Genomic DNA, 143,877 nt, shown 5'->3' on the forward strand with positions numbered 1-143,877 from the left:
TTCTCCTTTTCTTTCGATTGTCTTTTCTTACCTTTTTTTTTCTTTTTTCTTTTTTTTTAATTTCACTGGTAGAGTTAGACAGTGAGAGATAGAAAGGTCTTCCTTCCCGTTGGTTCACCCCCCAAATGACTGCCATGGCTGGTGTTTCGCTGATCTGAAGCCAGGAGCTAGGGACTTCCTTCTGGTCTCCCATGTGGGTGCAGGGGCCAAGCACTTGGGCCATCCTCCACTGCCTTTCCGGGCCTCAGCAGAGAGCTGGAGTGGAAGAGGAACAACTGGGACTAGAACCTGGTGAGCATATGGGATGCTGGTGCTGCAGGTGGAGGATTAACCAAGTGAGGCACGTGGTGGCCCCCTTACCTTTTTTTGACTTGGTTCTTGACTCTTATGTTATTTAGAATTGTGGTTTTAAATTTCTCAACATTTTGAAATTTTCCAGTTATCTTTGTTACTGATTTTTATTTTCCTTCTATTGTTATAAAGAACCTATGCATGATATTAGATAATTCATATGATATTGATAAAATTGTTGAGTTATGCTCTGGAACCTGGAACATAGTCATTATGGGAAGAGATTTATGTGTATTTGAAATTATGTATCTTGAGTTTTCTTTTTCTTTTTAATTATTTGAAAGACAGAGTTATAGAGAGAGGTAAAAACAGAGAGAGAGGTCTTCCATCTGCTGGTTCACTCCCCAGGTGGCTGCAATGGCTGGAGCTGTGCTCAGTCTGATGCCAGGAGCCAGGAGCTTCTTCTGAGTCTCCAACGTGGATGCTGGGGCCCAAAGCCTTGGGCCATCTTCTACTGCTTTCCCAGGCCATAGCAGAGAGCTGGATCAGAAGGGGAGCAGCCGGGACTAGAACTGGCACCCATATGGGATACCGGCATTTCAGGCCAGGGCTTTTAACCCACTGCGCCACAGCCCCGACCCCGAAAGTGCTTTCTGAATGGTAGTGGAGTCCAATCAATTGCTGATGATTTTGGATTTCGTTACAGACTCTATGTGGTCAGTTATTGAGATTTCAACGTCTTCCATTACAATTGTGTATTTCCTTATCTCTTTAGCCATGTTGCATTGGATTTTGCTGCCTTTATTTTGAGGGCATGGCAGTGGTCTGTTCTAGCTCGACCACCTCACCTGCTGTCACATTGTGTACCTCGGGCCACCATTTACCTAACCCCTGGCCTGGACCAGCTGCGGCCGGCACCCTCTGTGGGGCTGTAGTTTCATCTCCTGCATTGGGAGCGAGACTTTCCCTCCATTAGTTCTTCCCTGAGTCTCGACTGGCCCTCTGGGTCAATTGAGGGTAACCATAAACACTCTTGGTCAGGTGTTTTGGGTGTGTGTATGTATTTCTGTGTGTCTGTATGTGTGTGGTTATGTGATTTTTACTCATTAATTAGTAGGCAGAACAGGGAGTGCGAGCTGGAGATCCGCCATCCAGTGACTCTTTCCTCAAATGGCTGCCGTTGGCAGCGCTGGCCCAGACAGAAGCCAGGAGCCAGGGACTCCATCCAGGTCTCCCATGAGGGTGGCTGTGGTCCAAGTACTTGGGCCATCACATGCTTCCTGCGTGGTTCACCAGTGTGGAGCAGTGGGACCGGAAGTGTCGCTGGTATGTTGGACACATTATCTTTGTGAGAGTCTCCATTCTTTCAGGTCTTTGTTGAGGACTCATTCCCAGTGCACGGTAGTCTCTGGCTGCATTCTTGATGCATTGGAGTAGCTGTGCCGTGTGCATTGAAGTCCAGATACTCTGTGACTGACTGTGCACTGGAATGCTGACCGCAGCACCTGACCCCCCCATTCTTCTCTTGGAGGTGCACCTGGAGCTGCAGGGGCTGTGGCATCGGCTGCACGTGTTCCTCTCTGGTGCTGCTTTCTCAGGCATGGGTGCTGCTGTGTTTCCCCATCAGTACTGTGTGCGTCCTGATACTTCCTGTCCACAAGAGCTGGCCCTGGCTGCCCATGGCCTTTCCGCCCTTCCAGTGAGTTGTCATGGAAGCCACTGGTAGTTGTCACACAGCCACTGTGTGAGTGCATGCTTATTTAGTTCACTTAGTTACACAGATAGAAAAAGGGGGGGGGAGAGAGGTTTTCCATCAGTTGGTTCACTCCTCAGTTGGGCGCAAGGGCCCGAGCTGTGCTGATGGAAGCCAGGAGCCTCTCTGGGACTCCCATGAGGGTGCAGGTTTCCAAGGACTTGAGCCATCTTCTACTGCTTTCCCAGGCCACTGCATTAAGCTGAATCAGAAGTGAAACAGTTGGTCCTTGAACTGGCATCCATATGGGATGCTGGCACTGCAGGTGGTGGCTTTACCTGTTAGCCATTTCGCCATAACCAGGTGTAATTTGGATGCAGTGATGTGCACAGATCTGAAGTATGGTTTGATGAGTTGATAAATGTGTGCAGCCATGGAACCCACTCTTGCTCGGATCCCAGCTATGCCCAGGGCCTCTAAAGTGGCAGCTCCTTTATCGTGCTGTTCTAGAATTGGGCCTGTGTGTGACCAGGGACCTCCCTTATTTGGGTCACCCTCCTATTCTCTTCATCATTGGGAGCGTCCTGGGGGTCATAATGTTTCCTTGCTGCTTGGAATCCTAGTTTTTCCTGGCAATGGAGGGTGCTAAGTTGCACCATTAAACACAATGTTTCTCTTAAGTTTCAGAATTTTGATGGCCCCAGAACATCTCCTCTGTCCATTTCCATTCCATTGAGTTGCTTCAGAAAGTCCTGGAAGCATTCGCTATTGAAATATAGCTTTATTTTGGTGCAATACAACTTTGTAATCTCTGTATAGATTTTTTTCCCATTGTGCCCGTCTTGAACATTTTGAAGTGTGTTTAGCAGACTCAGGTTTGTAGGTGATCCTGTGCCTGGACTGGACACTGCCTGCCTAGCCCATGCAAGAGGTTAACCTGACTGCTGGCAGGTGGCAGGAGCCCCAGGCACATTTCCGTCAGCCCCCCCCCCCTTCTGTTGAAGAGCCTTGTGATTGCCAATCACTGAGCACTCCCCTTTATAGCCGAACACCCACAGGGCGTGAGTAGAACCATGTTGGCCCATCTGGAAGGCTACCTAGGCTAAGTGACCTTCAGGCTAAATGGAGGAGCGCAATGTGCCAATATCAGCTTTATCATATAGAATTAGTGTTGCCCTGAGTTAGCTACGCCCCCTCTGCCTGCCCTTTAAAAGCTTATGCTTGGTCGTTTACATGGACATGTTCACCAAACTTGTCTCTGGTGATCCTTGTCGAGGAACGCAGTCGTCCCTCCATCCCGCAGTGCAGGCCTCACAGGATGAGTCCACACAGATTGAATTCCCAGTTTCTGGGTTCCCCCTGTCCTACCTCCTCGGTTTGGAGCCTCTGGGTGGTGAAGCAGCAGTGTGGAGGCCTTTCTGTCTCTGATTTCTGCCTTTGAAATAAATAAGTACAAATGAACAGCAGTAGTAAGTGTTGCACTTGGAATTTCACTTGGAATGTGTGGGTCTTTTAGTTGCTTTATTCTCCCCAGGATTTTGGTATCATTTTCCTTCTTGTCAGTATTAACCATTGTAATGGGTTGTTGTATCTCACTGTTACGGGAATTCAGGTTTCCCTACTGAGGAATACCGTGGAGCATCTCTTCAGGTTTTTATTTGCTGTTTGATGTCTGTGTTTGTGTATTGTCTGTTTAATATTTCTTCCCTTTTATTTTGCTGTTTGGTTTGTTAGTGTTGCATCCTGAGTGTCTTTATGTTTCTGGATTCAGTTCCTTTATCTAAAGTATCTGATGTGCAAATATTTTCTCCCAGTCTGTAGTTGTCCTGTTTCGTCAGTCAGTGGAATTGTTTTTCAGCACTGTTTCCGGTTGCAGAGAACAGAGTAGACAGCACAGAGAGTCCTCTTGTATCATCCCCAAGTTTCAGTGTGTCCCCCATCGAATTAACATCTTGCTTGAGTGTGACATATTGGTTCAGTTGTTGATCCACTGTGGAGATACAGCAGTATTATTAGGTACTGTCTATAGGTTACATTAGTGTTCACTCTGTGTTGTACATTCTGTGGGTTCTGACAAATCCATGCCATTCTGGGTCCATGATTACAGTGACACACAGAGTATTTCAGTGTCCTGTAAATCCACTTTGCTCCACCCATTCACCCTTCTCCCTACCCCTGTCAACTTCTGGTCTATGAACCGTGTCTGTATTCTCTGATTTTTCCAGAAGGCAATGTACTTGACAACATGCAATATAGAACTGTTTTTTTAATTATTGGCAGAATGAGACAAAGAATTAGATGTGGAAATAGAGATCAGTATATAGATAGTGTTCTCATCATCTGGTTCTCTCCCTGCAGCCCCACCACAGCTGGAGCAGGCTGAAGCCAATAGTGGGAGCCAGAAGTAGAATCCAGGTGTCCTCCAAAGTAGCAGGAACTCAGTCATTTGAGCCATCACCAGTGCCCCCCAGGGCCTGCATGAACAGGAACCGGAAGTCAGGAGCCTGAGTCGGTGTCAGACCCTGTGCTGCAGTCTGGGATGCAGGCATCCAAACTGGTGAGTCCCCTGCCAGGCTGACCACCTGCCCCTTGTGTTCTATCTACACACTGAGAGAGATCAAGTTCATTCCTTCCCTGGGTCATTCTTCCATTGCCTGGAGTGTCTGGAATTTGGGTCAAAGCTGGGAAGTAGGAGCTCACTCCAGCTCTCCCATTGGGTGGCAGAAATGCATTCACTTGAGCAATCACTGCTGCCTCCCAGGATCTGTACTGTCAGGAATTAGGAGTCAAGGGTGGAGCCAGGTTTGCAAGCCAGGCACTTCCCTATGGGGCCGGCTGTCTTATCCAGCCTGTTAACCAAATGCCAGGTGAGATACCCACCCTCGACAGTAGGTTGTGGAGCTGTAGTGTCAGTTCTTATTCTTGGTTTGCCTGCAGTGTGATACAGGTTTCTGCATCCTTTGCCCTTCTGTTTGACATTCATTCACTTTGTTGACATCCACAGAAGAACATGCTGACACTGGTTAGGATTAGAGTGAACCCGTAGGTCAGTGTTGAAGAAATGAGAACTTCACAGAGTGATTTCACATTTTCATGGCTCATTGTTTCTGTTGTTCTGTCGATTTTAAGGATTTTCTTGTTTATTTGCAAGGCAGAGTTATAGAGAGAGGTCGATCGTCCATCTGTTGGTTCACGTCCCAAATGGTCACAATAGTCAGGACTGGTCCAGGCCAAATCTATGAGGCCAAACTCCATCCTGGTCTCCCTCATGAATGGCAGGGGCCCAAGAGCTTGAGCCAACTTTTGCTGCTTTCCAAGGCACATTTGAAGGGAGGTGAATCAAAAGTGGAACAGCTGGGATTGAATCCAGTACTCATAGGGAGGTGCCGGCATCACGGGTGCTGACTTAAGCCACTTAACCCAGAGTACCAGATCCTGACATCATTCATTGTTGTTAATATGGAAAATTGACTTTATATTTTATGATTTTTGAAAGATTGATTTGTTTATTTGAAAGGCAGATTTACAGAGAGGGAAGGAGGGAGAGAGGGAGAGAGAGAGGTGTCTTCCATCTTTTGGGTCACTCCCCAAATGTTGGCAATGGTAGGATCTGGGCAGGTTTGAAGTCAGGAGCCAAGAGCTTGTTCCGGGTCTCCCACATGGGTGCAGGGGCCCAAGGACTGGGGCCATCTTCTATGGCTTCCCAGACCATAGCAGAGAGCTTGATTAGAAGTGAAGCAGCTGGGACTCAAACCAGTTCTTTTATGGGAAGCCGGCACTGCAGGCACGACTTTACCTGGTACGCCACAGAGCTGGCCCTACAATTGACTTTTTCATCCTAGCCTGGTGTCCCGCCACCTTCTTAGAATAGTATATGAATTCCAAGAGTTTCTTGCCTTTCCCCTTCCTTCCTATTCTGATTCTTACAGATTTATAGTGCATGATACCATTTCACCAGTGAACGAAGATCATTCTGTTTCTCCTCCCCAGTTCATACAGCTTTCATTTTCTGTTCTTCTCAGATTGCATGAGGTAGAGTGTCCAGCAGGTGGTGCTGAATCAGTGGTGAGAGATGACATTCGTGCCTTGTTCTGATTTTAGAAATATAATGTAAAATTTTCATTTTGTAGACATTCCCTATCAGATTGAGAAAGTTCCACGCTGTTCCTAGTTAGCTCAGGGTTGTGTCATGAGAGAATGTGGGATGTTGTCTGATGTTGTCTCAGCCCACCACGTGATGATGGTGTTCTTTAGCTTGTTGATGTGATGTACTTCACTGGCTGGTACTTGACATGTCGATGTAGCCTTGCAGACCTGGAATAAGCTCTGCTGGTTGTGCTGTAGGATTCTTTTCAAAGGGTATTGGCCTCCACTTGTAAATATTTTAGTGAGGACAATTCCATGCATGTTTATGAGAGATACTGGTCTGGAGGTTTTGTGTGTGTGTGTTTTTACCTTGTTTTGACATTAGGGTATTTCTTGCATCATAGAATGAGTATTCCTTTGCTACTTCCTGAACACTTCATGGAACATTAGCCTTTTTAAAAAATGATTGATGGAGAGGAAGTATGTTGGTGTAGTGTTAACAGCACTCTGATGTCTGCATCCCATGTCTGAACGCCTTGGTTTGATTTCGGATCTGCTCCCAATCCAGCTTCCTGGTACTGTGCACCCTGGGAGGCATGAGTGATGGCTCTCGTAGTTGGATCCCTGCCCTCTACATGGGAGACCTGGATTGGGTTCTTGGTTCCTAGCTTCAGCCTGGCCCAGCCCTGGCTGTTGTGGCTGTCTGGGGAGGGAACACATGACAGCTTCATTCTCTCTCCGTCTCTTTTGGCTTTTAGATAAATAATGTATCAAAGTAAACACTTAAAAATTTGGTATATAGTTCACTACAAAACCATTTAGGCTTGGCTTCTTCACTGCTAACCTTTGATAAAATGTATTTAATAGTTATGGAACATGCAAATTTTCTAGTTCTTCTTGTGTGAATTTTGTTTGGTACATTGTATGTTGTTTCTTTTCATTTATTTTGTGAAAATTTTGTTCACATTATTGTTCTGTTGTGTTTTTTTTTTTTTTTGTCCATTGGGTCAGTAATGATGTCACCTCTTTCGTTTATAGGATTGATAATTTATACTTGTTTTTTCCTTTTTCCTTGGTTAGACCTGACAAGAAGTTCATGACTTTTGTTGATGTTTCCAAGGATTCAGAGTTTAGGGATAGTAGTTTTCTCTACAATTGTACTTCTTTTCACTTCCATTGATTTCTACATCTAACTTACTTTACTTATTTTAAATTCATTTTCTTCCTCTGATTTTCTTTTTTTTTAACTGCTTTTAAAACTTTATTGAGACCCCTCCCATCTGCTGGCCCCACCCACAAAGGCCCAAATGGGCAGGCAGGGCCGAAGCAAGGGGGAGGGAGGGAAATGTTTGATCCCAGGTGGGTGGCATGGGGAGTGGGAGGGGTGGGTGAGCTGAGTCAGCAGGAGGTGGAAGGGAGAAGTAGCCAGGAACCTATACAAGCCACTCTCTGCTTCCATCCTCAGCTGGTAGCTCTGTGCATTGAGGAAGCTCCACCTGCATGGAGGTGCTGGGTTCCATTCCCACCGCCTGGCCCATGCCTTCGGATTCTAAATGGAAGCACCTGTGTGGGGCTTGGGGCTGGGATTGCTGATCCACCCACCCCAGGACACGGGAAAACACCTTCCGGACTGCTATGCCCCCCACAGCGCGACAGACCCCTGCCCAATTCTTCCTCTGATTTTCTAAGATGAAAGCCAAGCTTATTGATCTTGATTGTTTTCTAAAAGATGTATTCAATAGTATAATTTGGCAAAATATAATTTCACCATCATTTAATTTGAAATATTTTTCTTTTTCTCTTGAGACTTACTCATTAGACATGCATTATGTAGAGGTTTCTGCTTAATCTCCAAGTATTTGGGATTTTCCAGTTGTTTGTCACGGACTTCTCACTTGGATCCCATTATGACTGAGAGCTTATTTCCTGTGACTCCTGTTCTTCCTTAGGTGTTGATGTGTGCTTCACAGGCACGGAGGTGGTCAGCATGAACGTCTGTGTGGGCCTGAGAGAGTGTAGAGCCTGCTGCTGTGGGATGGAGCATCCTCTCCGTGCCCAGTAGATGCACAGGTGATTGATGGTGCGTTTTTATTCAACTGTATCCATACTGCTCTTGTGACTGCTGATCTGTTCATTTCATCATGTGTTTCATGCTTTGCTTCTTTTTAGCTTTATTTTATTTATTTGAAAGAGTTACAGAGAGAGAGGTCTTCCATCTGCTGGTTCACTCCCCAGATGGTCGCCACAGCCGGAGCTGCTCCAATCTGAAGCCAGGCACCAGGAGCTTATTCTGGGTCTCCCATGCTGGTGGCAGGGGCCCAAGGACTTGGGCCATCTTCTCCTCCTTTCCCAGGCCATAGCAGAGAGCTGGATGGGAAGAGGAACAGCTGGGACTAGAATGGGCACCCATATGGGATGCCAGCACTTCAGGCCAGGGCATTAACCCGCTGTGCCACAGCACCAGCCCCTCAAACTTAATTTCACTTCCTTTTTTATTTTGAAACTTAAATAACTTTAAAGACGCACCCAAGAATGATACATCTTTTGGAAGCACTTAGAAATAACTGGAGCTTATGTGATGTCAGAGTATCCTCCTACATATAGGGGATCCAGAACTCCAATCAGAGACTTGGAAGTCATAGAAGAGTTTGGTAAAGTGGCAGAATATAAAATCAACACACAAAAATCAATAGCCTTTGTATATACAAGCAATGCCACGGGTGAGAAAGAACTTCTAAGATAGGGGCCTGTGCCGTGGCTCACTTGGTTAATCCTCCACCTGCGGTGCTGGCATCTCATGTAGGTGCAGGGTTGTAGTCCCGGTTGCTCCTCTTCCAGTCCAGCTCTCTGCTGTGGCCCACAAGGGCAGTGGAGGATGGCCCAAGTGCTTGGGCCCCTGCACCTGCATGGTAGACCAGGAAGAGGCACCTGGCTCCTGGCTTCAGATCAGCACAGCGCCGGCCGTAGTGGCCATTTGGGGAGTGAACCAATGGAAGGAAGACCTTTCTCTCTGTCTCTCTCTCACTGTCTATAACTCTAATTGTCAAATGAAAAAAAAAAGAACTTCTAAGATTGATCCCATCCATAACTTCAAAAGTCTTGGAATAGATCTAACCAAGGATGACAAGGATCTCCATGATGAGAATGTCTGTGCTTGTTTTTTTTTTTTTTTAAGATTTATTTTATTTATTTGAAAGAGTTACAGAGAGAGGTAGAGATAGTGAGAGAGATCTTCCATCTACTGGTTCACTCCCCAAATGGCAACAATGGCCAGAGCTGAGCCTATCCAAATCCAGGTACCAGAAGCTACTTCCAGGTCTCCCACATGGGTGCAGGTGCCCAAGGACTTGCGCCAACTTTGCTGCTTTCCCAGGTGCGTTAACAGGGAGCAGGATTGAGAGTGGAGTAGTTGGGAGACCCGTATGGGATGCACTGTAGGCCTGGACTTGAACCCGCCGAGGCACTGTGCAGGCCCCGAGTCTTTCTGTTTTAATTGGCGTGCTCAGGCTATTGACATGCAGTGTAGTTATCGATGTATTTCCGTTTAACGTGTTATTACCTGGTTTTCAGTAGAAGCCCATGATGTGAGTCTGCTCCCCCAACACACAGCAGGCCAGTCGTTGGCACTGGGGTGCTGGTGGGTGTGTGTTTGTAGTGCACAGAGTAAAAAGGCAGCTGTTGCCTGGTTATCAGACTCCCGTAGAGATTAAGGGTGGTGAGTCTTGTAGATGAAAGTTGAACAGTAAAGGACCAGCTCATGCAGGCCTCTCTGGCTTGTCTGCAGTGCTCGTGGCTTTTTGTCTGGGCAGCAATGAGATAGCCAGTGTGTTCTGAGGAGGCTGGGATGGCAAAGTGGGCTTCTGAGTGTCTGGGTCTGTGAGGGGGTGGCTGTTGCAAAGCTCACTCAGGACCTGGGCTTCCTGAGAAGCATCTCAGTGGGAGCCAGCAGGAAGATGTTAACCTAGAGAGTCTGGTTGAATTGGGGATTTTGTGATGTGGGCTCGTTGGGGCCAGTCTGGCCTGTGCTGCTCCCGGAATTTAATGAGGTCATGTTCACTAAGGAGTTGACTTCTGCATCAAGGTGAAGACAGAGAGTGCAAGCTAAGGGGAGAGACTGGGGCCTGCGTGAGTCTCTATCAGAGGCATTAGGACCAGGACTCAGATTCAGTGATCGTTGTTCTAGTTTTGTTCCCACATTCCTGCTGTCTGCGTTGTTTTGTGTCACTTGGGCATTTTTTAGTACCCCATTTTACATATCCCTGCTGAGTGTACCTTCTTCTTTCAAAAAGTTTTTTTGTTTCTTTTTTGCAAAAATTTCTTAGCTGTGTCACTGTCTAATTAGAATCATTGTTTCCATCCATTTCACATGAACTATGGAACTCTTAGCACCATGTAAATCCCTTTGCTCTGCTCCTTGATGCTGTCATTGTCCTACTTTTCTGTGTTAGGCACGGGAACCCCAGAAGACAGTGTCATCTCTGCACTTCATCTTTCTGGAGACGTGGCTGTCAGGGACTTCTGTGACCTCCGTGTTCCAGGTCAGTGTCAATGTGGATGCCTAGAGGAAAACCGCATTGAGGACCAGAAGCCGATTCCCTGAGGGACCGGGTGGTCACCTGCCTGCCCCTCCTCCATTGGGCACCTCTGACAGCTTGGCTGCCAGAAGTGGTCGTGTGTGAGCTTCCGAGTCCTGCTTCCAGGGCGTGTCCCTCATGGGGTGGATTCCTCCCCAGGGAATGTGTGTGCAGCCTCTGTGTTTGAGGTGGATTTCACCAAGGCCTTTGCACCTAGCACCACGTGTGGTGGTTCTTCCAGCAGCCGGCTGCTTCCCATTGGTGCTCCATGGAAGCCACCGGGCCCAGCTGCTCTCAGGTCCATGGTCGGCTGCTACCTCTGCCTGAGCCTCGGGCTCTGGGCTGAAGCAGCGTGCGAAGTGGAAAATCGTGGACTTGTTTCTCTGATCCAGCATAGAGACCTTTTAAGGTGAGTGAGGAAGACTTCTAGTTTCCGTTTGTGATTCCTCCCTGTCAGCCTGTGCCATGCCATTCTTCTTTGCATATTGCTCTTTGATTCTGCTGCTGTGCTGGGCATGCTGGGAGTTCTACCACTGCTGTGGATTGCTTAGCACTTTTCTGAATGTGAGCTCACGCTAGGGGAGAACAGGGGTGATTCTGCCTCTCCCAGGATGGTTGCTTTTCACTTCCTTTTTTGCCTGCAGTGGCACTGCTGAAGACCATTTTTTTGTTTCTAATGTTTTTTAAAGATTGATTTATTTGTGTGGGGAGCAACCCGGACTAGACTAAGTTACTGGAATTAAGACTTATTCTATGCATCTGCTCTCCCACAATATGGCGCTGAGAAGGGAGAAACAGCTTCTACACAGCTGCCTCCAGTTCAACCAAAATACTGTAGGAACTGCTCCTGATTGGAGGAGAGCAGCGTACTCGGTGTGTGGGCAGCAGAGTTGGGATTGGTGGAAGAGGACTATAAAGGAGGAGAGAGACAACATGCACCAGGAACATCTATCTGAAGGAACACCTGTGCAGCCCCCGAGAGAGCCGGCCGGCGGTGTGCTGCTCCCCCGTGGAAGTGGGGAATGTGGCAGGGGGAACTGCCCTTCCACGGAGGTGGAAGGGACGGCAGCCAACCCGGGAAGAACCAGCAGCAAACCCGGGAAGGGCCGAGCAGAGAAAAGAACAACGCAGGGTCCTGTGTCATTCCTCCAGGAAGAGGGGGAGCGACAATTTGAAAGGCAGAGTTAAGACAGACAGAGTTCTTCTATCCACTGGTTCATTCCAAATGGCCACAGTGGCTACTGGGACGGTCAAAGCCAGGAGCTTCATGGAGGTCTCACACATAGGGCAGGGCCCTAAATACTTGGGCCATCCTCTGCTGTTTCCCAGGCACAGTAGCCGGGAGCCGCATCAGAAGTGGAGCACTTGGACTCAAACCCTTGCCCGCCTGGTATGCAGCCGCCGCAAGCAGCGGCTTTACCTCCTATGCCACACGCACAGGCCCTGGGACTAAGTTTTAATATTGGGAAATGTGATCTTCTAACAGTATCTTTTATTTTCAAAGCTGCTTTGCTCCTACTGGGTTCCTTACCTCTCTGTATGAATTTTGGCATCCGTACATCAAGTTTGAAGAAAGGGCACTAGAGCTTGGAAGGAATTGTGTGATTTGTGTAGGGAATTCGGGGAGTATTGTTATATTAACAGCACTACAGCATGTTGATCAGAAGTAACAAGAGCAAAACCGTTAGTCTTCTTCCTGATCTAGGAAGAGCGATTCCTGTTTTCTTTTTTAAATTTCTGCACCCCAGAGTCTTTTAGATTTTCATAGAAAATGTACTGAATATTTTGAATTCTTTGAATATCATTCACCTAGTAATGTTATTATCAATTTGCTTTTTTAAAATAGGTATTTATTTGAAAGAGAGAGGGAGTGAGGGAGGGAGAGAGACAGAGAGAGAGAGAGAGGGAGAGGTCCTCCATCTGCTGGTCCACTCCATAAGTAGCTGCAACAGTCAAAGCCAGACCAATCCGAAGTCAGGAGCCAGGAGCCTCCCCAGGTCCCCCACAGGAATACAAGGACCCAAGCACCCGAGACATCCTCCACTGCTCTCCAGGGCAAGGAGGGAGCTGGATTGGAAGCAGAATAGCCAAGACTGGAACCGGTGCCCACATGGGATGCTGGCACCACAGGCGGCAGCTTTACCCATCATGCCAGAATGCTGGCCCCTATTTGATTTTATGTTTTTAAGGTTATTTGTGTATTTGAATTCAGAGCTACAGATTGGATTGTGTGTGTGTGTGTGTTCGTGTGTGTGTGCGTGTGCGTGTGTGTGAGAGAGAGAGAAACTGTCTTCCTACATCCACTGGTATACTGGTTTCCTCCCCAAATAGTCACATGGCCAGGCCTGGGCCAAGCTGAAACCTGAGGTCTGGAACTCCATCTGGGCCCAGAGTCTTGGGCCATTTTCTCCTGCTTTTCAGACAGATTCCCAAGGAGCTGAATCAGAAGTTGAGCAGCCAAGTCTCATACCAGTGTCCGTAAGGGATGCCAGCATGGCAGACAGTGGCTTCACCTGCTGTGCCATGATCCCAGCCCCGAGACCAATGAATTTAAAAGAGAAGTTTAGGATGGGCCCTGGCACAGCAGTTACATCTTGGGAAGCCTGCATCCATGTCAGAGTGCCCAGGGTCAATTCCCAGTTCTCCTCCTCTTCCACCTCCTTGGGAGTTTATACCCTGGGGGGCAGCAGATGGCTGGCTCTAGTACTGGAGTCACTGCCACCAATCTGAGAGATCTAGATGGAGTTCCAGGTCCTGGCTTCGGCCTGACACAGCCCTGGTTATTGCAGACACTGGAGAGTGAAGTGGATGCAAGTCTGTGTGTGTGTGTGTGTGTGTGTGTGGTGAGCCTTTCAGATGAAAAGCAGTAATGAAATAGAGAGATAAGTTTATTTGGTATGAAAAATTTTGAATTCCATGCACAGGTGTTCATTTCTTTATTTTTTTTTAAGTTTCACTTAGTTATTTGGAAGGCAGAGTCTTTATCTGCTGGATCCCTCTCAAATGGCCGCACAAGTCTTCCAGGTCCCATGTGGGTGCAGGGGCCCAAGCCCTTGGGCCATCTCTCACTGCTTTCCCAGGCCATTAGCAGGGAGCTGGATCAGAAGTGGAGCCCTGGGACTCAAACTGGTGCCCATAGGGGATGTAGGCGCCCCAGGTGGAGCCTGAACCTACTACCCCCACGCCAGCCCCTGCAGTGCCACTGCCTCCTCCTCCCTCGTGGGCCCCACTGGCTTCCGGGAAGTGGCCCTGGGAACTTCCGGTTTCTCCCCTTTCAGGACAGGCTGCCCGGGTGGGTGGAGGCAGCCATTGTGTGTGCTGGGTCTCAGCGCAGGCCACAGCGCCCTCACCACACCGAGGCCACTGGCTTCCTGGGTGCTCCATGGGAACTGCAGGGGGCATCGTGGGTGGAGCAGGGCGCTGGGCGGCGGCTCCCACGGGTGAGCCTAGTGCTCTAGGCCCGAGGCGGCGTTGAAGCAAAGGCCTTCGCGGGCCTCTGTCCAGCAAGCACAACGGGGCTCCCTGTGGTGAGTGAGGGGGGCATCCCGGGTTCCTGCTGGGGGCTTCCCTGCTGGCTTGGGCCAGGCCTCTGCACCTTGCCTGTTGCTCTGGGGTCCTGCAGGGAGCAGGGCATGGGTGGAGTCGCGGTGGTGCTGTGCGGACCCTTGTACTTTGCCCAGTGTGCGAGCAGCTGTGGAGAGCAGAGGTGGCTCTGCCTGCTCCCAGAACGGCCCGTGTTCCCCTTTGTGTCCTTGTTGATGGCCCAGCCACCCTGCTCTAGACCTCTGAGCCCCCTGACCCAGGAGTAGGAGCGAACATGCTTGTCTGTTTCCTGGGCTCCGAGGACGGTTTCTGGTTACTGCATTCGGTGTGATGCTGTGCTGTGTGCGTTTTTCATGACAGACCATTGTCCGGCCAAGGTTGGCCTTCGTTCCTAATTAGATGATTTCTTTACTATCTCAAGGTAACTAAGTTTTGTGAAATAGGTTTTCTCTGTCTATAGGGGTGCTTTGTGGGCTTTTCCCATGTTGATTCTGTTCTATGATACATTGATTTTCATATGGAAGCCATCCTTGCATTCCTGGAGTAACTCCCAGTTGCACAGAGTATGCAAACCTTTTTTGTACTCCTGGATAGGGTTTGGTAATCTTTTGTTGAGGAATGGGATATATTCATAATGGATATTTGTGTGCCATTTTCTTTATGATCTGTTTGTGTTGGATTTTGGGCTAATGGTGGTCTGTTGGAATAAAATGGAATGTTTTTCCTCTTCATCTCTTTTTGGAAGGGTTTGCGAATCAAGGACTTTAATTATCCTTTAAATGGGAGTTTTCTCCTGTGGAACCATCTGGACCTGGACTTTTCTTCATGTTTTTTTTTTTAAATTTTTTTCCTGCTACAGCAATCTCTTTCCAAATTATAAGTATATTCAGACAAGCGAATGGAAGACCTCTCTCTGTCCCTACCTCTCTCTGTAACTCTGTTTTTAAAATAAATGAAAAAAAGAAAGAGTAAGTATATTCAGAGTTTCTAGTTTTACTGGAGTTTTTTAGCGGTTTGTTTCTTTCTGAGAATCAATCCATTGTATCTACGTTGAACCAATTTTTTTTGAAGATTTATTTGAAAGAGTTACAGAGAGAGGTCGAGACAGAGGTCTTCCAACCACTGGTTCTCTCTCCAGATGGCCCTAATGGCCGGAGCTGTTCCAGTCAAGATCCAGGAGTTTCTTCCGGGTCTCCCACATGGGTGCAGGGGCCCAAGGACCTGGGCCATCTTCTACTGATATCCCAGGCTATAGCGGAGAGCTGTAATGGAAGAGGAGCAGCTGGGACTAGCACCAGCACCCTCTAATTTTTTATTTCACCTTCATTCATGAATTAGAGCTTTGCAAGGTTTAGTATTCTGGGTTGACAACTTTTCTCTTATGGCTTGGAATAGATCTCACCACTTTCTCCTAGCCCATACTGGGTTTCTGATGAGAATTCAGATGTGATTATAATTGGAGATCCTCTTAATATAGTCTGATGTTTCTCTTGTGTACACTTTAGAATCTTTGCTTTATGTTTGACTGTGAAGAATTTGACTGAAGTGTTTCATGGTGAAGATCTTTTCTGGTCATGTTTATTAGGAGTTCTATGTGCTTGTGTTTGAGGGGAGAGACATATTCAGTTTTCTCAGATGCATTTGCTATGTCTCTAAAGGCTTATGTGTGTGTCCTTATTCTGTTTATTACATTGATTGCCCTGTCGTGTTTACCATCCTTGCATTCCTGGAATTATGCTCAGTTAATCAGAGTGTGTAAACCTTTTATTACGCTGGATTCCGTTTGCTGATAATTTTTGTATATTTGCAGGTGATGCTTGTTTGTAGTTTTCTGTATGATGTAGTCTTATTTTCACATCAGGCTCGTACTGGTGCCCTGACATCAGATGGCAGGTGCTTCTTCTTATCTACTTTTGGAAGGGTTTCTGAATTCTGGTTTTAATCATCCTTTACATCTGTTGGTGGGTGCTCACGGCTGCTGCTCTCCCAGCCCTGACTCAGCCCCCTGGAGGGCACAGGTGAATCTCAGGCATTAGCTTCAGGGTGCTGTGCAGATCTCTGCCTGGGGTGGGGGCTGTGGAGCCTCCAAAGCTCGTCAGAAACACAGAGAAGCCCTGCTGAAGCTGGGCTCTGGGGGTCACAAAACTGGAGCAGACATGTTCCAATCTAACACTTTAATACATAGGAACAATTGAATACACGTCAGCATCAAGAATAAAGGCCTAAAGGTTCTCCTTGAGGGTGGGGGTGGGAACAGTCCAGTAGCTATAGGCACTATGCTATCACCTTCCAGCGATGGAGGTGCCCACAGCAGTCCTGACACCCCTCTGTCCTGGCCCCAGGAAGAGGCGGGGGAGGGCCACTGGGTGGGTGGGGGCTCAATCCAGCGTAGAGGACTCTGTGTAAAGAACGGCAGGCTGCTGTCCAGCCTGGGCAGGACACATGGTGGGCATGGCCTCTCTTCCAGGAGGCACCCATCATCCAGGTGCCCCATGGAGTAGGAGGTAAGGAGGCCTCGGGCCAGGGAGGGCACCAGGCCTGGTCTCGCAGCACAGGGCTGGCTCTGGCCGGCTCCAGCCCGTGACTGTCCCCAGAGTGCGAGGGGCTGCCATGCAGGTAGGGAGTCTTCAGCTGTGGCCCCCAGGCTGGGACGGCCTGCATGGGCCCTGGTTCTGGGGGCTCCGAAGCCTGTGGAGGAGCCCACATCCACAGGCCCTCCCGGCTGCCAGCATCAGAAGAGTCGTCTTCCCTCTGTCCTGCCAGCTCAGGTTAGGGAAACTGGCACACTGGCACAGCCCTCCCCTCCCCCACAAGCTCTCTGGAGTCTCGGAAGGGTGGTAACACGTGGAGACTCTGCGCCCTCACAGCAGAACCTAAGGCCGAGGGGCTCTGGGCTGCCTTCTTCACAGTTCTCCTCCTCCTCCATGTCTTTCCTCAGAGCCATGTGGAGGCCAAACCTTGGTAGAGCCTGCTTCATCTCTGGGTAGGATACGAGACCCCTGGTCTGCTCCCAGTGCCTGCATGTCCTCAGTGCTGATCTTGGCCTTTGGAGCTGTGGGGGCAGGGATGTGCTACTGGGAGACGCTTTGCAGGATACGTCCTGCTTGGACCTGTCCCCTCGTTGCCTGCTTGGACCAGGCTCCTCAGAGCAGGGCCTGTCTTGTCTGCACAGCAGGGTCCCTCCTTTGTCTGCTGGGGCTGGGGGAGCTCAGCTCTGCTCAGGGCCACATGAAACTAGGACAGGATAGCCAGACACTGGGACAGGAGCTTCTGTGGGCAGAGATCCCCAGGGGCTCTTACCCCTTCCAGAAAGCACTGAGTAAACCAGTGGGCCGTGAAGTCCCCGAGACACACATCCTCCTCCTAAGAAGAGGCAGGGGGAGGTCAGGGCCCACGGAGCAGGCCTGACTCCCTCTAGTCTGAGCCCCCGGGTGCAGAAGCCCAGCACCAGGTTCACCCCCTCCCCCACAGACATGCAGGTTCCTGAAGGGACACAGTTCCTATCTCCCACTCTTCCCTGGGGACAGCATCTCCCTTCAATCTACGCAAACTCTGGAAGACCAAGTGCTAGAAAACAAACCAACACCCAAACTGATGCAGACCCCAGTAACCAAGGAAGCCTTGGTGAGGACATGGCCTCCCCTGGCCCAGGAAGGAGACAGGACCCCTTTCTGTCCTCCCCTCCATGAGCACAGAGCCCCCGGGAGGAGACAAGATGTTTTACTTACCAGGTGTTTCTGCAGGGAGGGGAGTGGGCGATGCATGATATGTTCAAGATGTTGCTGCAGTCTTTCCAGTTTTGGGGAGTGCGGTTTGTAGAAACCTGAGGAGTATCAGCCATGCACCCCACACACAAACACACACACATAGGAAGCTGGAGAACCAAAGACTGGGGTGGGGTGTTTCTGAGCACTGAGGGTCAGGGGCTGCACTAACAGAAGCAGGTGGAAATGAACTTGGCCATGGCAGAGCACCTGCAGAGGGCGGTGGGTGCAGGTGGGTGACTGTGTGCAGCCCAAGCAGGCTTCCCCCTGGAGACTGCTGGGGTGAGTGTAGGCAGACTGGGTGCCTCCTGACCATTCAGACACAGAGCAAGGATGGATGACCCCACAGGGGATGCTGCCTTCTGCATGTTCCCTGGGTGTGGCTCTGTGCTTGAGAGGAAGCAAAGAGTTTGTGAGGCAGAAGGGACACTGGGGACCTGTGTCACGTGGGTTAGCACAGGACCCCTTGTTCTGAAGGTTCCAACACCCAGGATGGCCGTGGCTAGGCTCCAAGGCCTTTGGATGTTAGAGAAGTGGTCTGGTTCAGTCTAGGATTCCTCAGTCAGTCCTGGCTTCTAGGAAGCCCCCCCACAGGGACAGTGTCCTGCACACTCAGGAGCCAGTGAGGGCCGTGCATGGTCTTGCATGCACTGGGCCCCACACGCCACCCACCTACTGTGCATCCCGTGTTTGTGGTTCTCCATGAACTGGATCAGCACCTAGAAAAAATTCCTCACTCATCTATGTCAGCAAGAGCACCGCCACATGCCTCAGGTCCTGGCCGTAGCTCACCTCCTGCCAGATCCCAGAATGCCTCTAGCTGACCTCCCCTGGCAAAATGAACTCTCCTGGGATGGCCCACTTCTCAAGGAGATCAGGGTCGCCCACTGAAGGGCCCAGGAAGATTGAGGAAGCAGCCCCTCCGGCCTCCCCCTCAGCCTGAATCCTGCCACTTGGTGTCGGCATCCTAAGAATTGGAGCCCACGTCTCAGTGTTCCTGGAGAATCCTACAGGGCCTGAGCTCATGCAGCACAGGGGGGAGACCAGAAGCAAGGACACCTTGTACCCCCAAGATGTCAGGATGGGCCAGGCTGCTGTAAGAATCCAGGCTCCACACCCATGGTAGCTGCTGGATACGTGAGTGCCACAGGTGACCTGTTGGCCCTTTCTCACATGAGGGAGAAGTAAGCCAGGAAGTGCACCAGGCCAGGGCCGGAACAGGGAAGTGTGCCTCTGTCATGGGTGCAGGCTGGGCTTCCTGAGTGCCAGGCCCCAGGGCTCCAGGCAGAGTTGGTCAGTGGCAGGTCAGGGGGATGGGGATGCCCAGGCCTTGGAGGATCACCCATGGAGTCCTGCACCTGCTCCCCTCATTGGAAAGGTCTGAGTGGGTGGTTGTGGCAGTGGCACGGTGTGGAGTGGGATTCAGGCCCTTGGCACCTGCCGCATGTCTGACAGGTGCAAAGGCATCAGCGGGGCCCAGACTTGACTTTCATAACCACTGCAAAGTCACACAGCTCATGTCCACTCCCACCTGACTGGTGGGGCACTAGTCCTGGGAGGGGCATCCCACCCCTGCCAAGCTCCTAGGGTTGGGAGATCATCAGAAGGCTGCCCTTCTGTTCACCGAATTGAGTTCTATCGAAGAAGGGCGTAACCCTGGCCTCTGCCTCTCTGTCTCTGAGTTGTGGAATAGAGAGACTGCTCAGACCAGAAAGGGATCTCTGTGAGCAGGACACCCTGCAGGGACTGCCAGGATAGCACCTGTGATAAGATCCCAGAAGACTCAAGTGATTATGAACAGAATAGGCCATGAGCACTTGGAATAAGGCGCGTTGGCTGGAAGAGAGAGGACAGAGGCTGTGCGTCCTGTGCTGCCGAGGCTCAGTGTGGCTCTGCCTAACAGAGCCTCACAGCCACACACAGGGCCTGTGACACTCTGCTCATGAGCAGTGATGTCGTCAGGGCACCTGCGTGTGGTCCACCGTGTGGGTGAGCGCTGCCTGCAATGACATGCACACATCTCAGGGATGCAGTTGTGTGCAGTTTCACTTCCCGAGCTGTGTGTTCAGATTGCACAGGAGGGCGTCCACTGAGGCAGGTACCATCCCGTGGGTCTCACTCCATGGAGAGTCAGCCTCCCATGCACCACTGCAGCCTCGTAGGGAGCAATCCCGTCACCTATGAGCTGCCCACGGGCCCTCAGTGACAAAACTTCCCAAACTCCCCCTCCTTAGGCCAAACTGTCCTCTTCTCTGTCCCAGGGCACGGCCTCTTGCAGATGTCGTATGAGTGGATCACAGCACGTGTAGTCTTAGAGGGACGCTTCCTCTCAGCAGAATGCACCCGAGATGCATCCGGGTCAGCCCAGGCCCGAGCCTTGTCCTGCCTCTCGCTGAATCCCATTTTAGGATTCAGCAGTAACACAGGTAACACGCCTGCACCCAGCATCCTCCGTGATTTCAGATCCCCAGTTCTCACAGCTGTGCATGGTGCCCCACTGTGGTTCAGGTACTAAGCGTGTGTTCACGCGTTGAGGAGGTGAATTGTGTGTGCTTTCATGAAGGGGTCCTATGAGCCCGTGTCCCCGGGAGGCTGTGCACTGCTTCCTCGTTAGTGAGTTGAAGGGCTCTCTGAATGGTCTGGAAATAATACCTTCATTAGATAGATTGCTAATGTTGTCTCCTCTTGTGTGTGTTCATTTCATCCTCTCCCACAGTGTCTTTTGGAAAGTTTATATGATATAAAAAAGGCCCATGGCCCCATTTTTTTTTCCCAAAAGGGATTTTTGCTCTAGGTTTGTATGTGAGTCTCTCCTAGGAACCCCAGTTGTCCCAGGGACCCTTGCTCACCCCACCCCTGAGGCCCTGAGGCCCTGAGGCCCCGAGGCCTCACTTGATTCCATATCGTTCTCTGAGCATCAGGTGACTTCTTAAAGTCCCCGTAACAGTGGAGTGGATCTGCTGGAATTGGTTTGGGTACAGCCTGTCCTGTTTTTTCATCTCCTGCAGGGCGGGGGCAAGGGGGAGGGGCCTGCCTCAGGAGCAGCAAAGCCCCATTGCCACAAATTTCTCCAATCCACAGCAGCTCTTCTGGCTGACGTCCCCCCCAGTGCCCAGGATCCCTGCAGAAGGGGCCACTGAGACCCCGAATTGTCTGCATGAGACAGGGGCTCTGAAGGTCCCTGTGCACTCCCCCTGCCTGCCCCCAGCACTTCTCAGCAGAGAATCAGTCTGCACCCCAGCCAGGCTTCAGATCCTCCTCCCTGCATCTCAGGCCCTGCTACACCCAGACCAGTGGTGAATGCTGCCCCCTGCGGGAGGGGCCCATCAATAGCAAGACATTGGAAAGCGCCCTTGGGTTTGAGTTGCCCCTGGGCAATGACTGTCCTCAGGCCCAGCTCCCAGGGCCAGCCCCAATCTCAAGACTTCGGGGAGCACAGGGTTGGCCACACAGCTGGGCCCTGCTCCCTGATGGCAGCCGGCGTCATGAGAGCCATCTGCATTGCCAGAAGCAGCTGAGAGCTGAGTGTGACCGTTAGACAAGCCACTCCAGGCAAGGGCAAGGCCAGGGGGAGCAAGTCAGGTGAAAGCAGCGGCAGATGTGGGAGGGCCTGTGAGCACGGAGCCTGTAGAGAGTCACTTCAACACACCATTGTGATCTCAAATTGGGAGACGCCACCCATCAAGGACCAGCAATTCCTGTGTGCTGTTCTTGTGGCAAGCTGCCCAGCTGAGCTCAGCAGAGAGAAGGGCCAGTCCCCAGGCAGGGAGCCTAGATGGCCCAGCTGGGTCTGGGGAGACGTGGAGAAGGCCCTGAGGAGGACCCGGGGAGAGGAAGGCAGGATAGGGAGGAGGTTCCTGAGGGCCCAGTGACCAGACCACGGAGGCTCAGGCTCCTGACCAGGCCCGAGCAGGCCGGGCCCCCTTGGGCTGAGTGTAGAGCTGTACCTTTATTTGCCCGGATTCTCGGCCTTCTTGTTGTGGGTGACCAGCATCAGGGCCCACACCTTCCCACGCACCTGGGCAGGGATTCCTTTACAGCCTCTTCGATGAAACTGCAGGAAAGAGGAGCCTCCAGTGAGTGGTGCACGTGGCCACTCGGGGAGGGAGAAGCCAGGGGCTCCGTGTGTATTGGCAGAGGGAGGATCTGCCCAGATGGGGCCTTATGACCCACAGTGACTGGGGGCCAAGGGCTCAGGGGCACTGGCTCTGGCATGCACTGACTGCCCCCTACAGGGCTCCTGGAACCACACCTGCCCTGCATCCGGGATTGTCTTCAGCAGTGACTTCAGATTTTCTACCAGGACAGTGTCCTGCGTGTATGGGGAAGGGGTGCACATGACCTGTGTCCCTGGGGGCTGGACAGTTGCCCCTGGGCATCTGAGAGGCAGGCGGTGCCTGGCACGGGAATGGGCACTGCTCAAACCCCAACTCAGCTCTCAGTGTTCCCGAGGGGCCCTCAGCTCCACGGTACCTTCTTGCTGCCGCGGTATTTGCTATGATTCTTTATCATTTTCACCCACTTCTGGATCCTGTGCACCTGTTTGTGCTGGAAAACAAGACAGGATGGTGTGAGCCCAGCTTCAGGCTCTGAGAGTGGCCCTCAGATGGAGCTCCGGAGCTCTGTGTGCACTCAAAGGAAGGAACCAGAAAAGACACAGACCGTGAGCCCCAGGTCTTCTGTCTGGGGAGCGTCGGTGGCCTGGCCTCTGACCCAAGCTGCCCCTGCCTCAAGGCAGAGCCCCTGAGCTCCAGCCAGGTCACTCCCAACCATGCCAATGAGTCATGGCGGCCGACAGGCAGATGCCCCTGAGCTGTGGCTCAGTTCTGGGACAGGTGAGTGTGTTCAGGTGTCAGCAGGTGCCGTGTAAGTACTGCATCGCAGGACCTTATGGCGTTCCCAGTAACCACTGCTGAGCCCCACATGCCCCCTCCACCCAGCTCTGCTTCCCAGATGACTGGCCCATGGCCAAGGGCTTGTCTTTACCTTTGCCCCCGGGGTGCTGTCTTGGGGTATCTTCTGCTCACTGGAAAGCAAGGGAAGCGGAGAGGTGTGGACAGGTTCCTGATCAGACACTTCTGCCTCCCTAGTGGGCCAGGGAGGAACCAGTTTCATTATCTGTGGGTGATTGTATGCCTAGCTTTTGGATTGTCTGCCTAGCTTGTGCAGGAGGTTAGCCAGACTGCTGGCAGGTGGCAGGAGCCACAGGCACATTTCCCCGCCCCTGCTGCCTGGTATAGGGCCCTGTCATTGCCCATCAGGGAAACTGCTCCCGGGTGTGGCCCTGGCCCATGAAGAAGGCTCTAGCCTATGTGACCTTCACACTGATTGGAGGAGCCTAGCAGAGCCAACATCGGCTCTAGCCTATCAATTAGTGTTGCCCTGAACTAGCTATGCCCTTTCTGCTTGCACTTTAAGAGGTGTGCTTGATCATTAATAAAACGGGCATGGTCGCCAATCTTGTCTCTGGTGCTTGTGGAAGAACGCTGTTGCCCCACCATCCCACAGTGTGTGGCCTCACAGGACAAGCCCGCAGCTGGTGCCCAAACAGGGACCTCAACGTATACGGTGAGCGAGGGTGGGGCCCTCCCTGCTAGATGAGGAGGCATCGTCTGTGGTCAGGCCCCCAGTCCCTCTCTGCTAGTTGAAGAGGGTACACTCATCCCATTCTAGGGCCCCTCACCGTGTACCAGCCCCAGGCCCCCTCTGCTAGGAGAGAGGTAATACCGTCCCATTCTAGGGAGGTCTGCCCACATGTTCTAACGTTGCTTATCTGTCCATCTTTCACCCTGTCCATTATCTGTGCTCCATGCTGGGATCGTGACTGGGGGCGGGAGCTCTGATGGGGAAGTGCAGCTGCCCTGGGTGCCTGGTCCCAGCTGGGAGACACAGGGTGTGGGGCAAGGGGTGGAGAGCACGTGCTGCTACAGCACTGCGGGCTGGGCCTTCTGGCGCTCCAGGGAAGCCCAAGTTGGGCGCCCTGGCATATATGCACCGGGGGGAGTGGTGGAGAGTGAGGAAGCAGAGGTGGGATCCCAAACCCTGGACCCTCCTCTCCCCAGGTTCGACCCGCTCGGGTGCATGCAGCGACCAAGCAAGTCCCAGAACGCCTGTTAGAACTCATATGGTCTCCCCCCATCCAGGCGCATTTCCCGAGGGAGGAGGAAGCCCTGCCTGGGCAGTGACTAAGCCACAGGTACTCCATGGCTTGTAGAATTTGTATTCAAAACAGAAACAGGAGAACTCAGATGCTTACAAAGGTTCTGAGAATTTCAGCTCTGTTCCTGGGCTTTTGATTTTCAAATCGAGCTTGCTTTCAGTTATTCCAGGTTGGAGAACTGATTTGGTTGCCTGGAAACATGTTAGCATCAGGGACGCGGAGCATCAAAAATGGCAGATGCTCCACCCCAGCATGAAGAAGATGGGCAACAGACTCTGCCCCACGTTGGTGGCCCTCAGGGTCTGGCATATAATGAACACCTGATTGTTAGAGTGATCTATATAGAAATCCGTAGTATCTGTATTACAGAACAAACATCGCTTGGTCCAGTGTTAAAGGAATTCTAACTAATGCAATGCATCCAAGTCAAATGCTTAAGGATAATTAAGCTCGCAGAGAGCTGTGTCTGTTTATGTCTTCTCAGGTCCTACAAAGGAACTGTAAAGCTGTGGATTCCTGCGTGGATTCCTGCGGACCTCCTTCTAAGGGTACAGTTTTAAACCTAGCAGTGGGATCCCAAATCCCCTTGGGCTAGATGGCAAAAGTGACAAAGTGATCCTGTCAGTAGGATTAAGTATTTACTGCTATTAATGAATAGGATTAAAGAGGAGTAAATGCTCCAACGTGGGAAGGAGTCTGTCCCACAGACTCCTAGAGTGGCAGGTGCTGGAAGTAGCGCTCACTGACCCCCTAGTCAGCCCTCGAGGCATCCTGGTCTGGCTGAAAAGGCCAGGAGAGCAGTTCAGGCATGGAAACCCGGGACACTCGCGCAGAAAGCATTCCTACATGCGGGACCTCCCTGGGCGAGACCCCAGTGGAAAGAAGTGGTCATCAAAGAAGGCTGTACTTTTCTCTGAAGGGAGGAGAGAACTTCCACTCTGCTTGTGGCCTTGTCTGAATGTTGACAGAGTTTGAGGACTCAAAAGGCTTCCATAGCCTAGGAAGCTCATGTAGGAGCCTGGGTGCTCACTGATTCCTGCATTAGAGTGTTAATTGTTATATCAACAGCAGGGGTCACTGTGTGCTAACTTCCCCTGCAGGACCTCTGTCCTCAGAGAGCTACAGCATTAGCATTAATGGTAAAACTCGTTCCCAAAGATTTCCCTTGTGTAGTGTGTTACACTCTTAGGTGTCATGGGTTCTATTTATGTCTAAGTGCTAAATGCCATTGCCTGTATTCTTAGGCAATTCCTTAAAGTTTATTAAGTGTCTCCAATGTGAACTCTTCGACCCATGTCTCTCTCTCATAGTCCTGTCTTGTATGTATAACATAGGGTGGAATACAGAGTACTGAGTGGTTAAAGGCCTCAGGGATACGGAGAAGACGGCCGTTTCAATGCATCTTGCTGTGTTGCTAAACCTTTGCGTATGGGACAGTTTCTTCTGTATCCCACTCAACTCAAAGTCTGGGCTAGTGAGGATCCAGAACTTCCCAAATCTCAGGGATCTAAACTGGAGGTAGATTCCCCAGCATGTGATCTGACTGCAAAAAGCTGTGCTCTCTCAGTCAAAGAGGGGAAGCTATGTTACATATGTTTGACCTTCGCAGACTCACAAAACAGCTGAGAATATTTCTGGGAATGGCAAGATTCTGTAGAGTACGGATCCCGTGATGTGGACTCCACGCTTCTGTAGATGGCTTTAAAAGGCCCTGAGGCAGACACACTGTGCTGGACGGGGAGCTGCAAAAGGAGTTCCAAGGAACGAAGGCACTGCTAACAAAATTCCAACATCAGGAATTCTTGAGGAGGGCATTCCTGGAAAGATCTTCTTCAGGTCAGTTATAGCTTACATGGAAGGGACTTCACCAGGCGCTACTGAGCACGCCCACCCCAGTGAGGTTAGGATGAAACTTCTACCTCTTAAGTCTTCTCAGGAGAATTCCAAGACACAGCTGATTATTCCTGTAAGCCAAGTAGAGGCCTTCAGCAAAGAGAGTAAAGCTTTGACAGTCCTCACATCAAGAGTGCTGCTGTCCCTTCAGACACCTGTGCCTGCCTCTCTCAAGTCTCTCTGGGAGCTGCTACTGACATGCAAGTCCTCATGTGTTTTTCTATTGTAATCCTCTATGCTCAAGTGAAATGGGTTTATAATCTGTCACCACCCACTATGTGGGAGTCTGTATGGTACATTCTTTCCATCTTACGGGGCACTGGACTCGCAATTGGTCCTGTTCCACTTCTGTGATGCTACTTAACAAGCTTATCTGTTTCAGAACTTAACTTCTGGGAGTAGCTGACCATGCAGGGGACACAGACATTGGCAGGGACCGAGACCGCTCCAGCTCACAAAGCAAACTTGTTCGATGAGCTAGGCAGAGACTCCCAGCCCCAGCAAGGCAGGGCCTGCACTACGCCCCTCATAAGCAGGAAGCAGCTATAGAAGATGTGATGATTCTACAGCCTTCAGCATCCCTTAGGATTAAGGGACTGGAGTCTCTGAAGGGGCTGTGATGTAGGTGGGCATATAGGATTAGGTTTGTGAGCTGGAAAACCACGCCCTCATGCCCCTACCTGACCACATCTGTACGCCCACCTGCCAGTCAGACTAAGCTCTCCTCTTTGGGAATGGATTAAAGGCCTGGGGTCTGATGGCCTGGCCGAGTGAAAGGCTACACCACTGGCTGATTTTGTTCAGACAGGGTGATGTGGGTGATTCTGCCCCTAGCTGGGGGATTGCCTGCCCAGCCCATGCAGGAGATGAGCCTGACTGCTGGCAGGCAGCAGAAGCCACAGGCACATTTCCCCCACCCTGCTGCCTGTTAGAGGGCCCTGTCATTGCCCATCAGGGAAATACTTCCGGGTGTGGCCCAGGCCCATCGGGAAGGCTCCAGTCTATGTGACCTTCAAGCTGATGGAGGAGCCTAGCAGGGCCAATATTGGCTCTATCCTATAGACTTAGTGTTGCCCTGAATTAGCTACGCCCCTTCTGTCTGCCCTTTAAGAGGTGTGCCTGATCATTAATAAAATGGGTATGTTCACTGAAACTTGTCTCCAGTGCTTCTTGTCGAAGAACGCTGTCGCCCCATAACCCACAAAGCCCAGGCCTCACAGGATGATCCCACAACCATCTCAGCCCAGGGCACTGAGACGGGAAGGGAGGGGCTGGTGACCGTAAGCATAGGGAGCCCAGGCCAGGAAGGGGCCCTTGGTGCCAGTGGGGGCACTAGGCCTTCAGGGGTCCACCATCTGGGTGTGTGGCAGCACCCCTACATCGGTTGGGGGGGTTGCTGTCCTGAGCAGGGCCAGGCTGCCCAGGGCTGAGGGAGCTGTGTCCCGACACCAGCTCTCCCCAAGAAGTCACCCTGGAACTGAACGAGTCCGGTGGCCTGCCTGAGAGATGCTCAGTGCTGAGTGCACCTGGGACCATCACAACCCCCACGTCCCCCTGCCTATCCTCTTCCCTGTGCACTGGCTGCCTTAGGTGCCACGAGGCCTCTCTCCCTGACATCTGTGGGTACAGCCTCCACGTGTGACTCCTGCCCATAGGCCCCACTCCTCCCAGCACAGACCCTGGAGCAGGGCCCTCAGCTGCATAACCCCCACCCCCCACACCAAAATGTTTTTAAAGACTGAGTTAAATTCTTTTTAAAAGTCTGTGTTAATAGTGTGTTATGTATATTATATATGTATATAGTATCCAATTTTAAATACACTCTGGTAGTTGGCCTTGATGAAGTGTTTTATTTATAGCTATGTCTTCCTTTTTTATTTTTCACTTTTATTAAAAAGGATTTAATTATTTATTTGAAATTCAGAGTTACACACAGGGAGGCAGAGAGAGAGAGAGAGAGAGAGAAGTCTTCCAACTGCTTGCCATTTGGGGAGTGAACCAGTAGATGGAAGACCTTCCCTCCCCCCCACCTCTCATATAAAGTGCTTTGACCATTTGACCATTTCCTTAAAGTGAAACATCCCGTGAGCAGGCGACCCTGCAATTCCATCCCTATACATTTACTCAAGGGAAATGAAACCACAGTCACAGAAAAACTAGCAGTTACAATTCACAGTGCTTTACACGTGATCTTCAAAGCCAGGAAAGGCCCAGACAGCCTTCAACAGGGAGCAGTGAATACTGCCTGCTGGGAAGGGTAGGCGGGAGAGGGCAGGGAAGGCTGAGTGACACACACCAAAGTTACAATTTGACGCATTCCCAGCGTCCTAAAGCACAGGGAGCAATCACCACGCACAGAAACCCACCATGTTTCTGAGAAGACCTGGAAGACAGGAGCGCCGAGGCTCTGATATACAGAAATATAAGAGATGGACGTGTTCATTACCCTGATTGATCATGACAACTGTACACAACCACGGAATTATAATACCAAATCCCACAAAGACAAGTGTTACATCAATGAGTTCTTCAAAATTCTAAAAATTTGAAAAATGAGCAATGTCTTGGGCATTACATGATGGAGTGCTGTTGTGAACAGCCAAGCAGCACGAGAGAAAGTGCTCACCATGAAGAGTCGTAGGGAACACACAAATGAAGACCATGTGGGGTGCACCTACACCCTAAAATCCTTAATGTGAAGAAAGACTGACGGCAGTGAAAGTGGACAATGAGAAGGAGAAGCTGGAATTAGCAAGCAATGGCTGGACAGAGTGTAAAATGGTGCAAACATTGTAAAATCCTTTGGCAAGTTCTTCGCCAGGTAAGCATACACTCCCTTCAGAAGCCACTATTGCACAGCTAGGTATGCTTCCTCTAGAACAATGAAAATATGCGTGTACAGGCAGACTGGGACAAGAACACACTTCACAGCAGCTTTGCTTGTAACAGCCAAAAACTAGAAATGACGCGGAGGGCCAATAGAATACCCAAGAGGGGGTAACAGGGCCGACGCTGTGGCACAGGGTGCTAAGCCTCTGCCTGTGACACAGGCATCCCACACTGCTGGCCTCTTCCCATTCAGCACTCTGCTATGGCCTGGGAAAGAAACAGAAGATGGCCCAAGTCCTTGGGTCCCTGCACCCACATGGGAGACCAGGAAGAAGTTTTTGGCTCACGGCTTCAGATCAGCACAGTGCCAGGCATTGCAGCCATTTGGGGGAGTGAACCAGCAGATGGAAAATCTCTCTCCCTCCTCCCCCACTGCCTCTCTGTAACACTGCCTTTCTGATAAATAAAGCCTAAAAAAAAAAGAACAAGTGGTCACCAACAGGGTTCTACTCATGCGCTGTGGGTGTTTGGCTGTAAAGGGGAGTGCTCAGAGATCTGTGCGGCAGCGTGGATGCTGAGCCACAGGCTCTGGAAACAACATTCCATTTGGGGAAGCTTCAGAACAGCTAAACCCACTTCACAATGTGGAGAATGGGAAAAACCATGCGGAGAATGCGAAGTTGTTTCACATCCCTAATAAATTTAAATTTTAAGTAATGCTTCTAGAAAATTTTTGAAGCATCACAATGGACTGCAAATGGACAGAGGAGAAGTTCTGGGGCCATCAAAATTGTGAAACTTGGAGAAACATTGTGCTTAATGGTAGAACTTAGCACCATATAAGACCAGGGAGAGCAAGCATTCCAAGCATCAAGGAAACATATATGACCCCCACAAAGACTCTAACGTTGAAGAGAATAGGTGGGTGACCCAAATAAGGGAGGTCCCTGGTCACACACAGGCCCATTTCTAGAATGGCACAAGAAAAGAGCTGCCACTTGACAGGCCCCAGGAATAGCTTGGATCCCAACAGGAGAGGGTTCTGTGGCTGCACGTATTGGTCAAACTCTTCAAACCGGACTTCAGATCTGTGCACGTCACTGCATCTAAATTACACCACAAGATTTTAAAGAATAAAGCATCCACTGACACAGTGGCTGTGTGACAACTACCAGTGGCTTCCATGACAACTCACTGGCAGGGCGGAAAGGCCATGGACAGCCAGGGCCAGCTCTTGTGGACAGGAAGCATCAGGACGCACACAGTACTGATGGGGAAACACAGCAGCACCCATGCCTGAGAAAGCAGCACCAGAGATGAACACGTGCAGCCGATGCCACAGTCCCTGCAGCTCCAGGTGCACTTCCAAGAGAAGAATGGGGGGGGGAGGGTCAGGTGCTGCGGTCAGCATTCCAGTGTACAGTCAGTCACAGAGAATCTGGACTTCAATGCACATGGCACAGCTACTCCAATGCATCAAGAATGCAGCCAGAGACTACAATGCACTGGCAATGAGCCCTCGACAAAGACCTGAAAGAACGTGGAGACTCACAACGATAATGCTGACCCACAAAACCAGACGCATGGATCCCGTTACCACGCCAGTGAAATGAAGCAGTGGGCAGAAAGGTATTTACTGGAACCTGGGCTGTGGCACAGCAGGCGACCCTGCTGCCTAGCACGCTGCCATCCCAGGCAGGTGCAGGCTGTATTCCAGGGTGCTCCGCTTCTGATCCAGCTCTCGGCTACTATGCCTAGGGAAGCACAGGAAGAAGGCCAAGTCCCCTGCAACCAGGCTGCAGCACTGGATGAATGCCTGGTTCTGCTTCCGCCTGGCCCAGCCCTGGCCATTGTAGCCATCAGGGAGTGAACCAGCAGATGGGAGACCGGCCCCACCCCCACCAGTAACTCTGCCTTTCACACAAAGCTCTAAATTAAAAACAAAACAAAACAAAAAAACAAAAAAAACACAAAAAAAAACACTACTACTTCCTCTGAGGCGGCAGAGCCCGGGGCAGGATGGACCCGAGCAGAGGGGTTCCCGCCTTTCTCTGAGTGCGCGTCTCCCGGGTGAAGGCGGTGTAAACGCACCAGAGGCCCTGCGCATTCACTCGGGCGCCGGGCCGTGTCCTGCACACACGTCACACCTAGAGCAGCCGGCCCAGAGAGGCCGACCGGGCTCCTGCACGGACGCGGCCCAGGCTACTTCCGGCCGGGGACGGGAAACCCAAAACCGGAACCGGGCTGGGCAGGTTCTTGCTCTCCAACCGCCGCCCCGCCCCGTACCCGTCACTCTCCTCCTCCCTCTCCCACGCGCACGGCTTCCCCCCTCCCTCCCCACCTCCGCGTCCCCTTCTCATTCTGCCCCTCCCCTCCCCTCCTGTCCCCGCCCCCTCCCACACACACCCCTGCCCGCTCTCTGCCCCTCCCCTCCTGTCCCCGCCCCTCCCACACACACCCCTGCCTGCTCTCTGCCCCCACCCCCGGCCCGGCCTCCTCCCACGCACACCCCTGCCCGCTCTCTGCCCCCCTCCCCTCCTGTCCCCGCCTCCTCCCGCGCACACCCCTGCCCGCTCTCTGCCCCCCACCCCCGGCCCGGCCTCCTCCCGCGCGAGCCCAGCCCCCGGCCCTGCCTACCCGGTGACAGCAAGGCCTCCTCAGCTGACCACACCCCGCGCCCAGCTCCCCCAGAGAGGACCTCGCTGTTCCTCAGGGCAGGCATGGAGTCCTGAGGGTAACGGCCGCCTCAGCCGCAGCCTACCTGGCCCCGGCCTGACCCGGGGGCGCTGGGTCCCCCTCAGGCTCGGCCAGCAGCGTCCAGGACGGCTCCTCAGGGCCTGCGCTGGCTCTGGGCAGGAGCGGACAGGGCGCTCACTCCCACCTGAGCACCGGCGGGGCAGAGCGGCCATGCGTGCAGATGCACTTCCGGGTCCAGCGCCTGGCGCAGGCGCACTGCACACGGGCGGCCCCCATGGGGTCACGTGACGCATCTGCACGCTGCCGCATCAGGCATCTGATGCCCAGGGCCGCGTCCAGTCCCGCTGCTCCAGGCTGTGACCCAGGGAGGAGCCGCTGAGGGCCCAGGTCCCTGGGACCCGGCCTCCCTCCCTCGTACGAGTCCTGATGGAGCTCCTGCCGCCTGGCTTCTGCCTGGCCCAGCGCTGGCCATGGCAGCCGCGTGGCAGAGGAGCAGTGCGTGAGGTCGCCAGCCTCTTTCTCTCTCTGAGAGGGCGTCCGTCTGGGTCCTCCTCCCCAGGGGGCTACAAAGGCCAGGGCTGGGCCAGGCCGAAGCAGAATCAGGGCTTTTACCCAGTACTCCAGGGTGGGGTCAGAGGCCTAAGTCCTGGGCCGTCTCCTCTGCTTTCCCAGGCGGGATCCCAAGGGGAATGGCTTCGGGGAGGGCCGGGCTGTGGGGTAGCGGGTAAAGCCCCCGCCTGCAGGGCCGGCCTCCCATATAGGCGCCTGTGTGAGTCCCGGCTGCTCCACCTCCGATGCCGCGCTCTGCTATGGCCTGGAAAAGCAGCACAAGATGGCCCTAGTCCTTGGGCCCTGCACCCACTCAGGAGGCCCCGGGAGGCTCCTGGCTTCGGATCTGCTCACCTCCGGCTGCTGCGGCCTATTGGGGAGTGGGCCAGCAGATGGAAGACCTCTCCCTCTCTCTGCTTCTCCGCCTCTCTGTGTGTAACTCTGAATGTCAAATACATAATTAAATCCTTTTTAATAAAAGTAAAAAGGAAGACATAGCTAAATTAAATACTACATCAAGGCCAACTACTACAGTGTATTTAAAATTGGATACTATATACATATATAGTATACATAACACACTATTAACACAGACTTTTAAAAAGAATTTAACTCAGTCTTTAAAAACATTTTGGAGGCCGGCACCGTGGCTCAACAGGCTAATCCTCCGCCTTTTGGTGCCGGCACACCAGGTTCTAGTCCCGGTCAGGGCGCCAGATTCTGTCCCGGTTGCCCCTCTTCCAGGCCAGCTCTCTGCTGTGGCCAGGGAGTGCAGTGGAGGATGGCCCCAGTGCTTGTGCCCTGCACCCCATGGGAGACCAGGATAAGTACCTGGCTCCTGCCATCAGATCAGTGCGGTGCACCAGCAGCAGCGCGCCGGCCACGCCGGCCATTGGAGGGTGAACCAACGGCAAAAGGAAGACCTTTCTCTGTCTCTCTCTCTCACTGTCCACTCTGCCTGTCAAAAGAAAAAAAAAAGAAAAAAAAACATTTTGGTACCTGTACATTCTCTTCTTCCTTACAAACGTGCTGTGTGGGATTATTTCTGACTTACACATGAAGTAATCTTTGTCATCTACTTATTCAGACACTTATGTACCCACTTACACAAGGACTAGACATACCCGTGAACACAGGTCTGCCCTCCATAGCCTAGCCCTGCATTTAACATAGGGTTCATGTTTTAAAAAGGACAAATCCTGTGTCCCACAAACAAGACAAAATACATAAAGGTAGCAATTGGGGTTCACTGTTGACATTTTCTATGTGGACGTTATATTGTTGGTATTTTTATGTCATTTCTCAATGTCAGAATACGGGTTAATTTTAATTTTGCTGATTTAACTGATTCATGGTTATACCGGAAGGTGGGATTCTTTGGATATTTAGACAGTTGGAAATTTCTAAAATTAAGGATTTTTTAATGTATATTAAAAAGTTACATATTGTATTTTTAAAAATGTACTCCAGGAAAGTTGGTATAGAAACTTTTTTGCTAGGAATAATAAATAAATAGGTATATATATTCACACATATGTAGAGGTATATACATGAATATACACATGTATTCACACGTGAGTACAGAAATGTGCACATACAGACATAGGATTCCCCTCCCCAAACACCAGACTCCAGAGCTTGCTGGTCACCATCACTTGACCAGAAGGCTCAGGGAAGACCTGATGGAGGAGGAGGTCTTGGTCCCAAAGCAGGAGGTGAAACTGGAGCCCCACAGATGGTTCGGCCTCAGCAGCTGGTCCTGGGCACGGGCAGCTAAATGGTGGCCCCAGGTACAGAATGTTCCAGCAGCTGAGACTGTGGCACTACCAGAGCAGACCACTGCGCAGAATGGCCAGGTCATGATGAGGACCCCTGGACATTTCTGTGCCAGCAGAGACCTCAGGAGAGGGTCCCAGATGTCCTGGCCCAGGGCCAGCAGCATGGGCACCAGGGGGGACAGAGTCCCCAGGCCCTGGCATGAGGCTGTGATGGCCCTGTGCATCCCAGGGCCTCCAGGACACCTCTAGCAGATAGGAAGTGCTGTCAATATGAGGAGCAGGTGTCCAAGGAGGGAAAGGTAGATAGGGACAGAGGAGCCCAGCTCTGACTGGATGCCACTGTCCCAAGTCCCTCAGTGGTTGGCCAGGCTCAGGGCATCCATGTGGTATCCAGGTGGCCATGTCTTCTGATAGAACATAGGGGCCCCTGCTCCCCAAAATGGGTGAGCAGTGCACACCCACTGTCCTGACACCCAGTCAGGAGGCCTGGGTGTCGGAGGTCCTTGCTGAGAGCCCAGCCACCCTTCTGACCCTGCTATCTCATCCCATGCCCTTGATACCTGTGGAGCTCATGGTGTGGGGACGCCTGTGTGTTGACCTCAGTGTCCCCAGCCTGTTGGGAGTGGCAGAGTTCCCGGCTGCTTATTGATTCCAACCTTACCATGTGCCGGCTCTGCCCAGTGTGCAGAGACTTCAGGCCACACCCCTGCCCTGGAACTGAGGCCATCCTGGGCATCAGCACATGAAGTGAGAGCTGTCTATGGGGAGCCCCAGAATTGTGGAGGGGGAAGTAGTACATGGAGAGTCCTTGGCTTGGGCTGTGGTGCTCCTTGGACACATGAATGCCAGGCTCAGGGAGGAGCTTCCTTGCCGAGGGCAGGGGAGGCAGCCAGGGGCTATCCCTGCCCAACTGTCCCTAGTCCCTGTGTTCTCGAGTCAACTCCTGGGACCCGGCCACCAGGTGCCCACACGCCTGGATGTGGGGCTGTCCCTGTTCTGATCGGGGGACAGACCTCTGGGCAGCAGTTCCTGAGGGCTCCACTGTGCGGGTTCACGTTTGCATGAACAGCACTTGAGCTGTGTCCATAGGATCTAGGCACCAGCCGAGCAGGGGAGCAGTTTCCAGCAGGTGCCTGGGTCTCTGGGGCCAGGCCTGACGCTTACTAAGACCTAGCCTGAGGGAAGGCCAGGGGTGTGGCATCTAGGGCTCTGGACCTGCCTGCGGGCATGCAAAGTACTGACCCCGGTGGGGGGGGGGTTATGCAGCTGAGGGCCCTGCTCCAGGGTCTGTGCTGGGAGGAGTGGGGCCTATGGGCAGGAGTCACACGTGGAGGCTGTACCCACAGATGTCAGGGAGAGAGGCCTCGTGGCACCTAAGGCAGCCAGTGCACAGGGAAGAGGATAGGCAGGGGGACGTGGGGGTTGTGATGGTCCCAGGTGCCTCAGCCCCAGGTGCACTCAGCACTGAGCATCTCTCAGGCAGGCCACCGGACTCGTTCAGTTCCAGGGTGACTTCTTGGGGAGAGCTGGTGTCGGGACACAGCTCCCTCAGCCCTGGGCAGCCTGGCCCTACTCAAGACAGCAACCCCCAACCGATGTGGGGGTGCTGCCACACACCCAGATGGTGGACCCCTGAAGGCCTAGTGCCCCCACTGGCACCAAGGGCCCCTTCCTGGCCCTGGGCTCCCTGTTCTCACGGACACCAGCCCTTCCCTTCCCATCTCAGTGCCCTGGGCTGAGATGGTTGTGGGATCATCCTGTGAGGCCTGGGCTTTGTGGGTTATGGGGCGACAGCGTTCTTTGACAAGAAGCACTGGAAACAAGTTTCAGTGAACATACCCATTTTATTAATGATCAGGCACACCTCTTAAAGGGCAGACAGAAGGGGCGTAGCTAATTCAGGGCAACACTAAGTCTATAGGATAGAGCCAATATTGGCCCTGCTAGGCTCCTCCATCAGCTTGAAGGTCACATAGACTGGAGCCTTCCTGATGGGCCTGGGCCACACCCGGAAGTATTTCCCTGATGGGCAATGACAGGGCCCTCTAACAGGCAGCAGGGTGGGGGAAATGTGCCTGTGGCTTCTGCTGCCTGCCAGCAGTCAGGCTCATCTCCTGCATGGGCTGGGCAGGCAATCCCCCAGCTAGGGGCAGAATCACCCACATCACCCTGTCTGTATGGACAAAATCTCTGCCAGTAGTGTAGCCTTTCACTCGGCCAGGCCATCAGACCCCAGGCCTTTAATCCACTTCCAAAGAGGAGAGCTTAGTCTGACTGGCAGGTGGGCGTACAGATGTGGTCAGGTAGGGGCATGAGGGCGTGGTCTTCCAGCTCACAAACCTAATCCTATATGCCCGCCTACATCACAGCCCCTTCAGAGACTCCAGTCCCTTAATCCTAAGGGATGCTGAAGGCTGTAGAATCATCACATCTTCTATAGCTGCTTCCTGCTTATGAGGGGCGTAGTGCAGGCCCTGCCTTGCTGGGGCTGGGAGTCTCTGCCTAGCTCATCGAACAAGTTTGCTTTGTGAGCTGGAGCGGTCTCGGTCCCTGCCAATGTCTGTGTCCCCTGCATGGTCAGCTACTCCCAGAAGTTAAGTTCTGAAACAGATAAGCTTGTTAAGTAGCATCACAGAAGTGGAACAGGACCAAGAAGTGAACAAAAGTCCAGTGCCCCATAAGGTGGAAAGAATGTACCGCACAGACTCCCACATAGTGGGTGGTGACAGATTATAAACCCATTTCACTTGAGCATAGAGGATTACAATAGAAAAACACGTGAGGACTTGCATGTCAGTAGCAGCTCCCAGAGAGACTTGAGAGAGGCAGGCACAGGTGTCTGAAGGGACAGCAGCACTCTTGATGTGAGGACTGTCAAAGCTTTACTCTCTTTGCTGAAGGCCTCTACTTGGCTTACAGGAATAATCAGGTGTGTCTTGGAATTCTCCTGAGAAGACTTAAGAGGTAGAAGTTTCATCCTAACCTCACTGGGGTGGGCGTGCTCAGTAGCGCCTGGTGAAGTCCCTTCCATGTAAGCTATAACTGATCTGAAGAGGATCCTTCCATGAGTGCCCTCCTCAGGAATTCCTAATGTTGGAATTTTGTTAGCAGTGCCTTCGTTCCTTGGAACTCCTTTTGCAGCTCCCCGTCCAGCACAGTGTGTCTGCCTCAGGGCCTTTTAAAGCCATCTACAGAAGCGTGGAGTCCACATCACGGGATCCGTACTCTACAGAATCTTGCCATTCCCAGAAATATTCTCAGCTGTTTTGTGAGTCTGCGAAGGTCAAACATATGTAACATAGCTTCCCCTCTTTGACTGAGAGAGCACAGCTTTGTGCAGTTAGAACACATGCTGGGGAATCTACCTCCAGTTTAGATCCCTGAGCTTTGTTTGAAGTTCTGGATCCTCACTAGCCCAGATTTTGAGTTGAGTGGGATACAGAAGAAACTGTCCCATACGCAAAGTTTAGCAACACAGCAAGATGCATTGAAACGGCCGTCTTCTCCGTATCCCTGAGGCCTTTAACCACTCAGTACTCTGTATTCCACCCTATGTTATACATACAAGACAGGACTATGAGAGAGAGACATGGGTCGAAGAGTTCACATTGGAGACACTTAATAAACTTTAAGGAATTGCCTAAGAATACAGGCAATGGCATTTAGCACTTAGACATAAATAGAACCCATGACACCGAGAGTGTAACACACTACACAAGGGAAATCTTTGGGAACGAGTTTTACCATTAATGCTAATGCTGTAGCTCTCTGAGGACAGAGGTCCTGCAGGGGAAGTTAGCACACAGTGACCCCTGCTGTTGATATAACAATTAACACTCTAATGCAGGAATCAGTGAGCACCCAGGCTCCTACATGAGCTTCCTAGGCTATGGAAGCCTTTTGAGTCCTCAAACTCTGTCAACATTCAGACAAGGCCACAAGCAGAGTGGAAGTTCTCTCCTCCCTTCAGAGAAAAGTACAGCCTTCTTTGATGACCACTTCTTTCCACTGGGGTCTCGCCCAGGGAGGTCCCACATGTAGGAATGCTTTCTGCGCGAGTGTCCTGGGTTTCCATGCCTGAACTGCTCTCCTGGCCTTTTCAGCCAGACCAGGATGCCTCGAGGGCTGACTAGGGGGTCAGTGAGCGCTACTTCCAGCACCTGCCACTCTAGGAGTCTGTGGGACAGACTCCTTCCCATGTTGGAGCATTTACTCCTCTTTAATCCTATTCATTAATAGCAGTAAATACTTAATCCTACTGACAGGATCACTTTGTCACTTTTGCCATCTAGCCCAAGGGGATTTGGGACCCCACTGCTAGGTTTAAAACTGTACCCTTAGAAGGAGGTCCGCAGGAATCCACGCAGGAATACACAGCTTTACAGTTCCTTTGTAGGACCTGAGAAGACATAAACAGACACAGCTCTCTGCGAGCTTAATTATCCTTAAGCATTTGACTTGGATGCATTGCATTAGTTAGAATTCCTTTAACACTGGACCAAGCGATGTTTGTTCTGTAATACAGATACTACGGATTTCTATATAGATCACTCTAACAATCAGGTGTTCATTATATGCCAGACCCTGAGGGCCACCAACGTGGGGCAGAGTCTGTTGCCCATCTTCTTCATGCTGGGGTGGAGCATCTGCCATGTTTGATGCTCCGCCTCCCTGATGCTAACATGTTTCCAGGCAACCAAATCAGTTCTCCAACCTGGAATAACTGAAAGCAAGCTCGATTTGAAAATCAAAAGCCCAGGAACAGAGCTGAAATTCTCAGAACCTTTGTAAGCATCTGAGTTCTCCTGTTTCTGTTTTGAATACAAATTCTACAAGCCATGGAGTACCCGTGGCTTAGTCACTGCCCAGGCAGGGCTTCCTCCTCCCTCGGGAAATGCGCCTGGATGGGGGGAGACCATATGAGTTCTAACAGGCGTTCTGGGACTTGCTTGGTCGCTGCATGCACCCGAGCGGGTCGAACCTGGGGAGAGGAGGGTCCAGGGTTTGGGATCCCACCTCTGCTTCCTCACTCTCCACCACTCCCCCCGGTGCATATATGCCAGGGCGCCCAACTTGGGCTTCCCTGGAGCGCCAGAAGGCCCAGCCCGCAGTGCTGTAGCAGCACGTGCTCTCCACCCCTTGCCCCACACCCTGTGTCTCCCAGCTGGGACCAGGCACCCAGGGCAGCCGCACTTCCCCATCAGAGCTCCCGCCCCCAGTCACGATCCCAGCATGGAGCGCAGATAAGGGACAGGGTGAAAGATGGACAGATAAGCAACGTTAGAACATGTGGGCAGACCTCCCTAGAATGGGACGGTATTTCCTCTCTCCTAGCAGAGGGGGCCTGGGGCTGGTACACGGTGAGGGGCCCTAGAATGGGACGAGTGTACCCTCTTCAACTAGCAGAGAGGGACTGGGGGCCTGACCACAGACGATGCCTCCTCATCTAGCAGGGAGGGCCCCACCCTCGCTCACCGTATACGTTGAGGTCCCTGTTTGGGCACCAGCTGCGGGCTCGTCCTGTGAGGCCACACACTGTGGGATGGTGGGGCAACAGCGTTCTTCCAGAGGCACCAGAGACAAGATTGGCGATCGTGCCCGTTTTATTAATGATCAAGCACACCTCTTAAAGTGCAAGCAGAAAGGGCATAGCTAGTTCAGGGCAACACTAATTGATAGGCTAGAGCCGATGTTGGCTCTGCTAGGCTCCTCCAATCAGTGTGAAGGTCACATAGGCTAGAGCCTTCTTCATGGGCCAGGGCCACACCCGGGAGCAGTTTCCCTGATGGGCAATGACAGGGCCCTATACCAGGCAGCAGGGGCGGGGAAATGTGCCTGTGGCTCCTGCCACCTGCCAGCAGTCTGGCTAACCTCCTGCACAAGCTAGGCAGACAATCCAAAAGCTAGGCATACAATCACCCACAGATAATGAAACTGGTTCCTCCCTGGCCCACTAGGGAGGCAGAAGTGTCTGATCAGGGACCTGTCCACACCTCTCCGCTTCCCTTGCTTTCCAGTGAGCAGAAGATACCCCAAGACAGCACCCCGGGGGCAAAGGTAAAGACAAGCCCTTGGCCATGGACCAGTCATCTGGGAAGCAGAGCTGGGTGGAGGGGGCATGTGGGGCTCAGCAGTGGTTACTGGAACCCCATAAGGTCCTGCGATGCGGTACTTACACGGCACCTGCTGACACCTGAACACACTCACCTGTCCCAGAACTGAGCTGCAGCTCAGGGGCATCTGCCTGTCGGCCGCCATGACTCATTGGCATGGTTGGGAGTGACCTGGCTGGAGCTCAGGGGCTCTGCCTTGAGGACGGGGCAGCTTGGGTCAGAGGCCAGGCCACCGACGCTCCCCAGACAGAAGACCTGGGGCTCGCAGTCTGTGTCTTTTCTGGTTCCTTCCTTTGAGTGCACACAGAGCTCCGGAGCTCCATCTGAGGGCCACTCTCAGAGCCTGAAGCTGGGCTCACACCATCCTGTCTTGTTTTCCAGCATAAACAGGTGCACAGGATCCAGAAATGGGTGAAAATGATAAAGAATCATAGCAAATACCGCGGCAGCGAGAAGGTACCGTGGAGCTGAGAGCCCCTCGGGAACACTGAGAGCTGAGTTGGGGTTTGAGCAGTGCCCATTCCTGTGCCAGGCACCGCCTGCCTCTCAGATGCCCAGGGGCAACTGTCCAGCCCCCAGGGACACAGGTCATGTGCACCCCTTCCCCATACACGCAGGACACTGTCCTGGTAGAAAATCTGAAGTCACTGCTGAAGACAATCCCGGATGCAGGGCAGGCGTGGTCCCAGGAGCCCTGTAGGGGGCAGTCAGTGCAGGGTAGAGCCAGTGCCCCTGAGCCCTTGGCCCCCAGTCACTGTAGGTCATAAGGCCCCCATCTGGGCAGATCCTCCCTCTGCCAATACACACGGAGCCCCTGGCTTCTCCCTCCCCGAGTGGCCACGTGCACCGCTCACTGGAGGCTCCTCTTTCCTGCAGTTTCATCGAAGAGGCTATAAAGGAATCCCTGCCCAGGTGCGTGGGAAGGTGTGGGCCCTGATGCTGGTCACCCACAACAAGCAGGCCGAGAATCCGGGCAAATAAACGTACAGCTCTACACTCAGCCCAAGGGGGCCCGGCCTGCTCAGGCCTGGTCAGGAGCCTGAGCCTCCGTGGTCTGGTCACTGGGCCCTCAGGAACCTCCTCCCTATCCTGCCTTCCTCTCCCCGGGTCCTCCTCAGGGCCTTCTCCACGTCTCCCCAGACCCAGCTGGGCCATCTAGGCTCCCTGCCTGGGGACTGGCCCTTCCTTCTCTCTGCTGAGCTCAGCTGGGCAGCTTGCCACAAGAACAGCACACAGGAATTGCTGGTCCATGATGGGTGGCGTCTCCCAATTTGAGATCACAATGCTGTGTTGAAGTGACTCTCTACAGGCTCCGTGCTCACAGGCCCTCCCACATCTGCCGCTGCTTTCACCTGACTTGCTCCCCCTGGCCTTGCCCTTGCCTGGAGTGGCTTGTCTAACGGTCACACTCAGCTCTCAGCTGCTTCTGGCAATGCAGATGGCTCTCATGACGCCGGCTGCCATCAGGGAGCAGGGCCCAGCTGTGTGGCCAACCCTGTGCTCCCCGAAGTCTTGAGATTGGGGCTGGCCCTGGGAGCTGGGCCTGAGGACAGTCATTGCCCAGGGGCAACTCAAAGCCAAGGGCGGTTTCCAATGTCTTGCTATTGATGGGCCCCTCCAGCAGGGGGCAGCATTCACCACTGGTCTGGGTGCAGCAGGGCCTGAGATGCAGGGAGGATCTGAAGCCTGGCTGGGGTGCAGACTGATTCTCTGCTGAGAAGTGCTGGGGGCAGGCAGGGGGAGTGCACAGGGACCTTCAGAGCCCCTGTCTCATGCAGACAATTCGGGGTCTCAGTGGCCCCTTCTGCAGGGATCCTGGGCACTGGGGGGGACGTCAGCCAGAAGAGCTGCTGTGGATTGGAGAAATTTGTGGCAATGGGGCTTTGCTGCTCCTGAGGCAGGCCCCTCCCCCTTGCCCCGCCCTGCAGGAGATGAAAGAACAGGACAGGCTGTACCCAAACCAATTCCAGCAGATCCACTCCACTGTTACGGGGACTTCAAGAAGTCACCTGATGCTCAGAGAACGATATGGAATCAAGTGAGGCCTCGGGGCCTCAGGGCCTCGGGGGTGGGGTGAGCAAGGGTCCCTGGGACAACTGGGGTTCCTAGGAGAGACTCACATACAAACCTAGAGCAAAAATCCCTTTTGGAAAAAAAAATGGGGCCATGGGCCTTTTTTATATCATATAAACTTTCCAAAAGACACTGTGGGAGAGGATGAAATGAACACACACAAGAGGAGACAGCATTAGCAATCTATCTAATAAAGGTATTATTTCCAGACCATTCAGAGAGCCCTTCAACTCACTAACGAGGAAGCAGTGCACAGCCTCCCGGCGCCCCGGGGACACGGGCTCATAGGACCCCTTCATGAAAGCACACACAATTCACCTCCTCAACGCATGAACACACGCTTAGTACCTGAACCACAGTGGGGCACCATGCACAGCTGTGAGAACTGGGGATCTGAAATCACGGAGGATGCCGGGTGCAGGCCTGTTACCTGCGTTACTGCTGAATCCTAAAATGGGGTTCAGTGAGAGGCAGGACAAGGCTCGGGCCTGGGCTGACCCGGATGCATCTCGGGTGCATTCTGCTAAGAGAGGAAGCGTCCCTCTAAGACTACACGTGCTGTGATCCACTCATACGACATCTGCAAGAGGCCGTGCCCTGGGACAGAGAAGAGGACAGTTTGGCCTAAGGCGGGGGAGTTTGGGAAGTTTTGTCACTGAGGGCCCGTGGGCAGCTCATAGGTGACGGGAGTGCTCTCTACGAGGCTGCAGTGGTGCATGGGAGGCTGACTCTCCATGGAGTGAGACCCACGGGATGGTACCTCCCTCAGTGGACGCTCTCCTGTGCAATCTGAACACACAGCTCGGGAAGTGAAACTGCACACAACTGCATCCCTGAGATGTGTGCATGTCATTGCAGGCAGCGCTCACCCACACGGTGGACCACACGCAGGTGCCCTGACGACATCACTGCTCATGAGCAGAGTGTCACAGGCCCTGTGTGGCTGTGAGGCTCTGTTAGGCAGAGCCACACTGAGAGCCTCGGTAGCACAGGACGCACAGCCTCTGTCCTCTCTCTTCCAGCCAACGCGCCTTATTCCAAGTGCTCATGGCCTATTCGGTTTATAATCACTTGAGTCTTCTGGGATCATATCGCAGGTGCTATCCTGGCAGTCCCTGCAGGGTGCCCCTGCTCACAGATCCCTTTCTGGTCTGAGCAGTCTCTCTACTCCACAACTCAGAGACAGAGAGGCCAAGGCCAGGGTCACGGCCTTCTTCGATAGAACTCAATTCGGTGAACAGAAGGGCAGCCTTCTGATGATCTCCTGACCCTAGGAGCTTGGCAGGGGTGGGATGCCCCTCCCAGGACTAGTGCCCCACAGGTCAGGGTGGGAGTGGACATGAGCTGTGTGACTTTGCAGTGGTTATGAAAGTCGAGTCTGGGCCCCGCTGATGCCTTTGCACCTGTCAGACATGTGGCAGGTGCCAAGGGCCTGAATCCCACTCCACACCGTGCCACTGCCACAACCACCCACTCAGACCTTTCCAATGAGGGGAGCAGGTGCAGGACTCCATGGGTGATCCACCAAGGCCTGGGCATCCCCATCCCACTGACCTGCCACTGACTAACTCTGCCTGGAGCCCTGGGGCCTGGCACTCAGGAAGCCCAGGCCTGCACCCATGACAGAGGCACACTTCCCTTTTCTGGCCCTGGCCTGGTGCACTTCCTGGCTTACTTCTCCCTTGTGTGAGAAAGGGCCAACAGGTCACCTGTGGCACTCACGTATCCAGCAGCTACCATGGGTGTGGAGCCTGGATTCCCAGAGCAGCAACCCAGGTCAGCCCATCCTGACATCTTGGGGGTGCAAGGTGTCCTTGCTTCTGGTCTCCCCCCTGTGCTGCATGAGCTCAGGCCCTGTAGGATTCTCCAGGAACACTGAGACGTGGGCTCCAATTCTTAGGATGCCGACACCAAGTGGCAGGATTCAGGCTGAGGGGGAGGCCGGAGGGGCTGCTTCCTCAATCTTCCTGGGCCCTTCAGTGGGCCACCCTGATCTCCTTGAGAGGTGGGCCATCCCAGGAGAGTTCATTCTTGCCAGGGGAGGTCAGCTAGAGGCATTCCAGGATCTGGCAGGATGTGAGCTACGGCCAGGGCCTGAGCCATGTGGCGGTGCTCTTGCTGACATAGATGAGTGAGGAATTTTTTCTAGGTGCTGATCCAGTTCATGGAGAACCACAAACACAGGATGCACGGTAGGTGGGTGGCGTGTGGGGCCCAGTGCATGCAAGACCATGCACAGCCCTCACTGGCTCCTGAGTGTGCAGGACACTGTCCCTGTGGGGGCACTTCCTAGAAGCCAGGACTGGCTGAGGAATCCTAGACTGAACCAGACCACTTCTCTAACATCCAAAGGCCTTGGAGCCTAGCCACGGCCATCCTGGGTGTTGGAACCTTCAGAACAAGGGGTCCTGTGCTAACCCACGTGACACAGGTCCCCAGTGTCCCTTCTGCCTCACAAACTCTTTGCTTCCTCTCAAGCACAGAGCCACACCCAGGGAACATGCAGAAGGCAGCATCCCCTGTGGGGTCATCCATCCTTGCTCTGTGTCTGAATGGTCAGGAGGCACCCAGTCTGCCTACACTCACCCCAGCAGTCTCCAGGGGGCAGCCTGCTTGGGCTGCACAGTCACCCACCTGCATCCACCGCCCTCTGCAGGTGCTCTGCCATGGCCAAGTTCATTTCCACCTGCTTCTGTTAGTGCAGCCCCTGACCCTCAGTGCTCAGAAACACCCCACCCCAGTCTTTGGTTCTCCAGCTTCCTATGTGTGTGTGTTTGTGTGTGGGGTGCATGGCTGATACTCCTCAGGTTTCTACAAACCGCACTCCCCAAAACTGGAAAGACTGCAGCAACATCTTGAACATATCATGCATCGCCCACTCCCCTCCCTGCAGAAACACCTGGTAAGTAAAACATCTTGTCTCCTCCCGGGGGCTCTGTGCTCCTGGAGGGGAGGACAGAAAGGGGTCCTGTCTCCTTCCTGGGCCAGGGGAGGCCATGTCCTCACCAAGGCTTCCTTGGTTACTAGGATCTGCATCAGTTTGGGTGTTGGTTTGTTTTCTAGCACTTGGTCTTCCAGAGTTTGCGTAGATTGAAGGGAGAGGCTGTCCCCAGGGAAGAGTGGGAGATAGGAACTGTGTCCCTTCAGGAACCTGCATGTCTGTGGGGGAGGGGGTGAACCTGGTGCTGGGCTTCTGCACCCGGGGGCTCAGACTAGAGGGAGTCAGGCCTGCTCCGTGGGCCCTGACCTGCCTCTGCCTCTTCTTAGAAGGAGGATGTGTGTCTCGGGGACTTCACTGCCCACTGGTTTACTCAGTGCCTTCTGGAAGGGGTAAGAGCCCCTGGGGATCTCTGCCCACAGAAGCTCCTGTCCCAGTGTCTGGCTCTCCTGTCCTAGTTTCATATGGCCCTGAGCAGAGCTGAGCTCCCCCAGCCCCAGCAGACAAAGGAGGGACCCTGCTGTGCAGACAAGACAGGCCCTGCTCTGAGGAGCCTGGTCCAAGCTGAGGCTGAGTCCCAGGGCAGGCAAGGAGGGCACAGGTCCAAGCAGGACGTATCCTACAAAGCGTCTCCCAGTAGCACATCCCTGCCCCCACAGCTCCAAAGGCCAAGATCAGCACTGAGGACATGCAGGCACTGGGAGCAGACCAGGGGTCTCGTATCCTACCCAGAGATGAAGCAGGCTCTACCAAGGTTTGGCCTCCACATGGCTTAGAGGAAAGACTCGGAGGAGGAGGAAGAGAGCTGTGAAGAAGGCAGCCCAGAGCCCCTTGGCCTTAGGTTCTGCTGTGAGGGCGCGGAGTCTCTACGTGTTACCACCCTTCCGAGACTCCAGAGAGCTCGTGGGGGAGGGGAGGGCTGTGCCAGTGTGCCAGTCTCCCTAACCTGAGCCGGCAGGACAGAGGGAAGACGACTCTTCTGATGCTGGCAGCCAGGAGGGCCTGTGGAAGTGGGCTCCTCCACAGGCCTCGGAGCCCGCAGAACCAGGGCCCATGCAGGCCGTCCCAGCCTGGGGGCCACAGCTGAAGACTCCCTACCTGCATGGCAGCCCCTCGCACTCTGGGGACAGTCACAGGCTGGTCCAGCCAGAGCCAGCCCTGTGCTAAGAGACCAGGCCTGGTGCCCTCCCTGGCTCAAGGCCTCCTTGCCTCCTATTCCATGGGGCACCTGGATGATGGGTGCCTCCTGGAAGAGAGGCCATGCCCACCATGTGTCCTGCCCAGGCTGGACAGCAGCCTGCTGTTCTCTACACAGAGTCCTCTACGCTGGATTGAGCCCCCACCCACCCAGTGGCCCTCCCCATCCTCTTCCTGGGGCCAGGACAGAGGGGTGTCAGGACTGCTGTGGGCACCTCCATCGCTGGAAGGTAATAGCATAGTGCCTGTAGCTACTGGACGGTTCCCACCCCACCCCCACCCTCAAGGAGAACCTTTAGGCCTTTATTCTTGATGCTGACGTGTATTAAATTGTTTCTATGTACTAAAGTGTTAGATTGGAACATGTCTGCTCCAGTTTTGTGACCCCCAGAGCCCAGCTTCAGCAGGGCTTCTCTGTGTTTCTGACGAGTGTTGGAGGCTCCACAGCCCCCATCCCAGGCAGAGATCTGCACAGCACCCTGAAGCTAATGCCTGAGATTCACCTGTGCCCTCCAGGGGGCTGAGTCAGGGCTGGGAGAGCAGCAGCCGTGAGCACCCACCAACAGATGTAAAGGATGATTAAAACCAGAATTCAGAAACCCTTCCAAAAGTAGATAAGAAGAAGAAGCACCTGCCATCTGATGTCAGGGCACCAGTACGAGCCTGATGTGAAAATAAAACTACATCATACAGAAAACTACAAACAAGCATCACCTGCAAATATACAAAAATTATCAGCAAACGGAATCCAGTGTAATAAAAGGTTTACACACTCTGATTAACTGAGCATAATTCCAGGAATGCAAGGATGGTAAACACGACAGGGCAATCAATGTAATAAACAGAATAAGGACACACACATAACCTTTAGAGACATAGCAAAGGCATCTGGGAAAACTGAATATGTCTCTCCCCTCAAACACAAGCACATAGAACTCCTAATAAACATGACCAGAAAAGATCTTCACCATGAAACACTTCAGTCAAATTCTTCACAGTCAAACATAAAGCAAAGATTCTAAAGTGTACACAAGAGAAACATCAGACTATATTAAGAGGATATCCAATTATAATCACATCTGAATTCTCATCAGAAACCCAGTATGGGCTAGGAGAAAGTGGTGAGATCTATTCCAAGCCATAAGAGAAAAGTTGTCAACCCAGAATACTAAACCTTGCAAAGCTCTAATTCATGAATGAAGGTGAAATAAAAAATTAGAGGGTGCTGGTGCTAGTCCCAGCTGCTCCTCTTCCATTACAGCTCTCCGCTATGGCCTGGGATATCAGTAGAAGATGGCCCAGGTCCTTAGGGCCCTGCACCCATGTGGGAGACCCGGAAGAAACTCCTGGATCTTGACTGGAACAGCTCCGGCCATTACGGCCATCTGGAGAGAGAACCAGTGGTTGGAAGACCTCTGTCTCGACCTCGCTCTGTAACTCTTTCAAGTAAATCTTCAAAAAAAATTGGTTCAACATAGATACAACGGATTGATTCTCAGAAGGAAACAAACCACTAAAAACTCCAGTAAAACTAGAAACTCTGAATATACTTACTCTTTCTTTTTTTCATTTATTTTAAAAGCAGAGTTATAGAGAGAGGTAGGGACAGAGAGAGAGGTCTTCCATTCACTTGTCTGAATATACTTATAATTTGGAAAGAGATTGCTGTAGCAGGAAAAAAATAAAAAAAAAAACATGAAGAAAAGTCCAGGTCCAGATGGTTCCACAGGAGAAAACTCCCATTTAAAGGATAATTAAAGTCCTTGATTCGCAAACCCTTCCAAAAAGAGAAGAAGAGTAAAAACATTCCATTTTATTCCAACAGACCACTATTAGCCCAACATCCAACACAAACAGATCATAAAGAAAATGGCACACAAATATCCATTATGAATAGATCCCATTCCTCAACAAAAGATTACCAAACCCTATCCAGGAGTACAAAAAAGGTTTGCACACTCTGTGCAACTGGGAGTTACTCCAGGAATGCAAGGATGGCTACCATACGAAAATCAATGTATCACAGAACAGAATCAACATGGGAAAAGCCCACAAAGCACCCCTATAGACAGAGAAAACCTATTTCGCAAAACTTAGTTACCTTTGAGATAGTAAAGAAATCACCTAATTAGGAACGAAGGCCAACCTCGGCCGGACAATGGTCTGTCATGAAAAACGCACACAGCACACAGCACACACCGAATGCAGTAACCAGAAACCGTCCTCGGAGCCCAGGAAACAGACGAGCATGTTCGCTCCTACTCCTGGGTCAGTGGGCTCAGAGGTCTAGAGCAGGGCGGCTGGGCCATCAACAAGGACACAAAGGGGAACACGGGCCATTCCGGGAGCAGGCAGAGCCACCTCTGCTCTCCACAGCTGCTCGCACACTGGGCAAAGTTCCAGGGTCCGCACAGCACCACCACGACTCCGCCCACACCCTGCTCCCTGCAGGACCCCAGAGCAACAGGCAAGGTGCAGAGGCCTGGCCCAAGCCAGCAGGGAAGCCCCCAGCAGGAACCCGGGACGCCCCCTCACTCACCACAGGGAGCCCCGTTGTGCTTGCTGGACAGAGGCCCAAGAAGGCCTTTGCTTCAATGCCGCCTCGGGCCTAGAGCACTAGGCCCACCCGTGGGAGCCACCGCCCAGCACCCTGCTCCACCCACGATGCCCCCTGCAGTTCCCATGGAGCACCCGGGAAGCCAGTGGCCTCGGTGTGGTGAGGGCGCTGTGGCCTGCGCTGAGACCCAGCACACACAATGGCTGCCTCCACCCACCCGGGCCGCCTGTCCTGAGAGGGGAGAAACCGGAAGTTCCCAGGGCCACTTCCCGGAAGCCAGTGGTGCCCACGAGGAGGAGGCAGTGGCACTGCAGGGGCTGGCGTGGGGGTAGTAGGTTCAGGCTCCACCTGGGGCGCCTACATCCCCTATGGGCACCAGTTTGAGTCCCAGGGCTCCACTTCTGATCCAGCTCCCTGCTAATGGCCTGGGAAAGCAGTGAGAGATGGCCCAAGGGCTTGGGCCCCTGCACCCACATGGGACCCGGAAGACTTGTGCGGCCATTTGAGAGGGATCCAGCAGATAAAGACTCTGCCTTCCAAATAACTAAATAAAACTTAAAAAAAAATAAAGAAATGAACACCTGTGCATGGAATTCAAAATTTTTCATACCAAATAAACTTATCTCTCTATTTCATTATTGCTTTTCATCTGAAAGGCTCACCACACACACACACACACACACACACAGAGAGAGAGAGACCTGCATCCACTTCTTCACTCTCCAGTGTCTGCAATAACCAGGGCTGTGTCAGGCTGAAGCCAGGACCTGGAACTCCATCTAGATCTCTCAGGTTGGTGGCAGCGACTCCAGTACTAGAGCCAGCCATCTGCTGCCCCCCAGGGTATAAACTCCCAAGGAGGTGGAAGAGGAGGAGAACTGGGAATTGACCCTGGGCACTCTGACATGGATGCAGGCTTCCCAAGATGTAACTGCTGTGCCAGGGCCCATCCTAAACTTATCTTTTAAACTCATTGGTCTCGGAGCTGGGATCATGGCACAGCAGGTGAAGCCACTGTCTGCCATGCTGGCGTCGCTTACGGACACTGGTATGAGACTTGGCTGCTCAACTTCTGATTCAGCTCCTTGGGAATCTGTCTGAAAAGCAGGAGAAAATGGCCCAAGACTCTGGGCCCAGATGGAGTTCCAGACCTCAGCTTTCAGCTTGGCCCAGGCCTGGCCATGTGACTATTTGGGGAAGAAACCAGTATACCAGTGGATGTAGGAAGACAGCTTCTCTCTCTCTCACACACACACACACGCACACACACACGCACACACACACACAATCCAATCTGTAGCTCTGAATTCAAATACACAAATAACCTTAAAAACATAAAATCAAATAGGGGCCAGCATTCTGGCATGATGGGTAAAGCTGCCACCTGTGCTGCCAGCATCCCATGTGGGCACCGGTTCCGGTCTTGGCTGTTCTGCCTCCAATCCAGCTCCCTCCTTGCCCTGGAGGGCAGTGGAGGATGTATCGGGTGCTTGGGTCCTTGTATTCCTGTGGGGGACCTGGGGAGGCTCCTGGCTCCTGACTTCGGATTGGTCTGGCTTTGACTGTTGCAGCTACTTATGGAGTGGACCAGCAGATGGAGGACCTCTCCCTCTCTCTGTCTCTCTGTCTCTCTCTCTCCCTCCCTCCCTCCCTCTCTCTTTCAAATAAATACCTATTTTAAAAAAGCAAATTGATAATAACCATACTAGGTGAATGATATTCAAAGAATTCAAAATATTCAGTACATTTTCTATGAAAATCTAAAAGACTCTGGGGGGCAGAAATTTAAAAAAGAAAACAGGAATCGCTCTTCCTAGATCAGGAAGAAGACTAAAGGTTTTGCTCTTGTTACTTCTGATCAACATGCTGTAGTGCTGTTAATATAACAATACTCCCCAAATTCCCTACACAAATCACACAATTCCCTCCAAGCTCTAGTGTCCTTTCTTCAAACTTGATGTACGGATGCTAACATTCATACAGAGAGGTAAGGAACCCAGTAGGAGCAAAGCAGCTTTGAAAATGAAAGATACTGTTAGAAGATTCACATTTCCCAATATCAAAACTTAGTCCCAGGGCCTGTGTGTGTGGCATAGGAGGTAAAGCCACTGCTTGTGGCGGCTGCATACCAGGCGGGCAAGGGTTTGAGTCCAAGTGCTCCACTTCTGATCCGGCTCCCTGCTACTGTGCCTGGGAAACAGCAGAGGATGGACCAAGTACTTAGGGCCCTGCCCTGTGTGTGAGACCTCCATGAAGCTCCTGGCTTTGACCGTCCCAGTAGCCACTGTGGCCATTTAGAATGAACCAGTGGATAGAAGAACTCTGTCTGTCTTAACTCTGCCTTTCAAATAAATCAATCTTGAAAAAACATTAGAAACAAAAAAATGGTCTTCAGCAGTGCCACTGCAGGCAAAAAAGGAAGTGAAAAGCAACCATCCTGGGAGAGGCAGAATCACCCCTGTTCTCCCCTAGCATGAGCTCACATTCAGAAAAGTGCTAAGCAATCCACAGCAGTGGTAGAACTCCCAGCATGCCCAGCACAGCGGCAGAATCAAAGAGCAATATGCAAAGAAGAATGGCATGGCACAGGCTGACAGGGAAGAATCACAAAAGGAATCTAGAAGTCTTCCTCACTCACCTTAAAAGGTCTCTATGCTGGATCAGAGAAACAAGTCCACGAGACTTTCCACTTCGCACGCTGCTTCAGCCCAGAGCCCGAGGCTCAGGCAGAGGTAGCAGCCGACCATGGACCTGAGAACAGCTGGGCCCGGTGGCTTCCATGGAGCACCAATGGGAAGCGGCCGGCTGCTGGAAGAACCACCACACGTGGTGCATATGTGCAAAGGCGTTCGTGAAAACGACCTCAAACACAGAGGTTGCACACACATTCCCTGGGGAGGAATCCACCCCATGAGGGACACGCCCTGGAAGCAGGACTCGGAAACTCACACACGACCACTTCTGGCAGCCAAGCTGTCAGAGGTGCCCAATGGAGGAGGGGCAGGCAGGTGATCACCCGGTCCCTCAGGGGAATCGGCTTCTGGCCCTCAATGCGGTTTTCCTCTAGGCATCGACACTGACACTGACCTGGAACACGGAGGTCATAGAAGTGCCTGACAGCACGTCTCCAGAAAGATGAAGTGCAGAGATGACACTGTCTTCTGGGGTTCCCATGCCTAACACAGAAAAGTAGGACAATGACAGCATCAAGGAGCAGAGCAAATGGATTTACATGGTGCTAAGAGTTCCATAGTTCATGTGAAATGGATGGAAACAATGATTCTAATTAGACTGTGACACAGCTAAGAAATTTTTGCAAAAAGAAACAAAAAAGTTTTGAAAGAAGAAGGTACACTCAGCAGGGATATGTAAAATGGGGTACAAAGAAATGTCCAAGTGACACAAAATAACGCAGACAGCAGGAATGTGGGAACAAAACTAGAACAACGATCACTGAATCTGAGTCCTGGTCCTAATGCCTCTGATAGAGACTCACGCAGGCCACAGTCTCTCCCCTTAGCTTGCACTCTCTGTCTTCACCTTGATGCAGAAGTCAACTCCTTAGTGAACATGACCTCATTAAATTCCGGGAGCAGCACAGGCCAGACTGGCCCCAACGAGCCCACATCACAAAATCCCCAATTCAACCAGACTCTCTAGGTTAACATCTTCCTGCTGGCTCCCACTGAGATGCTTCTCAGGAAGCCCAGGTCCTGAGTGAGCTTTGCAACAGCCACCCCCTCACAGACCCAGACACTCAGAAGCCCACTTTGCCATCCCAGCCTCCTCAGAACACACTGGCTATCTCATTGCTGACCAGTCAAAAAGCCACGAGCACTGCAGACAAGCCAGAGAGGCCTGCATGAGCTGGTCCTTTACTGTTCAACTTTCATCTACAAGACTCACCACCCTTAATCTCTACGGGAGTCTGATAACCAGGCAACAGCTGCCTTTTTACTCTGTGCACTACAAACACACACCCACCAGCACCCCAGTGCCAACGACTGGCCTGCTGTGTGTTGGGGGAGCAGACTCACATCATGGGCTTCTACTGAAAACCAGGTAATAACATGTTAAACGGAAATACATCGATAACTACACTGCATGTCAATAGCCTGAGCACGCCAATTAAAACAGAAAGACTCCGGGCCTGCACAGTGGCTCGGCGGGTACAAGTCCAGGCCTACAGTGCATCCCATACGGGTCTCCCAACTACTCCACTCTCAATCCTGCTCCCTGTTAATGCACCTGAGGAAGCAGCAAAGTTGGCGCAAGTCCTTGGGCACCTGCACCCATGTGGGAGACCCGGAAGAAGCTTCTGGTACCTGGCTTTGGATAGGCTCAGCTCTGGCCATTGTTGCCATTTGGGGAGTGAACCAGTAGATGGAAGATCTCTCTCTTTCTCACTATCTCTACCTCTCTCTGTAACTCTTTCAAATAAATAAAATAAATCTTAAAAAAAAAATAAGCACAGACATTCTTATCATAGACATCCTTGTCATCCTTGGTTAGATTTATTCCAAGACTTTTGAAGTTATGGATGGGATCAATCTTAGAAGTTCTTTTTTTTTTTTTTCATTTGACAGGTAGAGTTATAGACAGTGAGAGAGAGACAGAGAGAAAGGTCTTCCTTCCGTTGGTTCACTCCCCAAATGGCCACTACGGCCGGCGCTGTGCCGATCCGAAGCCAGGAGCCAGGTGCCTCTTCCTGGTCTACCATGCGGGTGCAGGGGCCCAAGCACTTGGGCCATCCTCCACTGCCCTCGTGGGCCACAGCAGAGAGCTGGACTGGAAGAGGAGCAACCAGGACTACAACCCTGTACCCACATGAGATGCCAGCGCCGCAGGTGGAGGATTAACCAAGTGAGCCACGGCGCCGGCCCCCTATCTTAGAAGTTCTTTCTCACCCGTGGCGTTGCTTGTATATACAAAGGCTATTGACTTTTGTGTGTTGATTTTATATTCTGCTACTTTACCAAACTCTTCTATGACTTCCAAGTCTCTGATGATTGGAGTATTCTGGATCCCCTATATGTAGGAGGATACTCTGACATCACATAAGCTCCAGTTATTTCTAAGTGCTCCCAAAAGATGTATCATTCTTGGGTGCGTCTTTAAAGTTATTTAAGTTTCAAAATAAAAAAGGAAGTGAAATTAAGTTTGAGGGGCCAGCGCTGTGGCACAGTGGGTTAATGCCCTGGCCTGAAGTGCTGGCATCCCATATGGGTGCCCATTCTAGTCCCGGCTGCTCCCTCTTCCCATCCAGCTCTCTGCTATGGCCTGGGAAAGGAGGAGAAGATGGCCCAAGTCCTTGGGCCCCTGCCACCAGCATGGGAGACCCAGAATAAGCTCCTGGTGCCTGGCTTCAGATTGGAGCAGCTCCAGCTGTGGCACCCATCTGGGGAGTGAACCAGCAGATGGAAGACCTCTCTCTCTGTAACTCTGTCTTTCAAATAAATAAAATAAAGCTAAAAAGAAGCAAAGCATGAAAGACATGATGAAATGAACAGACCAGCAGTCACAAGAGCAGTATGGATACAGTTGAATAAAAACGCACCATCAATCACCTGTGCATCTACTGGGCACGGAGAGGATGCTCCACCCCACAGCAGCAGACTCTACACTCTCTCAGGCCCACACAGACGTTCATGCTGACCACCTCCGTGCCTGTGAAGCACACGTCAGCACCTAAGGAAGAACAGGAGTCACAGGAAATAAGCTCTCAGTCATAATGGGATCCAAGTGAGAAGTCCGTGACAAGCAACTGGAAAATCCCAAATACTTGGAGATTAAGCAGAAACCTCTATATAACGCATGTCTAAGGAGTAAGTCTCAAGAGAGAAAGAAAAATATTTCAAATTAAATGATGGTGAAATTATATTTTGCCAAATTATACTATTGAATACATCTTTTAGAAAACAATCAAGATCAACAAGCTTGGCTTTCATCTTAGAAAATCAGAGGAAGAATTGGGCAGGGGTCTGTCGCGCTGTGGGGGGCATAGCAATCTGGAAGGTGTTTTCCCGCGTCCTGGGGTGGGTGGATCAGCAATCCCAGCCCCAAGCCCCACACAGGTGCTTCCATTTAGAATCCGAAGGCATGGGCCAGGTGGTGGGAATGGAACCCAGCACCTCCATGCAGGTGGAGCTTCCTCAATGCACAGAGCTACCAGCTGAGGATGGAAGCAGAGAGTGGCTTGTATAGGTTCCTGGCTACTTCTCCCTTCCACCTCCTGCTGACTCAGCTCACCCACCCCTCCCACTCCCCATGCCACCCACCTGGGATCAAACATTTCCCTCCCTCCCCCTTGCTTCGGCCCTGCCTGCCCATTTGGGCCTTTGTGGGTGGGGCCAGCAGATGGGAGGGGTCTCAATAAAGTTTTAAAAGCAGTTAAAAAAAAAAGAAAATCAGAGGAAGAAAATGAATTTAAAATAAGTAAAGTAAGTTAGATGTAGAAATCAATGGAAGTGAAAAGAAGTACAATTGTAGAGAAAACTACTATCCCTAAACTCTGAATCCTTGGAAACATCAACAAAATTCATGAACTTCTTGTCAGGCCTAACCAAGGAAAAAGGAAAAAACAAGTATAAATTATTGATCCTATAAATGAAAGAGGTGACATCATTACTGACCCAATGGGAACAAAAAACACAACAGAACAATAATGTGAACAAAAATTTGACAAAATAAATGAAAAGAAGCAACATAAAATGTACCAAACAAAATTCACAGAGGAGAACTAGAAAATTTGCATGTTCCATAACTATTAAATACATTTTATCAAAGGTTAGCAGTGAAGAAACCAAGCCTAAATGGTTTTGTAGTGAACTATATACCAATTTTTTAAGTGTTTACTTTGATACATTATTTATCTAAAAGCCAAAAGAGACTGGGAGAGAGAATGAAGCTGTCATGTGTTCCCTCCCCAGACAGCCACAACAGCCAGGGCTGGGCCAGGCTGAAGCTAGGAACCAAGAACTCAATCCAGGTCTCCCATGTAGAGGGCAGGGATCCAACTACGAGAGCCATCACTCACGCCTCCCAGGGTGCACAGTACCAGGAAGCTGGATTGGGAGCAGATCCAAAATCAAACCAAGGCGTTCAGACATGGGATGCAGACATCAGAGTGCTGTTAACACTACACCAACATACTTCCTCTCCATCAATCATTTTTTAAAAAGGCTAATGTTCCATGAAGTGTTCAGGAAGTAGCAAAGGAATACTCATTCTATGATGCAAGAAATACCCTAATGTCAAAACAAGGTAAAAACACACACACACAAAACCTCCAGACCAGTATCTCTCATAAACATGCATGGAATTGTCCTCACTAAAATATTTACAAGTGGAGGCCAATACCCTTTGAAAAGAATCCTACAGCACAACCAGCAGAGCTTATTCCAGGTCTGCAAGGCTACATCGACATGTCAAGTACCAGCCAGTGAAGTACATCACATCACCAAGCTAAAGAATACCATCATCACGTGGTGGGCTGAGACAACATCAGACAACATCCCACATTCTCTCATGACACAACCCTGAGTTAACTAGGAACAGCGTGGAACTTTCTCAATCTGATAGGGAATGTCTACAAAATGTAAATTTTACATTATATTTCTAAAATCAGAACAAGGTAAGAATGTCATCTTTCACCACTGATTCAGCACCACCTGCTGGACACTCTACCTCATGCAATCTGAGAAGAACAGAACATGAAAGCTGTATGAACTGGATAGGAGAAAGAGAATGATCTTCGTTCACTGGTGAAATGGTATCATACACTATAAATCTGTAAGAATAAGAAAAGGAAGGAAGGAAGGAAGGGGAACGGCAAGAAATTCTTGGAATTCATATGCTATTCTAAGAAGGTGGCAGGACACCAGGCTAGGATGAAAAAGTCAATTGTAGGGCCAGCTCTGTGGGGTACCAGGTAAAGTCGTGCCTGCAGTGCTGGCTTCCCATAAAAGAACTGGTTTGAGTCCCAGCTGCTTCACTTCTAATCAAGCTCTCTGCTATGGTCTGGGAAGCCATAGAAGATGGCCCCAGTCCTTGGGCCCCTGCACCCATGTGGGAGACCCGGAAGAAGCTCTTGGCTCCTGACTTCGAACCTGCCCAGATCCTACCATTACCACCATTTGGGGAGTGACCCAAAAGACAGAAGACACCTCTCTCTCTCCCTCCCTCCCTCTCTGTAAATCTGCCTTTCAAATAAACAAATCAATCTTTCAAAAATCATAAAATATAAAGTCAATTTTCCATATTAACAACAATGAACAATGTCGGGATCTGGTACACTGGGTTAAGTGGCTTAAGCCAGCACCCGTGATGCCAGCACCTCCCTATGAGTACTGGATTCGATCCCAGCTGCTCCACTTTTGATTCACCTCCCTTCAAATGTGCCTTGGAAAGCAGCAGAAGTTGGCTCAAGCTCTTGGGCCCCTGCCATTCATGAGGGAGACCAGGATGGAGTTTGGCCTCATAGATTTGGCCTGGACCAGTCCTGACTATTGTGACCATTTGGGACGTGAACCAGCAGATGGACGATCGACCTCTCTCTATAACTCTGCCTTGCAAATAAACAAGGAAATCCTTAAAATCGACAGAACAACAGAAACAATGAACCATGAAAATGTGAAATCACTCTGTGAAGTTCTCATTTCTTCAACACTGACCTACGGGTTCACTCTAATCCTAACCAGTGTCAGCATGTTCTTCTGTGGATGTCAACAAAGTGAATGAATGTCAAACAGAAGGGCAAAGGATGCAGAAATCTGTATCACACTGCAGGCAAACCAAGAGTAAGAACTGAGACTACAGCTCCACAACCTACTGTCGAGGGTGGGTATCTCACCTGGCATTTGGTTAACAGGCTGGATAAGACAGCCGGCCCCATAGGGAAGTGCCTGGCTTGCAAACCTGGCTCCACCCTTGACTCCTAATTCCTGACAGTACAGATCCTGGGAGGCAGCAGTGATTGCTCAAGTGAATGCATTTCTGCCACCCAATGGGAGAGCTGGAGTGAGCTCCTACTTCCCAGCTTTGACCCAAATTCCAGACACTCCAGGCAATGGAAGACTGACCCAGGGAAGGATGAACTTGATCTCTCTCAGTGTGTAGATAGAACACAAGGGGCAGGTGGTCAGCCTGGCAGGGGACTCACCAGTTTGGATGCCTGCATCCCAGATTGCAGCACGGGGTCTGACACCGACTCAGGCTCCTGACTTCCGGTTCCTGTTCATGCAGGCCCTGGGGGGCACTGGTGATGGCTCAAATGACTGAGTTCCTGCTACTTTGGAGGACACCTGGATTCTCTTCTGGCTCCCACTATTGGCTTCAGCCTGCTCCAGCTGTGGTGGAGCTGCAGGGAGAGAACCAGATGATGAGAACACTATCTATATACTGATCTCTATTTCCACATCTATTTCTTTGTCTCTTTCTGCCAATAATTAAAAAAAAAACAGTTCTATATTGCATGTTGCCAAGTATATTGCCTTCTGGAAAAGTCAGAGAATACAGACACGGTTCATAGACCAGAAGTTGACAGGGGTAGGGAGAAGGGTGAATGGGTGGAGCAAAGTGGATTTACAGGACACTGAAATACTCTGTGTGTCACTGTAATCATGGACCCAGAATGGCATGGATTTGTCAGAACCCACAGAATGTACAACACAGAGTGAACACTAATGTAACCTATAGACAGTACCTAATAATACTGCTGTATCTCCACAGTGGATCAACAACTGAACCAATATGTCACACTCAAGCAAGATGTTAATTCGACGGGGGACACACTGAAACTTGGGGACGATACAAGAGGACTCTCTGTGCTGTCTACTCTGTTCTCTGCAACCGGAAACAGTGCTGAAAAACAATTCCACTGACTGACCAAATAGGACAACTACAGACTGGGAGAAAATATTTGCACATCAGATACTTTAGATAAAGGAATTGAACCGGAAACATAAAGACACTCAGGATGCAACACTAACAAACCAAACAGCAAAATAAAAGGGAAGAAATATTAAACAGACAATACACAAACACAGACATCAAACAGCAAATAAAAACCTGAAGAGATGCTCCATGGTATTCCTCAGTAGGGAAACCTGAATTCCTGTAACAGTGAGATACAACAACCCATTACAATGGTTAATACTGACAAGAAGGAAAATGATACCAAAATCCTGGGGAGAATATAGAGCAACTAAAAGACCCACACATTCCAAGTGAAATTCCAAGTGCAACACTTACTACTTCTGTTCATTTGTACTTATTTATTTCAAAGGCAGAAATCAGAGAGACAGAAAGGCCTCCACACTGCTGCTTCACCACCCAGAGGCTCCAAACCGATGAGGTAGGACCAGTGAGAACCCAGAAACTGGGAATTCAATCTGTGTGGACTCGTCCTGTGAGGCCAGCACTGCCGGGATGGTAGGACGGCTGTGTTCTTCGACAAGAATCACCAGAGACAAGTTTGGTGAACATGTCCATGTAAACGACCAAGCATAAGCTTTTAAAGGGCAGGCAGAGGGGGCATAGCTAACTCAGGGCAACACTAATTCTATATGATAAAGCTGATATTGGCGCCACTGCACTCCTCCATTCAGCTTGAAGGGCACTTAGCCTAGGTAGCCTTCCAGATGGGCCAACATGGTTCTACTCATGCCCTGTGGGTGTTCGGCTATAAAGGGGAGTGCTCAGTGATTGGCAATCACAAGGCTCTGCAACAGAAGGGGGGGCTGACGGAAATGTGCCTGGGGCTCCTTCCACCTGCCAGCAGTCAGGTTAACCTCCTGCATGGGCTAGGCAGGCAGTGTCCAGTCCAGGCACAGGATCACCTACAAACCTGAGTCTGCTAAACACACTTCAAAATGTTCAAGACGGGCACAATGGGGAAAAAAAACTATACAGAGATTACAAAGTTGTGCTGCACCAAAATAAAGCTATATTTCAATCAGCTAATGCTTCCAGGACTTTTTGAAGCACCTCAATGGAATGGGAATGGACAGAGGAGATGTTCTGGGGCCATCAAAATTCTGAAACTTAAGAGAAACATTGTGTTTAATGGTGCAACTTAGCACCCTCCATTGCCAGGAAAAACTAGGATTCCAAGCAGCAAGGAAACATTATGACCCCCAGGATGCTCAAACACACACACACACACACACACACAAATACATACACACACCCAAACACCTGACCCAGAGTGTTTATGGTTTCCCTCAATTGACCCAGATGTCCAGTCGAGACTCAGGGAAGAACTAATGGAGGGAAAGTCTCACTCCCAAAGCAGGAGATGAAACTACAGCCCCACAGAGGGTGCCGGCTGCAGCTGGTCCAGGCCAGGGGTTAGGTAAATGGTGGCCCGAGGTGCACAATGTGACAGCAGGTGAGGTGGTCGAGCTAGAACAGACCACTGCCATGACCTCAAAATAAAGGCAGCAAAATCCAATGCGACATGGCTAAAGAGATAATGAAATGCACAATTGTAATGGAAGACGTTGAAATCTCAATAACTGACCACACAGAGTCTGTAACGAAATCCAAAATCATCAGCAATTGATTGGACTCCACTGCCATTCAGAAAGCACTTTCAGGGTCGGGGCTGTGGTGCAGCGGGTTAAAAGCCCTGGCCTGATACGCCGGTATCCCATATGGGTGCCAGTTCTAGTCCCGGCTACTCCCCTTCTGATCCAGCTCTCTGCTATGGCCTGGGAAAGCAATAGAAGATGGCCAAAGGCTTTGGGCCCTAGCATCCACGTTGGAGACTCAGAAGAAGCTCCTGGCTCCTGGCATCAGATTGAGCACAGCTCCAGCCATTGCAGCCATCTGGGTAGTGAACCAGCAGATGGAAGACCTTTCTCTCTGTTTTTACCTCTCTCTATAACTCTGTCTTTCAAATAATTAAAAAGAAAAAGAAAACTCAAGATACATAATTTCAAATACACATAAATCTCTTCCCATAATGACTACGTTCCAGGTTCCAGAGCATAACTCAACAATTTTATCAATATCATATGAATTATCTAATATCATGCATAGGTTCTTTATAACAATAGAAGGAAAATAAAAATCAGTAACAAAGATAACTGGAAAATTTCAAAATGTTGAGAAATTTAAAACCACAATTCTAAATAACATAAGAGTCAAGAACCAAGTCAAAAAAAGGTAAGGGGGCCACCACGTGCCTCACTTGGTTAATCCTCCACCTGCAGCACCAGCATCCCATATGGGCACCAGGTTCTAGTCCCAGTTGCTCCTCTTCCACTCCAGCTCTCTGCTGAGGCCCAGAAAGGCAGTGGAGGATGGCCCAAGTGCTTGGCCCCTGCACCCGCATGGGAGACCAGAAGGAAGCCCCTGGCTCCTGGCTTCAGATCAGCAAAGTGCCAGCCATGGCAGTCATTTGGGGGGTGAACCAATGGGAAGGAAGACCTTTCTATCTCTCACTGTCTAACTCTACCAGTGAAATTAAAAAAAAAGAAAAAAGAAAAAAAAGGTAAGAAAAGACAATCAAAAGAAAAGAAGAGGAAAACACAGCATCCTCACACTTGTGTGATGCACTGCTGGAGAGGAAGTCAATGAAACCCTGCTGGGGGCAGGTGTGTGCACAGCACTGCGGATGCTGCTGGGGAAGCCTGCATCGATGGTCGAGAATGCCCAAGTTGAGGTCTGAGCTCTGCTTCCAATCCAGCTTCCTGCCAATGCAAGCTTAGGAAGGCAGCAAGTAATGGCTGAACTCACAATGAAATCCCCACTCTTGGCTTCAGCTGAAGCAGCCTCGGTGGTGACCGGCCTTTGAGGAGTGAGCAAGAGACAGAAGATCTACCTCCCTGTCTTCAACCACTCACACCTTTCTAATAAATGCAAAGTTTGAAAGCAATAAAGGCAAGGACTGGCACAGTAGTGCAGACACTTAAGCCACAGCTTGCCCCACCAGCATTCCTTATGGACGCTAGTTCAAGTCCCAGCTGCTCCACTTCCAATCCAGCTATTGCTAATGAGCCTAGGAAAGATGCTAAGGATGCCCCAAGTCCTTGAGCCCCTCAATCCACAAGGGAGACCTAGAAGCTCCTGGCCCCAAGCTTTGGCCTGGCCCAGCCTTGCTCACTTAGGCCATTTGGGGGGTGAACATGCAGATGGAAGGTCTCTCTCTTACTCTCTCTCCTTCTCTCTGTGTATAACTCTGCCTTTTAATAAACAAATAAAAGAGCTTATAAAAATTTAAAAAGTACTAAGTGCTTATATTAGAAAAGAAGTACTCAGGGCCAGCGCTGTGGTGCAGCAGGTTGACGCCATGGCCTGAGGCGCCAGCATCCCATATGGGACTTTTCTAGTTCCAGCTTCTCTACTTCTGAACCAGCTCTCTGCTGTGTCCTGGGAGAGCAGCAGCAGAGGACCCAAGTCCTTGGTCCCCTGCAGCTGCGTGGGAGACCCGGAAGACGCTCCTGGCTCCTGGCTCCTGGCTTCAGATCAGCACAGCTCCAGCAGCTGTGGCCAACTGGGGAGCGAAGCATCTGATGGAAGACCTCTCTCTCTTCCTACCTCTATTGCAAAAGACACAATTAGTTTACGCATCATCCTCTATGGCAACCATGAAACGAAGCCTTCCCTGTACAGGACACTGGATGGACCCTGCAAGGGGGAAGGGGGAGGGGCTCTCCTGAGGCTCCCAGCTCCTGGCAGGGCAGGGAGCAGAGGGGCCAAGGTTGTGCATGTGGGCTCACCCGGTGGAGCTCTGTCCCAGGCACACGTTCCCACGGGGTCACTCCACATCCTCCTCTCCTCAGCCTGGGAGGACATTTCTGCTGGCCTCTTGACATGAACTTCTGTTCCACAATAAGCTTTCCACTTCAGTTCCCTGTGACGTTCTGAAGTATCCTCCTGTACCTACTCAAGACATTGAATCCAGTCATAAATCCTCCGACAAAGAAAATGAAAAGCCCTCCTAGCCAATACAACTTCACTGATACATTCTACCCATACACTTCCAGATATACAAGATGGAATACTCATCTTATGTAACCTGAGGTACTTTAATAACAAAATCAGAAAAATATATTACAGGAAAAGAAACTATGCACTAATGTCCCTCATAAACAGAGAACTCTCCAAATCCTCCAAATACAGTCAAATAAAATCTAGTAACACTTTAATGTATCATGAGTAATTGAGGTTTCTCTCACAAATGGAAGTGCATTTAATCCTAGAAAAACCCATGCATGTAATTCATATGTGAGTGGCTAAAGAAGAAAAATATGAAAGATGTCAAGAAATTAGCCCAATGCTGATCCAACAAAACAAATAAAAATCTACGGCAAGCATCACACTTAAATGGTGAGAGACAGTGGAGAGAAGAGTTTCCCCAAGGCTCACATAAAAGCTGAGGACATCTGCTGTCACTGCTCCTACCTGACATCACAGCAGTGAGCCCACTTAGTGTATTAAGGCAAGAAAAACACAAGGAAATAATACAGAGCTGAAGGGGAGATGGTAAACTCTGGATTTCCTGAAGACATGATTATCTACAAATAGTTCCAAAACCATTTTCTCAAAAGCTACCAGGAATAATAAATTATTTTAGCAAGACCATGAGGGGAAGAAGGGCAATGTAAAAATATCAACAGGAGGGCCAGCACGGGGGCACATCGGGTAAAGCTGCCACCTGCAGTGTTGGCACACAACATGGGCACTGGCTCGAGTCCTGGCTGCTCCACTTCCGATCCTGTTCTCTGCTGTGGCCTGGGAAAGCAGTGGAAGATGGCCCATGTCCCTGGGCCCCTGCACCTGCTTGCCAGACCTGGAAGAAGTTCCTGGTTCCTGGTTTCTGGTTTCTGATGGGCTCAGCAGTGGCCATCTCAGCCATCTGGGGAGTGAATCAGCAGATGGAAGACCTGTCTCTGTCTCTCTTTCCCTCTGCCTCCACCTCTGCCTTCAAATAAATAAAATCACCTAAGAAAAACCACTTATTAGAAAATCCATTGTATACTACCATCCATGAATGAGAAGACACTGATATAAAAATTAAAATAGCAAAATAAAATGAAAACTCATAAACTCCATGAATAAAATACAAAATATGTTGGCGGAACACTAAAATGCTGATGAAGGAAATGAAAGAAGATCTGCATAAATACGCTGTGTGTAAGATTAGAAGACTGAATATTATTAACATACCATTTCTCCTAAAATGGTCCTATAGGTTTACACAATCTAAATAAAAATCCCAGCACGAGGTTTTTGAGAAATCCACAAAACTTTCTGTAATTAGGAAAACCCACGACAATCGACTATCAGGTCCATCATGAAAAACAGGAACTGGGTGAAATGCCAATACTGTATTTAAGACATACAATAAACATACAACGACCAAGACCGTTTGGGATTCATGAAAGAATAGAAGGTCACATTTCAATGGATTAAGATAGTGAGTCCAAAAATAAACCTCATGCCACAATACATAAGCAACAATTGTTAAAACTACAAACAAAAATAAACAAATCCACTATGATACCCACAGATGTCCAGACATCTCTTTCTTTAACAGGTCAGCATTTAGACAATCAGTAAGGATGGAGCTGAACAGAAAAGCGCCTACATCGACCAGGTGTCAAACGGATCCTTAGAGGGTGCTCCATCCACGGCAACAGAATACACACTCTTCTCAGACCCACGCAGCACGTCCACTCACCACGTTCGTGGGTGTAGAGCAGACCTCAGTCATAAGAAGAGGCAGCACACGGCGTAAGATCTCAGATCACACAGGAACTACATGGGAAGTCAGTAAGAAGCAGCTGAAAGTCCCAAACACTTGGAGAACAATCAACACACCTCAAAATAACACGTTTATAAATCTCAAATGAAAAATATTTCAAATTCAAGTGAACATGTATCCTGCCAATTTATATTAATGACTACATATTTTAGGAAAGAAGAACCAAGATGAAGGAGCTATGCTTTCACCCTAGGAAATCAGAGGAAGAAAAGCAATTTAAACACCTCAAGCAAGGTGAAGAAAATAAATAGTGAAACTCAGATGTACAAGTCCGTGGAATGGAAAAATACACAACTGCAGAGAAAATTGACAAAACTAAAATTGGGGTCTTTGAAAACAGCAACAAAATTCGTGAACTTCTTGTCAGGACCAACCAGGAAACAAATGCAAATTACTAATATTGTTAATGGAATGGTGACACCAGGACGGTCTCCATGGACAAGATAACAAGGGAATGGTATGCACCCTGTGACCAAAAATTTCATAAGATAATGAACTGTGAAAATTCTTTGAAATGTAGATGTACCGAAATTCACAAACAGAAATGAAAAACGTGAGTGGTCCCATAGTAAGTTATAATTTATAATAATTACCATAACAATTATAATGTATAATAAAAATTATTAAAGTTACTAGTTATTAAATAAACATATCCTGTTTCTGCTCAGCTAAAAATAAACAGTGGGCAGAAATGTATTTACGGGGACCTGCATTGTGGCACGGCAGGTTACAACATTGTGGGAAAATTGTCATTCCATAGAGGCACCGACTGGATTCCTGCCTGTTCCAAATTTTTTTGTTTAATATTTATTAATCTATTTGAAAGACAGAATGACAGAGGTAGAGACAGAGGAGCGGGAGGGAGGGAGAGGTGTCTTCCATCAGCTGGTCCACTCCACATTTGGAAGAAACAGCCAGAGATATGACGATCTGAAGCCAGGAGCCAGGAGCTTCCTCCAGGACTCCCACAAAGGTGCAGGGGCCCAAGCACTTGGGCCATCTCTACTGCTTTCCAGGCTGAAGCAGAGAGCTGGATCGGAAGTGGAGCAGCTGGGACTCGAACCGACGCCAGGATGGGATGCCAGCACTGCAGGCCAGGGCTTTACCCACTAAGCCATGGCACCACCCTGCCCCGCCCAGCCACCAACCCACCCCCAACCCCCCACCCCTGCCACCAAGCCGTTCCACTTGGGATCCAGCTGTCTGCTAACAGCCTGGGACAGCAGAGGAAGCGGCCCGAGGACTTGGGCCTCTGAGCCCACATTGGAGACCGGATCAGGACCTGGCTTCTGCTTGGGCCGGGCCCAGCCCAGGCCGGTGTAGCCATCTTGGGGTGAACGGAGACATCGAAGCTCTCTCCCGCACTGCCCCATCTGTAACTCCGCCTTTCACACAAATCTTCCAAAAGAAAGAAAACGAGGACGTCCTCTGAGGCGGCAGAGCCCGGGGGGCAGGCTGGACCCGAGTGCAGAGGGGCTCCCGGCTTTCTCTGAGTCCGCGTCTCCCGGGTGCAGGCGGTGTAAACGCACCAGAGGCCGTGCGCATTCACTCGGGCGCCGGGCCGTGTCCTGCACACACGTCACACCTAGAGCAGCCGGCCCAGAGAGGCCGACCGGGCTCCTGCACGGACGCGGCCCAGGCTACTTCCGGCCGGGGACAGGAAACCCCAAACCGGAACCGGGCCGGGCAGGTTCTTGTTCTCCAACCGCCGCCCCGCCCCGTACCCGTCACTCCCCTCCTCCCTCTCCCACGCGCACGGCTCCCCCCTCCCTCCCCACCTCCACGTCCCTTCTCATTCTGCCCCTCCCCTGCCCACCTGTCCCCGCCACTCCCACGCACACCCCTGCCCGCTCTCTGCCCCCACCCTTCGGGCCTGGCCTCTTCCCACGCACACCCCTGCCCGCTCTCTGCCCCCACCCCCGGGCCCGGCCTCCTCCCACGCACACCCCTGCCCGCTCTCTGCCCCGCACCCCCGGCACGGCCTCCTCCCACGCACACCCCTGCCCGCTCTCTGCCCCCCCCCCCGCTGGCCTCCTCCCACGCACACCCCTGCCCGCTCTCTGCCCCCCCTCCTGTCCCTGCCCCCTCCCACGCACACCCCTGCCCGCTCTCTGCCCCCACCCCCGGCCCGGCCCCCTCCCACGCACACCCCTGCCCCTCTCTGCGTCCACCCCGGGCCCGGCCTCCTCCCGCGGGAGCCCAGCGCCCCGGCCCTGCCTACCCGGTGACAGCAAGGCCTCCTCAGCTGACCACACCCCGCGCCCAGCTCCCCCAGAGAGGACCTCGCTGTTCCTCAGGGCAGGCATGGAGTCCTGAGGGTAACGGCCGCCTCAGCCGCAGCCTACCTGGCCCCGGCCTGACCCGGGGCGCTGGGTCTCCCTCAGGCTCGGCCAGCAGCGTCCAGGACGGCTCCTCAGGGCCTGCGCTGGCTCTGGGCAGGAGCGGACACGGCGCTCACTCCCACCTGAGCACCGCGGGGCAGAGCGGCCATGCGTGCAGATGCACTTCCGGGTCCAGCGCCTGGCGCAGGCGCACTGCACACGGGCGGCCGCCATGGGGTCACATGACACATCTGCACGCTGCTGCATCAGCCATCTGATGCCCAGGGCCGCGTCCAGTCCCGCTGCTCCAGGCTGTGACCCAGGGAGGAGCCGCTGAGGGCCCAGGTCCCTGGGACCCGGCCTCCCTCCCTCGTGCGAGTCCTGATGGAGCTCCTGTCGCCTGGCTTCTGCCTGGCCCAGCGCTGGCCATGGCAGCCGCGTGGCAGAGGAGCAGTGCGTGAGGTCGCCAGCCTCTTTCTCTCTCTGAGAGGGCGTCCGTCTGGGTCCCCCCCCAGGGGGCTACAAAGGCCAGGGCTGGGCCAGGCCGAAGCAGAATCAGGTCAGAGGCCTAAGTCCTGGGGCCGTCTCCTCTGCTTTCCCGGGCGGGATCCCAAGGGGACCGGCTTCGGGGAGGGCCGGGCTGTGGGGTAGCGGGTAAAGCCCCCGCCTGCAGGGCCGGCCTCTCATATGGGCGCCTGTGTGAGTCCTGGCTGCTCCACTTCCGATGCCGCGCTCTGCTGGGGCCTGGGAAAGCAGCACAAGATGGCCCAAGTCCTTGGGCTCCTGCACCCACTCAGGAGGCCCGGGAGGCTGCTGGCTCCTGGCTTCGGATCTGCTCACCTCCGGCTGCTGCGGCCTATTGGGGAGTGGGCCAGCAGGTGGAAGACCTCTCCCTCTCTCTGCTTCTCCGCCTCTCTGTGTGTAACTCTAAATGTCAAATACATAATTAAATCTTTCTTTAAGGTTAAGTAAAAAATAACAAAGGAAGAAATAGCTATAAATAAAACACTTCATCAAGGCCGACTACTAGAGTGTATTTAAAATTTGCTGCTATATACATAACATACACTGTTAACGCAGACTTTTAAAAAGAACTTAACTCAGTCTTTGAAAACATTTTGGTACCCATTCATTCTCTTCTTCCTTACAAACATGCTGTGTGGGATTATTTATGACTTACATGTGAAGAAATCTTTGTCATCTACTTATTCAGACACTTATGGACCCACTTGTACAAGGACCAGAAATACCTGTGCCCACAAAGTTCTCTTCTGAACACAGGTCTGCCCTCCATAGTCTAGCCCTGCATTTAACATATGGATCGTGTTTTACATAGGACAAATCATGTGTCCCACAAACAAGATCTAATACATAAAGGTAGCATCTGGGGTCACTGTTGACATTTTCTACATGGACTTTATAATGGTGGTATTTTTAGTCTCATTTCTCAATATTCAAATATGGCTTAATTTTAATTTTGGTATAATAGAAGAAACTGATTCATGTTTATACTGGAAGGTGGGATTCTTTGGCTATTTAGACAGTTGCAAATTTCTAAAATTAAGGATTTTGTAATGTATATTAAACAGTTACATACTGTATTTCTAAAAATGTATTCCAACAATGCTGGTATTAAAAAATGTTTTTCTTGGAATAATAAATAAATAAATAGGTATGTATATACTTGCACACGAGAACACAGAAATGTGCACATACAGACATAGGATTGCCCTCCCCAAACACCTGACTCCAGAGCTTGCTGGTCACCATCACTTGACCAGAAGGCTCAGGGAAGACCTGATGGAGGAGGAGGTCTTGGTCCCAAAGCAGGAGGTGAAACTGGAGCCCCACAGATGGTTCGGCCTCATCAGCTGGTCCTGGGCACGGGCAGCTAAATGGTGGCTCCAGGTGCGGAATGTGCCAACAGCTGAGACTGTGGCAGTACCAGAGCAGACCACTGTGCAGAATGGCCAGGTCATGATGAGGACCCCTGGGCATTTCTGTGCCAGCAGAGACGTCAGGGGAGATCCCAGGCATCCTGGCCCAGGGCCAGCAGCATGGGCACCAGGGGGGGACAGAATCCCCAGGCCCTGGCATGAGGCTGTGATGGCCCTGTGCATCCCAGGGCCTCCAGGACACCTCCAGCAGATAGGAAGTGCTGTCGATATGAGGAGCAGGTGTCCAAGGAGGGGAAGGTAGATAGGGACAGAGAAGCCCAGCTCTGATTGGATGCCGCTGTCCCAAGTCCCTCAGTGGTTGGCCAGGCTCAGGGCATCCATGTGGTATCCAGGTGGCCAGGTCTTCTTCCAATAGAACATAGGGGCCCTGCTCTCCAAAATGGGTGAGCAGTGCACACCCACTGTCCTGACACCCAGTCAGGAGGCCTGGGTGTTGGAGGTCCCTGCTGAGAGCCCAGCCACCCTTCTGACCCTGCTATCTCATCCCATGCCCTTGATACCTGTGGAGCTCACGGTGTGGGGACGCCTGTGCGTCGACCTCAGTGTCTTCATGGCCAGAGGCCGCACAACTCGTCCCCAGACTGTTGGGAGTGGCAGAGTTCCCGACTGCTTGTTGATTCCGACCTCCCCATGTGCCAGCTCTGCCCAGTGTGCAGAGAATTCAGACCGCACCCCTGCCCCGGAACTGAGGCCATCCTGGACATCAGCACAGGAAGTGATGGCTGCCTGTGGGGAGGGCAATGAGAGAAGGAGAGAAAGGAAGCTGTGATGACTGGGACTTTTCAGGGCATTCCTGGGAGGCCTCCCTGCCCTCCCATCTGGGTAGAAAATTCTAGATGGATAAATCAGTGCTGACTCAAGATGGGTCAGCTCAGGTGTGACAGGGACACTGGGGTGGGCCTGGGCTCCCTTTGCTCATGGTCACCAGCCCCTCCCTTCCCATCTGAGTCCCCTGGGAAGAGAGGATAAAGCTGGTCCTTCCCTGGCCCACTAGGGAGGTAGAGGTGCCGGTTGTGGTCCTGTCCTCACCTCTCCATCTCCCTTGCTTTCCAGTGAGCAGAAGTTGCCCCAGGACAGCACCCTGGGGGCAAAGGTAAAGACAAGCCCTGGGCCATGGGCCAGTCATCTGGAAGCAGAGCTGGGTGGAGGGGGCATGTGGGGCTCAGCAGTGGTTAGTGGAAGTGCATAAGGTCCTGCGATGCGGTACTTACACGGCACCTGCTGACATCTTAACACACTCACCTGTCCCAGAACTGAGCCGCAGCTCAGGGGCGTCTGCCTGTCAGCCACCATGATTCATTGGCATGGTTGGGAGTGACCTGGCTGGAGCTCAGGGGCTCTGCCTTGAGCATGGGGCAGCTTGAGTCAGAGGCCAGGCCACCGACGCTCCCCAGACAGAAGACCTGGGGCTCATGGTCTGTGTCTTTTCTGGTTCCTTCCTTTGAGTGCACACAGAGCTCCTGAGCTCCATCTGAGGGCCACTCTCAGAGCCTGAAGCTGGGCTCACACCATCCTGTCTTGTTTTCCAGTGCAAACAAGTGCGCAGGATCCAGAAATGGGTGAAAATGATAAAGAATCATAGCAAATACCGCGGCAGCGAGAAGGTACCATGGAGCTGAGGGCCCCTCAGGAACACTGAGAGCTGAGTTGGGGTTTGAGCAGTGCCCATTCCTGTGCCAGGCACCGCATGCCTCTCAGATGCCCAGAGGCAACTGTCCAGCCCCCAGGGACACAGGTCATGTGCACCCCTTCCCCATACACGCAGGACACTGTCCTGGTAGAAAATCTGAAGTCACTGCTGAAGACAATCCCGGATGCAGGGCAGGTGTGGTTCCAGGAGCCCTGTAGGGGGCAGTCAGTGCAGGGCGCAGCCGGTGCCCCTGAGCCCTTGGCTGCCAATCACTGTGGGTCATAAGGCCCCCATCTGGGCAGATCCTCCCTCTGCCAATACACACGGAGCCCCTGGCTTCTCCCTCCTGCTGTCTCACCCTGTGCTCCCTCCCCGAGTGGCCACGTTCACCACTCACCAGAGCCTCCTCTCTCCTGTAGTTTCAGCAGAGAATCTACAAGGGCATCCCTGCCCAGGTGCACGGGAAGGTGTGGGCTGTGATGCTGGAGGTGGACAAGAAGAAGGCCCAGAATCCGGGCAAATATGCAGTACGGCTCTGCACTCAGCCCAAGGGGCCCTGGCCTGCTCGGGCCTGGTCAGGAGCCTGAGTCTCTGTGGAGGACCGTCCCTGACTGAGCCCTCAGGAGCCTCCTCCCCATCCTGCCTGCTTCTCTCCCTAGATTCTAGTCAGTGCCTCCTCCACGTCTCCCCAGACCCAGCTGGGACACCAGCGCACAGCTGTGAGAATGGGGGAACTTTGACCACCGAGGACGCCGGGTGCTGGGGAGAACGTGAGGCGAGCCCCACTCTGGTTCATTGCAGGAACAGAGCACAGTGGCCCAGGCCCCCGGCAGCACCCAGGGCCGTTTCTCACAATGAGAGACACACACCTTCCACATGAACCCCCAGCACACACACACATTCACACAACTACTAGAACAGCTGAGTGCAAGAAAACCCTCATGAAAGATTCAGGGTTGTGTTCACAGTCACTGGACGCAGGCGTAGCCTGCACGATGCTCAGTGGGGAAACGGATAAGCAACCCATGTCACAGCTGAAATCTAGAACGGGATTCAGTGAGAGGCAGGACGAGGCTCAGCCCTGGGCTCACCTGGATGCATCTCAGGTGCATTCTGCTAAGAGAGGACGCATCCCTCTAAGACTACACGTGCTATGAGCCACTCACAGGACGTCTGCAAGAGGCCAAACTCCGGGACACACAACAGGGCAGTGGTGGCCACGGGCTGGGGGAGGTGGGGCGTTTGGCCACAGAGGCTCATGGGGAACACATAGGCCACAGGAGCTGCTCCCTATCAGAATGAACGTGCATGGGAGGCTGACTCTCCATGGCTTAGACCCACGGGACTGCACCTCCCACAGTGGGACGCTCACCTGTGCAATGAACACCCACCTGGGGAAACGAAACTGCACGTGACTGCACCCTGGGGATGTGCATGTCCCTGCAGGCAGCGCTCACCCACACGGTGGACCACGCGCAGGTGCCCTGACGACGTCACTGCTCATGAGCAGAGTGTCACGGGTGCTGCGTGTAGCTGTCAGGCTCTGTTAGGCAGAGCCACACTGAGAGCCTCGGCAGCACAGGACGCACAGCCTCTGTCCTCTCTCTTCCAGACAACGCTCCTTATTTGAGGTGCTCCTCGCATACTCGATGTACAACCCCGTGAGTATTCTGCGATAACTTTCCAAGGTCATATCCAGAGCTGTCCATGCAGGGCGCCCCTGGTCACTGAGATCCCAGCCTGGGTTGAGGGGGCCTCTCTCATCCACAGCTCTGAGACAGAGGGGTAGAGGCCAGGCTCTGGGCCTCCTTGGACCCAACCCTAAGTTCTGGGAGGAGAAAGGCAACCTTCTCCTGGGCTGGTCTCCAGACCCCAGGAGCTTGGCCCCATTGGGACGCCCCTCCCAGGACTAGCATTCCACACAGTGGGGCGGGGGCGAAGGCAGGACAGATCAGGTGTATGACTTTGCTCATCAAAGTTGAGTCTGGGTCCCAGTGATGCCATTACACCCACCAGACATGTGGTTGGACCCATGGGCCTGAATCCCACTCCACACAGTGCCACTGCCAAAACCACCCACCCAGACCTTTCCCATGCATGGAGCAGGTGCAGGGCTCCAGGGGTGACCCAGCAAGGCCTGGAATCCCCATCCCCCTGACCTGCCACTGGCCAGCCCTGCCTGGTGCCCTGGTTCCCAGGGGTCCTGGCACTCAGGAAGCCCAGGCCTGCGCCCATGACAGAGGCACACCTCCTGTTCTGGTCCTGGTAGCACTTCCTGGCTTACGTCTTCCTCATGTGAGAAAGGGCCACCAGGTCACCGGCAGAGCTCAGGGGTCCAGAAGCTTCCATGGGCATGGGTCTGGATTCCCACAGCAACCTGGCCCATCCTGACATCTTGGGGGTAACAGGTGCCCATACTTCAGGTCTCCCCGCTGTGCTGCCTAAGCTCAGGCCCTGCAGGATTCCCTCCAGGAACTCTGAGAACTTCCATGGGCTCCAATTCTTGGGCTGCTGACACCAAATGGCAGGATTCAGGCACAGGGGCTCCCTCCCCAATCTTCCTAGACCCTTCAGTGGGTGACCCTGGTCTCCCTGAGAGGTGGGCCATCCCAGGATATCATTCTTGCCAGGGGAGGTCTCCTAAAGGTATTCTGGGATCTTGCAGGAGGTGGGCTACAGCCAGGGCCTGAGCCACGTGGTGGCGCTCCTGCTCATGTATATGCCCGAGGAGGACTCTTTCTGGGCCCTGGTCCAGTTCATGGAAAACAGGAAGCACGTGATGCATGGTAGGTGGATGGCGTGTGGTGCCCAGTGCATGCAAGTCCATGCATGGCCCTCACTGGCTCCTGACTGTGCAGGACAATGTCCCTGTTGGGAGGGGTGGACTCCCAAGAAGCCAGGGCTGGCAGAGGCCTCCCAGACTGAGCCAACCCCCTTCTTTCACCGCCATCCAAAGGCCCTGCAGCTTGGCCATGGCCATCCTGGGTGTGGGAACCTTCAGAACAGGGGTCCTGTCCTTGTCCAGTGACTCAGGTTGTTTCTGGCTCTTCTGCCTCACACTTCTCTACGCAGACTCTCAAGCACAGAGCCACACCCAGGGAACTTGCAGAAGGCAGCATCCCCTGTAGGGTCACCCCCTCCTCACTCCTGAGTGTCAGAATGGTCAGGAGGCACCCAGTTTACCAGCACTCACCCCAGCGGGCTCCAGGGGCAGCCTGGCCTGGGCTGCACACAGTCACCCACCTGCATCCCCTCCCAAGCAGGTCCTCTGCCCTGGCCACGTTCGTTCCCACCTGCCCCTGGTCAAGCCTCCCCAGACCCTCAGTGCTCAGATACACACCACCCCGGCCTTGGGCTCTCCAGCCTTCCTAGGAGGAGGCTCTAACGTAGGGGTGTGGCTGAAACTACTCAGGTTTCTACAAACCAAACACCCCAAAACTGGAGCGATTCCAGCAACATCTGGGAGAGATCCTGCATCGTGTGCTCCCCTCCCTGGAGAAGCACCTGGTAAGGAAAGCATCTCCTTTCTCCCCTCAGGGGCCCTGTGCTCAAGGAGGGGAGGTCAGAGAGGGGTCCTGACTCCCTCCTGGGCCAGGGCAGGCCACGTCCTCTCAAGGCTTTCCTTGGTTACTGGGGTCCACAGCAGATTGGGTGTAGGTGTGTTTTCCAGCACTCGGTCCCCTAGAGTTTGCGTCGATTGCAGGGAGACGCTGTCCCCAGGGCAGAGTGGACCAAGGGACCTGTGTCCCTTCAGGAACCTGCATGGCTGGGAGAGGGGATGCACCTGCTGCTGGGCTTCCTGCACCCAGGGGCTCTGCCACAGGGCTCAGATTAGAGCGAGTCAGGCCTGGGCCCTGGGCCCTGAGCCCCCTCTGCCTCTGCCTCTTCTTAGGAGAAGGAGGGTGTGTACCTTGAGGACTACACCGCACACTGGTACATCCACTGCTTCCTGGATGGGGTAAGTGCCCCAGGGACCCCTTGCCCAGGAAAGCCCCTGCCCCACTGCCTGGCTGTCTTGTCCTGGTGGCCTGTGACTCTGAGCTCCCCCAGCCCCAGCAGACACAGGAGGGAGTCTGCTGTGCAGACCAGGCAGATCCTGCCCTGCTAAGGGTGGTTCAAGCTGAGGCTGAGCCTCAGAGCCAGCAAGGAGGCAACAGGTCCCACCAGGACCCATCCTGAGAGCCTGGCAAAGGCCAGAGCCCTACAGTGAGAGGCAGGAGATCCACAGACCCCCAGTGGCAGAGGCTGGTGTCAGCACAGCCCAAGGGCAGACCCCTCCCCCAGATCCCTGGGCTGTCTGGCATCTCCAGTGTGGCTTCCAAAGTGTGCAGACCCCCAGGGTCCAGGACAGGACATGGTCATCCTCTCTGGGTGTGGTTCCTTGAGTGGGTGGGGGTGTGAAGTGTCACACCCACCCCCTGTGGGCCCTGCTGAGGCACTGACGGGCAGGGTCCTCCAATGCCTGTTGTCCCCAAGTGCCGTTCCCCCTGGCTCTGAGGATGTGGGACATCTATATCCTTGAGGGCGTGCATGTGCTCACCACCATGGCATACACGGCCCTCAAGATCCATCACAGTGAGTCCTCAGGGCCCACAGAGGCCCAGGTGCTGGGGACGGAGGAGCTGGGGTCCCCCTGCCTGTCCCTCATGAGCAGGGCTTGAGGGAGGGATGAGGGGGTTTGGGGTCCTGGGTTCCCTTCAGGAGGGCACTGAGAATCCCCTGTTGCACCCCCAATCCCAGGCCCCCACAGACCACAAGGAGAAGTGGCCAAGGTCATCGCACAGGAAATTGGTCCCTAAGCAGTCCCTCCAGTGCTTGCCTGACATCCAAGAGTGTCCAAGGGTGTCTGCAGCCCATGTCTGGTGCTGGGACAGGGCTTGGAGCAGCCATGGTGGCTGCACCATCCCTAGGGCCCCTCCCAGCCTGACTCCCACCCCCATGTCTAGAGCGCCTGCTGAAGATGCCCCGGGACCACCTCCGGGAGTTCCTGCAGCTGACCCTGAAGCAGGCCTGGTCACTGAGCTAGGATGCGGTCATCAGGCAGCTGCGGGCCTCCATGCGTGAGCTGGGGAAGCTCCAGTGCCTCCTGCCTCCCGAAGGTGAGTCCAGCGCACGGCCCCGTCCCATGCTCCCTTGGGGGAGTCAGTAGTGGGAGACCCAGGCCCTGGCAGCCCCGCCCAGGGCCTCCCCTCTTCCTTGTCCTCCATGTCCTCCCTGGGCTCAGCAGTTCTGCTTTCAGAAGCTCTGACAGCATGGCCTGGTGGGGCGTCAGGCAGCTTCCCTGATTCCTCCTGCGGGGGACTGCTCTCCCCCAATGACTCTGGGGCCGGAATGTGGAGTGTCCTAGGGCTCTGTGGCTCTGGCTCCTCGGCTGACCTCCACTCTGCAGTGGATTCGAGGACCCGCCTTGAGCTACCCTGCTCAGGTCTGGAGCAGGTGCCCTGGTTCAGTGTCCCCAGGAGCCCGGAGCACAGCTGGACCCCCACTCCAGCAAGATGAGAAGCGGCCCTACCTGCCCAGGGGGCCTCTCCCCGACTGACCCCACACAGGCTCCTGGCACGATGACCACAGCTATCTGCACACAGGACCCTCCTAGGACAGGGGTGGGCGGGGCTCCCACCTGCATGTGGGCAGGGCTAGAGGGAGGTGGGCTGTGGGAGACCCTGCACAGTGAAGGCCAAAGCCAGCCGGCACTGGATCCCCTTCAGCCATCTGAGGACCCCTGGAAGGCCCTGGTGCCCTGAGCCCAGTAGTGGAAGCCGAGTGCACGCCTGTCAGCAGGGTGGGCACAAAGGCAGGTGCTGGGAGCCCCCACGGCAGAACCCAAGTGCAGCTGAGTGTGGGCTCTGCAGTCCTAGCCTCGGGCCAACACAAGTCAGCGGGACCGGCAGCAGCGCTGGCCTCTGGGTTCTGGTGGGGAGGGGTCCCCATGCTCATCCCTGCTCCTGCTGCCATCAAGGACCTGAGTGCCTGGGTCCCCATGCAGAGCAGAGATGGGTTTGTCCCAGCGCTAGGGGCTGGCAGTGGGGGCCCAGGGGCAGGCTGTTCAGGCACTGGGAAGGCCCCACTGTGCTTCCAGGTGCTGCCTCCCCTGGGTGCTCGTGGGACAGAAGCGGTGACAGCCATGTCTCACCGGGAAAGGGACAGTGGTCCAGGGTCAGACGACAAAGGGCATCCCTGCCATCTCTTTAGAAACCGCATTCCCTGTCCCCGAGGGTCTGAACCAGACCCCATGTCTGCCCCACAGCCCCAACTCTCACCCCCATCATCTTAGGCTCAGTTCCTTTCCAGCCATTAGGAGGGACTCAGATGCGGGTAACTCAGCCAATGCACTGTTAGGGTGCAGGAGGTAAGGTGGGGTAGGTGACGAGGGTCCTGAGTTGGTGCCTCGGTCCCCAGAGATGAGAGAGTGAGGCGGGGAGGTCAGGGCCATGCGCCCTGTGGGGCTGTGCAGGAGGAGCCGGAGCTGTCCCAGGGCTCCCCTGGCCCAGGCTGCACACACCCTCCCCTCTGGGGCCAGCAGGCCGGAAGAGCGCTTAGTGTCACAGGGGTGATGGGGACCCCATGATGAGGTCGGGGCAGGCACCCTGCAGGCCAGATAGGGGCTGTGGAGAAGCAAACCACGTCTCCTCTTTTCCCAGCCAAGGCCATCGAACGGTGCGGCAGGCCCCTGGGGCAGGCACGCGTCCCTCAGAAGCACATTCCTGCCCCCACTGCCATGAAGGCCAAGATCGCCATTCAGGACACAGTGGCAGTGTGGGAGCAGACCAGGGGTCCCGCTGCCCGGGCAGTGATGATCCATCCTCCAGAAAGCTTTGGCCTCCGCATCGCCGTGAGGGAAGGCATGGAGGAGGAGGAGAGCTGCGAAGGCAGCCCAGAGCCCCTCTGCCTGGGCTCCCCTGTGGGGACCGCAGAGTCTCCACATGTGGCCAGCCCCACGGAGACTCCAGAGAGCTCGTGGGGGAGGGGAGGGCTGTGCCAGTGTGCCAGTCTCCCTATCCTGATTGGGCCAGGGCACAGGGAGGACGACTCCTCCGATGCTGGTAGCCGGGAGGGCCTGTGGATGTGGGCTCCTCCACAGGCCTCAGAACCCCCAGAACCAGGGCCCATGCAGGCTGTCCCAGCCTGGGGGCCACGGCTGAAGACTCCCCCCTACTGGCATGGCAGCCCCACGCACTCCGGGGACAGTCACGGGCTGGAGCTGGCCAAAGCCAGCCCTGGGCTGGGAGACCAGGCCCGCGTGCCCTCCTTGGCCCAAGGCCTCCTTACCTCCTACTCCATGGGGCACCTGGATGATGGGTGCCTCCTGGAAGAGAGGGCAAGCCCACCACATGTCCTGCCCAGGCTGGGCAGCAGCCTTCCGTGTGTCTTCACGGCATCCTATACAGTTGATTGAGCCCTGACCCCCAGGCTCTTCCTGCGGCCAGGACACCCCATCTCTGAAAGGCAACAGCAGTACCGGGAGCCACTGTACTACCCCCCCCCCCCGCCACCCTCAGGTGCTGCTGACCCTGTATTACATGGTTACACTGAAACCTGTTTGCTCCAGTTTGTGACCCCGGCGCCCAGCTGCAGCAGAGCTTCCCCGTGTTCCTGGAGAGCGTGGGTGGCTCCACAGGCCCCAGCCCCAGGTAGAGACCCGCTCAGGACCCTGCAGGCAATGCCTGAGATTCACCTGTGCCCTGCGCGGACTGGGTCAGGGTGGGAGAGCAGCAGCTGTGAGTGCCCGTGACCTCTGGGACAGATCGGCACAATAGGAACAGTCGTGGTGGGAGGGCCTGAGTCACCTCTATGCTCTCGTGGACCTGGGCGGCCGTGTGCAGCATCCCTGGCTTGCCCCCACGTGTCTCCCTTCCATCCTGCACATTCTGGAACCCAGCTCCTCTTCACCCTGACCCCGGGAGAGGGCACCCAGCGTGCTCGGCTGGGTCCTAGGGGATGCCAGCAGGGCCTTTCTATACTGTTGGGCCCTGGTGTCTGCACTGAGCTGCCTGGGGAAGGGCTGCCATGGGTGCTGTGGGCTGGCCCCGCTTGCCCCAGGCCCGGCCCTGGTCTAGTACAGCGACCTGCTTTGAGCCCATCCCCTCTGCCCCTACCTGTCCCAGCTCCACACGGCCTCCTGTGCCACAGCTGTCTGCTGCTGCCTGCAGAGCTGGCTGCCTGGTGACTCCAGGTGCCCTCAGGGATGGGGACGGGGCCTCTCTCTGGGCTCGTCTGGGCTCTGCAGGTCAGCCCTTGGGTCCCTGCCAGGCCCGCCTGAGCCTGCACTCTGATGAGGGAGACATGTGCCTGGGGTCAGAGCCTCCCATGGGGTGTTCCACAGTCCAGTTGTTCCCTTGAGTGTTTCCTTGACCTCCCCACCCCCATCAATAACTCTGCCTTTCAAACAAATCTCTAAATTAAAAAAAAAAAAAAGCAGTACTTACCATCAGACACAGAATCCTGGAGCCATGGCTGGAACAGAGCTCAGACGGATTTTTGGATTTCTCTAAGTTTCTGTGTTTTCCTCCATCTGGATGCTTGTACCATGGGTACTGAGTCTCTGTGATAAATTCACCAGGTTGTGTGCGTATGCATTCGAGTGCATGTGCTCATTTTCCTGCACGCATGTTACACTTCAGAACAATGTCTCCTGTTCCTGGCCTAAGCCTGGTAGCACTGGGTCATTCCCAGGTTTGCCCAGCCGTGTTTGTGAGGAGAGCGACTCTTCACAGCTCATGTTAGTTCCAACCAGAAGCAGACGTGGGGCTGGTTCCTGCCAGGGAGTGGTGCTGTGCCAGGCAAAAAGGGGACATGTGACTGGCTGTACTTCCGGATCACAGCGCCTGGCACAGGCATGCTCCCCACCGGCAGGTGTCCTAGGGAGGTGTGAAACTGACGCACCCTGCTTTACCCTGCATCCAACATGCCAGCAACGCTTCTGGTCCCACTGCTCCACGCTTGTGATCCACGCAGGTAGCAAGTGATGGCCCAAGTACTTGGACCACAGCCACCCTCATGGGAGACCTGGATGGAGTCTCTGGCTCCTGGCTTCTGTCTGGGCCAGCGCTGGCAATGGCAGCCATTTGAGGAAACAGTCACTTGACAGTGGATCTCCAGCTCCCACTCTCTGTTCTGCCTACTAATTAATGAGTAAAAATCACATAACCACACACATACAGACACACAGAAATACATACACACACCCAAACACCTGACCCAGAGTGTTTATGGTTACCCTCAATTGACCCAGAGGTCCAGTCGAGACTCAGGGAAGAACTAATGGAGGGAAAGTCTCACTCCCAATGCAGGAGGTGAAACTACAGCCCCACAGAGGGTGCCGGCCACAGCTGGTCCAGGCCAGGGGCAGGTAAATGGTGGCCCGAGGTGCACAATGTGACAGCAGGTGAGGTGGTCGAGCTAGAAGAGACCACTGCCATGCCCTCAAATAAAGGCAGCAAAATCCAATGCGACATGGCTAAAGAGATAAGGAAATACACAATTGTAATGGAAGACGTTGAAATCTCAATAACTGACCACATAGAGTCTGTAACGAAATCCCAAAATCATCAGCAATTGATTGGACTCTACCTAATTTAGAGAACACTTTCGCTGATGACAGAAGCACACACATTTTCCAATACACATAGAACACTGGCCATAATGCACTGCATTCCGGGTTACACAGCATAACTCAGCAATTTTATAAATATCATGAATTATCTAATATATGTTGTTCTTTATAACAATAGAAGGAAAACAAAAATTATTAACGAAGATAACTGGAGAATGTCAAAATATTGAGAAATTTAAAACCGCAATTCTAAATACCATTGGCGTCAAGAACCAAGTCAAAGGAGGGCAAGAAAAGACTATCAAAACAAAAGGAAAACAGCATCCTCAGACTTGTGCGATGCACAGTTGGAGATGAAGCCAATGAAACATTCTGAGAGTTCCCCAGCCCTACAGTCCCAACATGGCGGCCCTGCCCCAGGGCCTTCTACCTCTTCCTCATCAGCCGTGTTCTCCCTGCCTCCCCCGAGGGCCTTACCCTGACTGATTCAACACCGGCTTCAGGCCTGATGGCCACAGCTGTCTGCACACAGGACCCTGATACAGTGGGTGTGGGCATGGTACCCTGTTATGGGTGGGGCTACCAGGAGTTGGGGCAGTGGAAGACCCTGTGCAGTGAGGGCTGAAGTCACCTAGGCACTCCATCCTCTGCAGCCACCTGGGCACATTTGGAAGCCCCACATGACATCAACACATTTGTGGGGCCCCAATTCCACCCTAGGGAGCAGGGGAGGGCACAGAGGTGGGACCCAGGGCAGCGGCCAGAGAGGCTGATGTGTGCTTTGCAGGCATAGCCTCGGGCCAACACAAGTCAGCGGGACCGGCAGCAGCGCTGGCCTCTGGGCTCTGGTGGGGAGGGGTCCCCGTGCTCGTCCCTGCTCCTGCTGCCATCAAGGACCTGGGTGCCTGGGTCCCCATGCAGAGCAGAGATGGGTTTGTCCCAGCGCTAGGGGCTGGCAGTGGGGGCCCAGGGGCAGGCTGTTCAGGCACTGGGAAGGCCCCACTGTGCTTCCAGGTGCTGCCTCCCCTGGGTGCTCGTGGGACAGAAGCGGTGACAGCCATGTCTCACCGGGAAAGGGACAGTGGCCCAGGGTCAGATGACAAAGGGTGCCCCTGCCACCTCTTTAGAAACCGCATTCCTGTCCCCGAGGGTCTGAACCAGACCCCATGTCTGCCCCACAGCCCCAACTCTCACCCCCATCATCTTAGGCTCAGTTCCTTTCCAGCCATTAGGAGGGACTCAGATGTGGGTAACTCAGCCAATGCACTGTTAGGGCACAGGAGGTCAGGTGGGGTAGGTGACAGGGTCCTGAGTTGGTGCCTCAGTCCCCAGAGATGAGAGAGTGAGGCGGGGAGGTCAGGGCCATCCACGCTTGGGGCTGTGCAGGAGGAGCCGGAGCTGTCCCAGGGCTCCCCTGGCCCAGGCTGCACACACCCTCCCCTCTGGGGCCAGCAGCCTGGAAGAGTCCTCAGCGTCACACGGGCTGATGGGGACCCCAGGGTGAGGTCCAGGGCAGGCACCCTGCAGTCCAGACAGGGGCTATGGAGAAGCAAACCACGTCTGCTTTCCCTTCAGCAAAGGCGAACGAGCTTTGCAGCACAGCCCTGGGGTTACCGCAGGTCTCTCGGGAGTGTGCTCCTCCCCAAAACCATAGAGGCGAAAGAAGATGGCGGAGGAGGGCCTGCGGGTGCCGCTAGGGGGTTCACTGCCCCCCAGAGGAGAGTCATCCTCTGAGAAGTTCTAAATCCCAGATGGCCCCTTGACCACCTGCCCTGGCCCCCTGGCCTCACATCCCACTCGGTCACCTTCAGCCCCAGGCACAGGGCTGAAGAGTCCACGCCTGCACCCTGTCCTTGGCAGCCCACTGCATGAGACACCGCTGTGTGGGGACAAAAGCCCCGGGTGCCCTCACTTGCTAGTGGCCTCTAAGCTGCCCACTCCCTGGGGCAGCTGCTGGGTGGGTGGGCACGGTGACTCGTTGTGCAGCCCAGACTGGGCAGCAGCCTGCCCTGTCTCTACATGGCTGCCCTCAGGGGCTCCTGTGCCCCTCCCTGAGGAGCCTCTCCCTGGTCATCTATGCCCTGACTCCAGTGGGGGGTCATAGGTGCTGAGGGCATCCCCAGAGCAGGGCAATGACTCAGTTTATGGAGCAGCGCCTGATGCAGCCCCTCACCCTCCAGGGAACCTTATTCTTGATGCTGACCATGTATTAAAGTGTTTCTAGGTATTCAATTGCTAGCTTGGGACTTCTTTGCTTCAGTTTTTGCCCACCCGCAGCCCAGCTGCAGCAGAATTTCTCTGTGTTCCTGGTGAGCGATTGTTGGAGGCTCCACAGCCCCCATTCCCAGCAGAAACCTGCTCAGGACCCTGCAGGCAATGACTGAGATTCACCTGTGCCCTACAGGGACCGGGTCAGCACAGGAGAAGAAGCAGGCATGACTCTGGGACAGATCAGGACAATAGGGACAGTTGTGGTGTCACCTCTATGCTCTCGTGGACCTGGGTGGCCGTGTGCAGCACCCTGGCTTGCCCCCATGTGTCTCCCTTCCATCCTGCACGTTCTGAAACCCAGCTCCTCTTCACCCTGACCCCGGGAGAGGGCACCCAGCGTGCTCGGCTGGGTCTAGGGGGATGCCAGCAGGGCCTTTCTGTACCGTTGAGCCCTGGTGTCTGCACTGAGCTGCGGGGGGAGGGCTGCCATGGGTGGCGCTGTGGGCTGGCCCCACTCGCCCCAGGCCAGGCCCTGAAGATGGATTGACTCTGGGTGTCAGGTGACTTTCAGTTTATTTAAAACCAGAACAGGAGTCCCACTTAGTGGCCCGTGTGAGGGAAGTGGAGATTAAGGGGCCAGAGAGAGGAAAAGAGCTTGTGCCAGTGGCTTGGGATTTTCATTTGAAAGGAAGGTTCTGCCCTTGAAGAGACAGCTGAAGGGGGTTGGACAGAGGGCTCTGATGTGGGCCAGATGGGGAGATTTCTGAGAGCAGGCCACACGGACGTGCACTTCTCCCCCATGGGTGACAGGGACCCAAGTGCTGGGGCCATCAGCTGCAGCCTCCAAAGAGCACCAGCAGAGAGCTTGCTGGGAAGCAGAGGTGGACTCGATTCCAGGAACCCCAGTGTTAGAGGCAGACATCCCAAGCACCAGCTCAACCCAGTGAGGTGTTTTTTTTTAATTAAATACAATTGTTGTAGAATTCAAAACAAGCTGTAGACTCTGTACCTCTCTATTGGCGAAAAAAAATATCAAAACAGTGCAGGTGGCAAAGGAATAGGAGCAGGCAGATTTTTGGCAAAAAAACAAAAACAAATTGAAAAAAAATGAAATTGAAAGAACCTGACAATAAGTGGGAAGAAAGAAAGGGAGGGAAGGAGGGAGGACGGAGGAGCACTGGGATGAAATGCAGTTACCAGCTGTTTCCAAGAATCTACAGAAAGGCTGCAAGTAAGACTGGCCAAAGGGAAACCAGCCAACAAAATCGGAGGCTGACACCCATTTCAGTGTCATGCCTAATCTTATCCCAGCATGAATTCCAAACGTAAATTCTAAGCTAACGAGACTGCCACACGACACAACTTTTCAAACTGAACAAAGACAATTATTTTACCTTTAGTAAAAAGTACATTCTACAAAGACCTTCTAATATTTTTAAAGATTTATTTACTTATTTGAAAGTCAGAGTTACACAGAGAGAAGGAGAGGCAGAGAGAGAGAGAGGGAGAGAGAGAGAGAGAGAGAGAGAGAGAGAGAGAGGTCTTCCATATGCTGGTTCACTCCCCAACTAGCCGCAATGGACAGAGCTGCAGCGAAGCGAAGCCAGGAGCCAGGAGCTTCTTCTGGGTCTGCCACATGGGTGCAGGGGCCCAAGGACTTGGGCCATCTTCTACTGCTTTCCCAGGCTTTAGTGGAGAGCTGGATTGGAAGTGGAGCAGCCGGGTCTCAAACCGGCACCCATATGGGATACCGGTGCTTCAGGCTAGGGCGTTAACCCACTGCACCATAGCTCTGGCCCCAGACCTTCTAATATTAAAAGAAAAAAGCTTATAGAGCAAATGGCATTAGATAAAATGAAGCAAATATGCAGGGAATAAAAGAGATGTTCAAATACAAACACACACACACACACACATACACTCACACATTACAATCTGTTAAGTTCTATACCACCTTCAAGAGTGGGGAGCCTTTTTTCTGCCAAGAGCCATTTGGATATATGTAATATCATTTGCAGGCCACACACAATTACCAATGTAAAAATGAGCCTGCTGGTAGCCAGTGTTGTGGTGCAGAGGTAGCCACTGCCTGCGACGCCGGCATCCCACTTGGGTGCCAGTTGTTTACACTAAGAACGTGGCACCCTTGAAGCAAACAGAAGTGACTACCAGAGCCCAGAGTGTAGGGTGTAGGCAAGGAGGAGGGGACACAGGAAGAGGAGGGGATGATCTGACATGGCTCACTGCCCAGGGCTGGCTTTGCAGAGCAGGCTCCAGGAAAGCTGACCTTGCAAGCTTGCTCTCCCAGAGGGCAGCCCCCCAGGGACAAGGAAGCTGCAGGAGGCCGGCCTGAGTCAGAGCAGGAAGCGGCTCCCACTCCCCCTTCCCTGCATCCTGGACTCTTCCCTAACTGCTGCTGCAAAGCCTTAAAAACTGTTTTCTCAGGGAGGCAGCTTCCTTAGGGGAGCTAACCCTTCCCAGCCTCAGTCAAACTGGACAGAATCTGGGGAGCCTGCCCGAGCTCCTCCTTCACACGTGGGAAAGCATCGTCTCTCCAAAGGGAAGTAGCCAAGGTCAGCAGTCCCTTCCCAGCCTTCAGAGTTCAAGCTCAGCTCCTGATTGTCACTCAGGGTGCCTCCTCCTCCCAGGCTGCTCCCTCCTCTCCTAATCTGCATGGCCAGGGCTGCTACTGCACTGCATGGACCTGCAGCTTCCCAGAGCCCCTCAGGGAGCCACAGGCCTGGGGTGTCACTGGTCTGCCTCTGCACAGGTCAAGGTCATGGCTTAGGTGGACAGTCAAGCTTCCCTGGAGAAAGGAAACAACCCAACTCCAAGATTCCCACGTGCTTTCATCCAACACTTCTCACACTGATCTGGGGCCCCACAGAGGTCCCCGCGACCCTTTCAGGGGACCTGTGACTCACAACTCTCCCATCACAGCTCGCGGGGACAGCCTGGCTCCTTCACTCTCGCTCTCAGCTCAGCATGCAGTGGGGTTTTCCAGGAGTGACCTGGTGCAGGCTAGCGCAAATGAGGCTCCTGCAGTGCCTGGTGACAGATGACACACGGCAGGTGCACACTTTATCCTATCGAGTCTGCAGAGGCCGAGGGGAGAGTCCCACTACCCTCCATCACGCCAGGCAGAAAGGGGAAGGGGCAGAAATTTCAAACAATGCCACATTATTTTTTTGCATTAGAAAATACAGTTTTTAAAAATATTATAAGTAATGGGTTTATTGTTTTATTTTTAAATCAGTTCATAAATAAAAATGTAGGAAAAGTCTCAGGTCTTATTATAACACGGCAAAGACTAATAGATAGAGCTCATGTAAACAGAAACTTTGGTGGACTCCGAAATTTTTCAGAATGTAAAGGGATCCTGAGACCAAAGCCTTTGAAACTTACAGGTCTCTCTCTCCCTCCCCCCCCGCCCCCCCCCCCCCCAAGCTGTGCCCTTGGCCCCGGCAGGGCTGATGTAACAGAATCCTGGACATAGAGTGTTTCTCCTTCCTCTCTCCTGCCTTCCCTCCACCTGTTAGAGACTTGACTCTGCCTCCTGCAAGGCCCATGCCTTTCCTCCTCCCAGGTGCTTCTGAAGCAGCTTTTCTCCCTAGAAATGAGCCCCAGACCTCTCTAAAGAGATCACAGCCTGGGGCCAGGGCTGTGGCATAGCAAGCCAGGCCTCTACCCGCGGCGCCAGCATTCTGGATGGGCGCCAGTGTGTGTCCCGGATGCTCCTCCTCTGACCCAGCTCTCTGCTGATGGACTGCAAAGGCAGCAGAAGACAGCCCAAGTACCCTTGTGGGGGACCCAGAGGAAGCTGTCGCTCCCCCTCTTCATGGAGGAACGACACTAGACCCTGCCTAGGCTTCATATCCGAGTCACGGCACCATTATGTCGCTCCCCGTCTTCGTGGGGGAACGACACAGGACCCTGCGCTGTTCTTTTGTCTGCTCGGCCCTCCCCGGGTTTGCTGCTGCTGGTTCTTCCCGGGTTGGCTACCGACCCTTCCACCTCCGTGGAAGGGCGGTTCCCCCTGCCACATTCCCCACTTCCGCGGGGGAGCGGCACACCGCTGGCCGGCTCTCTCGGGGGCTGCACAGGTGTTCCTTCAGATAGATGTTCCCCTTAGATGTTCCTGGTGCATGTTGTCTCTCTCCTCCTTTATAGTCCTCTTCCGCCAATCCCAATTAGGCTGCCCACACGCCGAGTACGCTGCTCTCCTCCAATCAGGAGCAGGATCAGCTCCTGGAGGTCATCACTCAAGTTGGCAAGAGGCAGCTGCGTAGAAGCTGTTTTCTCCTCTCCCAGCGCCATATTGTGGGAGAGCAGATGCATAGAATAAGTCTTAATTCCAGTAACTTAGTCTAGTCCGAGTTGCTCCCCACAGAAGCTCCTGGCTTCTGGCTTCGGATAGACTCAGCCCTGGCCATTTTGGCCATTTGGAGAGTGACTGAGTGGATGGAAGATCTCTCTCTGTATCTCTGGAACTCTGCCTCTCAGATAAATAAATAAAATCTTAGAGAGATCACAGCCTATGGAGCCTGACGGAACAAAGTGCGCACCTGCCATTTTATTATTGAAAAAATCCTCTCCAGCCCTCAGATGCTGGGGCTGCAACACTGAATAAAACAAATCCCCCCAACCAGGGCACAGCTTCCTGGGGACATGAAGAAGTGAAAGGTCTGCCTAGGGATGCCAGGAAATGTTCCACAGATGATGCGACTTTTTTTTTAAGATTTATTTAAGATTTTATTTATTTTATTTGAGAGGTAGAGTTACAGACAGGGAGAGGGAGAGGGAGAGACAGAGAGAAAAGTTTCCTTGTGTTGGTTCACTCCCCAAATGGCTGCAATGGCTGGAGCTGCGCTGATCCTGAGCTAGGAGCCAGGAGCTTCTTCCTCGTCTCCCACATGTTTGCAGGGGCCCAAGGACACGGACCGTCTTCTGCTGCTTTCCCAGGCCATAGCAGAGAGCTGGACCGGACGCGGAGCAGCTGGGACTCAAACTGGCACCCATATGGGATGCCGGCATTGCAGGTGGCGGCTTCACCCCATTTGATGTGGATGCTGCAAAATGAGAGGGTGCTTACGGGGTGAGGAACTGAAGACCTGGAAGGAGCGTGTTCAGCTCAGTGATGCAACACGTGAGGTTGCGTCACCTGGTGTGGGCGGTAACAAGAAAAGTGCGGTGACCTAAGACAGCAAGGCGATTGCATCCCTGTGACCAGGTCCTGGGGCCTAACACCCGTGTGGTCTCTGGGGAGCCGTGGCTGCTGGCTGACCCGAAGGCTGGGCCCTCTGCACAGCCCCACGTGGATCAGCCTCCCCTGGGAGGAGGAGGAGCCGGGCCCATCACCTTGTTTCAGTCAGTGTGGATGGGGGATTGGAGCCTTCGTGGGTCTGCCACCATCGTGGGGTCTGCCTGCTGCCTTTTACAGGGTTGACTCTCTTTCCTGACCTTGGGCGATGGCACCTTTGGCTCTGTGTCCCTTGGGTCTGCCACTGAGTCCCCTATGCTGCACTCTTCCTAGACCCATGCAGGGGCCTGGGCCAGACAACGGGACACTGTCTCAACAGGGATGGAAGGAACCAGACCACGCTGGGCAATGACAGGATCCCTGGGAGAGCCAGGATGGATGACTGACTCAGGAAGGAGCATGGTCCTTGGCAGTGAGGACAAGAGGACCAGAGGCCTCCCAGGGACCCCACACCAGATGCCCGAGGCACCTCAGCCCCAGCAGACAGGAAAGGGGAGGTGGGCTGTGAGGTATGGCTCAGAGACCTTGAACTTGACAGGCACATTTCCCAAAGGCTAAGCTGTAGGTGTGGCCTGGGAGGAGGGGCAGCTGGACCGACCGGCAGGAACTTAGGGGAGAGATGACACCAACTGTTCCACAGGGATGTCCCCAACTCCCAGCTGCAGAACGGGGTGAGGCATGACCGCGAGAACCAGTGCTCGCCCCTCACCCCACTGGCCCCCAGAATAGCCCATCCCTCACTCCAGGGCAGTCAGCAGCAGGTGCAGGGCACAAGGAACTGCAGTCCCTCCAATGCTCCGAGGGACTCTCCCTACTGCCGGGGGCAGGGCAGGCTGTGGAGCGGTGACCAGGACTCTGTTGGAAGGGGCTCCAAGCGGGTGACATTCAAATCAGAGTCGAGAGCGAAGGCCTAAGCTTGGATTCAGTTTTTATTATTATTATTATTATTTTTATTTTGACAGGCAGAGTGGACAGTGAGAGAGAGAGACAGAGAGAAAGGTCTTCCTTTGCCGTTGGTTCACCCTCCAATGGCTGCTACGGCCAGCGCGCTGCGGCCGGCGCACTGCGCTGATCCGAAGGCAGGAGCCAGGTACTTCTCCTGGTCTACCATGGGGTGCAGGGCCCAAGCACTTGGGCCATCCTCCACTGCCCTCCCTGGCCACAGCAGAGAGCTGGCCTGGAAGAGGGGCAACTGGGACAGAATTTCACTTTTGAATACTTGAGGTTCATTAACATGGCTCATCTCCATTTTTTTTTTAAGTTTGCTTTTTATAGCTACAGCTGAAAAGATCAATTCAAATGGTCAGGTGTACCTGAGTCAAATTTGTATCAGCTCTTTTGCGATTTCATGGTATATGCCTTTCTCTCTCAATCTAACCCTGCCAATGGCTTTTGTCTCCATATCAGATCATGGATCATCCGCCTCTAACCTGCACTGTGCACGGGGTACTTTCTTGCTTCACCAAATTATAAAATCATTTGAAAATATCTTTTTAAAAATTCCAAACAGAAACAGAACAAACATTTTGTGTTCAATTGTAAAAATAATGGTTTTTCTCCTGGAATGATTTTTTCCCCCTCAGGGAAGAGTCACAGAAAACAGTGATTTCAACAAGGAACTAAAACCACATCTTGAAATTAGAGAAGCCAGAATGAAGTTCTTAGGATACAACCAAGTCAGAAAAAAAATAAAAAACCTGTTTTTGACACAGGGAGTGACAAATTCTTCCCATGCTTCATGTATTGATTTTCTTACATATATTGAATACTGTTTTTTTTTTCCTATGACAAAGAGACATCTGCATTTCTGTGTTTATTGCGGCACTGTTCACAATAGCCAAGACATGCAAACAGCCTAAATGTCCATGCACTGACGAATGGATAAAAAGATTTGGTACATATATGCAGTGGAATATGATGTCACACAAAAAGGATGAAATCTTATCACAACAACCTGGATAGAAGTGGAGGCCATTTCATTGACTTTTTGTTTTGTTGTTTTTAGTCTCTGTGTCATTGTTCTCTGTTTTATTGTTTCTTTCCTCCTACTAATTTGGGGTTTGATTTATTCTTACTTTTCTAGTTCCTTGAGGGGTGGTGATAAGTTGTTGGAGGTGTTTCTGTCTTTGTGATGCAGGCATTGATTACTGTACATTTCCATCTTTTCCTTTTGCTTTGCCCCATAGGTTTTGCTATGTTGTGTTTCCATTTTCCTTCTTTTCATGAGATTTTAAAATTTCCTCTTTTTTTTAAGATTTATTTTATTTTATTTGAAAGGCAGAGTTACAGAGAGAGAGGGAGGGACAGAGATCTTCCATCTGCTGGCTTACCCCCCAGATGACTGCAATGGCCAGAGCTGGGCCAATCAGGAGCCAGGAGCCAGGAGCTTCTTCCTGGTCTCCCAAGTGGGTGCAGAGGCCCAAGAACTTGGGCCATCTTCTGCTGCTTTCCCTGGCGCATAAGCAGGAAGTCGGATCAGAAGTGGAATGGCCAGGACTCGAACCGGCCCCTTATGGGATGCCTGCACTGCAGACGGCAGCTTTACCCACTACACCACAGCGCCAACCCCTTTGATTTCCTCTTATGTCTATTGATTGTTTAGGAGTAAGGTGTGTAATTTTCCATGTATGCTTATGATTTCTAAAGTTTTTCTCGTTCTTTTACATGTAATCAGAAAAGATACTTGATATGATTTCTGTTCTTTTAAACTTGTTGAGACTTGTTTTGTGACCTACCGTATGGTCTATCCTGGATAATGTTCCATGTGCTATTTTTTTAAAAAGATATTAGACCCCCCCACTTTAAAAAAAAAAGATTTATTTATTTGAAAGGCAGAGTTAGAAAGGGGGAGAGAGAGAGACAGAGACAGAGATCTTCCATCCACTGGTTCAGTCCTCAAATGGCTGCCACAGAAGGGGCTGGGCCAGGCCAAAACCAGGAGCCAGGAACCCTATCTGGTTCTCCTCTTCAGGTGCAGGGGCCCAAAGAATCGAGCCATCTTTCCTGCTGTCCCAGGCGTATTACCAGGGAACTGGATTGGAAATGGAGCAGAGCATCTGGGACTCAAACAGGTGCCCATATAGGACACCAGTGTCGCAGGCGCACGTGGCAACTTCGCCCACTACACCACAGTGCTGGCTCCTCCATGTGCTTTTAAGAAGAATGTGTATTCAAGAACTGTTGGACGGAAAGTTCTGTAGATGTGTGTTAGATCAAATTCATCTATGGTGCAATGTAGCTCTGCCATTGGTTTTTTTTGGCCTAGACTTGTCCATTTCTGAAACTGTGGTATTGAAGCCCCCCTACTGGTACTGTATTAGTGTCTCTCTCTAAGTCTGTTAATACTTGCTTTACATGTTTGATTGCTCCAGTATTGGGCACATTTATATTTACAAGTGTTGTTTTGTCTTGTTGGATTGAATCATTACCATTATATACCGACCTTCCTGACCTATTTTTACATCTTTTTTTAATTTAATTTTAAAGATTTATTTATTTATTTATTTGAAAATCAGAGTTACACAATGAGAGAAGGAGAGGCAGAGAGAGAGAGAGAGAGGTCTTCCATCTGCTGTTTCACCCCACCCCCCCAATTGGCTACAGCGGCTGGAGCTGCACCGATCCAAAGCCAGGAGCCAGGAGCCTTCTCCGGGTATCCCACATGAGTGCAAGGGTCCAAGGACCTGGTCATCTTCTACTGCTTTCCCAGGCCATAGCAGAGAGCTGGATTGGAAGTGGAGCAGCCGGGACTTGAACTGGCATACCCACATGGGATGCTGGTACTGCAGGTGGTGGCCTTACCCACTACGCCACAGCGCCTGCCCCTTATTTTTATATTTTTTGATTTAAAATCTGTTTTATTTCATAGAAATATGGCTATTCCTGTGTTCCTTTGTGTTCCATTTGCATGCAATATCTTGTTCCATCCTTTCACTTTCAGTCTATGTATGTCCTTAGAGGTGAAGTGAGTTTCTTGTAAATAGCATATAGTTAGGTCCCTCTTTTTTTTTAAGTTTTATTTATTTTATTTGAAAGAGTTACAGGGAGGCAGAGGCAGAGGGGGAGAGACAGATATAGAGAGAAAAGTCTTCCATCCGCTGGTGCTCTCCCCAAATGACTGCAAAAACCAGAGCAGAGCCAGTCCGAAGCCAGGAGCCAGGAGCTTCATCCAGATCTCCCATGCAGGTGCATGGGGCCCAAGGACTTGGGCCATCTTCCACTGCTTTTCCAGGCCATATCAGAGAGCTGGTTTGGGAGTGCAGCAGCCGGAACTCAAACCAGTGCCCATATGGGATGCTGGCACCGCAGGCAGTGGCATTACCCACTACGCCACAGCACTAGCCCCCCCCCCCCCCTTTAAGATTTATTTATTTGAGAGGCAGAGTTACAGACAGAGAGGTCAAGACAGAGAGAGAGGTTTTCCATCCGCTGGCTCACTCCTCAGATAGCCACAATGGCCAGAGCTGGGCCAATCTGAAGCCAAGAGCCAGGAGCTTCTTCCAGGTCTCCCACTCAGGTACAGGGGCCCAAGCACTTGGCCATCTTCCACTGCTTTCCCAGGTTGTAAGCAGACAGCCGGGTCAGAAAAGGAGCAGCCACGACAGGAACCAGCGTCTATATGGGATGCCGGTGCCGCAGACATATTGCCTCAGCGTCAGCACCAGGTCTTGTTTTTTAATCAGTTCTATCACTGTAGATCTTTTAATTGAAGAGCATAGTCCATTGGCATTTAAGGTAGTAATATATAGGTAAAGTCTTATTACTGCCATTTTGATACTTGTTTTCTAATTTTATTATATTCCTTTCTTTCTCCCACTCTTAAAATTTCTGTTGTTAAGTGATTGTCTCCAGTAGTACACTTTGATTTCCTGCGTATTATTCTTAGTAAGTTTTTGCTTTGTGGTTACCATGAGGCTTACAAAAATTTCTTTTGGCTATTACAAACTATCTTGAAAAAATAACAAATTAACATTGATTATAAAGATAGGGTAAGACAAAAACAAAAACAAAAAAAAAAACAAAAAAAAACAAAACAAGATATCCCAATGAAGCATTCCATATTTGTGCTCCCTTCCTCCCCACATGTTGAATTTTTGTTTTAAAGATTTATTTGTGTATTTGGAAGGCAGAGTTACAGAGAGAGGGAGAGAGAGGGAGAGGGAAGGCGGGAGGGAGGGAGAGATCTTCCATCCACTGGTTCATTCCCCAGATGGCCGCAGTGGCCAGAGCTGTGCCAGGCTGAAGGCAGGTGCCCAAGCACTTGGGCCATCTTTCACTGCTTTCCCAGGTGCATTAACAGGGAGCTGGATCAGAACTGGTATCCATATGGGATGCTGGCATCATAGATGTCAGCTTATCTTGCCATACCATAATGCAGCCTACATTTTGAATTTCTAATGTCACATTTGAGCTCTTTCTATTTTGCCTGTCTCTTGACATTTTAATGTAATACTTAAAATATTTTAGTCTTCATAGTAAAGATATAAATGGCTTATATACAGTGTTACAATATTACAGCATTCTGAATTTGAATTTTTTCGTATTGTTACTCTTATCAGTGAGTTTTCTACTTTCCAGTATTTTTGTTCTTACTTGTTAGCATATTTCAGATTTTTTTTAAAGATTTATTTATTTATTTGAAAGTCAAAGTTACAGAGAGGCAGAGACAGAGAAAGAGAAGTCTTCCATCTGCTGATTCACTCCCCAAATGGCCACGATGGCTGGAGCTGGGCCAATCTGAAGCCAGCAGCTTCTTTTTGGTCTCCCACACGGATGCAAGGGCCCAAACATTTGGGCCATCTTCTGCTGTCCCAGGCCATAGCAGAGAGCTGGGTCAGAAGTGGGGCAGCCAGGACTTGAAAAGGCGCCCATATGGGATGCCAGCACTGAGGTGGCAGCTTTACCCACCATGCCACAGTGCTGGCCCCCTCTTTAAGTTTTAAGAACTCCTTTTAATGTTTCTTATAGAGCAGCTCTGGTGGTGATGAACTCTCTTAGCTGTTGTTTGTCTGGGCCCTCTCGTATCTGAAGGAGAGCTTTGCAGGATTCAGCATTCTTGGCTGACAGTTTTTTTCCTTCAGTGCTGCAAAATTCTCATCCCACTCCTCCCGGGCCTGTTAGGATTCTGGTGACATCTCTGCCGTGAGGAAAACTGGGACCCCTTTACATGTTCTTTGCTTCTTTTCTCCTGCAGTTTTGAGAAACCCTCTCCTTATCTTTAAACTCAGATTGTAATATATGTGGGGTAGAGTTGTTTGGATTGAAGCTGACTTGTGACTGTGCGGACCAGCCGCATCAGTTGAACGGAACCTAAGGGAGAGAGAGGGACCTAAAAGAGGGACAAGGGTGCAGAGAGTGGAGCCAAGACAACAAGGCTGATCAAGGCTCATTTATTCTAAAGTTCCAGTGTAACCAGCTGCAGAACAAAGAAGCACAAAATATAACAACATATGTAAGCAACTTATTGGGCCTCCGGTAACACAGACGATATTAACAGAGTATTCTTGATCATCATCCTCCTTCAGGATGGGAGTATGTGACTTTCTTATCCCAAGAACTCCACAAGCCAAGATTGGCCTAAACTTGTCCAAAGGCTGCCTACCTGGGACCTTCTAGTACCTGCATAGTTGTATGTTTCTCTGGATTTGAGCAGTTTTCTGTCATTATCTCTTTGAATGTGTCTTCTATCCTTTCGGCCTTTTCAACTCCCTCTTGAATTCCAGTAACTAGGATATTCTTTTCTCTCTTTTTTAAAGATTTTATTTATTTATTTGAGAGGCAGTTACAGAGAGAGAGAGGGAGAGACAGAAAGAAAGGTCTTCCATCTGGAGCTGGGCCAATCCAAAGCCAGGAGCCAGGAGCTTCTTCCAGGTCTCCCACGCAGGTGCAGTGGCCCAAGGACTTGGGCCATTCTCTACTGCTTTCCCAGGCCATAGCAGAGAGCTGGATCATAAGTGAAGCAGCCAAAACTCAAACTGGTGCCCATATGGGATGCCAGCACTGCAGGCAGCAGCTTTACCTGCTATGCCATTGCACCAGCCCCTAAATATGCATTTAACATACATAATCTACCAAACTTCTTAGCTTAGCAACACAGCACACAGTAAAGTGTAGGTTGTCTCCCCTCGCAGTCCTGGGAGCCATGTCTGCTGCTGCCAGCATTACCAGAGGATTGTACTACATGCTGGTAGACAAGAAAAAAAATCAGAATTCAAAGGATGGCTTTGGGGGCTAGCGCTGTGGCCTGAAGTGCTGGCATCCCATATGGGCACTGGTATTAGTGCTGGCTGCTCTTCTTCCAATCCCGCTCTCTGCTATGGCCTGGGAAAGCAGTAGAAGGTGGCCCAAACGCTTGGGCCCCTGCATCCACGTGGGAGACCTGGAAGAAGCTCTTGGCTCCTGGCTTCGGATTGGTGCAGCTCCAGCCATTGTGGCCATCTGGGGAGTGAACCAGTAGATGGAAGACCTCTCTCTCTCTCTCTCTACATCTACCTCTCTCTATAACTCTGTCTTTAAAATAAATAAAATAAATCTTTAAAAAAATGGCTTTGAATGAACACATATTGCTTTTGCACATCATACAGAAGAAAAATCATTAAGTCAAACCATTGTAAGTTGAGGACCATCCACATATGTAATACAGGCAATAAAATAAATTCACAGCTGAAGGAGTTGGGTATTGTGAGTTTTTTTGTTACTGGATTAGCTTGAAGATAATAAGGATGGTTTCTCATGATGGACAGTGAGAAAATTATAAAACAAAACAGGGAAAACTGGCCATTGGTTTCGAGGAAAATAAAGGAATACTATAGAAAGTGTCAATTTAGACTGTTTATTTCATATATTTGCTACACTTCAGGAAATCTCCTGTTTTGATATGATGACAATTTAGCAAGTAAAAAACACATTTCTTTGGAAAAATACTTCAAAGCTTAGGGTTTTTAACATATAAATATAATACACAAAATAAACACTGCACAAAAACCACCCATCCACAAATTGCAGTATGCATCACTACTGAAATACAAAACATTCATGAAAGTATACCTTTACATTGGTTGCAATGTTTTCAACAATGGGCAACAGAAAAACTTATTTTGAAGTGCCATATAAGAAACGTCTTAGGTTTTGTGGGCCATATGGTGTCTGTCACAACTTTTCAACTCTGCTGGTACAGTGGGAAGGCAGCCACAAGCAAAACACATGTAACAGCAAAAGTGAACAAATGCTTTTTGTTTGTATTAGTGTTTTCAAAACTATGGACACTGGAAATCTTATATAATTTTCTTGTGTCACAAAATATTCTTTAATGTTTTCAACTATTTAGAAATGTAGAATCATTCTTAGCTTGCAAGCTACAAAATGGGCAGTGGACAAGATCTGATTGTCAGGCTATAAACTGCCAACACCTAGATGAACACAAACAGGATCTCTGAATCATTTGGGGGGAAAATACACAATTGAACCAAATCAAGGCACTAGCAGCAATAAGGTGGGGGACGAGTGCTGGGTAACTGTCCCCTTTTAAAGTATTTGCAGCATAATTCATGAAATATAAATTGTGTTGATAATATCTAATATATAGCTCTTTGTATCTGATATTTTTCTAAGTACTTTAAAATATGAACATATTTAGACCTCAAAGAAATCCCAAGATTTTACTATCTTTGATAGGAAAGGAACTGAGGCACAGAGAGGTTGAGAGGCATGCCCCAGGCTAGTGCTCGGTCTAGACAGCTCTGGGCCTAGACAGAAGGAGGCCTGAGTCTACACTCCTGACCATTACACCACGTTGCTTCTACTGGGAAATAAAAAGTACTGAAGAACATTTAGAACTCTTTGACAAAATATGAATGTAGATAACTTTACATACAGCTAAAACATCAACAACGATAATGCTTACCACATAGCACTATTGGTTTTTATTTTGGAAAGTGCGATAAATATTACTAGTTTCAACTGCTTCAAAAGCAGCTCAGGCTTTTGCTGTAAATTTGTGTCCCCAGTGAAATCTGGCTGATCACGAGACAGTTGCAAATTTTACAAAAACACTTTAGCTGCATTTTGAAAGGTTAGTTCAGTAACAATGTTTAGATCCATTTACAAAAAAGCACATTTTTAAAAATTTTTAAAAATTCCACTACAATACTTATATAACAACACAAGTCACTGAGAATTAATAAATGACATGTTGCTACATACAAAAGGTATTGAACTAAGGTTACACATTTTCTCTGTACAACTATGGATGGCTTCCACATGCATGTCAAAGATTTACACTTTATGATTTGGTGTATACTCACACACACGTCCTACAACTCCTAAAGGACACTTCATGTGTGTTTAATGATTTTGCCTGGTTATTCAATTTACCTGTACTGTTTTACAGCCCCATACATGTACAGATTTCTTTTTTACAAAAGAAGAAAAACTCAGAAGTGTAACTGTTTCCCTCAGTACAAATTCTTCCAATTTCCTTAAAAATCTCACACATTTAGGATACCTATAAAGGTCTTATCCAAGTATCAGAAATCTGATGTTTGATGAAACATGAGTTCTTGAGAAAGGATTTTTCTTCCTGTTCTAATCTTTGTAGTTTTCCCCTCTGAGTTCTCTAATATATGAGTTCAACTTGTATAAAAAGATTTCTGTGTACTCAGGATACTCAGGAGTTCCTAATTTGTGCGCTTTTGGATGTCTAGCACTGGCTTCTCTAGCAGAAAATTTCTTGAGATTCATTTTAGTTACGGGATTTCATACCTGTGTGATTTTTCCACTGTAAAATAACAGACTTCCCTCATGTTTTATAATTGTATGGTTTCTGCCATCAAATGTTCTCTGCTGCTTTAGTACAGTCTACCAGAGGGTAAAAAATTTTCCCTAATGAATGTATAGAACTTCTCTTTTTATTCTCTGATAGTCTGTGAGTAAAGATTGTGGCTTAAATTGTTTCCACTTTGATGGTATTTATAAGGTTTCTCTAAAGTGAATTAGCTGATTATTTTCGAAGATGAAGTCAGAATTTTTCAACCAACACTACCAGCTTTTGCCTTCTTTGTGTGTGTCTTCTGATGTGCAGTGAGCTGTGATTTCTGGATAAAGGTCTCCCCACACTTCTTACACTTAAAGGGTTTCTCCCCTGTGTGAGTTTGCTGATGTTCTGTTAAGGCTGACTTCTGGTGGAAGCAGTTCCCACATTCCTTACATTTAAAGAGTTTCTCTCCTGTGTGAGATTTCTCATGGGTTTTGAGGTGTGAATTCCTAGAGAAGAGTTTCCCACACTCCTTACACTTATAGGGTTTCTCCCCTGTGTGTTGTCTCTGGTGTATGATAAAGTGTGACTTCTGAGAAAAAGACTTCCCACATTCCTTGCATTCATAGGGTTTTTCTCCTGTGTGAGTCCTTTCATGTAATCTGAGGACTGAATTCACAGAGAAAGATTTACCACATTCTGTACATTCATACGGTTTCTCTCCTGTGTGTTTTCGCTGATGTTTAGTGAGGTCTGATTTATAAAAGAAACTTTTCCCACATTTACTACACTCAAAGGGTTTCTCCCCTGTGTGAGTTCGCTGATGTACCGTTAGAGCTGACTTCTGGTAGAAGCAATTTCCACATTCCTTACATTTAAACAGTTTCTCTCCTGTGTGAATTCTCTGATGGATTTTGAGGTGTGAATTCCTAGAGAAGAATTTCCCACACTCCTTACACTTATAGGGTTTTTCCCCTGTGTGTGATCTCTGATGTACTGTGAGGTGAGACTTCTGGGAAAAGGTTTTCCCACATTCCTTACACTCATAGGGTTTCTCCCCTGTATGTGTTTTCTGATGTACCATGAGGTATGCTTTCACATAAAAGAACTTCCCACATTCAGTACATTCAAACGGTTTCTCCCCTGTGTGTGTTTTCTGATGTTCCATGAGGTGTGGTTTCTGGTAGAAGGACTTTTCACACTTATCACATTCATAGGGTTTCTCCCCTGCATGGGTTTTCAGATGTCTACTGAGAGAAGACACGTGATAGAAAATTTTCTTACATTCTTTGCACTCATAGGTTTTATCTCTGGTGTGACTTTTCTGATGTTTTGTGAGGTCTTCATTTTTAGAGAAAGATTTCCCACACTTATCACAATCATAGGATTTGTTCTCGGAATGAGTACGCTGATGCACTATTAGGGCAGACTTCTGGCCGAAGAACTTTCCACATTCACTGCATTCGTAGGCTTCCACTTTGGTATGAGTTTTCCGCTGCTTTGTGAGCTCTCCATTCCTAGATCGAAAGTTCCAAACTCATTAATGTGTAAGAATGTTAAGACTTTGTTTCTGCTGTTTTTGGGGGGTAACTCACATTCATGAGGACTCATAGAGCATCTCCACTGTGAATGTTCTCTGTCACACACTGTAGCTTACTATTTGCAGAAAGAATTTTCTCTTGCATTTTATTCACAGGATCTCTCACCTGCCTGTAGTAATACTACTCCACTTTGAGTAGTAAGGCCTCCCTAGTGTACTTCAGAAGTGTCAAAAGACTACTTCAAAAGTTCAGATCCTGACTAAGGTCTCTATTATAAAAAAAGGACATGCTCATTTGGATTACATTTTTCTGGATTTACACCAGTGCTAGTTTTCTCACATTTATTATTAACTTACTCTCCCATTTCCAGTAACCTGTCAAGATACTGTTACAAAGTTTCTATCTTAAATATTAATTCTTAAACTTGCCTTGAATTTCCAGCTTGGCTTTTGTGGTTTCTTGTTTCAGGTTCATGAATTTTCCATAGGTCTTCTACAAAGGAATCAAAATTGAATACTCTATCAATCTAACACATTATTTAGGATGACTCCTAGGCTTTAGGCCAATCTCCCCAAATAAAAGAACTCTCAAATGCAAATTTCTTCTATCCTACTTTGGGGAAAAGCATAATAAACACTACAAATTATTGTAGTAGACAGGGGAAGGAACCTGATTATAAATCCAAATACCTCTGACAGTTTTACAAATATGATCTTAAAAACTTGGAGGAGAAAGGACAAAAAACAAAGAACAGGGAGTAAAGAACAAAAGATTTTCTAAGTGTTTCCTAAACAGTAATGTAGGAATCTTAGACAATGCTGTGAGCCCATTAATGACAATGAAGAGCAAGTAGGATAAGAAAAATTAGTGGACAACTACGATTCCTGGAAATATCAAGGAAAATATTAAATTTAATTAATAAGCTAAACTATAGGTCTCTCTCCTCTCAGACTTAGATTACTGTGTTATTGCTGGTACAGTAGTCCTCCCTTATCTACTAGGGATATGTTCCAAGACCCCCAGTGAATGCCTGAAACTAAAGATAGTACTAGACCATATATATTCTATGTTTTTTCCTATACACAGACACCTATAATAAATTTTCACTTAAAAGAAACACTCTACAGCTTTTTTTTTTAACATATCTGAATGGCCAGCATCTCTACTTTTGTGCTTTGGGGTCATTATTAAGTAAAATAAGGGCTGCCAGAATACAAGCACTGTGGTACTATGACAGCTGATCTGGTAATACAAAGACTACCAACTGGGTAGTGTATTCAGCATGAATCCACTGGACACAGCAGGTAATTCAGGTCCCAGGAGGGGCACAGCAGAACTACACAGATTTCACCAGGCTACCGAAAACAGCACACCATTTAAAACTTACAAATTATTTGTTCCTGGAATTTTCCATTTAATATTTTCTAACCATGGTTGTGACAGGAACTGAAACTGTAGAAAGTGAAACTTCCTGGAAAAGGCAGGAGTACTGTCATTATAAACTGGTGTTTTACCTCCTCTTCATCCACCCACAACACTGAAGTGACATCAGTTTTCTCATGTTCCATCACTTGAGCTTTCACTCTCCATCTACTTGGCTCAATCTCCACTGGTACAGAACACATCCAGAAGGAAGAATTTTCTAAAGCAGATGGCAAGCCATCTGTACAACAGGATGAATCTGCAGCTGTAGCACCAGATATTTTCATCCCTGAAATTTTCTTGACCACCAAATGTATTTCCAAACACTAATCTCCAGTTCTCCTTTCATATACTTGATTCCTACGTCACTGCTTCCAATTTACCACATAATGTCCAAAGATTAGATTACCACCATCCTTCTAGAATCTTTACTGATCTTCATATTTATTCATCTTTAAATGTATGAAATCAAGAGAAAGATTATATAGATTAGAATTTTATTGTCTCTGTAGGGAAAGTTATTTGATAGGGACTTGCTGAAAATTAACATGAATACACAGAAAGTAAGATCCTATGCATACAAAATGTGAAGGAGGGAGTAAAGTGGGGATTATTGTGTGTTTTAGGGCTAAGAGGAGAAATAAATAGTGGCAGGAAAAAAGGGCTGGGCTAGTTCTTGACAGAAAATTAATTTAAATATATACTCTAATAGTGGGTCAGTATAAGTTTACCATGATAGGCTAGTGACAATTTAAGTCTGCAGCACTACACAACGACTACGAGAATTTAAATTAATAATTTAATTTCAACCCTAAGAAGGAAGTGAGTTCAATGAAATCATCATGTAAGAAGGTAAAATATGGCACCAGAACACAAATAGGAGATGCTGGAGAGGTCAATTTTAGGATTTCTCAGTATAAAAAATCAATGTTTTGGTCTTAAGAATGGGTAAACTCTTGCAGGAGTTACTATAAAGGGCTCAGAACAGAAGGTAGATAGTGTCTGTTTCTTGTTAATCAACAACATTCTTTCAACAAATATCCAGTGAGCAACTAACATGTACCAGGCATTTATTTCTAATCCTGGCAAGCCATCAACATATGAGAAAATATATGAAGATTGGAGGACGCAGGCATGGCTATTATCTTAGGATTACAAAGCACCTCCAATAAGGTACAATGGATCTTAGCAAGGATTCTCAGCACTTCATGCAAAGGACAAATGCCATACAACAAGTTGATGAGCAGCACGGCCGTTTAAAACCTGAGGTCAGAGGTTCATGAGAGAATAAGAAGCTAAAACTAGTGCCAGTAGTAAGTATTTTGTTGTTAATAAAAGGAGGATGGTGAGAAGTCATTTGAAGAAGTTTGTACATCAGATTCACGAACAGTTCAAAGATTATAGCTGCATACTCTAATAGCACAAAGTCACTGGAAATTCTAGAAAAAAGACAAAAGTTTCAGGCAAGGTTAGGGAGGGATTAAATTTTATATGTAGGAAAGAGAAGTAAATCTATTATAAGAATATTGAGCATAGGAGGGAATTTAAGTTGGAGATAACAAAACATTGGAAGTGTGATTTAGGTTTCTCACATGTGCAGATCATGTCCTCAAATCACTTCTAGAACTATAGGGTATTCAAAAGGAGATTTCTAAAAAGTATTTCAAATGGCAAGAGACACCCACCACTTCACTAATAACATGGGATATAATTTCCTCTAACTCACCAGGGTGGCTCTGATGAGGAAATTCTACTTCTAATATCCATGGCTTTTTTCCTTGCTTCAACTTGAAGACAGTATTTGGCTTACTCACACGATAACCTATTAATGGAAAAGATACAAGAAATGATACAAATTGAAGTTTAGAGACTCTGAAGGATAGGGAAGTTTCAGGGCAGGAACAATGAAAGCCTCACTTGAGCTTGGCAAATATAGATTCTTTTATTGGGGAGGTTGGGACAAGTATATTTTTCTGGTTCCCAGAGTTGATTTTAACTTTGATCCCTGAAACAAAGCTACTATCGTTCAACCCTATCGCGAGCTTCTTTGTTCCAGTAACGGGGAAAGGAAATTGAAACGACTGGGAATTACATATGGAGACTCCTTCTCACCCACAGCAGCCAGGAGACTGTAGTTTTCCAGCATCACTTCCTTGTACAAGGTTCTCTGAGCAGTGGTCAGTAATTTCCACTCATCCTTGTTGAACTCCACAGTAATATCCTTAAATGTCACTGGTCCCTGGAATGACATATTTCAGTTCAATATGAAGTAACTAGAATACAGGACCAGTGAAAAGATACATTGAAATAACTCTTAGTGCACAAAGTGCAGAACTGACTCTGCTGTAGTGCTCCACTGGATCCTACTTATAAATCATACAATAATAATTCAATGTAAATTTACTGAGCTCCCACTCTGTGCCTGAAATTCTGCTGTAGATACTGGTGACTAAAAGCAACTTTCTTCATATCCTGGAGCTTGCATTTTGACAAGAAGGCAAAGATGTAAATGCTTAAATGCTACAAGTAGAGCAGCTGTTATGACAAAAATACATACAAGATACAAGATGGTCACAAATGGGATAGTTGTTTGCATTTTGCATTGCCATGTCAGATTTTATTAGGTGATCAAACTGATACATTCAAACTTTAGAAATAAAGAAAACACAATTGGTATGCATGAGAAACGGCCAGCTTAGGAAACTGAGAACAGGATGCAGGACCAAGATTAGTCAGGGGGTTACAAAGTCAGGTGACAGACCATGAAGAAATTCTGAATTTGCCATTTGGACAAGTAAAATGTGTTTCATATATATACTTAGTAGATCTCTTATTAATATATTGCATGTGAGAAGTCTTCACATATTCACAAAAATGTATATTAAGAAAAAACTATGTTTGGATTTCAGTATTTTGCACCAAATAAACATATTTTAATTCCATACTCCATGAACTTTTGAAGTACGTTTGTACAATTATAGCTATTACAAATAGATGAACAAGTTTCTCAAATTAAAGGTATCTTGTTGAGGAAAACATGATGAATAGACAGCTGTATAAAGCAGACCACATAGTGTGACTTTTGATGTTTAAAGTTCTTTCCTATTCCAAGTTACTTAATATTAGAGAGTTGTGCTACACTTTTCTCCCACTTTGTTTTTTGTTTGGGAGAAATTTAAATCAATTGAAAATGTGTTAATTACACTTTCTGCTTTTTTTTTCTTGTATGGCTTTTGGGTAATTTTTCAATTCATGATCAAGTGAAGATAAAATTTATTTTTATGGTGGAGAGGAGTGAAGATGTTAGTCTTGCTTCAAAAGCTCACTCATTGGTTGGCACAGTAAGATACACATTCTTTGAAAACATTTCACATTCTTGGCATTTGGGGAGCTGCACTTAGGTTCTGTGATACTTGTATGAGCCCTAATTTCAGCACCTTACTTTCAGATTTTTGTCTATGTATTTTAGAGGCAGAGAGAGCATAACACTGAATGGCAAGCAAGAGCCAGAGTGAGAGAGCTCCCAAATGCCTACAATAGAAGACAGAAACTCAGTCCAGCTCTCCCACGTGAGGAGCAGGGACCCAAATACTTGACCCATTACTGCTACCTCCCAGTGTACACATTAGCAGGAAGCTGGGGTCAGGAGCTAGAGCCAGGAGTTGAATGCAGGCACTCTTGATATGGGATGCAGGTGTCCCTACTGACATCTTAACTGCTAAGCTGAACCCTCACCCCTGAAGCTTACTTTCTCTTTGGGCTTCACTACCAAACACATAAATGATTCCTTCCTCTCCTGTGAAGAGCTTGCTCCAGGTTGACAACTCCACACATTCCTAGTCCCTTCCTTTCTATTCCCAGTGCCACTGAGTGGCTCCCACTTGTCTTAGTCCCTTCACTATCTGTCTCTGCCTCGGCTTCTGGCAGTGTCTATGTGCTTCCTCTACACTGTGACCTCACCATCTCTTTTCTTCCATACAGACCCCTCCTGACTCTGGAGTCAGCTCCAGTCTGACTGCTTTGGCACTGATTTCTCAACTTAGATGTGAACTGTAGTAGTCTCATCATTATACAGTAGCAACAGGTTTTGGAGTATAGAGACTGTGGGGAGCAACTCGGACTAGACTAAGTTACTGGAATTAAGACTTATTCTATGCATCTGCTCTCCCACAATATGGCGCTGGGAGAGAAGTAAACAGCTTCCGCACAGCTGCCTCCAGTTCAGCCAATAAACTGTAGTACTTGCTCCTGATTGGAGGAGAGCAGCGTACTCGGCGTGTGGGCAGCCGAGTTGGGATTGGCAGAGGAGGACTATAAAGGAGGAGAGAGACGGCATGCACCAGGAACATCTAAGAGGAACATCTAAGGGGAACACCTGTGCAGCCCCCGAGAGAGCCGGCCGGCGGTGTGCTGCTCCCCTGCGGAAGTGGGGAAAGTGGCCAGGGGGAACCGCCCTTCCACGGAGGTGGAAGGGACAGTAGCCAACCCGGGAAGAACCAGCAGCAAACCCGGGGAGGGCCGAGCAGACGAAAGAACAGCGCAGGGTCCTGTGTCGTTCCTCCACGAAGAGGGGGAGCGACAGAGACATCTGAATTTCACCCACTAACATTATTTCATGGTAACTGAGAGTCCTTAAGCAGAAAGAGGAACACAAGGAGAAGGGTGAATTGAGCAGGAGGCAATGAGTTGAAGTTTGTTTATGTAGGGCTTAAAGTGATGGTGCAACAAACAGCTGGAACTGTTTTGGTAGCTACACATACACATAAATTTCTTCAAATGATATTTTCATATATATGAAAAACCGAATTCTAGGAAAACCCATCCAAAGATCTGAAAGGGTAGCAATATTTTGAGGTGATGATGGCAGAAGAAACTAGGCCCAGATCATGGAGCCTGAAAGAACTTCTCTAACTGCAAGAGGAAGCCAGGAGGAGGGTGCTTTAGGAAACCAAAGACAGAGAGAGTCACAAATAAGAGACAGCTTTCATTCAAAATCTAAATGTAAAAAGTCCAAATTAAAACAACTGCATAACAGCACTGGAGTGAAAGCTGTAATCAGTAAGCAAGACTCTGAGAAATTTTTGAGAAATTTAGACTTCATAGGATCACACAATGTAATAGGGATACATAATATGACTGGTAATATTAGCCTGGCTCACTTTGTTAAGGTGATGTTTGCCAGTTTTCTCCACTGTAATTATTTTTCTTTTTCATACTCTATACTTTGAAATAATTCAAAGTCCAATGCATACTTAATGAGGGACAAATAAGCTCCTACTCCTAGATCAGGCAGAATTCACACATATTATCTGGAATGCTTCATTTAAAAAAAGTTGTCTCATTTATTTATATCAACATGTTCTCATATTTATTGTATGCTTTGGGTCATAATCTAATACTACATTATTTATTTTGTTGCTCAAACTTTCTCCACTTTGCTGATTAGGAACTCTTTCAGGTGGCTCCTGTGTCATGGATATGTCCCCATTGTCTCGTTGGTGGGCACTCCTTTATTCTCTGATACTACAGAATGCTCCAGACTTACTTTATTTCCCTTGCCTCAGTCCTATAATTCTCCTGTGACTTCTAGCTCCCTTTACAGGTAAACGGTACTAGAAACTAAAATCTGGTTGCTGCATATAGTAATTGCTCCTAGGGTGTCACTGCTTCTAGATCTTCCTAGAAGTTAGTAAATATATATATATATATACACACATATATTGACCCATTTATATATACATATCTATAATTATTCCTGCATAGATATGTCATCGCATATAAATATTATACAATTTCTATACATATATGTATAAAGGCTACTCACACACACACACACATATATATATATATATACACACACTGCTTTTCAATAAGTGGCACTGGAATATACTTGGCATGGCAGTTAGGATGCCCACAGTCCATATTGGGGTGCCTGGATTTGAGTCTTGGTTCTGTTTCTGATTCCAGCAACTTACGAATGCACATCCTGGACGGCAGCAGTTGATGGCTCAAGCACTTGGGTCCTTGCTACCCATGAGGGAGACCAAGACTGAGTCTGAGCTCCTGGCTTCAGCCTAGCACAGACTCTGCTGTTGGGGGTATTTGGGGGAATGAACCAGTAGATGGTTCTGTCTGTCTGCCTTTCAAATAAACATAGTGCTTTTTAAAAATGGAAAATATTAACTGCTGACAAGTAATGTGAAGCAAATGGAACTCAATACATTGTAGGAATACATTGTGGAATAAATACTTGTCAGTTTCTTATGAATTAACCATAATACTGAAAACTGTATGACCCAGCAAGCACACTCCTAGGTATTACAAGAAATGAAGTTTATGTTCACACAAAAAGCAGTACAAAAGTATTTGTAGGGGCTGGCACCATGGCATAGCAGGTTAAGCTTCTGCCTGCAGCGCCAGCATCTCTATGGGCGCCAGTTCTAGTCCCAGCTGCTCCACTTCCAATCCAGCTCCTTGCTAATGTGCCTGGGAAAGCAATGAAAGATGGCCTAAGTCTTTGAGCCTCTGCACCCATGTGGCAGACCCAGAAGAAGCTCCTGGCTCCTGGCTTCAGACTGGCTCAGATCCAGCTATTGCGGCCATTTGGGGAGTGAATCAGTGGATTCCAGAAGACCTCTCTGTCTGTCCCTCTCTCTGTCTGTAACTCTGCCTCTCAAATAAATAAAATAAATCTTTTTTAAAAACCTCATGTATTAAAATGTAAGTGAATTTTGCTAAGTTTAAAATAAATAAAAACACAACTCAAAATCAAAACCACTTTGCATCTATTTGGGTGGCTATTATCAAATAGAAAAACAAGAGTTATTGAGAATATAGAGAAACTGGAAGCCTTGTGCATTGTTGACAGGAATGCAAAAGCAGAACAGCTGGTACAGAAAAAAGTTTGGCAGTTCCTCAAAACATTAAACAAATTATCATATGGTCCAGCAATTACATTTCAGGGGTTACTCCCAAAAGAATAAAAAGCAGAGCCTCAAACAGGTATTATTAATATGCCCAAGTTCATAGCAGCCTTACTCACAAATAATCAAAAAGTCAAAGTAACCCAACTGTCCATCATCAGAAGAATGGAAAAACAAGTGCATATATAAACAATGTAATACTATTCAGCCTTAAAAAGGAAGGAAATTCTGAAACATTGTACAAAATAAGACTTTATGTTAAGTGAAAAAAACAGGTACAGGACAAACTACTGTATGAACTCTGCTTAGATTAGGTATCTGGAGTAGTCAAAATCCTGGAGATAGGAAAGAGTGGTGGAGGCAGGCGTTACAGAACAGCAGGTTAAGCCACTTATGACCCCAGCATACCACATCAAAGTGCCAGTTCAGGTCCTGGCTACTCTGCCCCGATCCAGCTTCCTGCTAATGCACTCAGGAAGGCAGCCATAGATGGCCAAGTACTTGGGTCCCTGTCATCCATGTGGAAGAACAGGGTAAGTTCCAGGTTCCTGGCTTCAGCCTAGTCCAGAACGGGCTGCTGCAACCACTTGGGGAGTAAATCAGTGGGTGGATATCTGTTCCCTCGCTCTGTCACTCAGTGTTTCAAGTAAATAAATCTTAAAAAAGAAAAGAAAATACAGTAGTGATTGCCTGGTAAGGGGATGGGGGGGAGGGTAGCGTAGACATCATTGTGGAATGGTTACAGAATTTCAGTTTTACAAAATGTAAAAGTTTTGCAGCTGGATGGTGGTGATGTTTATACATAGCACTGCCAGTGTTCTTGGTGCCACTGAACTATACACTTAAAATGGCTAAATAGTAAATAGTTTGTTATTTACATTTTACTACAAATAAAACTAAAGGCAAAAAATACAAACAAACCCAAAAACACTTAAAAGGAAAGTGTCCAAGGGTAACAGTCACCAGTATTTGAGGGATCAAGATACTGAAAAACAGGTAAATCTATTGAGATGAGCCCAAATCTCTGCTTAGAATTTTCTGGGTGAGTCCAGCATTGTGGCATAACAGGTAAAGCTGCCACCTGCAATGCCAGCATCCCATATGGGCACAGGTTTGAGTCCTGGCTGCTCCATTTCTGATCCAGCTCCATGCTAATGGCTGGGAAAAGCATCAGAAGACAGCCCAAGTGCTTAGGCCCCTGCACCTGTATAGGAAACCTGAAAGAAGCTCCTGGATGCTGGCTCCTGGCTTTGGCCTGGCCTAGTCCTGTAAGATACAGCCATCTAGGGAGTGAACTAGCAGACAGATCTCTGTCTCTCTGTCTCTCTCTTCCTCTGTTACTCTTTCAAATAAATAAATGTTTAAAAAAATTTTCTTGGCATCTGCAAATTTCATAGCCAGGGCAAAGGGCAGAAAGCCAGGTAGAGGTAGCATCTGTATAATAAGGATAAACAACTCGTTCTGATAAGAGTAGAAAATCAAAAGAGAAATTGATCCCAGCCTAACAGAATAAGCCCTTAAACCTAGAAAAATAAAAATTTTAAAATCAGAGAACTAAGAACTGAAAGATGAACAAAAGCAAAAATTCAGAATACAAATACTTTGGACAAGCAAAGAAAAACCAAAACATTTTCATTTCTTGGAGCAAATCGGGGAGAGTGAACATTTAACAAATTTTCAGTGTTTGCTGTGGGCTTGTTTGAAGTATTAGAATCCCTAACAGCCCCAGTCACAGAGCAAGTCAACACTGATCACACCATTGCCTCTGGACGACTAAGTACTTGATGATTAAGTAGGGGTGTTATATTCAAGAGATTCTCAAACAGAAACCGAGTATCTTCAGGACTGTTTTTATTTCCCATTAAATGTCACTAAGTGCTCAGTTTATACCATGTGGGGAAGCAGATTACAGAACCAAATAGAAAGCTCCGTAACAGAACGGATGCATTGAAATACAAACTCCCTGTGACATTTATAGCTAATGTCTAGCATTTAATTAAAAATTATGATATATGCAAAAAAGTAGAAGAATTTGATACATACTGAACAAAGAAGCCTACTGAGTCAGACTCACAGACAACCCAGATGTTGGGATTAGCAGATAAGGAACAGAGTAGCCATGATAAAAATGTTAACTAATTCAAGTGGAGGAAAAAACTCCATCAAATAGTAGATGAAAAGGTGGAGAATCTTATCAGAAAGAAAAACAAAAAGTGGAAAAAAGAGAAATTTTTGGAATTAAAAGGTACAATTATGAGCAGTGGATTTTGTGGGCTTACTTCCAAGCACCACCTGGATATTTATCACCTAATTCATGGGCCATATAACACTATCAACTTAAAAATTAGCCTGCTGGGAGCCAGCACTGTAGTATAGCGGGTTAAAGCCCCGGCATGCAGCACCAACATCCCATATGGGCACCAGTTCCAGTTCTGGCTGTTCCACTTCCAATCCAGTTCCATGCTAATGTGCCTGGGAAAGTAGCAAGGGAAGGCCCAAGTGCTTGGGCCCCTGCATCTACCTGGGAGACCCAGAAGAAGCTTCTGGCTCCCGATTTTGGCCTGGCCCAGCTTGGTCGTTGTGGCCATTTGGGGAGTGAACCAGTGGATGGAAACCCTCTCCTTCTCTCTCTCTCTCTCTCTCTACCTTTCTCTATAACTATTTCAAAATAAATAAATAAATCTTTAAAAAATTAGCCTGATATAAATTTATTATGAAACAAGTCCCGCCTGTGGCTGCCTTGGCAGGGCCAGACCAAATGATGTTGCGAGCAGACATTCTCTGCTCCTGGTTACGAAGAGAATGAACAGTTCAGAAAAAATGGAGTTATGAGCTTAAAAACAAAATCAGTTCAATAGAAATTATCTAAACAAAACTACAAAAAAAAGTCCCTGTGAAACATTTGGAACATATGGACATAGTCCAACATTTGTGCAACAGGAATCCAAGAGGGAAAAAAGAGAACGGGGCAAACAATGTTTGAAGATTGAGTGCCTGAGTGTTTTCCAAATAGTAAAACACAACAACCCACAGATGTCTGTCACCCTCCAAGAAGCATAAACAGAAAACTATCCCCCCTACACCCATCATAGCATAACTATAAAAGCACTGCAGATGAAATAGAGATGTTAAGTGAAGATAAAAAGCACACATCACAGGTATGACAGGTGGGGAGCTGCCAGCTGAAGACAGGCTTCTCATCAGAAACAGGAGAAGCCAGAAGCCAGATATGACATTAGGTGCAGAAACAAGAAGATTCTTGACATGGCCCCCTGTATCCCGCACAAATATCCTTCAAAACAGCAAAGCGATATAAAGACATTTTTGGAAAGTCAAACCAAGTGACTTTGACAGCATCAGTCCAGAATATGTGAAATAACAAAAAAATTGTTTAGTCTGAAGGAAAAGATATTGAATAAAATTGCAGGTCTGTAGCAAGGTATGTACCTGAACTCAAAAGATAATTTTAGGGGCTGGCATTGTGGCATAACAGGTTAAGACGCTGCATGCCAGCGCCAGCATCCCACATGGGAGCAGGTTTGAGTTCTGGCTGCTCCACTTCCATTCCAGCTCCCTGCTAATACACCAGGAAAAGCAGTGGAAGGGGCTTGGGCCCCTGTACCCACATGGGAGACCCTGATAAAGCTCCTGGCTTTGGCCTGGCCCAGAACCAGCTGTTGGGCAGTGAACCAGTAGATGGAAGACCTCTCGGTCTCTCCCCACCCACCTCTCAGTAACTCTGCATTTCAAATAAATAAAATTAATCTTTTAAAAAAAGACAATTTTATTTACATACAGGCACATTTCCCTAATATTAATTAAGATTAATAACTGTTTAAAGCAAAAATAACAAGTGTTTGGGGTTAAAATATGTAAGAAATGAGCTATAAGGCAAAGACCACAAAGGATGAGAAAGGTATAAATAGAATTATATTGTTGGAAATGTATTACACTGTTCACGAATAAGTAGTATAATATTATTTGTAGGTACCATAAAGTTAATGATACATACTGTAATCTCCATGGTAACTGATACATAAAGCAGCACACAAAGAAGGAGAGCTTAACAGTCAATAAAAGAAATATAATGTAGTACTCAAACTACTCCAGTTCTCAACTCAAAAGCAACATAAAGAAATCTCCTTAGGATAAAGAGAAATCCACACATAAATACACCACAGTAAAGGACATCTTATAAACAGCTAACCAAAAAACATAAATTTGCTTTAAAGCTTGACAAACTGGTGAATTTTCTGCAACTCAAGTAGCAGAAGGCAGTGAATGCTTTTCAGTGTTTTAAAAGAACTGCCAACCAAGAATTCCATACATGGTGAAAAAGTTCTCCATGAGTATTTCAGGTAATCTAAAGAAAGGTTTCCTCTAGCAGACCCTCATTAAAGCAAACAAAATAAAAAGTTTAAAAGAACGCCTTCAAACAGGAAAAAAAATAAGCCAATAGAATTTGAGAGATGTAAGAAGGAACAGAAAAGAAATCTAATTCGACCAAAATGACTATGAACAAATAATTCTACGATCTTCATCAAAAAAATACTTTTCTGGGAATTGGTAGTGACAACTGCATTCAAAATTACTCCAGAAAAACAGAAGGCTGGGGTGGGTAGGTGAGGGGTGGCACTGTTGTGCAATGGCTTAAGCCACCACCTACAGTGCTGGCATCACATATGGGCGTTAGTTCAAGTCCCAGCTGCTCCACTTCCATTCCAGCTCCCTGCTAATGGCCTGGGAAAGCAATGGAAGATGGCCCAAGTTTCTGCGCCCCTGCACCCACTTGGGAAACCTGGAAGAAGCTCCTGGCTCCTGGCTTTGGCCTAGCACAGCCCTGGCCATTGTGGCTATTTGGTGAGTTAACCAGGTGAAGGAACAGCTCTCTCTGTGTCTCTATTTCTCTCTCTAACTCTACCTGTCAAATAAATAAATAAATCTTAAAAAAAAAAACAAAAACAAAAACGAAGGCTCACTAGTCATTTTTGCTGTTCCAGACCAACCATCCGCAATCGATGACAGAACATAAGGGAAAGAAAACATCATTTACCACTCCCTGATTGATTTTAGATTGGGAGAATTTCACATAAAAGGCACAAATGCAAGATTGACTGAAGCAGAACTGCAAAATGGGTAAGATTTTTAAAGAATATTTATTGATTTGAAAGGCAGAGTAACAAGAAAAAGAGAAAGAGACAGAGCTTCCATCCACTGGTTCACTCCCCAAGTGGCCACAACACCCAGGTATGAGCCAGGCCAAAGCCAGGAGTCAAGAACTCCATTCTGGTCTCCCCCATGTGTGGCAGGGGCCCAAGCGTAGGCAATCTTCCACTGTCTTCCTAGGCACATTAGCGGAAGCTGGATCAGATATGGAGCAGCCAGGACTCAAATCGGCACTCTAAAGCGAGATACTGTAGGCAGCTTAACCTGCTGTACCACAATGCCTCCCCCTGGATTAAACTTTTTCAGCTACCTCCTACTTTTTTTCTCCTCCTTTTTAGGTCTATTTTCTCTCCACCAAGATGCTCAAATGCTGTGATTTTTAAATTACTAACTAATGATAGTCATGCTGAAATCTTTGTTTTATTTTGAAAAATGACATTTAAAGAAATAAGGAAATAGTTACCACAGAGTCCTGTATTCCTTTTCTCTGGATAATGGTGGGGATGAGATCAATGAAGGCCACATAGGGCTCTGAAGGTACCAGGACTTTTCATTTCTTGACTCAGAAAAAGCATACACTAATGTTTACTTAGTATTTCCTAAATCACAAAGCCAAAATAGGGTACATCAAAAGCTCATGAAAAAATGGAATTAAAAGATAAGTTTATTTTGGTGAAAAAATTTTGAAATCCATGCAGTTTTTTTATGATATGCATTTTTCACAAACTTTTAAAGGCTCTCTCATGTGCACAGATTTCAGAATTTTACAACAAACTAAGCATATCTTTTAACTCCATTTTCTACAAATGCACCCTTGTATATATAAACTATGTATATTCCTTTGTATAAAGTTTGGTTTTAAAATTAAGTGAGCAAGTAAAATCAAGATTCTAATTTTTCTACTGCCTACATGGCCCTTCATATTCTAGCCATCCACCTCTTCAATCTTATCCCTTACTATCCTCTCCCTAAGTCATTTCTCTCTGGATTCAGTATCCTGAACACTGCTTCTGGAACATGGCTCAGGGCGATTGTACTGCTGTTCCTCCTATCTAGAATGGTCTTCCCTTAGACTTCTACTTGACTCCATCTAATCCAAGACTTTCCTCAACTATTACCCTGAAGAGTTAGCATCCAAGTATTTGGAATGGCATTTCTAAGAAACATGTATCCTGTTCCTAGCTTCTCTGTACTGCTTTATCTTTTTAAATTGCTGGAGTTTGCCTCTGAACACATACTTCAGAATATTAATCAAATTCTGACACATTTTATTATATATATTTACTCATTTATTTTTATTTAAGAGGCAGAGAGATACACAGAGAGAAAGACAGAGAGAACCATAATTTGGTTCACTCCCCAAAGGTCTACAACGACAGGGCTGGGTGAGGCTAAAGTTGGGTGCTGGGGACTCAATCCATATATCCCATATTGGTGGCAGGAACCTATCTACTTGAGCCAGCACATGCTGTCTCTCAAGGTCTCCATTAGCAGGAAGCTATAATCAGGAGCAGAACCAGGATTCAAATCAGTACTCCGATATGGGACACAGGCATCCTAACCACCACCTTAACTGCTAGGCCAAATGCCCTCCCCTATATATTTTAAAATCATATTTGTTAGTATCATCGCTATTCTTACAGAAAAATGTTTAAGTTGTCAAGGTCACAGTGGAAGATACAAGTTTTCTAAAATTCTAATTTTCACCATGATTTTTAAAATTTAATTTATTTGAAAGGCACAGAGAGGGAGAGAGACAGAAGACAGAGATCTCCCATCCATGGGTTCATGCCCTGAATGCCCACAACAGCCAGGGCTGGATCAGGAGCCAGAAGCTCAATCTGTATCTCCCACTTGGGTGGCAAGGACCCAACTACTTGTATTCTCACCTGCTGTCTCCCAGGCTATGCATTAGCAGGAAGCTGGGATCAGGAACAGGGGCAGGAGTGAAACCCAGGCATTCCTATAGGGGGTGCAGGCATCTCAAGCAGTGTCTTCACTGCTGTGGTGAAATGCCTGCCCCTAATTTTCACTTTAAAGGTCAGGTTTTAACACTGGCAAAAAAATACTGAGAATTGTTTCCTTGAAATGGCAGGCCCATTATTTTTTTAAAGAAAATGTTGAATATCTAAGTCAAAAATCACAGCTTGCCTGCCAGTTGTCTCAGGTAAAAAGGCATTTCCTGGGGGCTGGTGCTGTGGCATAGCAGGTAAAGCCGCTGCCTGCAGAGCCGGCATCCCATATGGGCACTGATCCTAGTCCCGGCTGCTCCACTTCCCATCAGCGTTCTGCTGTGGCCTGGGAAAGCAGTAGAAGATGGCCCAAGTGCTTGGGCCCCTGCATCCACATGGGAGACCCAGAAGAAGCTCCTGGCTCCTGGTTTCAGATCAGTTGGTTGTTGCGGCCAACTGGGTAATGAACCAGCGGATGGAAGACCTCTCTCTTTCTCTGCCTCTCCTTCTCTCTCTCTGCCTCTCCTTCTCTCTCTGTGTAACTCTGACTTTCAAATAAATAAATAAATCTATTTTATTTTAAAAAGGCATTCCCTGAAAAAAGCAGCAAGATGAGTACACATCAAATAATTGCACAAGTGCTTTGGCTTGAGACAACTACCATACTTCAGGATACAGCCGAAGGATTCTGCATGAACTTCCCTTTCTTCAACCAGACATTGAAAAGATGTGTATTCGAGGGTCAAGATTTACTAAAATTAATAATATTTACTGTCTCATTAAAGATAGCCTTAAACTATTCGGCAATATTTTTCTCTAAGTGCCCAGTGGAAGAACAGGAAAATTATAAATTTGGTGTCGTCTTAATTCATGCCAAATGGGCAGCAGTCTATCTATGGTTGCTTTCATATTCTCAGCGCAGAAGGCAATTTGCATCTTAGTATTACAAGTTTTTTTTTAAGATTTATTTTATTATTTGAAAGGCAGAGTTACAGAGAGGCAGAGGTGGTGTGGGTGTCTTCCATCTGCTGGTTCACTCCCCAGATGGCTGCAATGGCCATAGAAAAGCCAATCTGAAGCCAGGAGCCAAGAGCTTCTTCTGGGTCTCCGACGTGGGTGCAGGGGCTCAAGCACTTGGGCCATTCTCCACTGCTTTCCCAGGTGCATCAGCAGGGAGCTGGATTGGAAGTGGAGCAGCTGGGACTGGCACTGGTACCCATATGGGATGTCAGTGCTGCAGGCTGGGCTTTAACCCACTGTGCCACGGCGCTGCCTCAGTGTTACAAGTTTTGTTTGACCTCTCAGATCCCTTCAGGATCTTCTAGCTCCTGGGGATCTAGGAGACTAAATTTTGATAACTGGTATTTTATTCGAATAGTATTTCCTCCAAAAATGTCTCTTAACGATTTCTACTTTTCTAGTTAAATATATGTGCTCTCTCTAGTAAAACATTAATAGATGTGCTCTCTCTCATTAAACATGCAGTGAACAAAGTAATGGCTAAATAAATGACCCACCTTGAACTTGTTCATTTTCTGCTGCTCTTGGGAAAAGGGTAGACACGATGAAGCCAGAGCCAGGATAATCAGAAGACAGAAGTCATAGGAAACCAACAGCTCCACAAATCCCCTGTGAAACATTTCCACACACCATGTCAGTAAAATATAAGCCTTTGCGTATGGCCCTCGATCCATCAAATGGAACAGGAAGGGCCATAATGAAGTAGCATCCACCTACCCACTGGTAATCCAACAAAATCCTGATGAACCTGGGATGTTTCGGAGTGAATCTAAATATTTTTTCCTACTGGCTGCCTTGAAGATTATGTGTCTGTTTACTGAATAACATAAAAGAATTGAAAACTTACACATCCAATAATAGCAGATTAGGTAAGGTTTATAATACCCACATATCTAAAGTATGGGCCTCTATGCTGACATTGGAGATGATATTGAAGAGATATGTATTTACTGACACACAAAAGGCATTTACGCTATATAACATTTTTTCTTACTAACATTACGAATCGCATGAGATTAGAAAGTCTTTTCAAGGTCTTCAAAAATAATGCTTCTTCTCCCTAAATTGCAGTTTCTCAAAAACTACTTCTCGGTGAACTTTGTTTTGACTTAGGTATGGTACAGCGAAACTGGAGACTTTGAGTCTACTGGAGGTCTGCTATTAACATAGTGACTGTCCCAGTTTCGAAGGTGTTTCCTTTTCAGTGAGGAGGAATTAGGCAATCTTCAACAACGCTTCATGTATCATTGGGATTCTTTTTTTTTTATTATTCAAGACAAAAGTATCTGCTTTATTGAATCTAGTTTCAGGAATGTTCATCTGGAAAGGAAATAGAACAATCTGAAAATATTTGCCCCTCTTTCTTGCCATTGATTTATATGTCTCAATTTAGTACACCTTAAGTTTGAGGACCATAGAAGAGGTAGTAATTTCAAATAAAAAACATTGTACTAATCATTAAAGAATAGAACACAACCAATTTGGGGAAAAATTACAACAATTCTGTCGCTCCCCCTCTTCGCGGAGGAACGACACTAGACCCTGCGCTGTTCTTTCGTTTGCTGGGCCCTTCCCGGGTTTGCTGCTGGTCAGGACCACAATGCAGTCAGTTTCCTGGCAATTACACTGTCTCCTGGAACTTTCTGCTGGACTAGGGTAAAATGCATTCGGCCTTCATGAACTCTGACACAGCCATCGCATCTGCCGACAGTGACACAAATCCAGCTTATAAAATAACAGTGTGGCACCCTAACCCCAAATCAGGCACTTCATCTATGCAGCAAAAGGCATCTAGAAAGCTCAGGCCCTTTCCATACACAGCAAAACCCACTTTCAGCTAGCCCCGTGCTCACACAGTACCTAGCGGATAAGCCCGGATGCCTCCAGCTAATCAAAGGTTTTGTGATTCCAACTCCATCTAAACAACACTGATCACTGAGAGCTCAAACTGTGGTTTCAATGGACATGTTTTACAGTCCCTGGAGAAGAGACAGGCAGGGGCATGCATTCTGACACACGGGTCCTGAGGATGTTCCAGGCAGTTTTGGAAACGGAACACTATACGGTGAGCCCGAGTTCCGTACCCTGCACAACTACTGCTGGTGCTCGGCACACCTGCTGTGCTACATACAAGTCAGGACCGCGGCTTTTAGGCAGGAGACAGGGTGAACCACGAAGCACACCGCGTGAAATATATATAGTTTATAATATATTTTAATGTATGGTTACGTGGCTGTTCTCGTCCTGAATTACACGTTGGTAGGGATGCAGATGAGACCCTCGCTCCCACCTGCCAACCCCGGGTGTCAGGCTCTGGGCGCGAGTGCTTCACCCCAAGCCTGCAGGCATCCTCACCGCCCCCGCAAGAACCCCTGCGAGCGGAGCCGCTCCCACAACACCGTGTACACCGCAGCTGCGGGTTCGGACCCGCGCCCGAGCCCCGGCCCCGCACCCTCACGCAGACCTCACCCCGGCGGCGAGCCGCGACGGTGCACACGGCGCGGCGGGCACACAACTGCGTCCCTACTCGGAGCCGCCATCACGTCACGCGGGACCGGGTCGCGCCGGCGGCCACCGCGCGCCCAGCCCGAGGCGCGGGCCGCGGTGCCTGCGTGGCAGGCCGGGCTCCACGTCCCGCAGCGCCGCTCCCTCGGCACCCCGCCCCGCTCCCCTGTCACCCTGCGGGGACACCGGGCTCCGCGAGGAGAGACACGGCCTCCCGGCCCCCGGCCAGACCCCCGCCCGCCAGGCGACCCCGACCCGGTCCCGCAGGCCCGCAAACCCGCCTCCCGCCCCCAGGCAGCCCGCAGAGGCCTCAGACACACCTGCAGAGGCGCCGTCTCTGCTGGAAGGCTGCGCCAAACCCAGCCCGGCCCCCTGCGGTACCGCGGACCCTTTCGCGCTACCGAGTCCTCGATCCCCCGCGGCGCAAGACAAAAACCCTGGCGACTGAAAGGAGATGGCACTGAGCATGCGCAGAACCGCTCCCTGCCCGCCACTCTAGAACTACGCTTCCCAGCAGCCTCGGCGGCGACTCCCTGTTTGAATGAGTTGTACACTTCGGCGCCCTCTAGCGGCCCAAGTGACTGCTGTTGTGATTTTTCCTGGAGGCCTGGTCCTCGTTACTGCTGGCGATGAGTGATGGGATCCAGCATTCCCACCCCATGAAGACAGGAAGCTACAGGAGGAGGTGCGATGAATATTGATGGTTAACTTAAGTGCTTGGAGCTACGTACGGCAGCAGATTTTATTTTAGGAGTGCTAGCCTTCCAAATTATGCAAATATACATGAAACATGCAATAAACTAGAAAATAGTACAAGTGTAAGCCAAAACAGGAGATGAATGCCACTCTCCATCCCCCCCCCAAAAAAAGCATGCTTAATATTGGGAGCATGTCCCAAGATTTTTGCACAGACTTTATGCCAATAGTACTGAATCTAAATAATGATTATGGGAGCAGGCCATGGTGCAGAGGCTGGGCCACCCCTTGGGATGGCTGCATCCCGTATCAGAGTTCCAGGTGCTCTACCAGCTCTGCTTCCCGTACGGCTTCCTGCTGATGCATCCTGGGAGGCAGTGATGATAGCTAAAGTATTTGGGTTCCAATCACACAAGTGGGAGCCCCAGATCAAGTTCAGTTCCTGGTTCTGCCTGGTCCATCCCAGCTGTGGTATTTGGGGAGTATCAGTAGGTGGAACAGCTCTCTCTGTCGTTTTCTCTCTGTCTCTATGCCTTTCTTTTCTTAAGATTTATTTCTTTATTTGAAAGTCAGAGTTACACAGAGAGAAGGGGAGAGAGAGAGAGAGAGGGAGGGAGAGAGAGTCTTCTGTCCGCTGGATCACTTCCAATTGGCTGTAATGGCCAGGGCTGGGCTGATCCGAAGCCAGGAGCCAGGAGCTTCTTCTGGGTCTCCCACGCAGGTGCAGCAGCCCAAGGACTTGGGCCATCCTCCACTGCTTACCCAGGCCATGGCAGAGACCTGGATCAGAAGTGGAGCAGCCGGGACTCAAGCTGGCACGGATATGGGATGCTGGCTCTGCAGGTGGTGGCTTTACCCACTACATCACAGTGCCAGCCTTCTCTGCTTTTCAATTAAAATGAAAATAAAAGAATGTCATGACTATAATTTCACTAAGGAATATTTACTGAATACATAAAACAAATTATTTCCTGGTCAATAACTTTTTCTAAGATTTATTTTGTTTATTTGAAAGGCAGAGTTATACACACAGAGAGGGAGAGATCTTCCACTTGCTGATTCACTCCCTAAAAGGCCCCACCAGCCAGGGCTGGGCTAGGCCCAAGCCAGGAACCTCTTCATGGTCTCTCATGTGGGTGCAGGGGCCCAAGCATTTCGGCCATTCTCTGATGATTTCCCAGGTGCATTATCAGGGAGCTGGATTGGAGGTGGAGCAGCTAGGACTTTAACTGGTGCCCAAATGGGATGCTAGTGTTATTGGTGGCAGCCCCCTTGGTCAATAACTTAAATGTCTTCAATTTATTCTCTCTCTATCTCTCAACCTAGAAACATTTTATTTAAAGTATAGCAACTTCATGCATTTCATATATACAAATTTAGGAACATAATGATTCATCCCATCCTACCCTCCCTCCTGCCCCCACTCCCAACCTTCTTTCTTCTCCCTCTCTTATTCCTATTCTTCTTTTTACAAAGATCTATTTTCTTTCTTTTTAAAAAATTTTATTATTTATTTAGTTGAAAGGCAGAGTTACATAGGCAGAGAGAGAGAGAGAAAGAGCAAGAAAGAGGGTGAGCGAGAGAGAGGTCTTCTATCCAGTGGTTCACTCCCCAAATGGCAGCAATAGCCAGAGCTGGGCTGATCTGAAGCCAGGAGCCTGGAGCTTCTTCCAGGTCTTCCATGTGGATGCAGGGGCCCAAGGACTTGCACCATCTTCTACTGCTTTCCCAGGCCATAGCAGAGAGCTGGATTGGAAGCGGAGCAGCCTGGACTTGAAACAGTGCCAATGTAGGATGCCAGCACTGCAGGCAGTGGCTTTACCTCTATGCCACAGCGCTGGCCCCACAAAGATCTGTTTTCAATTAATTATAAGATTAGCCCTACACTAAGCAAAGAGTTCAACAGAAGTATGAAACAGATGTTCCTCAGCAGTCAAGACAAGAACTCTTCAAAGTCATCACATCTCAAAGTGTCCATTTCACTTCCGTTGATTACCTTTTAGGTACTCCATTAGTTATCACAGATCAGGGAGAACGTATGGTATTTGTCTTTTGGGGATAGGTTTATTTCACTTAGTATAATATTTTCCAGTAGCATCCATTTTGTTGTAAATGACAAGATTTTTTTAACCACTGGGTAGTATTCCATAGAGTACATATAACCATAATTTCTTTATCCAGTCTTCAGTTGACAGACATCTGCGTGGATTCCATATCTTAGCTCTTGTGAACTGAGCAGCAATAAACATGGGGGTACAGATCACTCTTGCATCTGCTGATTTCATTTCCTCTGGGTAAATTCCCAGGAGTGGGATGGCTGGGTCATACCGTAGCTCTATATTCAGATTTCTGAGGTATCTCCATACTGTCTTCCACAGTGGCTGTACCAGTTTACCCATCAAATTACTCTTGTGTCAACAATTGAAATGAGTTTCCCTTCAAAATAGTTACTAAAATGTTATAATTTTTATAAGAAAGCTAAAATTAAAGCATGTAGAGTCCATGTAAAGAAAATATATATATATATATACACATATATACACACACACCAAAGATATACACTATTTTTCTGGATGGGAGGAGTTGGGGGAAATAATTTTAAAGTCTCTTGCTATCCCAGAAAATCCTTTCCACAGATGGAGAAAAAAACAAAAGCAGTTTTATTATTGAACAAGCATTAAATCAGACTGCCATATGCATCACAGGCTATCCATTGATGAGCTTGCAAAGACAGAAATTACATAGGCATAAATATCATATCCATATATATTCAGGAAGGATGTGGGACCTATTACATGTTCTCAAGAAAAAAAGATAATTTGTTCTCACATGAAAACACTTGACCACACCCTTTACTACATGTAATTTGTTCTACATGCACATGATATTTAGAGTAACCATATGTATTCACTGCTTTGATCCAAATGAAAGTAATTCTTCTTATAGTTCTCTGACAAGTAGGTAGCTGCAACATGAAGAGCCTGGGTACTTACCACAGTGACAAGGAGTTGGCATGTTGTCTTTCTTGGTGTTTACCAACCAGTGACATGGCCCCAGGGTCATTAAGAAAGACCCGTCTTATAAAACCAGTGGTGGGCTTATTCACGTCTTAAAAAGATTTACTCTCAATGGGACAGAGCAAAGGTTTACAATGATGAGTTTTCTCAAGGAAATGTTCTTAGAAAAAAGTAAGAAGCTCCCCTTTTTGCAAGAGAGAAAATTCAGTTTTGCATGTTTATGAATATCTAATCTTGTGTTCCTGTTGCCCTTTACCTACATCTCCTCCTTGAATTCTTGTTATTATTATTTTTTTTTGACAGGTGGAGTTATAGACAGTGAGAGAGAGAGACAGAGAGAAAGGTCTTCCTTCCATTGGTTCACTCCACAAATGGCTGCTATGGCCGGCGCTGCGCCGATCCGAAGCCAGGAGCCTGGTGCTTCTTCCTGGTCTCCCATATGGGTGCAGGGGCCCAAGCACTTGGGCCATCCTCCACTGCCTTCCCAGGCCACAGCAGAGAGCTGGATGGGAAGAGGAGCAACCGGGACTAGAACCCGGCGCCCGTATGGAATGCCGGTGCTGCAGGTGGAGGATTAATCAAGTGAGCCATGGTGCCGGCCTCCTCCTTGAACTCTTTTGCACACGGAGGCAAGAGCCTGGAACAAGTGTAGCTGCAGCAGAGATGGTGTGGTTATTGTAATTTTTTTCCTCGTAAATTTGGTCCTGTGGTCTCCTGTCTGAGAGTGTCATAAACTCCAGCTCTTCCCTGCTGGAGCTCCGGAGATTTGGTACTGAACGTGCTTTTCACACCGCAATTTCTATATCCTTGTGGATCACCTAACGCCCGAGTGTCTGCATTGTGGCCGCGCCTCTCTCCCAGGAAACTGGCTGATGCCCTTGGGACTCCTGTTTGACCCGTTTATGGCTACCGGGAGAGGGTAGGATTCTTGGAGCCTCTAGCAAAGCATTGAAAGAGACTTGCACACACAGCAAGAAAAGGCAGCGAAAGTTCATTCAAAGAGAAGGTATGCTTCCTAGAGTGTTGAAGCAGGCGCCACCCACCCCCTCAATAGAGAAAGTGGAGTCCTGGAGTTTGGCACCTGCCTAGGGGGTGTTGCTATGGAAACCCTGGCCCAGAGGTTGGTTCTTTTGTGGAGGAAGTGGATTGCCTCTTCCTTAATCCCATTTAGCTTGTTTGTTGTTTGGCCTTTGATCTTTTGTTGTTTGGCTTTCTTGGATTGCCTCTGTATAAACAGGTCATCTGGACCTCTTACTGCGCTGTTATCTAAACATTTAGCCTCTAAGCAAACGGTGGTTTGAAAAGTTTACTAACAAGTAACAAGCCAGCAATTCAGCTTCTAAACTTTATGTCTCAGTTTTCCCACTTAATCCTCACCTGTCTCCTGCCTCAGCAAGACTATTTGGTTTTATTGAAAGTAGCCTATGACTTGAAAATCTAGGGGAAGAATTCCTTTGGAAGAAGGGTGCATTTGAGAAGAAAATGTTAAAATCCCATTTTTGAAAGTTGAACTTGTAGGCCTTTTGTGATAAAGAACTTATGTGTGTGCTGTTGCTGAGCTTTCGTGCCTAGAACTTCATGGCATATTTTGAACCTTGTGGAACCCTTCTGAACAGATATTTCTCAAGTTTGACTTAAATTATCAGTTTCCTAAGTAACTTTATCTTATGTCGGCAATCTTTGAGAAATGTCCCTGTACAAGTGGGCTGTTCTAGATTTAATTTATGTAAGGAATTCTTAAACACGTAATTTTTACCTTTTGTAAAAACTCTTGGAGAGATATCTCTCAAGATTTAATATGTCTTGGGCCGGCGCCGCGGCTCACTAGGCTAATCCTCCGCCTTGCGGCGCCAGCACACCAGGTTCTAGTCCCGGTCGGGGTGCCGGATTCTGTCCCTGTTGCCCCTCTTCCAGGCCAGCTCTCTGCTGTGGCCCGGGAGTGCAGTGGAGGAGGGCCCAAGTGCTTGGGACCTGCACCCCATGGGAGACCAGGAGAAGTACCTGGCTCCTGCCTTCGGATCAGCGCGGTGCGCTGGCTGCAGCGCACCGGCCGCGGCGGCCATTGGAGGGTGAAGCAACGGCAAAGGAAGACCTTTCTCTCTCTCTCTCTCTCACTGTCCACTCTGCCTGTCAAAATAAATAAATAAAAAAAAAGATTTAATATGTCTTTTCTATCTTTGTTGGGCCACAATATTGAGTAAGCAGCTTCTCACACAAAGCAGAAAAGTAAGCAGGCTTTTAACTTTTACAGGGCTGGAATTTGATTTTCCCAGTCCTGACTGCCTCCTGCCTCATCTTGTGTGGGAGTAGAGTTAGACTCGGTGTGTTGGCCAGGTAAGACACAGAGGAGGCAGCACAGTGAAACAGAGGAAATAGCAGAGCAGGTTTATTGTTTACAGGTCCAGAGAGGAGGGCAGCACACCTCACAAGGACAACAGGAAGGAGGGAGCCACCGGAGACACACACACCTCGGGTGGGGGTCGGGGGAGAGAGACAGCCCGCAGGGCCAAAGCCTTTACTAGGGACCTAGAGGTTATTTCCTGCAGGGAGGTTTGGAGTGAGCAGACACCAATTCTAGAGGGTCACACTGTGACTGGTCACTGTGGTATATCCGCACAAGCCACAGAGATGTGGGTTATATGTGCCCACATCTTGCATCTTGCTGTCCCGTAGGAAGGATCAGCAGCCCTTAAGGCAGATGTCTGGGTCCATCACACTGGGAGGAGGCAGAGAGCCAAAAAAATGACAATACTCTGTTCTGGTAAGAGAATGTCAACTTATATTCAAAAGGGACGCTGAAGCAACCTAAAATTATAAGAAATTACTACAGTAGCATATTTAGTAAATGGTGCAGAGAAAATGAGATTAGTTCTCTGTCTCTCCCTCTGTAATTCTGCCTATCAAAGAAATAAATTTGCCGGCGCCGCGGCTTACTAGGCTAATCCTCCGCCTAGCGGCGCCGGCACACCGGGTTCTAGTCCTGGTCGGGGTGCCGGATTCTGTCCCGGTTGCCCCTCTTCCAGGCCAGCTCTCTGCTGTGGCCCGGGAGTGCAGTGGAGGATGGCCCAAGTGCTTGGGCCCTGCACCCCATGGGAGACCAGGACAAGTACCTGGCTCCTGCCATCGGATCAGCGCGGTGCGCTGGCTGCAGCGCGCTGGCCGTAGCGGCCATTGGAGGGTGAACCAACGGCAAAGGAAGACCTTTCTCTCTGTCTCTCTCTCTCTCACTGTCCACTCTGCCTGTCAAAAAAAAAAAAAAAAAGAAATAAAGTTTATAAATAAAAAAGAAAATGAGATTAGTTATCTCATACATTAAAACAAATAGTATATGAATTCAGCATTTAAGATTTAAAAAGTGATGGAACAAGGATGAAGCCTCAGCCATTTCAGGTTCTTGTTATACCAGCCTTCTTTCAAAAGAAAAATCTGGTCTCATACCCTATTGTTCCCCACCCCACCCCTGCAATCTTCCCCAGGTTTGGAAGCCAGGCCAAACTCGAAGAACCTGTATGGGGAAGCTTACCTCCACCTACTGACCCCTACCCCGCTTCTAGCCCACTTAAGATGTAAAAAGCCTGTTGGGGTCTGGGCCTTGTGCATCACTTTCTGTATGCACACTGGCTGTTGGTCGACCTCTGTGAGTTTATTTTCTTCAAACAAATTCTGTCTGGCTGTGAGTTTGTATTCTGTCTCCTCTCCATTTCTGTCCCCTTTTCTTACATTTGGTGCCCTGTGTGAGGAGGCACCAATCTGCGACCCTTCCTTACAAAGAGTAAACCATCAAGTATTTCAAATGCAAAAAGAAAATTTAAGAAACACCTCATTTGAGATAACTTGAAACAAAAAGCATAAATCATAAAGGATATAAGCAAATTTTGCTAAGAAAAATTAAAAGTCCGATTTCAAAAGAGAAAGCTAAAACACAAAGTGACAAATGTATTTAGCAATGAAGAGGAACAGTACTCACACTCCTGATAACATGGTCCTACAAATCAGTTGAAAGACGAACACCTAACATGTACATTCGAGTGAGGACCGCCCATTGTGCTGCTCTTCAGTCAATCAGGACTGCCAGGGCTTGTCAGATGCTCTGCTGTAAGTTTTTAAAGATTTGTTTATTTATTTGAAAGGCAGAGTTACAGAGAGAGGGAGAGGGAGAGAGAGAGAGAGAAAGGGGGGAGAGAGAGAGAGGGAGAGGGAGAGAGATCTTCCATCTGCTGGTTCACTCCCTAGTTGGCCACAATGGCCGGAGCTGTGCCAATCCGAAGCCAGGAGCCAGGAGCCAGGAGCCAGGAGCCAGGAGCTTCTTTCAGGTCTCCCATGTGGGTGCAGGGGCCTAAGGACTTGGGCCATCTTCTATTGCTTTCCCAGGCCATAGCTGGGATAGGAAGTGGAGCAGCTGGGACTCAAACTGGTGCCCATATGGAATGCCAGCACTGCAGGCAATGGCTTTACCCGCTATGGCAAAGTGCTGGCCCCACATCATGCCATTATAAAATGCAATTTCAGAGCTGTTAAAATGTGAAAAAAAAAAAAAAACCACGTCTTATGAATATTGGAATACAGCCATAAAAGGTGTAATTAACCTTAAACCACTGTATCTGAAAAATGTGTGCTATCACCAGCAATCAAAGAGATGCTAAAGCAACCATGAAATGGTATATTGGGCTGGCACTGTGGTGCAGTGGGTTAATGCCCTGGCCTGAAGTGCCAGCATCCCATGTGGGCGCTGGTTCGAGACCCGTCTGCTCCACTTCCAATCCAGCTCTCTGTTGTGGCCTGGGAAAGCAGTGGAAGATGGCCCAAGTCCTTGGGTCCCTGCACCCACGTGGGAGACCCGAGGCAGCTCCTGGCTCCTGGCTTCGGATCGGCACAACTCTGGCCATTGTGGCCACCTGGGAAGTGAACCAGTGGATGGAGGACCTCTCTCTCTTTCTCTCTCTCCTCTCTCTGTGTAACTCTGACTTTCAAATAAATAAATAAATCTTAAAAAAAAGAAATGCAATATTACCTTTCATCTTCTCTCTTCCAAGAGCACTGCCTTAGCTAAAACACCAAGTAAAACTTTGTTCAAATTAATTCTCTTCACACCATTTAGCCCAGTGATTTTGAGTGGTCTCAGGCAATGACAGTAGAATAAATTTGTGGAATGATGCTATTCACATGGCATTTTATTGTCAGGGATTTTGGTGTTTGTTCAGAGCATTTGAGTTTGATTGCAGTTTTCAGTTTCCAGATGCCCGTGAACTGTGCTTGCTGCCTGGTGCAGTGGGACTGTTCAAGCATGCTGAAAGCCCAGCCTTAGTTTCTCAGGGTTAGTAAGTTCCAACAGAAGTGGCAATATTGTGTCCTTGGTGAGGTCATCACACAAAGTGAATTCTTACTTTGGGGTCACTGGTTCTGCAGCACAGGAATAAAACTATTCTTTGAAATAAGGAATAGGACCACATAGGACAATGTCACTGTGACCTTAGGCCATTCCTCAGAGGTTCAGGGAAAAGTCACAGAAGGAACAGGAGTCCCCAGGTGTTATATCTGCATAAGTTCTTGGAAATTTTTTTCCCATTAAAAGTGTTTACTGAAGAATAAAAATATATACAAAAGTACTTATGGCATGAGTGTATCATTGTATAATTGATAAATGAATTACCAAAATTAGATGAATACAACCATGTAAACACCAAGAGGTCAAATTAAATGTTACCAATATCTGGAGTCCCACTTACAGGTCCATTCTCTATTATTACTCCTTCCTCTAAAGTAGCCCCATCCTGACTTCTAACACCAAAGTCTAATTTCATAATTTGTTACATTTTCTTTTACCCATTTAGTTTGAAGTGATCTTAAGCATTTAAAAAGTTTCAAAAATAGGATGAAGAACTTTCACATTGTTAGAGTCGACCGCCCGAAAAACGTCACCAAGAGACGTCTCTTATGCAAACAGCAAGGGGAAGCTTTATTGATTATCCAGCATGCTGGGGCTGTCTGATCATCATGAGCAGAGCAGCCCCAAATAACCAAAGGTTAGGGTTTATAAAGGCAAAAACCGCAAAATCGGGAGGGGGGGAGAGAATACACGGTTGCTAATATCTTACAATCAGCAATTATGATCTTAAGACATAGACAAATCACATCTTCATTATTAGCCCAGGTAACCCAGGTGTAACCTTTTTACTTTTAAGCTTGAGCAATCATGCTAGGGGGTTTTTGTGCGTTGCCAAGGGTGATGTAGTGCACTGCTATTGTCCGACTATTTGAGATCATAGTTTCAGACCAGAGTCTCACGGTGGGAGGGGGGGGGTTGCTTTCCCAGAATGCAGTCTCAAGTGCTCCAAAATGGAGTCCCTACTGTCAAGGTGCTACTTTACTCTGTCTTATTTTCACAGCTGCACCAGGAAGGTTTAAACCTGTAAGCTTAAGCTTAACTTTTTACACCCGCACATATACAATTTTAACTCTTCAACATCAGGGTACTTCAAAAGTTTGTGAAAAATATAGCTAAAAGATTGTGTATTTGGTGCAAAAAATTTTAAACCTTTGCATAGTTTTTTCAAAACATATATTTTCCATGAGATTTTTGAAAACCCCTTGTAGGGATGAATTTCAAAATATTTTGTACCAAAATAAACTTATCTTTTAATTCCATTTTCCAAGAACTTTAAAAAATAACCTGGTATAGCTTTCACCCAGATTCTTCAGTCACTAATATTTGCTACATTCATGCCATGAATTTCCTATGTGTATATTTTTATTTTATTTTGTTAAGATTTATTTATTATTTGAAAGTCAGAGTTACATAGAGATAGAAGGAGAGGAGGCAGAGAAAAAGAGAGAGGTCTTCCATTCGTTGGGATTAGATAATACCTATAACTGACTATAAAATGCTTAAAAATATAAAAATATGAGGCCGGCACTGTGGTGCAGCAGGTTAATGCCCTGACCTGAAGCGCCGGCATCCCATATGGGCACTGGTTCGAGACCTAGCAGCTCCACTTCTAATCCAGCTCTCTGCTATGGCCTGGGAAAGCAGTGGAAGATGGCCCAAGTGCTTGGGCCCCTGCACACATGGGAGACCCAGAAGAAGCACCTGGCTCCTGGTTTCAGATCAGCTAAGCTGATTTTGAAAGTGAAAGAGTGGATGGAAGATTTTCTCTCTCTCTCTTTCTCTCTCTCTCTCTTTCTCTCTTTCTCTCTTTCTCTCTCTCTCTCTGCTTCTCTGTAACTCTGCCTTTTAAGTGAATACGTAAGTCTTTTTAAAAAGTGAAGTTTAATTACTTTTGTTGATCTTTCCTAATTCTTTTATTATTTTTCTGTATTGTTTTGTGTTCTCTTTCATTTACTTCTGCTGTAATATTTATTATTTCCTCCCTGTTCCTACTTTTGGGTTCAGTTTCTTCTTTATCTGATTTTTAAGGAGTTGAGTCAGGTTGATAATTTGAGATTTTTTTCTGTTAAATGTGCTTACATTTTATAGTATTATTTCATTTTTGTGTTTTTATTTTCACTTGTGCAGAAGAATCTTCCAATTTCCCTAGTAATTTCTCCCTTGTCCCATTAATTTTTTAAATTTATTTGACAGGTAGAGTTATAAATGAGAGAGAGAGACAGAGAGCTTCTTCCTTTTGTTGGTTCACCCCCCAAATGGCAACTGCAGCTGGAGCTGTGCCGATCCGAAGCCAGGAGCCAGGTGCTTCCTCCTGGTCTCCCAGGCGGATGCAGGTGCCCAAGCACTGGGGCCATCCTCCACTGCCCTCCTGGGCCACAGCAGAGAGCTGGACTGGAAGAGGGGCAACCGGGACTAGAACCAGCACCCATATGGGATGCCGGCACTGCAGGCAGAGGATTAGCCAAGTGAGCCACGGTGCTGGCCCCCCATTAATTGTTTAAGAGTGCGTTCAGTATATGAGAGTACTTCAAAAAGTTCATGTAAAATGGAAGTAAGGGATAGGCTTAATTTTTGTGAAAATTGTTTTTGAAATCAACACACAGTTATTTTTATAATATGTAGTTTCCATAAACTTTTAGGAGACATGTTGAATTATTACTTTTATAGTTTCCTTCTTTCTTGGCTTCTAGTTTCTTTCTATTCTGATCATAAAAAATGCTTTATATAGTTAAAACTAAACTTGTTTTGGGAATTATATACAGCGTACTCTGGAGAATGTTCCATGCTACCCACATTATTCTACTGCCTCTGACCCCAAGGTTTCTGCTCAGAAATCACTGATAATTTTTACTGGGGATCCACTGTATATGACAAGTTGCTTTTTTCTTCCTGCTGTCAAGAGTTTGTCTTCAGCTTACAACAACTAAATTATATGCTTCTTTATCGATCATTTATGTTCATTGTACTTTGAATTTGCTCAGTTTCTAAATCCATACCTCTGCCCTAATCTGGGGTGTTCTGCTGTGATTTAATCAAACAAGGTCTTTATCTTTTTTTTTTCTGGGGCTCTCATAATGGATACTTTAGTCTGCTTCATGGTGTTTCATCTGTACTTTTGTTCAGTTTTCATTTCTATTTTTTTTTTGTTTTTGCTCTTTACACTTGATAATAGTGCTGTCTTCAAGTCCATTGATTCCTCATTTTGTTGGTGCAAACTAAATTGCTCATTTCAGGTACTGTATTTTTCAGCTTCTGTTGGATTCTTTTTAAAAAGTGATTTTCCCTGTGATACTCTCATTTTGTTCTTGTATTATTTGTCCAATTTATTTTATTTATTTGTTTTTCTTCACCTCTTTGAGGCAATTTTTAAAGTCATCATTTCGTAAGTGCCTGTATTTCTTCAGAGATAGCTTCTGGTGTGCTCTTTTATTTCTTGAATGGACCATATTCTTTGATTGTTGTATGCCTTGTGGTATTTTGTTGAAAATCCAGTATTTAAAGAAACAGCTACTGCTCCTATCTGTATAGACTGGTGTGGAACACCTCAGCTAATCACTTAACACATTTGCTAATGTTCAAGGTTTGGAGTCAGCCCAGGGAGAAGTCTTAAGATCTTCTTGGGTCTTTTCTGGATATGCCTCTTGCCTGGGCCTATGAGAGTGTTATTTATTTATTTTTCCTCCATTTCCCTCAGATGCACAGCTGACTTCATATCTAGTAGCTCAAAGAGTTTCATTACAGCTTATTCTTGGGGATTTAGATGCTTGGCTATGTTTTTGGTAATTCCCTCCGCTCAAGCCTCAGACACCCACAGATCTATAATCCTCCGCAGTGCTAACATACATATTATCTGGCTGCTGCCTTCCCTTTCTTTAGCATATGTCTGCAATATTCTGATTTTCCTTGTCTGAGCTCTGAGTGAGAGATAACAGAAAACAGTTCCCTGCACAATCACATACAGGTTAGAATATTGAAAATTTGTTCTACTCTGCTTCTCCTTTCTTGTAATGGTTAACTTCATGTGTCAATATAATATGAAAATATTAAAGCTCATAAGTACATCTGGGTCCTGGGAAGCCAGGAGAGCTAGTTAAACATTAATTCTGGGTATGTCTGTGAGGCCATTTCCCAAAGTGCTTAGCATTTGAATTGGTGAACTGAATAAAGCAGATGGTCAACCCAGTGTGGGTGAACATCGTTTAACTTTTGAACATCTGCAGTGCTCTGGGAAGGCAGTGGTGCAAGATTAAAATGCCACAAAAATGGATTCTCCAAAATGGCCAAATAGATGTGCCCAGAATTTGCTTTTTCCTCTGTAGAGAAGAATCAAAATAAAAAATAACTGCAATTCAAGGTGACTACCTGAGAGAGAATATTGGATCTCAGCAAGGGAGATAAGGAAAACCCATAGAACACATTTACCTGGGATGGCAGCAAAAAGAGAGGAATAAAGTACACCAGGAATCACGACGCTGGCCCATAACTGAGAGGAATCCTTATTGCATGGGATTGAGGAGAGCTCAAGCAGAGCCCACCTCCAGGGACACTGGACAATGACTGTTTTAGCTATAGGAAGCAAACAAGATCATAAATCATCACAGTCTTAGAACCTCAAAGGGGAGCTTTGCTTTAGAGAATGAGCTCACATTGTCTCCTCCAACCTCCAGAACACAACTATGGTGGTGTATTGCCATTTTTAAAAGATTTATTTTATTTATTTGAAAGACAGAGTTGCAGAGAGAGGTTGAGACAGAGAGAGAGAGAGAGATCTTCCATCCACTGGTTCACTCCCCAACTGGCCACTAAGGCCAGAGCTGCACCCATCTGAAGTCAGAAACCAGGAGTTTCTTCTGGGTCTCCCATGTGGGTGCAGGGGCCCAAGGACTTGGGCCATCTTCTACTGCTTTTCCAGGCCACAGCAGAGAGCTGGATCATAAGTGGAATAGCTGGGAATCAAACCGGTGCCCACATGGGATGCCAGTGCTTCAGGCCAGGGCTTTAACCAACTGTGCCATAGCGCCTGCCCTAGTGTATTGCCATTTTGAGAAAAGGGTCACTCGTGAGATATATAACTAAGGAATAGCAGCTCTTACATATTCCCATCTCCAAGATCCACAGACATCCCACCTCAACAGCAAAAAGGATCAAATCTTCACAATTCCAACTAGACCCACCAGCAACCATGACCCCATCACCTCAGCTGAAGCAGTGTCCTGCACTTACAGGGGTTAGGTAGTTCAGTATAGCAGGGCAGTTCTGCTCCCAGGACATTAGAAGAGGTGGCGCATGGCTCTGAAACCTTGGGGCCCATACTTATACCTTCCCTTCAGAGTAGCAAACAGCCACAGAAACCCAAATGCTCCCGCTGTGATCCAACACTACCAATATACTCAGTCTACATCCTGTCAACACAGGTAGCTGAGCACACCAGCCCCACACCTGGGCCTGACTCACTACTGGCTCATTTCTGCTGCTGCCCCTACCTCAGCATTCACAGGTGCCCTGCTGGACTTAGGCCTGGTTGTTTACAAATCTTTCACTGCCCAATTCCTTAGCTGTGGGTAGCCATGCATTGCCTTGGATGTGGGCCTGACTCCTCCGTGGCTTCATTTCCACCCCATCCCAGCTGAAAGTAGTTGCCCTAGACTTGGGCCTTGTTCTGCTGCAGGTCTGTTCCTGTCCAGCCTTAGTGGGCGTGGGAAGCCATGTATTCTTGCCATACTTCAGTCCAGTATTGCCATTACCTCAGGCACTGACACCAGGACCTGAACATATCTTTTGGGACTGAAAAGAGACCCCCATGTTCTTGCCACTATAGCCATTGATTACAGTGGAAGACTACACTCCAGTGTCCAACTGGAACTTAAGCCAAAGTAACAAAACAATAACCCAAGACACAGTTTCAGGAAAAAGCCTTTAATTCAACAAAGCACCCTCTAAGGGTAACAGAGACAGCTGATCTTCTAGAATCCAAATATCAGCAGAAAGACACAAAAAGTGTGAAAAAGCAGGATAATTTGATGTCTCAAAAATAATACAACAGTACTTTAGTTTCGTCTGAGTGGAGTCTTCCAAAGAAATGGTAAATGATGAAATGCCTGACAAATAATTCAAAAGAATGATTCTAAGAATATTCAAAAAGATATGAGAGAATACAGCTGAATGAAATTAAGAAACCAATGCATGATTTAAATATAAAATTCAGCAAAGAGATAGAGATCTCTTTTTCAAAAACCAAGCAGAAGTCTTAGAAATTAAAAACTCAGAAAATAAAAAAAAAGAGTTGAAAGTCTCAACAATAGATTAGAAGAGCAGACGGAAGAATATCTGAATGTAAAAACAGATCTTATGAACTGAATAAAGAAACCAATGAATAAAGACAATTCTGAGAGTTCAGGACTACAATTAAATAAAAATACTTGAATTTTTTAAACTTTCAGGAGAAAAGAGAGGACAAAGTCATAGAAGACCAATTAGGGGCAGGCACTGTGGCACAGCGGGTTAAGCTGTGATCTTCAGTGCTCACATCCCACATGGGCACCAGTTCAAGTCCCAGCTGCTCCACTTCTGATCCAGCTCCCTGCTAATGTGCATGGGAAAGCAGCAGAAGATGGCCCAAGTGCTCTGGCCCCTGCTACCCATGTGGGACAACCATATAAAGCTCCTGGCTCCTGGCTTTGGCCTGCCCTTGCTCTGGCCATTGCGGCCATTTGGGAAGTTAACCAGTGGGTAGAAGATCTCTATCTCCCTCTTTCTTTGTAATTCTGACTTTCAAATAAGTATTTTTTTAAAGAAGACCAATTAAATGAGACAGTAACTGAAAACTTCCCCAATATGGAGGAAAATATCAGGTATAACAGGTCTTTGGACCCTGAATAGACAGGATGAGAAAACAGTCTCACCACAGTAAATTATAATCAGACTTTGGGGACTGGAGCAAGATATTGGCTGAGCAAGATGCTCTGATGACCATTTCTCCAGATAGACACCAATGTGAACAATTACTAATACACCACACCTCTGCAAAAGATCTATAGAAGCCAGGTGAGGGACCACAGCACTTGATTTATTGTAATAAGGAAAGTAATATTGAAGGAGGTAGGAAGAGAAGAGTTGTCAAATAGTGTGGAGAGAGATGCTTCTCCTCCAGCTTGCAAGAAGCATAGAAAATTAAGCCCAGTCTTTAGACTACATAATCCCAGAGCCAGAAACAGCATAATAAAATTCAGAGTCAGGTCAGGCCCTAAAGCCCCAAGGCCTATAAAAGCGGACTGAATATTTGGGCAGCCTGAGGTCTGTCTCTGTAACCCATTCTCCACCTTCTAGCTAAAAGCAGCTGCTGGGGAGTAGGGCAGGAGAGGGAGCTTAACACCATGCCCTGGACCTGCCCATTTTACCACCCCTGCAACCTTATGCAGATAGCAACTGATCAAAGCAGTGTATTGAGAGTCAGTGCTATGTTGGTACAACTCGACATTGACTAGATATTAATGGTGTCTGTCCCCAAGCCAGTGTCTTTAGAGGGAGCCCCTGGACCTTCTCTGGTACCACATGGAGGTCCATGGCTAGAGCTGATTATCTTATGTGCTAGCTGTCATCAGTAGTGGCTTATAGGAGTGGCCTCAGGTCGAGTCTACTTCAACAGGGGAGAGACCATAAAAGGGTGGACTTCAGTCCTACCCCAGGATGCACTTGTATCAGAAGGCTGTGGGTCCTGAATAATCTAACAACATGGCATTGGTGACCACAAAACTAGGCATCTGGGTCTACGCAGCCCCAGGAGGAGGAGGAGATTTGTAGGGATGGACTATCTCTTTGCAGACACTTCCCCAGCTCATCCTGGACAATATATCAAATAGGTTTATGCAATAAATCTGAGTTTGGGGCATATTTTAGGACTGAAACAATGGAAACATCAACAGTAGACCTATGGCAAATTCCATCTTATAGCACCATCTAGTGCTGAAATAGTAGAAGTGCCCACAGCCTCAGAGAAACAAATTAGTTTTGGAAGGACAGCTGCAGATGCACACAGATTACAACTGATACTTCAGTGCACAATGTCATATACCAAGTTTCAAGAACTTCCAGGGAGCCATGGCCTCACATAATAAACAAAATACATCAGAAACCAACCATTTAACAATAGACATTTTCAAATACTCAGAAGAAAACTTCAAAATACCTGTTTTAAGGGAACTCAGAGAAATTCCAGAGAACACAAAGAAATGATTTAATTTTCTGATAGAGGTACTTGACAGAGCAATGGAAATAGTTATAAAAAATTAAACAAATCCTTCAACTGAAAAGTACACTAATTGAAATTTAAAATGTGCTAGAAGACATTAACAGCAGAATAAACAAAAGAATCAGTGAGCCCTAAAACAGACTCACTGGAGAAAATGAATCAAATGAATGAAGAAAGCACATTAAAATTTGGGGACAGTATGAAAAGAGCAAATAACTGAGTTATTGGGTTTCTTTTTTTTTTTTCTTTTCAACTTTTATTTAATAAATATAAATTTCCAAAGTAGAGCTTTTGAATTATAGCAGTTTTCCCCCCATAACCTCCCTCCCACCTATAAAAATCCTATCTTCCACTCCCTCTCCCATCCCATTCTTCACCATGATTCATTTTCAATTATCTTTATATATAGAAGATCAACTTAGTATATACTAAGTGAAGATTTCAACAGACTGCACTCACACAGACACACAAAGTATAGAGTACTGTTTGAGTAGTAGTTTTACCATTAATTGTCATAGTACAACACATTAAGGGCAGAGGTCCTACATGGGGAACAGGTGGACAGTGACTCCTGTTGTTGATTTAACAATTGACAGTCTTATTTATGATGTCAGTAATCACCGGAGGCTCTTGTCATGAGCTGCCAAGGCTATGGAAGTCTTTTGAGTTCACCAACTCTGATCTTATTTAGACAAGGCCATATTCAAAGTGGAAGTTCTCTCCTCCCTTGAGGGAAAGGTACTGCCTTCTTTGATGGCCCATTCTTTATGCTGGGATCTCACTCATGGAGATCTTTCATTTAGGTAATTTTTTTTTTTTGCCACAGTGTCTTGGCTTTCCATGCCTTTGAAACTCTCATGGGCTTTTTAGCCAGATCTGAATGCCTTAAGGGCTGATTCTGAGGCCAGAGCGCAGTTTAGGGCTTTTGCTATTCTATGAGTCTACTGTTTATCCTGCTTCCCATGTAGGATCATTCTCTCCTTTTTAATTATATCAATTATTTGCAGACACTGGTCTTATTTATGTAATTCCTTTGACACTTAATCCTATCTTTTTGATCAATTATGATCTTAAACTGATCACTTTGACTAGTGAGATGGCATTGGTACATGCCACCTTGATGGGATTGAATTGGAATGCCTTGGTACGTTTCTAGCTCTGTCATTAGGGGTAAGTCCGAGTGAGCATGTGCCAAACTGTACATCTCCTTCCTCTCTTATTCCATTATATTTTTATTTAACAGGGATAACTTTTCAGTTAATTTTAAGTGCCTAAGAATAATTGTGTCTTAATTAAAGAGTTCAACCACTGGTATTAAGTAGAAAAAAAAAACACTAAAAGGAATAAAATAGTAAGTTGTTCCTTGACAGTCAGGACAAGGGCTTATTAAGACATTGTTTTTCATAGTGTCCATTTCACTTCAACAGGGTTCCTTTTAGGTGTTCGGTCAGTTGTCACTGATCAGGGAGAACATATGATATTTGTCCCTTTGGGACTGGCTTATTTCACTCAGCATTATGTTTTTCAGATTGCTCCATTTTGTTGCAAATGACAGGATTTCATTTTTTTACTGCTGTATAGTATTCAGTAGAGTACATGTCCCATAATTTCTTTATCTAGTCTTCTGTTGATGGACATTTAGGTTGATTCCATGTTTTAGCTATTGTGAATTGAGCTGTAATAAACATTGAGGTGCAGATAGCTCTTTTACTTGCCAATTTAATTTCCCTTGGGTAAATATTGAGGAGTGGGATGGCTGGGTTGTATGGTAGGGCTATATTCAGGTTTCTGAGGCATCTAAAAACTGACTTCCATAGTGGATTAACCAGTTTGCATTCCCACCAACAGTGGGTTAGTGTCCCTTTCCCCCCACATCCTCGCCATCATCTGTTGTTGGTAGATTTCTATATGTAAGCCATTCTAACCAGGGTGAGGTGAAACCTCATTGTGGATTTGATTTGCATTTCCCTGATGGCTAGTGATCCTGAACATTTTTCCATGTTTCTATTGGCCATTTGGATTTCCTCTTTAGAAAAATATCTATTGAGGTCCTTGGCCCATCTCTAAAATGGGTTGTTTGTTTTGTTGTTGTGGAGTTTCTTGAACTCTTTGTAGATTCTGGTTATTAATCCTTTATTGGTTGCATAATTTGCAATTTTTTCCCATTCTGTTGATTGCCTCTTCACTTTCCTGACTGTTTCTTTTGCAATACAGAAACGTCTCAATTTTATATAATCCCAGTTGTTAATTTTGGCTTTGATTGCCTGTGCCTCTGGGGTCTTTTCTAAGAACTCTTTGCCTGTGCCTATATCTTGCAGGGTTTCTCCAATGTTCTCTAATAATGTGATGGTGCCAGTTCATAGATTTAGATCTTTAATCTATGTTGAGTGGATTTTTGTGTAAGGTGTTAATGTACGGGTCTTGTTTCATGCTTCTGCATGTGGAGATCCAGTTTTCTCAGCACCATTTGTTGAATAGACTGTCCTTGTACCAGGAATTGGTTTTTGTTTCTTTGTCAAAGATAAGTTGGTTGTAGATGCATGGGTTAATTTCTGGCATTTCTATTCTGTTCCATTGGTCTATCCATCTGTTTCTGTACCAGTACCATGCTGTTTTGATTACAACTGCCCTGTAGTATGTCCTGAAATCTGGTATTGTGATGTCTCCAGCTTTGTTTTTGTTATACAAGGTTGCTTTAGCTTTTCGATGTCTCCTGTGCCTTTATATGAATTTCAGCATCAATTTTTCCAGATCTGAGAAGAATGTCCTTGGTATTTTGATTGGTATCGCATTGAATCTATAAATTGCTTTTGGTTATATGGACATTTTGATGATGTTGATTCTTCCAATGCATGAACATGGAAGATCTTTCCAGTTTTTGGTGGCTTCTTCTATTTCTTTCTAATGTTTTGTATTCTAATTGTAGAGATATTTGACATCCTTGGTTAAATTTATTCCAAGGTATTTGATTGTTTTTGTAGCTATTGTGAATGGGATTGATCTTAGCCATTCTTTCTCAGTCATGGCATTGCCTGCATATACAAAGGCTATTGATTTTTGTGCACTGATTTTATATCCTACTACTTTGCCAAACTCTTCTAGAGTTCTAATAGTCTCTTAGTAGAGTTCTTTGGATCCCCTAAATAAAGATTCATATCATCTGCGAAGAGGGATAATTTGACTTCTTCCTTCCCAATTTGTATTCCTTTGATTTCTTTTTCTTGTCTGACGGCTCTGGCTAAAACTTCCAGAACTGTGTTAAATAGCAGTGGTGAGAGTGTGCATCCCTGTATGGTACCAGATCTCAGTGGAAATGCTTCCAACTTTTCCCCATTCAATAGGATGCTGGCTATGTTTTTTTTTTTTTTTTTTTTTTTTTTTTTTTTTTTTTTTTTTTTTTGCCAGGCAGAGTTAGGCAGTGAGACAGAGAGAGAGAGACACACACAGAGAGAGTTATAGACAGTGAGAGAGAGACAGAGAGAAAGGTCTTCCTTTCGTTGGTTCACTCCCCTAATGGCCTCCATGGCCGGCACTGTGCCGATACGAAGCCAGGAGCTGGGTACTTCCTCCCAGTCTCCCATGCAGGTGCAGGGACCCAAGCACTTGGGCCAACTTCCACTGCCCTCTCGGGCCACAATAGAGAGCTGGACTGGAAGAGGAGCAACCCGGGAGTAGTACCTGGTGCCCCAACTGGGACTAGAACCCAGGGTTCCAGTGCCGCAGGCAGAGGATTAGCCAAGTGAGCCACAGCACCAGCCAACCATGGGTTTTTCATAAATTGCTTTGATTTATTGAGGAATGTTTCTTCTATACCCAATTTGCTTAGAGTTTTCATCATGAAAGGGTGTTGTAGTTTATCAAATGCTTTCTCTGCATTTATTGAGATAATCATATGGTTTTTCTTCTGCAGTTTGTTAATGTGGTGTATCACATTGATTGATTTGTGAACATTGAACCATCCCTGCATACCAGGGATAAATCCCACTTGGTCTGGGTGTGTGATCTTTCTGATGTGTTGTTGCATTCTATTGGCCAGTATTTTATTGAGGATTTTTGTGTCTATGTTCATCAGGAAAATTGGAGGAAAACTGGTCTGTAATTCTCTTTTTCTGCTGCATCTTTTTCAAGTTTAGGAATTAAGTGATACTGGCTTCATAGGAAGAATTTGGGAGGATTCCCTCTTTTTCAATTGTTCTGAATAGTTTGAGAAGAATTGGAGTTAGTTCTTTAAATGTTTGGTAGAATTCAGCAGTGAATCCATCTGGTCTTGGGCTTTTCTTTGCTGGGAGGGCCTTTATTACTGATTCAATGTCTGACTTGGTTATGGGTCTGTTCAGGTTTTCTTTTTTTTTTTTATTATTTTTTTGACAGGCAGAGTGGACAGTGAGAGAGAGAGACAGAGAGAAAGGTCTTCCTTTGTCGTTGGTTCACCCTCCAATGGCCGCCGCGGCCGGCGCACTGCGGCCTGTGCACCGCGCTGATCCGATGGCAGGAGCCAGGTACTTATCCTGGTCTCCCATGGGGTGCAGGGCCCAAGGACTTGGGCCATCCTCTACTGCACTCCCTGGCCACAGCAGAGAGCTATGCTTTGAACTTCTTGTGATCTTTTACTTAGAGATTTTCTTCCTTTACCTTCTTTTGTATTGATGGCCGTGTTTCTGTGTGTAACACATCTTTAAGCATCTTTTGCAGGGCTAGACGAGTGGTGACAAATTCTTTCAATTTATGTTTGCGACGAAAGGTCTTTATTTCACCTTCATTCACAAATGAGAGCTTTGCAGGATATAATATTCTGGGCTGGCAGTTTTTTTCTCTTAGTACTTGGGCTATATCTTGCCATTCCCTCCTAGCCTGTAGTGTTTCTTTTTTTCTTTTTCTTTTTTTTTTTGACAGGCAAAGTTAGACAATGAGAGAAAGAGACAGAGGGAAAGGTCTTCCTTCCATTGGTTCACCCCCTAATGGACACTACAGCCGGTGCACTGTGCCAATCCAAAGCCAGGAGCCAGGTGCTTCCTCCTGGTCTCCCATGTGGGTGCAGGGCCCAAGGACTTGGGCCATCCTCCACTGCACTCCTGGGCCACAGCAGAGAGCTGGACTGGAAGAGGAGCAACTGGGACAGAACCGGCGCCCCAACCGAGACTAGAACCTGGAGTGCCAGCGCCGCAGGCGGAGGATTAGCTTAATGAGCCATGGTCCTGGCCAGCCTGTAGGGTTTCTAATGAGAAGTCTGCTGTGAGTCTGATTGGAGATCCTCTGAGAGTAATCTGACGTTTCTCTCTTGCATATTTTAGAATCTTTTCTTTATGATTCACTGTGGTGAGTTTGATTACAATGTGTCATGGTAAGGATCTCTTTCAGTCATGTTTATTGTGGGTTCTATTACTTCCTGTACTTGGATGTCTCTTTCCTTCTCCAAACCCCAGAAGTTTTCGCTAGTATCTCACTAAAAATGCCTTCTAATCCTTTCTTCCTCTCCATGCCTTCAGGAACTCCTAGAACCTGAATGTTGGGTGTTTAAATAGTATCCTGTAGATTCCCAACAATATTTTTTAGATTTCTAATTTCCTCTTCTTTTCTTTGGTTTGACTGTATATTTTCCTGTGCTCTGTCTTTGAAGTCTGATATTCTGTCTTCTGCCTCACTGATTCTATTTTTAAGGCTCTCAAATGTGTTTTTCATTTGTTCTATTGAATTCTTCATTTCATTTTGGTTTCTCTTCAATATCTCAATTTCTTGTTCTACTAAAATTTCTCTTTTCATTTTGATTCCTCCTTAAGATTTCATTTTCATGAGAGAGGTTTTCTGTCCTGCCCTGTATGGATTTCTGTAGTTCATGCATTTTTGTGATAACTTCTAAATGTTCTTATCATAAATTTTTGAAATCCATATCTTGCATTTCTTCTATATCATCATCTTCATAATCTTGGAGTGTCATATTCATTTGGGAGCGTTATGATGTCTTCCTTGTTCTTGTTTCCTCAGTTTCTGCATATGTTGTTGGCATTGTGGAGATATTCTTTAGTTTCTTCTTCTTTTTTTTTTTTTTTTGCTGTGGTGGTTTTTCTCATTATACTATGACTCTAGATTAAGTGAACTGTCTGCTTTTGCTGAATCTCTAGAGACTTGTGGTGGGTGTGGCCAGAGAGCTCTGTTCAGTTCTTTAGGGTTAAGGGTGTGCCAAAAGAGACACACCCAAGTTTGCTGTAGTAAATCTCTTTTTTTTTATTCAGAAGGGAATTAATTCCACTCAGCTGAACTCTTCTCCTCATGGCAATCAGTGCCTTAGCGTTAGCCCCGGTGGGTATAGTATTTGTCTGCTCTGTCCCAAGGACCACACAAAGGATCTGTGCAGTCCTCAGTGTAAGCTCAGATTCCCCTGCAATGTCTCTTGCCAGGTAGCCAGGGCTGCTCAAATTTGTGGTGTCTCCCACTGAGACTACTCATGTCTCAGCCACACTGTGAGTTCTCCCACACACTCTCAGTTTTTTTTTTGCACATTCCCAGTTCATCAGCTCCACACATTCACTAGGTCTTAGTCTCCTGTTATTTCTCCCCACCAGAGTCAGGTTTTCCTGCTTGGTTGAGAGCGGGTGCAGCCCTGAGCTGACACAGCTGTTACAAATGTCCAAAATGGTGCCTGCTCTATTGTCTTGCTCACCTTTGTGAGTAGAGGGAATCGTGTCCCTGCCAGCCCCTTTTATTTTTTTTTCTCTCCTCTAGTTAGGCTGGTGTAGTTTCCCCCACAGGTCTTCAAGCCTTGGTCCCTGTAGGCTCTTCCTGCCACTTTTCTGCCAGTGTCTCAGGCTACTGCATTTCACCTCACCTCCCTTTCCAGTGCTGGAGTGGAGACCCTCTTGGCAGCTGGGCTCCCAAGCCATAGGCGCCCGTGCCCTCCACGTATGTCCACTGTATCCCTCTAATTCTGGAAGAGTTTCCTCTGCAGTTTTTCCCTCTTTCCTGAGGCTATTTTTTCTCCACTTTTATTAAACTATCTTTTCCTGGACTATCAGTGAGCTCTCTCCCTGTACCGCCATCTTGGAGGTCTCCTCCAAGTTATTGGGTTTCAAGCGGAACTTGAGAATGTCAAAGAGGTAGAAAGCATAGCAAAAAAGATAACAGAAAATATCCTAGTTTTCTAGGAATACATCCAGAAAGAAGGTCAAGGGCACCAGTCATACTTAACCAAGTCTACTTCATAACATTTTATTTATTTTTAAAGACTTATTTATTTAAAGAATTGGGAGAGGGAGAGGCAGAGGGAGAAGGAGAATGAAAGGGAGAGGGGGATGGGGAAAGAGAGGGAAAGGAGGGGAGAGAGAGAGGGGGAGGGAGAGGGGGAGGTGGAGGGGGAGGGAGAGGATCTTCCTTCCACTGGTTCATTCCCCAGATGGCCACAGCAGCCAGGGCTGGGCCAGGCTGAAGTCAGACTGAAGGTAGAAGCTTCATCTGCGTCTCCCATGTGGGTGGCAGGGGCCAAGCACTTGGATCATCTGCCACTTCTTTTCCAAGGCCATCAGCAGGGAGCTGGATTGGAAGTAGAGCACTTGGGACATGAATAGGTACTCACATGGGATGCTGGTGTGGCAGGCAGCAGCTTTACTTGCTGCACCACAACACCAGCACCTCCATGACATACTATAATCAAGCTCTTCATGATTAAAGCTAAAAAATAAATGTTAAAAGAGAAAATAAACAACACATCATAGTATCTCAATTTGCTTCACTGCAGGTTTCTCAGGGGAAGCCTTTTTTTACATTTACCACTTCTTTTTTTTTAAGAAAGCTTTTTATTTAATAAATATAAATTTCATAGGTATAGCTTTTTTTAACTTTTATTTAATGAATATGAATTTCCAAAGTACGACTTATGGATTATAATGGCTTCCCCCCCCCATACCGTCCCTCCCACCCACAACCCTCCCACCTCCCACTCCCTCTCCCCTTCCATTCACATCAAGATCCATTTTCAATTATCTTAACATACAGAAGATCAGCCTAGCACACATTAAGTAAGGATTTCAACATTTTGCTCCCACACAGAAACATAAAGTGAAAAATAATAGATGATTTTTTTAAATGATGATAAAATCAGATCAGACCTATTGTCATGTTTAATCCCAGTGAGAGACAAGTTGGGAATTCATAATTTCTTTCTTTTTTTTTTTACAGAAGATCAGTTTAGTATGCATTAAGTAAAGATTTCAACAGTCTGCACCCCCATAGAAACACAAGGTGAAATATATTGTTTGAGTACTCGTTATAGCATTAAATCCCAATGTACAGCACATTAAGGACAGAGATCCTACATGAGGAGTAAGTGCACAGTGACTCCTGTTGTTGACTTTACCAATTGACACTCCTGTCTATGGCATCAGTAATCTCCCTATGCTCCAGTCATGAGTTTCCAAGGCTATGGAAACCCTCTGAGTTCTCCGACTCTTAACTTGTTTAGACAAGGTCATAGTCAAAGTGGAGGTTCTCTCCTCCCTTCAGAGGAAGGTACCTCCTTCTTTGAAGACCTGTTCTTTCCACTGGGATCTCACTCACAGAGATCTTTTGCCAGAGTGTCTTGGCTTTCCATGCCTGAAATAGTCTCATGGGCTTTTCAGCCAGATCCGAATGCCTTTAGGGCTGATTCTGAGGCCAGAGTGCTGTTTAGGACATCTGCCATTCTATGAGTCTGCTGAGTATCTCACTTCCCATGTTGGATCACTCTCCCCTTTATTTATTCTATCGGTTGGTGTTAGCAGGTACTAGACTTGTTTATGTGCTCCCTTTGACTCTTAGTCCTTTCATTATGATCAATTGTG

At 48.6% G+C, this 143,877-nt stretch overlaps 1 protein-coding gene and 1 long non-coding RNA gene across 38 annotated transcripts; both read right to left on the reverse strand.

Moving 5' to 3' along the window:
• Nucleotides 1–16,346: 16,346 nt before the first annotated feature.
• Nucleotides 16,347–70,951, reverse strand: LOC127488302 (uncharacterized). Of its 37 annotated transcripts, none has more exons than XR_011382672.1 (9): nucleotides 62,460–65,625; nucleotides 58,804–58,849; nucleotides 57,896–58,093; nucleotides 31,595–54,423; nucleotides 22,425–22,499; nucleotides 21,899–22,005; nucleotides 17,916–18,010; nucleotides 17,488–17,550; nucleotides 16,347–17,239 (listed from the first exon to the last, which is right to left on the reverse strand). It is a non-coding gene; the product is annotated as an uncharacterized lncRNA (long non-coding RNA). The 37 variants fall into 37 exon arrangements; XR_011382669.1 differs by having other exon boundaries at nucleotides 16,347–16,943; nucleotides 17,180–17,239; nucleotides 17,916–22,005; XR_011382663.1 differs by having other exon boundaries at nucleotides 16,347–22,005; nucleotides 31,595–51,540; nucleotides 51,823–51,911; nucleotides 54,303–54,423.
• Nucleotides 70,952–95,255: 24,304 nt separating this feature from the next.
• ZNF25 (zinc finger protein 25) lies at nucleotides 95,256–118,204 on the reverse strand. Its single transcript, XM_070058221.1, has 6 exons — nucleotides 118,041–118,204; nucleotides 115,713–115,824; nucleotides 102,267–102,393; nucleotides 101,881–101,976; nucleotides 99,161–99,224; nucleotides 95,256–98,708 (listed from the first exon to the last, which is right to left on the reverse strand). Exons 2-6 carry the CDS (start codon nucleotides 115,725–115,727, stop codon nucleotides 97,466–97,468), a joined length of 1,545 nt encoding a protein of 514 aa, XP_069914322.1. The 5' UTR covers nucleotides 115,728–115,824; nucleotides 118,041–118,204; the 3' UTR covers nucleotides 95,256–97,465.
• Between the last annotated feature and the right edge of the window lie 25,673 nt (nucleotides 118,205–143,877).

Source organism: Oryctolagus cuniculus, chromosome 15 (assembly GCF_964237555.1).
Source record: "Oryctolagus cuniculus chromosome 15, mOryCun1.1, whole genome shotgun sequence".
NCBI classification, from domain to species: domain Eukaryota; kingdom Metazoa; phylum Chordata; class Mammalia; order Lagomorpha; family Leporidae; genus Oryctolagus; species Oryctolagus cuniculus.

Bases quoted from the DNA above. Each gene is read 5' to 3' on its own strand.
- ZNF25 (XM_070058221.1), bottom strand. The intron at 99,225-101,880 runs GTGAGTTAGAGG...ATTCCTTTGTAG, and splicing joins TCCTCATCAGAGCCACCCTG to AAGACCTATGGAAAATTCAT. The intron at 98,709-99,160 runs GCAAGTTTAAGA...CTTTCGATCTAG, and splicing joins AGCCAAGCTGGAAATTCAAG to GAATGGAGAGCTCACAAAGC.